Source organism: Brassica napus, chromosome A4 (genome assembly GCF_020379485.1).
Source record: "Brassica napus cultivar Da-Ae chromosome A4, Da-Ae, whole genome shotgun sequence".
NCBI lineage: Eukaryota > Viridiplantae > Streptophyta > Magnoliopsida > Brassicales > Brassicaceae > Brassica > Brassica napus.
The window spans coordinates 4,490,809-4,634,987 of record NC_063437.1 but is presented as its reverse complement, the minus strand read 5'-3'; the positions used below and the strand labels follow the sequence as shown (position 1 = coordinate 4,634,987).

At 34.8% G+C, this 144,179-nt stretch overlaps 13 protein-coding genes, 5 long non-coding RNA genes and 1 other non-coding gene across 22 annotated transcripts; 10 read left to right on the top strand and 9 right to left on the bottom strand.

The window, feature by feature from the left end:
• The first annotated feature begins 3,731 nt into the window (after positions 1-3,731).
• LOC125608114 lies at positions 3,732-4,593 on the top strand. The gene is made up of 2 exons (XM_048778023.1): positions 3,732-4,114; positions 4,196-4,593. Exons 1-2 carry the CDS (start codon positions 3,994-3,996, stop codon positions 4,339-4,341), a joined length of 267 nt encoding a protein of 88 aa, XP_048633980.1. The 5' UTR covers positions 3,732-3,993; the 3' UTR covers positions 4,342-4,593.
• Positions 4,594-36,182: 31,589 nt separating this feature from the next.
• On the top strand, positions 36,183-38,563 carry LOC106445686 (fasciclin-like arabinogalactan protein 15). The gene is made up of 2 exons (XM_013887285.3): positions 36,183-37,586; positions 38,351-38,563. Exons 1-2 carry the CDS (start codon positions 36,323-36,325, stop codon positions 38,407-38,409), a joined length of 1,323 nt encoding a protein of 440 aa, XP_013742739.3. The 5' UTR covers positions 36,183-36,322; the 3' UTR covers positions 38,410-38,563.
• A 1,862-nt stretch (positions 38,564-40,425) lies between these two features.
• On the top strand, positions 40,426-41,802 carry LOC106445153 (RNA-binding protein CP33, chloroplastic). The gene is made up of 4 exons (XM_013886664.3): positions 40,426-40,871; positions 40,946-41,047; positions 41,111-41,419; positions 41,500-41,802. Exons 1-4 carry the CDS (start codon positions 40,470-40,472, stop codon positions 41,620-41,622), a joined length of 936 nt encoding a protein of 311 aa, XP_013742118.1. The 5' UTR covers positions 40,426-40,469; the 3' UTR covers positions 41,623-41,802.
• Positions 41,664-43,781, bottom strand: LOC106445152 (deoxyribonuclease TATDN1-like). 2 transcript variants are annotated; one of them, XM_013886663.3, is made up of 12 exons: positions 43,705-43,781; positions 43,554-43,574; positions 43,370-43,470; positions 43,241-43,298; positions 43,115-43,158; positions 42,938-43,018; positions 42,789-42,859; positions 42,578-42,688; positions 42,420-42,502; positions 42,115-42,331; positions 41,948-42,031; positions 41,664-41,878 (listed from the first exon to the last, which is right to left on the bottom strand). In XM_013886663.3, the coding sequence occupies exons 1-12, from the start codon at positions 43,724-43,726 to the stop codon at positions 41,809-41,811; spliced, it is 963 nt and encodes a 320-aa protein (XP_013742117.1). In that variant the 5' UTR covers positions 43,727-43,781; the 3' UTR covers positions 41,664-41,808. The 2 variants fall into 2 exon arrangements, with proteins under 2 accessions (XP_013742117.1, XP_013742116.1); XM_013886662.3 differs by having other exon boundaries at positions 43,370-43,473; positions 43,705-43,758.
• A 768-nt stretch (positions 43,782-44,549) lies between these two features.
• Positions 44,550-46,158, bottom strand: LOC106445151 (syntaxin-122). The gene is made up of 2 exons (XM_013886661.3): positions 45,442-46,158; positions 44,550-45,137 (listed from the first exon to the last, which is right to left on the bottom strand). The coding sequence occupies exons 1-2, from the start codon at positions 46,013-46,015 to the stop codon at positions 44,683-44,685; spliced, it is 1,029 nt and encodes a 342-aa protein (XP_013742115.2). The 5' UTR covers positions 46,016-46,158; the 3' UTR covers positions 44,550-44,682.
• Positions 46,159-48,109: 1,951 nt separating this feature from the next.
• Positions 48,110-49,058, bottom strand: LOC125608113. Its single transcript, XR_007339198.1, has 2 exons — positions 48,816-49,058; positions 48,110-48,719 (listed from the first exon to the last, which is right to left on the bottom strand). It is a non-coding gene; the product is annotated as an uncharacterized LOC125608113 (long non-coding RNA).
• LOC106433677 (paired amphipathic helix protein Sin3-like 2) lies at positions 48,923-51,286 on the top strand. The gene is made up of 5 exons (XM_048778022.1): positions 48,923-49,160; positions 49,303-50,048; positions 50,191-50,297; positions 50,863-50,936; positions 51,078-51,286. The coding sequence occupies exons 2-5, from the start codon at positions 50,011-50,013 to the stop codon at positions 51,219-51,221; spliced, it is 363 nt and encodes a 120-aa protein (XP_048633979.1). The 5' UTR covers positions 48,923-49,160; positions 49,303-50,010; the 3' UTR covers positions 51,222-51,286.
• Positions 51,287-51,419: 133 nt separating this feature from the next.
• On the bottom strand, positions 51,420-60,893 carry LOC106447824. Its single transcript, XM_048778075.1, has 2 exons — positions 60,782-60,893; positions 51,420-54,406 (listed from the first exon to the last, which is right to left on the bottom strand). Exons 1-2 carry the CDS (start codon positions 60,891-60,893, stop codon positions 53,784-53,786), a joined length of 735 nt encoding a protein of 244 aa, XP_048634032.1. The 3' UTR covers positions 51,420-53,783.
• Positions 60,894-66,878: 5,985 nt separating this feature from the next.
• Positions 66,879-71,686, top strand: LOC106445157 (lipase-like PAD4). The gene is made up of 4 exons (XM_048778021.1): positions 66,879-67,033; positions 67,109-67,347; positions 67,515-67,598; positions 70,238-71,686. The coding sequence occupies exons 2-4, from the start codon at positions 67,111-67,113 to the stop codon at positions 71,546-71,548; spliced, it is 1,632 nt and encodes a 543-aa protein (XP_048633978.1). The 5' UTR covers positions 66,879-67,033; positions 67,109-67,110; the 3' UTR covers positions 71,549-71,686.
• Positions 67,059-67,741, bottom strand: LOC125608112. Its single transcript, XR_007339197.1, has 2 exons — positions 67,513-67,741; positions 67,059-67,347 (listed from the first exon to the last, which is right to left on the bottom strand). It is a non-coding gene; the product is annotated as an uncharacterized LOC125608112 (long non-coding RNA).
• A 7,411-nt stretch (positions 71,687-79,097) lies between the features above and the next one.
• On the bottom strand, positions 79,098-81,521 carry LOC106449116 (E3 ubiquitin-protein ligase PUB22-like). The gene has a single exon (XM_013890926.3). It carries the CDS (start codon positions 80,664-80,666, stop codon positions 79,392-79,394), a length of 1,275 nt encoding a protein of 424 aa, XP_013746380.2. The 5' UTR covers positions 80,667-81,521; the 3' UTR covers positions 79,098-79,391.
• A 10,057-nt stretch (positions 81,522-91,578) lies between these two features.
• Positions 91,579-93,832, top strand: LOC125608111. 3 transcript variants are annotated; one of them, XR_007339196.1, is made up of 6 exons: positions 91,579-91,956; positions 92,050-92,364; positions 92,439-92,480; positions 92,668-92,787; positions 92,859-93,079; positions 93,256-93,832. It is a non-coding gene; the product is annotated as an uncharacterized LOC125608111 (long non-coding RNA). The 3 variants fall into 3 exon arrangements; XR_007339195.1 differs by having other exon boundaries at positions 92,668-93,079; XR_007339194.1 differs by having other exon boundaries at positions 92,439-93,079.
• A 4,799-nt stretch (positions 93,833-98,631) lies between these two features.
• LOC125608495 lies at positions 98,632-98,738 on the bottom strand. The gene has a single exon (XR_007339386.1). It is a non-coding gene; the product is annotated as a small nucleolar RNA R71 (small nucleolar RNA).
• Positions 98,739-103,118: 4,380 nt separating this feature from the next.
• LOC125608110 lies at positions 103,119-104,339 on the top strand. The gene is made up of 2 exons (XR_007339193.1): positions 103,119-103,778; positions 103,849-104,339. It is a non-coding gene; the product is annotated as an uncharacterized LOC125608110 (long non-coding RNA).
• Positions 103,255-105,450, bottom strand: LOC111211263. The gene is made up of 2 exons (XR_007339192.1): positions 104,889-105,450; positions 103,255-104,059 (listed from the first exon to the last, which is right to left on the bottom strand). It is a non-coding gene; the product is annotated as an uncharacterized LOC111211263 (long non-coding RNA).
• Positions 105,451-106,330: 880 nt separating this feature from the next.
• Positions 106,331-107,862, top strand: LOC106441538 (kinesin-like protein KIN-12F). Its single transcript, XM_022710120.2, has 2 exons — positions 106,331-107,190; positions 107,290-107,862. The coding sequence occupies exons 1-2, from the start codon at positions 106,648-106,650 to the stop codon at positions 107,542-107,544; spliced, it is 798 nt and encodes a 265-aa protein (XP_022565841.2). The 5' UTR covers positions 106,331-106,647; the 3' UTR covers positions 107,545-107,862.
• A 9,527-nt stretch (positions 107,863-117,389) lies between these two features.
• On the bottom strand, positions 117,390-121,631 carry LOC106447825. Its single transcript, XM_022718596.2, has 7 exons — positions 121,614-121,631; positions 121,370-121,444; positions 120,323-121,250; positions 119,244-120,235; positions 117,714-119,072; positions 117,620-117,669; positions 117,390-117,525 (listed from the first exon to the last, which is right to left on the bottom strand). Exons 1-7 carry the CDS (start codon positions 121,629-121,631, stop codon positions 117,390-117,392), a joined length of 3,558 nt encoding a protein of 1,185 aa, XP_022574317.2.
• A 5,024-nt stretch (positions 121,632-126,655) lies between these two features.
• LOC106445158 (protein YLS9-like) lies at positions 126,656-129,705 on the top strand. The gene is given in 2 exon segments (NM_001315919.1): positions 126,656-127,369; positions 129,380-129,705. A coding segment is annotated over 1 exon segment (627 nt). The 5' UTR covers positions 126,656-126,730; the 3' UTR covers positions 127,358-127,369; positions 129,380-129,705.
• A 2,241-nt stretch (positions 129,706-131,946) lies between these two features.
• On the top strand, positions 131,947-134,457 carry LOC106357068. Its single transcript, XM_013796757.3, has 2 exons — positions 131,947-132,260; positions 132,590-134,457. Exon 2 carries the CDS (start codon positions 132,722-132,724, stop codon positions 134,228-134,230), a length of 1,509 nt encoding a protein of 502 aa, XP_013652211.1. The 5' UTR covers positions 131,947-132,260; positions 132,590-132,721; the 3' UTR covers positions 134,231-134,457.
• The last annotated feature ends 9,722 nt before the right edge of the window (positions 134,458-144,179 follow it).

Below are 144,179 nucleotides of genomic sequence, written 5' to 3'. Positions count from 1 at the left end.
TCCTGTGTGTCGTTATTCTCATTCTCAAGCGCTTCTTGTAACTTGAGGAGACGATCCGGACAGTCACTGGCGTAATGACCTTGTTTATCACACCTGTAACATGTTACTCTTGACGTGTCTGGATTGTACCTTCCTCTGCCACGACCCCTGTAGTACGAGCGTCCCCCGCGTCCTCGACCTCGCTGATTTCTATAATCGCGGTTTGGTTGTGTACTTTGGGAGTCTGATGTCGCATACATTAGCTTAGTTTGATCTTCTTGCGGCTCCTCTTCCTCGGAGATGCGTTCTTCATACGCTTTTAAGCGTCCTATAATGTCCTCAAAACTTGTTTTGTTTAGGTCTAGAACCTGTTCTAAGGACGCAACAATGTGAATATATTTTCTCCGAGGTAGACTACTCAAGAATTTCTTCACCAGTTTTGGTTCTTCTATGCTGACACCTAGGGCTGCAGACTTTGATGATATCTCAGCAAGTTTTCCTCCAAAATCATCTATAGATTCTGTTTCCTTCATCTTTAAGCGATCAAATTCACTCATTAGAGTTTGTAACCGTGCTTCTTTGACTCTCTCTGCTCCAACATGCCTGGCTTTAATTGCATCCCATACCTTTTTAGCTGTATCAAGTTCACCGCACTGCAAGACTAAGACCTCCGGTATAGACTGGAACAATAGGGCTATCGCCATATCATTCTTATCTCCATCGATAGCCTCCTCTTCAATGGCTTCCCATACTTTATGAACTTTGAGTGCTATTTTCATTCTTATTGCCCACACCGTATAGTTTGCTGTACCAAGCATTGGACATTTGATAGTCGTAGAGCTTGCTCCTTCTTTCTCCTTCGCCGTCGTTGCTACTATCTCACCACTCATCCTTTTAGCTTTCGCTCTGATACCAAATCTAGAGTTCAAAGACTGTATAAAAGTATAACTCACTTTTATTAATGCTCAAGAAAATAACTCAAAACTTAAGCTCAATCTCTAAACTCATAAGCTATGCAACACACTTGCATCTTCTTATATAGAGATTTATAATTCCTAATCCTAATAGGTAATACTTTTAGATAACTCCTAAGTGTTTAGATAACTCCTAAACATTAGTATTCCTATATTCCATAACTCGGTAGAATTAGGTGGATAACTTCTAACTCAATTTTCCTTTTCTTTCAAGCTTATCCCAACAGCTGTCGCTATTTAGACTAGACGAATTACAAAATTTGCTAACATAGAAAAAAATGAAACATTTAGAAAATAGATTTCTTAGGAATTGTTGACAAAAAAACTTCTTATGAGATATGACAAAATATGTTATATTTTGAACAAGATTCTCTACCTTTAATTATTTTGTTTATATATGTCTTCAAATAGATGTATTTTATTTTCTATGGTTCATACATTTCCACAAATTGAAGAGTTTCCAAAAATCAAACAACAAGAAAATAAAACTAAAATTGTGAAAAGAAGAAAGAAAGAAATACAGACAGAACACCACATGTCACTACACCCGAAGATGATGTTGTAGGAACCACATCTCAAAATGAAGCCATATCTATTTCTTCACATATATTGTCCTAAACATCATCATCACCTCTCTTTATTTTTATGTTATCCTATCAAAAATCATTTGATTTTTTTTTTGACACTGAAAGCAAACTTCCTATCCTTCACTCATTTGACAAATATGAAAATGATATCATTATATATAAGTAAGTACTTGGCAGTTCTTATCTCTCAGATTTTTATATATTCACCAAAAAAAAATTCTGTACAGGATTATCATCCTTTGTACAACATATATATATCTTCAAACAAATAAAACTAAGGGACAAAACGCAAATGGTAGAGATAAGTATTTAATATACACAGAAAATATAGCTTTGAGGATTCCCCCCTTATCCCATTTTAAAAGAAAAACGAAACTGTATTAAAAAAAATACCCGACTCTTTTTTATATTTCTTAGAACAAAATTTTAATGATATTTTTACAGATAATCAATCTCTTTTAACAAAACTTGAATATGCAAACTCTTAAATCGTTAATAATAATTAAGGTTTTCGTCAGTCAACTCATCTTTGATAAAATTTATTTATTCTTTTAACAACAAGTTATCTATAAACGAATGTACCACTAGTGGACTCAGAATTTTGGCAACGTCATTTATAAATAAAAAAAGGTGAAAGATTGTTCATCTATTTAAGAATAATTACAAACAAGATATTTGACCCAAAAAAAAAAACAAGATGAAGAGGTGTTAACTTGGAAAGCCTTTTTCAATTAATTACAGAGAAGAAACTAGAATGTAACTCAAAAATATATATAAATATGTTGACAAAAGTATATCTATATACATTTATATATATATATAAGCATGGTATATAAGTAACAAACATATTAATTGGATTTATTTATATTTACAATTGAGAGACTGAATGATTTAATTTTAAATTTTTAACTAATGAGTTGTTTGTTTACAAAACTTAAGGAAAAGGACTTGCTTTTTAGCAGTTTACTAGTATTATCCCCGTGCTAACGCACGGTTTACTTTCACTATTTTCCAAATTATCTGATAAGTTATAATGATTCAACGCATAAAAATAAAATTTTATTTTAGTCATATTTTCTAAACCTAGATAACACATGTAAAACCTAGATAACACATGTAAAACTTGATTAAATATTTCACTGAATATTTACTTGCACCCATTTCATATTAAAATATGTTTCTCATAGAAATTTCATTGATAGATTAGTAAAATTAGTGATGTTAAAAAGATAGTAAAATCAACAAACTATAAATAAGATATACATATGTTTCCCATACAGCTTCTCTGTTTATTTTAGTCATATTTTCTAAACCTAGATAACACATGTTTAACCGCACTCTGTTTTTCTAATTTTTTTCAAACTTTTTTTAAAAATGTCTACAAAGCTTCATCTATCTAAACATATTTTAGATAATTACAATTTTAAATGTAATCAGTTTACCTCTTTCACAGGAATAACCACGCTTTGAATCAAATAACTTCATGCTTCTAATAGTAATATCCTCTAAAACAAATCTCTGGTTTTCACTCTTTAAAAAAAAATAGAATACAAAATAGAAGTAAAGTATGATATCAACTTGAATCATGTAGTAAGAATCATAAAAAAACAGATTTTTAAATGATCGATTTGAATAAAGATATCTGCTGCACTCAAAATCTACATAAAAAGACAAAGAAAGTGAAACTGTTGAGAAAAATCAAAAAAGAAGAATCGAAAGATAAAAATAGTTAACTGAATTCTATATATGAGATAGGCAGTTGGTATCAGGAGTTACTGAATTCATGGAACGTGTGATGATATCAGTTCGAGGAAAAACAGTGATTTAATAATTTTGCAATTACATAATCAAAAAATTTGGTCAAATTGTTTTTTTTTGTAAAAACAATTACACATGTCAAAATCTTATTGCTTGAGTGACTTGTGCTTTAGTATATAAGGGATTGTCGACTAATAACTTTAAAATTTTTATTATTAGTTGGATTTAATCTTATTTATAATGGAGAGATTGAATAATTTAATTTTAACTAATGAGTTGTTTGTTTACCAAACATAAGAAAAAAAAATACTTGCTTTTAGGCAGTTTATTATTAACTAATATTTTTTAACAAATTATTTTAGCAGTTTATGATGTAATCAAATTAAATTATAAGATTAATAACTATGAGTTGGGTGTTGACCAAAAATAAAAGAAAACAAATAATAGTCTTTTTAATATAAAAAAGGAAACAAGAAAGACCATCTTCTCTATCCTCTCTGTTTATTTTTTGCTCTGTCTTTTGCAATGCTTCTTCCATTTTTTCTTTCTCCTCATCTCTTCTCCGATGATCATATCCCCTGATCCCTTCTCCTTCATATCTTCTTCCCCTAATTAAAATTATTAACATATAGATCCTCCGATCGAGATCCATTGCTCATTTCCTTTTAACAAACAGTAGAAGAAATTAAACCCTGATGGAGAGTTCTTTAGGTTTCATGGCGGTTTTCGCCGTCTCAGGGAGCGTCGTGTTCCTCGCGAGTCAATTCCACAAGCGTCTCCTCTCCGATTACATGGACAAGTTCGAATTCGAAATCCGTAAGAACTAACTAAATCATCTCTCTCTCTCTCTTATGATTATTTTTTGTAAAATTGATTATGAAATTCGTGTGTTTTTAGGATCGAGGGAGAATGTGGTGATGAAGAAGAAGGTGAGATTCGCGGCGGATGTGGTGGAGCCGTCCGGGAACAACAAAGAGTATCGCCGGAGACACTCTTCCAAGGCTAAATTCGATAAGCAATCGAAGATGGCGGCAATTGTTTGAAGTTTTTGGTTATTGGTTTTTGAAGGAGTGTTTATGTAATTATTCTATTGGGGTTTGTGATTTGATTTGATTTGATTTGAGTAATTAATTTTGAGGGTTTTTCTCTCAAATCTGATGAATCTGGGGAAAAACCTTTTAGGTCTTCCCATGGTCAATATATTTTTCCTATTTTTGTAACTTTTTCTTCATTTTCTTGGGTTTTATTGACCTGTAAATATTTTTGTTTGTGTAAATACAAAATGTGATTGCTAATTACGTTTTTTTGCTTGTGGGTTTCCCGTTTTTCTTTAATGCTTACTGATTGGTTTTAAAACTAAAACATACAGTTGCCCTCGTAATTATGATTGTTAATACCTGATTCATAGGGCATTAGAGTGACGTAATAACAGCTTTTTGTAAGATAAACTGGCTTAAAATTGTAATGAGTTAAAAGCAAATAAATAAATTAACAAGTTGACACGGTAAATTTTGTTAAATAAGATCTCAGTTAATAATATGATTAATATATTTCAAAAACCTTTGCTTCATCATCTCGGAAACCATAACAAATGGTTAAATACTTTTATATTTGCATTAACCTATAAACGCAATTCCAGAGAAACGAGCATAAACTAAACTAATAATTTGGGCATAAACTAAACTAATAATTTGGGGAAGTGCAGTGATTTCAAACCTTAAAGCCTTGTTCCCTCAGTTTCATTTTAGTTGTCAATTTAAGGTTTTGCAAATAGATTAAGAAAATTTTATTTTTACATATTTTTAGATTATAAATATTATTATTTATATATTTAACAATATTTTAACCAATATAAAAAATAAGCAAAAAAACTTATTCATAAATTTTGCTTTAAAACTATAAAATAACAGATATTTTGAAATAAAAATTTTACACTACAATGATAATTAAATTAAATTGGAAGTATCAGACATTCAAGATTTGTCAAAGATATTGGGTAATAAAAAACTGTTTAAAATATACTATGCTAATACCAATTAGCTAGAAACGTGGTCTCTAAAATAATTAATGAAAAGGGTACCGTAAACAACCCGAAGGGTCACAGGCCAAAACTAAAATTGTGGCTTACGAGAGGATGGAACTGGTCATCTAGGTAATAAAATATTAATCATGTGACGATTATAACGTGACGACATGCATACTTTATTTAACTTTACAATAATAATTTGCATCCCCCGTCAAGAGAGAGCAAGTGAGGATGACAACATAAAAAGAGGGTAAAAGGGACTAGACGACCAAATTTGCTAGAAGGTTTCTATTCGTTAAGAAAGGAGATTATCACCTTCATAAGCTAGTACAAAAAACATTTTTTTGTCGAAATTTTTACCCTCAGAGACACATTTTGTCTTCTCAATATCACTAAAAGACACATTGTGATACAACACACTTTCTTATGTTAGAATTACTAATATAACCCTTAACTAGAGTCATCTTCACTTAGATAGAAATCCTACCCAACTAAACCAATCTAGTTAACCAAAACCAAACAGATTTCTTATCTTTTACTTTTTACAAACCCTCCGTTTACCTTATCTTTTTTTTATTTTTCACGGTTCTTGTTAATCTTCTCTTTCTCTCGGATACGCCGACGAACCCGATGAACCCTAATCCTGTCTCTTTCATTTTCTGACTCTCTTCTCCGATTACGCTTCTCTGTTTAACCCAATCATCGTGAGTTCCATTTCTCGACCCAAATGTTCTTGAGCTTTGCGGTCCAAATCAAACTTCCCCAGACCTTTCTCTTTGATTTTATGATTCTTCTCGAGGTTCAGTCCCGTAGAAACGATGGCGGTGGACGTGGAGGGCATGGTGGAAGAAGTGGTGGATACCACAGTGGAGGCGGTGGTGGTTGTGGAGGCAATGGTGGAAGACGTGAGTATGGATACAATGGTGGTGGTTGGTGGAAGTGGCTGCCGAATCTTCATCCACAAAATCTTGAACATAAGACCCCATCCACAAGATCTTCATCCACAAAACCTTGATTCATGTGTTCACATTTTTCAGTGTCCATAATTTTACCATCCACAATGTGTATGTTCATATCTAACTCGTCAACAACTTTTCGTTTCCACAAACACTTGACATGCAAGGTGCAATTTCTGCTTCAAAATCGAACCATTTTAGCTTTGTTTTGTTTCTAAGGATATATCTCAACTTTCGTCTCTTTGTTCTAAAATTAGCAAAGAAGGGAGAAAAATAGTTTATTCCCTGTCAACTGTTCACCGTAACCACAACCATTGCGTCCATACATATCCATCCATAAGTATCTGTTAAGTGTCCACGTTTCTTGGGTCCATATTCTTTATGTCCATAAATTTTCTATTGATTGTGCTCAATGACTTTTCAGATTTACTTAACTTTTCTACTATATTTATGTACATATAACAAGTAAAAAGATAATTAAACAGATTTTAGTTTGCTTGTCCATAATTCTTGTTTCTACAACTCATTTGTAATTTACGTGTTCACAACTCATTAATCCACCTTTTTTTTATATCCACAATATAGATGTCCATATTTCATTTGTCTACAAATGCTTAATCCAAAAATCTGAGTTTACAACTATTTTTACTTTTTAGTTTTTTTCATTTATTTCAACCAGAAAAAATATTTGGTTTGGTTCTTTAAAGGGAACATCTTTTTCTCATTCATGTTGGTTAACAAGCTGAGAGTATTTTTGTCCACCACAAAGACACCTGTACCAACAATGTGTGTCATATCCATTATGTGTCTTTGAGCGTAAACAAAAGACACAAAGTGTCTCTGAATGTAAACGTCTCTTTTTTGTCCTATAGTTTTGTATTGGCAGTGAACGAGGTCATAAGCTTGTATTGGCAGTGTACAATATATAGCGGGCCGGTAATGGTGACGGCCCATATTAGACAAATACAATTAAGCATTGCCTTAATAAAAGTGAAAGATATCTTGCTATAGTTGTGGTAGACTCGTAGTGAAAGGGAAAAGTGTTATTTTTCCCATGTATAGTGCTTTTTTATACCCAAATAAATAATAACAAATCATAAATGCAAAACGTCAAAACCATACATGAACTAAGAACTTATTTAAAGTCCAACCCAAATCTGTAGCATAAAAAAATCTACATTGACTAACACGGCGTTAGTCAACCGTTATATTAGATAAAACGACATTGTTTTGTAATGCATAATTGTTTTTAAAACTTACATTTGCTTGGAATCAAACCGTGGTACCGCAAACATAATACAATTTTACTTACCACTCTACTACGACACATTTATTGTTTTTTTTATCAGATTTAGAACAACAATATTTTGATTTCTATATTCTAAGGAAAGATTTTTTTTTTACAAATTTTATTTAGCACAAATTATAATTGCACCAATAGTTTATATATTTCGATTTTTTACACTCTTACGCATGTAATAAAACTAAAAATGATATTTCATGAATTATTCAATCTAATTTAAAAAAAAAGACATTTCTCAAATAGTTATCTAGTTTTAAATATTTAAATTAAAAAATCTACATATAATAGTGTTCATATTTTTTCTTAAAAATCAAGACTTAACTTTTAAAATAAAAAATCTACACAAATCTAAATAAAATTATATACAACTGAAAATACATAGATTATAGATGTAATTATAATTTATAATAAATAAAAATTGCAATCAAAATTAAGTTGAATTTTTATATAATAATAACATCATCACTATGTAGAGTTTTTAAATTTAAATATTTAAAATTAGATAACTATTTGAGAAATGTCATTTTTAAATTAGATTGAATAATTTATGAAATATCATTTTTAGTTTTATGACATGTGTAAAAGTGTAAAAAACTTGAAATATATAAATTATTGATGCAATTATAATTTGTACTAAATAAAATTTGTAAACAAAAATATTTTTTCCTTAGAATATAGAAATCAAAATATAGATGTTTTAAATCTGATAAGAGAGAACAATAGAAGCGTCGTAGCATAGTGGTAAGTAAAACTGTAATATGTCTGTGTGACCATGGTTTGATTACTAGCAAACATAACTTTTTTTAAAAAAATTCTGCATTAAACGACGTCATTTTATTGACTAACGATTTTCATGCTACGGATTGAATTTTGGGTCAAAAATCTAAATAAATTTTTAATTTATATATAGTTTTATGCTTATGATTTGTTTGGGTATAAAAAGACATGATACAAAATGTTGGGGTCGAAAATTGTACTTTTCCCGGTAGTGAAGAATACACGTACTATTTTAACAAATTGACTTAGATGGTCAAATTCATCTGGGTGTGCTGTATATATTAAATTTATGTATTCCAGTGAGTAGCTTTATCACTTTGTGCAATATTTCTCAGATTGTCTTGCGTTTTATTACGTGCATGTGCCCAGGTCATGGATCAGTACTAGCTGTCTGGAAATATAAATGTATGTTGTTCCATTAAATGCCATGATCTAGTATCACGCATCAATCTCATACACACGTATATTTTTATAATAATTTATAAGATGAAGAAATCATAGAATATTCCAAAACACACATATAAGTGATTTATAGAACTCTCCCATCTATGAATTGTAAGATCTTGCAAATCAAAATTCGTCTATGTTATATTCACGCATATAAAAGCATAAGTTTTCGAAGTAGTTTCTTCTTTGATTATTGCGTAATCATTTTTTTTTCCTTTTTGTCAAAGACATTGAAAAAAAAATTTACTTCATTTTTAAAATAAACAAAAAAACTCATACCAAAGCAAAATCTTATTCTTTTTAGTTGTTTGAATACCAAAACTCTTTGAACCGAGTTTGTTCGAAACAAATAAAGAAACACAAAATTAGTCGGTGGGTTAGCTCAAATGCGTTTTATTAATCGGTAATGATAAAATTACAAATAAGGAAAGTTTGATCGGAAAACAGACCGGTGCTTGGGGAGCGATGGCTGGGAAAGTACAAATCAGCAAGAATACAAAAGAGTAAAATACTTATTCAAACCGCTAAGTGAGTGTGTGTGTATGTGTGTGTTCGAATCATCTCTTCTTTCCTCTCTCATTTTCTTTTATAGCCGACGGGAGGCTGGTTTTGCCCTGATGGGCCTTCTGTCACCGGGCCAATCAGTTGATTTTATCAAGGGCGTCAATCAATATATCTTGGTTAAGCTCAACATTCTGTGGCATCTTGATTCGACGTAGACTGGTGACATTGACTTCAGCTGGTGCCATAGCTTAGACCTGTAGGTCACAGAGAAAGGTGTTGTCTTGGTCGCACCTCGAAGAGTTGTTCGATGTCACCAAAGGAATCCATCCAGTTCGTCGGCCCAACGGCCTTTTTTTTTAGGTCAAGATGTTTTTTGATACTGTCGATGATGATTTTTTTGTTGATTCGGCCTAACCGTTGCTCTGCGGGTATATAGCGGGCTCAATGTCGTGAGCTGGGTTCTCCATATGTTGCGGAATCCGCAAAAGTTAGTCGAGATGAACTGAGATCTGTTATCTGTTACGATTTTGTACATGAGTCCATGCCTCTTTGTTGGTGATGTGTACGAATGCCTCAGCCTCAACCCATTTTTTGAAGTAGTTGGTCATGACGAGGACGAATCGCCGTTGCCGAGAGCTTGGCATTGGTCTGATTATGTCCATTCTCCATCGCATGACCGGATAAGGGGCAGTAGAGGTTTGCAGCAGCTCAGTTGGACAGTGGATGTTTGGCGAATGTCTTTGACATTTATTGGCCAGTGCTCGACCACCCGAGAGATTTCCCGCTGCGCCCTCTTGTATTTCGGCCATGATCAACCTGGTTTCTCTGCAGTCGCGGCACTTAAGGAGGACTTTAGTTGACGGAACTTCTCAACAGATCAGCGCCCTACTTCTCTGATTCTCCGAGAGAATGGAGTTTTGAGTGTCGCGGCGAGGACAAGGTCGACCAGTGGGACAGATTTTGTAATGTGATGTATTTTAGAGTGAATGTTTTGGAGAGAGAGCTTGAGCTCGGCGATCTCGCGGATGGTTGCCAGATCTAGATTGTTAGGGTTTTGTACGGCGCCGCCGACAGTCTGGTCAGTGTTTTCGATTGTTAGTTCTCTGTTGAGGGGAGTACGGTCGGTGTTAAAGATCCATTTTCGGATGGTCATAGGGTTGCTTGTGTGACCGTCTGGAGGAGCGAGGATAGCAGCTAGGGCGGCAAGCTGTTCGTTCGTCTCCTTTTGGGCTTCTTCGTTTTGAAGGAGACGGGCCATGATGGTGCTTATGATGGAGCAGGGGTCTGCTCTGGTTCTTCGCCGGAGGTTGAATCTTCCAGAGTAGTTAACGCTTCTTTGTTCTGTCACACGGTGTGCGCCAACTGTTTGAACCGAGTTTGGTCGAAACGAGTAAAGAGAGACGAAACTCATCGGTGGATTAGTTCAAAGGTATTTTATTAATCAGTGAACGATAAGGTTATAAATAAGTAAATTTTGATCGGGAAACAAGTCGTTGCTTGGAGAGGGATGGCCAAAAAGTACAAGTCGGCGAAAATACAAAAGAATAAAACCATAATTCTAGCCGCCAAGTGAGTGTGTATGTTCGGATCCTCTCCTCGTTCCTCTCGCCTTTCCTTTTATAGCCGATGGTAGGCTGGTTTTGTCCTAATGGACCTTCTATCACCGTTGATGGTCAGTCGGGCCGACCCTGTTATGGGCCGGGCTGAGGCGTTCCTCGTGGAGCCGTTCAGGGTTCGGGGAGCCGTGCTGTAGCGGGCTTTTAGTTCCGAACCGATCTTGATCGACTCGTTGTTCGGGACCAGTCTTAACAGGCCGAATAACTTATTCTATATGCATTGTGAAGATGTAATCCTTCTCCTACAAAAACTATGGACCAACACCTGGCTATTGCAAATATGGATGGTCTAACGTGCAACACATGTATCATGATAAACATTTTAAGCCATATCATAATGAACCATCCAAAAGCTGAATCAATGATTTGCAATAGCCTGTATATATATAATATATTATATGCATATATAGTATACAATTTGAATCTAGTTTTCTTCTCTTCTTTTTGTTTAAAAATTCTTGTGGGAAACTATAAACACGATTGCAACCAAGATATTTAAATAGAAGTTCCATTAAACCAATCCTTAAATATATAAGCAAACACATTCAAATAAGGGAAAATGTTTTTATTTTCCACTGAAGCTATACTAGTATACATACATATGTACTGCATATATATATGTGTGTAACGTAATGAATGAATTCGAAATACCTTTTCACGTCACGGCTTCTTGACAAGTTTTTGAAACTACTATTTGAAAGTTTGATAGATGATTTTTTTTCGTTGAATTACTAGGAGGTTCGGACCGAAACCCTAATCCCTTAGACCCAAAATCAAAGCACGTAATATTAGTTTCGTCCTAGCGGTTACTCGAACACAAGATTCGTCGTGATCATGAGTGAATTAATAATCAGTTTTCTATTAGAAAATGAAATCTTAATCAGAAACCTACGGTTTAGACTTTGGAGACACGTTTTTTATGTTCCTTTCTTTAGTTCTGTTGCGTATCTTAATATTGACTTTGATAGGAGCTTCAAAACAAAGGGTATTTGTTTGAAGGCGACGAATCATCTAACTGCAATCGAAACTTCACCGTCTCCAATGTACGTAAGAGAAAACAATGCGTACTCTAATTATGGCTTGGCGTAAACACTAAGTAGACACATTTCCATGAGAAGCTTTTCAATTTTCACGTGCTAATTTATGCTGTATTATTTAAGCATTTCAAAATAAATTAGTTAAAATGAATACTTAATATATATAGATGAATTATTTTAACAAAATGACCACACCTAGCTAGATATGTATAATTCATCTGGTATACCATATATTTTGACTTTGCGTCAACAGTTGGTTAGATAGAGAGAAAATATATATAGTATTTCCAGTGGCCAAACATTTTTCAAAAAAAAATTATGCAGATTTTATGTCAGATTGTATTGCGTTTTATTACGTGCATGTGCCCAGGTCATAGATCAATATTAGCTGTCTGAAATATAAATGTCTGTTGTTCCATTAACTGCCATGATCCATAAAATATCATGCATCAATTCATACACACGTATTATAAGTATGAAGCAATCATAGTGTGTAGTCCAACAAAAAGACAAATAAGAGTGATTTTTTAAAAGAGAATTTGCATCTACATTGAATTGTAAGATATTCCAAATCAAATGTGGCCATATAATAGTTCGCATTTAACAGAGAAGTTTCCGAAGTAGTATCTTCTCTGATTATTGCCTAACCAGTTATAGTTTTCTAATAAGGAAAGGCTCCACAAAAAGATTTTTTTCTTCCACTCAATTTAAAATAATAATAATATACCACGGCAGATTACAAATACCTGTAGGATGTAGCTCATCTACTATGCAAAGGCACTTTGTTGTGAATTCCGGTAATAAAATTAATAAAATTTCGATCAGAAGTAAGAGAAACACCATACTGAAACAAAGACTATATGTAACTTTTTTTATCAATATTATGAATAAATCAACACAAACCTAAAACTGTTGTTAATTGATATGTTTCAAAACCCGAGAGTACTACTAACATGATCAACTTTTCAATCTATAACATAACGGACCATCAAAAAATGTTTGAGATAATTTTCGTAGCAAATATGTTTTGAAATCTAGGTAGAAAAATTATCACTCCCTATTTAAATAACCATTAAACCAAAAAGAAAAATGCACATTAATAAGAACAAAGTGATTTTTGAATCTGCTACTGCCCATTTATATATACTCAACGTAATGAATTCCAAGTACATATTCACGTCACGGGATTCTTGACAAGTTTTAATGAAACTGTATTTTAATATTCAAAAAATGTTTTTGGTCAGGACTCATCAGGAGCAAAATCTTGTTCAGAAACCTAGGGTTAACACGTTTACCTTCCTTTTTTTTTTTTTGCTAAGAATTTGAATTTCATTGCAAGAATGAGCAGATTGTGCGTTACAAAGGGTTAAAGCTTACAGGAGAGCATCATGGCAAAAAAGAGAAAAACATGATGAAGACCTGATCTGAAATAAACATAAACGACATGGGAAGGACACAGAGTTCTTAGGAGAAGGCAAGCCAGCGCCTTAGAAGCCCGTTAAAAGACTTCATGTTTCGACGAGCGAGAATGGTGTCTTTGATGAGTCTGTCAAGCAGTTTGAACAGGACCGCTGGTGATGATGAAATGCTGTTGTGGAGCCGGTTATTGCGCTCATACCAGAGGATGTAAATTGTTGCTTGGGCCGCAATGCGACGCAAGGTGGTTGAATGGGAGGAGTGGTTAGACCCCAGCCAAGCTATGAAGGCTGTCCATGTGTGGAAAGTGAAAGTCCTGAATCCTAGTCTCCTAGTTATCATAGACCAGAGATATTGACTGACCTCACATCTTAGGAATAGATGATCTCTGTTTTCCAGCGCATTACCACACAGACAGCAAGATTGGTCTATTGGTAGTCCCCAAGAAGCTAAGCGGGTTCTGGTAGGCAGCCTGTCAAGTTGAGTAACCCAGAAGTGAAAGGCGTGACGCGGCACCGATCCCTTGAACCAGACAGTAGCAGTCCAGTCCTGAACAGGTCCTCGAGGCCGGAGAAACTCCCAAGTGTGCTTCGTGGAGAATTTATCCAGTTCCACATCATTTACACACCAATAATATTCATCGTCGGGATCAGATAGCTGAGGGATCCTAACCGAGGAGAGGTGGATTTGCAGGACCATTGCTCTATCAGAGCGAGCATGTCGCATATTCCAGCCCTCATGAGTTAGAACCGATGCAATAGAAGCGTCTGAGGGGATCCCTAACTCTCGTGGACCTTGCTGGCCAATGTATTTAACCAGAGGCCCAAAAGGGGTCCAAGAGTCGTGCCAAAAGCTTGCTTGCTTACCATTACCCAGTCTGCACTTTAGTAACGAAGAGGCTTCATGTCGAAGTGCCAGGATTGTTTTCCAGGTCCAAGAGAAGTGATCAGCGGGCTCAATTTCCCAAAAAACTTTATCCTGGATTCTGTTCTCTTTAGTCCAAGATGCCCATAAAGATTCAGAGCTGCAGAATAAAGCCCAGATTAGGCGAAGACACAGAGTTCGGTTCCAAACAGTGAGGTTCCTTAACCCAAGTCCTCCTTCTTTCTTAGGCAAGCATGTGACTTCCCAAGATACTTTAGGAACACATCTCTTCGTTACATCTCCTGACCAGAGGAAGCGAGAGCAGAGAGACTGGATCTGCGCGATGCATCCCTTAGGCAATATGAATGCTGTAAACCAAAAGTTCAGGAGACCGTAAATGACTGATTTCAGCATCTGCAGGCGGCCTGCATAAGACAAAGCTCTAGAAGTCCATGAGGTGAAGTAGGAGCGGAGTCTGTCTAAGAGAGGCCTGTAATCAACTATTCTGAGCTTTCTATGCATCAAGGGAAGGCCCAAATAGCGGATAGGGAATGAACCAAGATTGAAACCGAGGCTAGCTAAGTCATTAGTTTCATCCAGGTTCAAGCCACCCGTGAAGAGATCAGTTTTGGAGCGATTCATAGAAAGGCCAGACCACCTGGTGAATTCCTGAAGAGTTTTGGCAATGTTTTCGAGGGAATCCTTTGTGCCATCAAAGAAGACCATGATATCATCGGCAAAGGCTAAGTGAGTTACCTGTGGGTGCTCTGCCTTGGGATGGTAACCGATAAGACCTGCCGAGTAACTTCCATTCAGCATACAGCAGAAGACCTCCATTACTAGAACAAAGAGGTAAGGAGAGAGAGGGTCTCCTTGCCTCAAGCCTCGTGTTCCTTTGAAGTAGCCACATAGCTCCCCATTAATGGCTATTGAGAAACTGGTAGTGGTTAAGCACTGCTTGATAAGGTTTGTAAAGCTCCTCGGAAAGTTGAGGGCCTGTAAAGTGTTAAGCACAAATTCCCAGTTTACTGTATCGAATGCCTTTTGAAGATCAACCTTAAGCATTGCCCTTTTTGATATTGTTTTCCAATTGTAGCCGGCAACTAACTCGGTGGCTAGCAGGACATTTTCAGCAAGAGATCTTCCGGGGATGAAAGCCGACTGCGAGTTTGAGATGATAGAAGGCAGAATCTGCTTGAGGCGATTTGCTAACAGTTTAGAAATAACCTTGTACACAGTGTTGCAGCAAGAAATGGGCCTGAATTCTGTTATTTTTGAAGCATTCGGCTTTTTACGAATCAAGGTTACAGCTGTAGAGTTCCACTGCCTTAGAATTTTTCCAGATTCAAAGAACTCTTGCACAGCAGCCACCATGTCAGCACCCACAGCGTTCCAATTTGCAGTAAAGAACTCAGCAGGGTAGCCGTCAGGGCCAGGTGACTTGTTTTTAGGCAGAGAGAAGAAGGCATCTTTAATATCAGCTGGTGTGACCCGAGCCAATAGAGTAGCCGATGCTTCCGACGAACATCTGTACGGGACCAGGTCTCCTATCAAGTCTGGAGACGAGGAAGTGGGTTGGATTTGTCCTCCTAGAAGGTTTTGATAGAAACCCAAGATGTGATCTTTGATACCCTGAAGATCATCAATAACCCTATCGCTTGAATCCAGTAACATGTGAATAAAGTTTTGAGCAGAGCGAGATTTAATAGCACGGTAGAAGAATGCCGAGTTACAGTCTCCCTCAGCTAGCCACTGAATACGGGCTCTCTGTCTAAGGAAAGACTCTTCAGCCTTTGCTAGCATTATCCATTTTCTGTGAGCTGTTCTTTCCAGGGCTGCTAGAGATGGAGATGGAGAAGCAAGGAGGGCGTGTTGGCAAGATTGGAGTTCTGAAAAGGACTCAGCCACACGCTTTTCAATTTCAGAGAAGTTCTCCTTACTAAAAGCCCTGATGATACTCTTAATTTCCTTTAGTTTCTTGGACACCAGGAACATTCTAGAGCCAGAAAACGGGAGAGAGTTCCAACACTGATGTAAGACCTCTGCAAACTCTGGGTGGCTGTTGAGCATTGAGAAGAACTTGAAAGGTTTCTTCTGCTTTGGAGAAAATGAGTCCATGTAGATGCAGCATGGACTATGATCTGAGATACCAGGATCTCCAAACACCCCCACTGAATCCTGAAATTGGAGGAGCCATCTATCATTTACAAGAATACGATCAAGCTTTTTGGCTACCAGAGTGCTTCCTTGGCTATTAGACCAAGTATGAGTGTTCCCAAAGTACGGCAGATCAGAGAGAAGGCATGCGTTGACACAGTCATTGAACTCTCGCATACCTGAGGTAGAGAGATAATCATTACCAGCTGAGTGTTCGTCTGGCCATAAGATTTCATTGAAATCACCCAGGCATGTCCAAGGATGAGAGGAGACCGTCGACGATGTACTAATCAGCTCAGACCAGAGGCTCCTTCTATCTTCCCTGAAGTTCGAACCATAGACAATTGAGATAACCATCTCAGAAGGCTGAAATGGAAGTTTGACCGCACAGGTGATGACCTGAAGAGACTTGGAGATTAGTGTGACTTGAACGGAGGGGTGCCACACGACCCAAATTTTTCCTAAATCCGAGAATTCATAGTTATTTACAGAAGACCATCCCGGAAAAGACCGAGCAACCAAAGAAGCAGCTCTTTCAGGACAGACGTGCGTCTCAACGAGACCACCAAAAACCGGCTTATTTTCTTTATACCATTTCCGAAAACCTCTCCGCTTTACAGGATCATTGAAACCTCTTATGTTCCAACAAAAAATATCCATAAAAAGATGAAAATTAGAGGGATAAGGGGCCTCTACCCCGAGCTCTCGCAAGCAACTGACGGCGCATGCGTTTGGTCATAACCTGGATGAACTGATCATTTTCATCATCCGGGTTATCTTCCCCTTCAGATAAAGATTCTGGAGTTGAAAAACCCTGCTGACTCGAATAAGACTCGTCCTCAGAAGGAGCCGCCGATGAAGGGACAAAGTGAGGACTTAGATCAACGATGAGACCTCCTTTAGAAACATCATAGTCAAAGGCAACAGTTGAACTGGATGGAGTATCCGTGACTGCTTTGGAGGTAGAGATTATCGGCATTGGTGAACGAATAGGCAGCGAGATTTGACTGTTGAGATCACTTTTCCTTGCTGGGGTGGCCGAGATCTCAGCGAAGGTTGGTTTGAGTTGAGGTTGCCCTTCCTTAATAGTCTGTGAAGCAGGTAATCGATTTTCTGAAATTAAGAGCGAGGGATTTTCCACTACTGCATCCTGGGGAGAGTCAATAGGGACCGCAAGATGCGGTGATATTGCAGGTGCTTCAACCTCCTTGCGCCTGTAGATTTGTTTCTGAGATTGGCGCTGGGAAGAGATTGAGAGCAGGCTTTTTACCGGTGCCTTTCCTTCGCGCTGCTTTGGTCTGTTGCGAGGACAAAGAGCAGTGTCGTGCTTGACAGAGTTGCAAATTGTACAAGTAGTGGGAGCAGATTTGCAGCGGGATATAGTGTGGCCCACCTTTTTACAGAAGGAACATAAGGATGGGAGCCAAGGCGAGGAAACTGTGATCCTATGAATCTCACCTGATTCGAACTGAGCATTGACCCCTTCCGGCAGTGGCTTTCGGGGATCTATAACAGTATACACTCGGGCGACCTCAAGGTTAGTGAGGTTTTCAGTTGCGGAGTGGAGACAAATAGGATGTCCGACCAGTCCAGCTATTTCCTTCAAGGCGTCTCGGTTGAAGAATTGCAGTGGTACTCCAGTGAAATCCAGCCAAACCGGGACCATTGATAGCTCGGGTTTCTCTTGGAGAGGACCTGGAGCCCACTTCGCCACAAACATCGTTTGTCCTTCTACTTGCCAAAGGCATTGACTGAGAATTTTCCTTCTAGCATTTGGACAGGGGACTCTAAATAGAAAAGCGTGTCCATCCATTTTCGAAACAGAGATGTCGCGCTTTTGTCTGCTCCAAATTCCGTTTACAATTGCGTGGACGGCTCCTTTAGCAGGAGGTTCCTCGTAGAATTGTCCGAGAATGAAGGAGTCCCAAGCTTTCTTATTCCGTTCAATGACTGAGTTGGGAATTTTGACGCATGCTTCTCCTGATTCAAGGGTGAAAGGTGTCTGCTCAGGCTCCATTTTAGAGGAGGTCTTGCTAACGAAACGTCTCCATTTACTCGCCGGGTCAAGGTCTGTTGAGGAGCTTGTTGCGGGGAGTGACTTTCCAGACGGACCGTTGAGAGTCGCTGTAGGTGGCTGAACCTTCTCGATGAGGCCCATTTGGATCGATGGAGAAGGGTTGTTTGTTTGCTCAGGTACGGAGGCTTGTGGAGCACTTGCGACTGTAGCTGAGGTTAGGGTTTCATTGAGTTTCGGTGTTGAGGCTGCAATGGCTACCGAGGCAGGCATCGAAGGCTCAGATGGGGAAATCGGACCAGGAGGAGCAGAGGAGAGGCTTAGATCTGCTTGCTTTGTTCGGATTTCACTGTACACGGCCAAGGGAATCTCAGGCGTGGGTTGTTTAAGAACAGAGTGAGAAGAGCCAGATCCAGTGGGATATGGCTTGGTAGGAGGCTTTTTTGAGTTTTTATTTTTAGCCATGAGGGCTGGAGGGTTCCGACGCCGAGAACGGCGCCGGAGAAGGGCAAAGGAAGAAGATCGCGTTTTGAATCGCTTTGTACGGTCGAGAGAAAAAGTCAAAGGTTCTTTATGTATCACCTCAACATGGTCGCGTTTTACGTTTACCTTCCTTTCTATATTTTGTTTGAATGTTTTACTTTTGACTTTGATAGGAGCTCCCAAACAAAGGTAGTTTGAAAGGAAAAACGCAACTGTTTGAAGGCGACGAAGAAACTAACATGAAAGGTCGCCGTATCTTCTAGCTCTACCTCTACGGCTGTACGGCATGTAAAATATGTAATGCGTACTCTAATTAAGGCTTGTCTGAAGCACTAATGTATAGACATATTTGCATGAGAAGCTATTAATCTCTCTCGTGTGACATAAATTGATAACAATTTAAAACTATATGCGATGTCAAATATTTTCAAAATATAAAGAATTTAACATCCGTTGATCAATCTTATAACACGGTTGGATACAATTCAAGTTTTTTCCTTCAGCAATGACAAAGAAATATGGTCTCTGAAATACCAGTCCGTTATCTTAACCAAATAAGACAATTAATCTAGAAAAACAAGGTTATTCTAATTAAATTTCGTTACAAGACATTACTTATGTCACTACAAGAAAACAGGCGGATACTGACGGACAAAATCATCAGAAGTTCGTCGAAATAGAGACAATTTGACGAATTTTTGACGAAAGTGGTCGTCGGTATCATTTCGTCGGGAAAAAAATAATTCGTCGGAATTTCGTCAAAGTTTCCGACGACTTACTGACGAATACCGAGAAACCACATTCTGACGAACTTCTGACGACACTCCGATAACATATTTCGAAAACTGAATTCATCGGAAACACTATATTCCGACGAATTAGGTCGTCAGCATATACCGACGACTCAGATTCGTCAGAATATACTGACAAACTTTTGTCGTCGGAATATACTGACGAACCCTAGTCATCGAAATATACCGACGAATCACAGTCGTCAGAATATTCCGACGACAAAAGTTCGTCAGTATATTCTGACGAATCTGAGTCGTCGGTATATTCCGACGACTAGGGTTCGTCAGTATATTTCGACGAACCGGTTTGTCGGGATATACCGACGACTCAGATTCGTCAGAATATACCATTTTTAAATATAAATAAATTTTGCATTTATAAATATATTTTTTTATATTAAAAATTAATAAATACACAAAATCTGAAATTTAAAACTAGTAATATTATAGAATTTAAATTCATACAAACTTAAATTAAAAAAAAACATCCATTAAAGTTTTAAAATTCATAAAAAACTAAGAACCCGAAGGAAACAAACGATCTAGCTTTTCCAATATCTCGGCATTGGTCTTCTTTTGGGATTCCAGCTGAGCAAGGATAGTGGCATTCTCAGAAAGGATAGTGGCGTTCTGCTCCTCCAATGCCACAATCCGTTCATCTTTGTTCTGTAGCTGCTCCAAAATCATGGGATCGGTATACGAAACTTGCAAAAAAGACGCCGGATACGAAGAAGCACGGCGGGTCAACCCAACTAAATGTCCTCCTTTCCTTTTAGGAACCGCCTACAAAAATATTTAAAGTTAGTAAACTACATTATAAAATAAATATATTAATAAAAAAATTACCTTTTCAACCATCTCATTTATTTGCAATCGGAACATGTTGGTTGAAGCTCCCGTAGAATCGCCGTCATCAGAGAGAGGCTGAGAAGATAGAAGAGCTTCTTTTTGAGTTTCCACGAAGTCAACAACGGATCTGATCATGGCGTCCTGAATTTGACCCGTCTTCTTGTTAGTGTGAGCCTCCTTAATAAGTTGGAGACTATCAACGGGATTACCGCCATTTGCTTCAATCTAAAAAACAGTCATTAGCCAAAGAATATATAAAAATAATTATTTAAATAAATATAAAGATAAAAAAAATAGAACTTACAAGTTGATCCTCCTTAGAATACATAGAGCAAGCGCCGAGGTTGTGCACATACATCCCTTTCCCACCACGATCGCTCTTCCGGTTCTTGGAGTTCTTACGAGACGTCTCTACAGTGTCGTCCTTCTCTCAATGGACTATCAACTGATCCCACACCGTCTCGTTGATGTATCGTGGCCTCTTGTACTTCTGCCATATTGTCTTCCAAGCGTTGATCTGCTTCGTATAAGAGTCCAAAGCCTTTTCGTTGAATTTCTGACGGACTGTTTCCGTGAGACCGGAATCCCAATTGAACTCTTGCTACACAACACACATAATTTAATTAGTAGATATATATAAAAAAATTGAAAAATGCTTTAAAAAAAACTGAAGAGTTACCGCAAACTGACGAAACCACAACTCCCGCTCCGGGAGAGGAATCACACTCCACTTCGAATATCCGGTTTGGAGCATGGAATACATCATAGTGTTGATGCTCCTGCTAATGCCATTGCTCGACTTGTTGAACCTTTAAAAAATGCATGTTAGAAAGTTAATTAACGGAAAAACACTACAAATAAAATAAAAATACTAACCAAGTTGTATGTCCCCGTCGTGGGTTGGGATGGAAAACCGGGAGATGCTCTCGACCTGGTTGTTGAACCAATTGTTCAACTGACATGACCCCCGGATCCTGCTGAGCAGCTGGAGCAGGAACATATGGAGCAGGAGCGGGCGCGGGAGCGGGAACATATGCGGGAACCGAGTTTTGTTCGTGAGATGATCCTGATGGACGGGAACTGCTCGCCGAACTACCTCGGCCGCCACGGGGTGCAGAACAACGGGATGCGGAATGGCGTGCTTCCTCGGACCTAAAAAATAAATGTTAATACATCAAAAGATTGTTAAATATATTAAAAAATGAAAATTCTATTTAAAATGTTTTAATTTATATATTTAAATCTAAAAATGATTTATATATATATATATGTATGTATAAAAAAATTATAAATGTTTAAAAAAAACTATAAATGTAGAAATGGTTGTTAAATATATTAAAAATTATTTTTACATCTAAAAATGATATATATATATATATATGTTTTTATCTATATAAATATATATACATATACGTTTTTATCTTTATAAAAAATTATAAAATCGTTTTTTTATAAAAATATATTTATAAACTTTTTATAAATATAGAAAAGGTTGTTAAATATATTAAAAATTATTTTTACATCTAAAAATGATATTTATATATATACATTTTATCTATATAAAAAAATATATATACGTTTTTATCTATATAAAAAAATATAAAATCGTTTTTTCTATAAAAAAATATTTATAAAACGTTTATAAATATAGAAAAGGTTGTTAAATATATATAAAACTTTTAAAAAATATTTTATTTTAAATAATATATTACTGACAATTTTAAAAATACAAAAACGTTTTCAATCCAAAAAAATAAAAACAACAATCCAAACAATAATCCTAACTAATAGATCCTAAACTAACCATTCAATCTTAAAATTTTCAATCAAACAACCTTAAATCCTAAGATCTAACTTCCTAAACCCTAAAAAATTGAAATACACAAAGGTTTTATAGAATCTTACATGATTTGTGGAGTGGGGAAGAGATCTGACGGTGGGAAGAGGAATCGCCAGAGATGGGAGCTCGAAAATTGCCGGAGTTGCCGTCAAAGAGAGAGAAATCGGAGAGAATTTAGAGAGAGGCGAAAATGACGAAGAAGGAAGTGTCTAGGGTCTTTATCTTTAATGATTCCGACGGACACGGGTACGTCGGAATTTCGTCGGAATCATTAAAATATACCAATTAGCGGTTCGCGAAAATTTTCACGCAGTTTGTTTTTTCCGGGTAATTTAATATTCCCACGGATTTCCGACGGAATTAGTAAAGTCGTCGGTATTTCGTCGGATATTTAATCCATCAGAAAGTCGTCGGAAAATACCGAAGGATTACTGACGAGTATATATTCATAACCAGTTTCCCCATAATCTATTATCCGTTCTAGGTTCTTCTAACCTAATATCAGGCTGAGGTTCGCTAAGAGGTTCGATAGTACTACCATATTCATAACCAGTTTCCCCATGAAGATACAAAACTTTATAATTACGTGAAAATCCTCTCATATACAAATGAGTCCAAACATCAAATTCTTTTATAATCCTATTATTATTGCAAGTAGAGCAGGGACATCTTAACATACCGGTTTTTGCATCCAGTCGCTGTTCACCAAGCTTCATGAATTCTCCAATCCCTTGAACGTATTCTTCCGTAAGTAAATTGGTGTTGGGATCCATATGAGGTTTATCCATCCACGAACGATAATAAACTCATGTTGACATGATTTTCTCGGAATTGTTGTGATTAGAGAGAGTGAAGAGAGAATGAGGAGTGAATGAGTTGAATGAGGAGAGGTTGTATTTATAAGAAATTGCTTACGGCAGTCCGACGAGATACCGACGACATTCCGACGACCCGAACGGTCATATCCGTCGGAATTCCGTCGGTATTTTCCTATCTCAACGGCTATAAAACGGACATATTTATTTGTCGGCAACGGTCAAAAGGTTCGTCGGAATTTCGTCGGTATATACCGACGGAATTCCGACGACAGCGAAAGTTATATTATTGATCGCAATGTCGTCGGAAGTTCGTAGGTATAACCTAACGGTTATATATATCATCAGAACGTCGTCGGAATTTTGTCGGTATATACCGACACACATTCTTTTGTCGAAAAATCGTCAGTATATTCCGACGAATTTCCGACAAAGTAGTATTTTTTGTTTTTGTCAGAATACCATCGAAAATCGTCAAATTTGTCCGACGACATTTTTGTCCGTCGGAACGTCCGTCGGAATATAGCGTGTTTTCTTGTAGTGGTATTTTGATGTAGCAAGCAAATGGCTATTCGTATTGGCTTTCTTCGGATAAAAAATGGTTTGATTTTTCTTTTTCCTTGTTAGTTTAAAGGTGTAAAGGCTATGTCAGTTTGAAGGTTTTGGGATTAAGTTCTGTTTGTTTTGTCATCGTTGCTGCTTCATCGACTAATGCATAAATGTAGATTATGTCAAGGAAACTCTTTCAATTTTTTTACTGTAGTTACAAAAATATATGAAAAACGAATTCTACTTAGCTACCGTTTCGTGTGAAAGTTATTGGATCGTGAGAAATTGTACGAATTGAAGTGAAAAGATAGTTTCTTTAGAAAAGACATGCGATAGAAAAAATGCAAACTAAAAATACAAAACAACTTAGATCTGGCTTGAGGTGCTTTGCGAAATAGAATATCTGAGTTATTAGAAGGTGATATATGGTGTTTTCACATCATTGTATAGGTGTTTTTGTATTGATTCGAGTCCTTAATCCGAGTTAATCTAGTCCTTTTTGATCTCTTACAGGTCTGGAGTTGGTAGAAGAATGAAGAAAGCGTGCTTGAAGAGAAGCTGTCCTTTTGGAGCATTTTGCGGAGAACACTCAAGACGAACAGTCCCGAGACTGTTCTCAAGCAGAACAAGCAGACGGAGTGATCCCGAGGTTGTTCCCGACAAATAAGGAAGCTTCTATTTTTGGGAATTAAGGCCTTGTTGCCCTAATTTCTCTTCTACCTATTGGCGCCTCCATATAAAGACGCCACCTATCCTATTTTATTTCTTACGCTAGTTTTTACAAGAGAACTATTAGCTTTTGCGATCTGCAACTTGTAAGGGAGAAGAATCCATTCTCTCATAGAGAAGACCTTCTGAACCCTTGTTTACTACTTTATTTATTATGCAATTTCATTCAGTATCTATGTGTTTGATTGCTTGCATCATGATTGAGTAGTGATCTAGCTCGCCTAGGGTTTTTAGGGTGTTGAAATATGAGCTAAACATAGATAAGCTATTCTTGATTATTCTTCATCCATACTATTCTTAAGGCTTCCATTAATCTGATCACTTGATGTTAGATCCTAAGTTAAAGCACGAGGTGGTTAAGAAATCATCACAAAATAAGGTCCTGATTACCACAATAAGTTTGACTGGACTGACTCGATCCTAGGGACTGACTCAATAAAAACATGGAAATCGTACAGAGTTTCTCCCCCAGACTTACTTCACACCATCCTTGGTTGTGAAAATAAATCGGAGGAGGATAAAACACACCAAACCGAAAACAAATAGCAGGGAAATAAATAGTTCAGATGGATAAAACAAGGGAATAGGAATAGCCCGTTCGGACTCAGTCTGAATCGCCACTGCTGGAGTGGCCGGCTGTTCTCCGGTTTCTCGGAAGTCTCTCTTCTCTAGTTGAAGTGCCCTCTGGTTCTTTGCCTGGGCGCCTTGTTCCTTGCGTCGTCTGCTCGACCTGACTTCTGATGCAGCCTCCAGTGAGTGCTCTGAGGATCCTCTTCATGAGGCTGTTGTTTTTCTTCTGGGAGTCCACCAGCCAACGTCTGTAGGCGTGGTCATCTGTAACATCCGTGATGTCCTCTAGGTCGTAAGCACCATCAGCAGGTGGAGCCATGTCCTCCACATCATTCTTGGCCGCATTCCCATCTGGAATTGGCGCACGGGGTCGTCGCACAAGTGTTCTGCGTTGGGCAAGAACACTATGTTTTCCAAGGTTGTGAAGTCTGCTAACCCTGGAAGAGGGAGCTTGCAGTAGAGAGTGATCCCGTCCTTGTCTGCGAACTTGTATGTGCTTTCGTCGCGCAGGATGTGGCACGTGATCAAGTAGGCGGTGTCAATGTACTCAAGCTCAGGAACAACCGTGTAGGAATCCAGGTCGATGTTGAAGCGTTTGAACAAGGGTGTGAGAACACTGCCGCAGCGGTCTCTCTTGTCTTCCGTTCGGACCATGGAATCCTTGCGCTCAGAGAGCATCGTGATGAGTAGGAATCCAGGGTTTGTTTTCATAGTCTGTATCGGTATGACTCTGTCTCTACGGATCTCATCCTCTAGGCCGGTGTATAGAACCTGTAGCTCTCCGTTTGTGACCTTGGAGGTGTGTTCCTTTGCGAATAGGATGTTCGAGACGATCTTGGCAATGATACGCAGAGTGGGGTTACGGATTTGTGATTGATAAGCCTTGCGAGAAGTGAACTTCCCTGTCGCAATGAGATCCCAAAATGCGTTTGCTGGCGCGAACTTTTTGTCAACTGAGACCTCTCTTGGCGTGTCTGCGATCTCGAGTAGTTCGTTTAGATCGTGGAGAGAGATGGAGCAGAACTTGCCGTCAGCCATGAAGGAGAAGTAGCAGTTCTCATACGTTGGCGCAGTTGGGTTCTGGTAAGTAATCTGAGCTGTTGCGAGCACTTGGCGAACCAAATCTGGATAGAGAACTTGAGCTTGGTAGCAGAGAGGAGCGAGGCCCATGACGTCGAGCGTCTCGAACACATCAGACTCGAGACCAAGAGCAGCTAAGGTCTCCGCGTGAGCAAATCGTGTGGGCAGGATCTCTGCTGCGAGAAGCCTGTTGTACCTTGCTGCGGACTCCTTGTCCCACCCCTCACAATTAGAGTCAAGGAGTAGTGGATCATTGATGTTGATCGGTTGACCCTCAGCCTTGTTCGGCCATGGGTAGGAGGTTGGGACGTTCGCGGAGTGAGAAGGCGTGGCTGCTCCGCGAGAGGCTTTGAGTGCTTTAGGGTTCCTTGTTCTTGGAGGCATCTTGATTGGATTGGTGTTCCTGCAAAACCAAACCGATCTCTAGAGGATCCAAGAGATTAGAGCAAAATCGATGAAGAAGAATAGGAAATGAGAGTTTTCGATTTAGGGTTCTTTGAGGTTGGTTTGCGGCTCTAGGTATAAAGGGGGGGGGGGGTAAAGTTAGTGGGCTTTAAATAGGCCATTTCCCATTCCTCCTCCCTTTTTTTTTTTTGTTCGAGCACTTACCTGGGAACAATCAGTGGAACAAGCGCCGGAGTGTTCTGCTGAGAAGTGCTCGATTTTCTTGATTTTCTTCCTGCAAGTTAGTTTTTGTTTTTTTTTTAGAAATAAAAGAAATATTTACACTCACCAGTGGGTTGCCTCCCACCAAGCGCTTCTTTTCAGTCACTAGCTTGACTTTTGTGAGCCGATTAGGCTTGAAGGGGATCACTTAAGGGTATTTCTACATCTTCAGCGATTGTTGTATCAGCAAGGTAAGGCTTGAGGCGCTGCCCATTAACAACAAATTCTCCCCCTCTTGTGTCCAGCAACACGACAGCTCCATAGGGGCGAACCTCCTTGATGGTGAAAGGGCCTGACCATCTGGATTTTAGCTTTCCAGGGAATAGCTTAATCCTTGAGTTGAAGAGTAAGACCTGATCATTCGGAGAAAAGCTTCTGCTGATGATACGTTTGTCATGGAATGCCTTGGTTTTTTCTTTGTAGATTTTGGAGCTCTCATAGGTCAGATGCCTAATCTCCTCCAACTCATGGATCTGAATTGTTCGCCTCTCCTTAGCAGGTTTGATATCGAAGTTAAGCAGCTTGACAGCCCAAGCTGCCTTATACTCTAGCTCCACAGGTAGGTGACATGCCTTGCCGTAGACCAGATGATAGGGAGTTGTCCCTAATGGGGTTTTATAGGCTGTTCTGTAAGCCCAGAGAGCGTCGTCAAGCTTGATGGACCAATCCTTACGCGTGGTATTGACTGTTTTCTGCAGAATGTTCTTGATCTCTCTGTTGGAAATTTCCACTTGGCCACTCGTTTGGGGATGATAGGCGGTTGCAACCTTGTGTTTCACGCCGTTCTTGTTCAGTAATCCTTGGAACACTCTGTTGATGAAGTGAGTTCCACCATCGCTGATAACCACTCTAGGTACTCCAAATCTTGGAAAGATGATGGAGGTGAACATCTTGGTTACAACTCGTGCGTCGTTGGTCGGACTAGCAATCGCTTCTACCCACTTGGAGACATAGTCGACTGCAACCAGGATGTACTCGTTCTTGTGAGAAGGTGGGAAAGGTCCCATAAAGTCTATCCCCCAGCAGTCGAACACCTCAACTTCCAATATGTAGTTCTGAGGCATCTCATTCCTTTTGCTGATACTGCCCATTCGCTGGCATGCATTGCATTTGGATATGAAAGCGTGAGCATCTCTGAACATTGTTGGCCACCAGAATCCCGCTTGGAGAACCTTGGAGACTGTTTTGAATGTGGCGAAGTGTCAAGCGTAGGAAGATCCGTGGCAGTGGTATAGGATCTCTGGAATTCCAGCCTCCGGAACACATCGTCTTAATATCCCATCCTTGCATTGTCGGTATAGATATGGCTCATCCCAAAAGTAGTGCCTTGCCTCTCTTAAGAATTTCCTCTTCTCGTTCCCCGTGAACTTCTGAGGTTCCTTTTCAGCAGCTAAGAAATTTGCAATCTCAGCAAACCACGGTAGATCAGGATATTGCTTCTGGATTGCTGCCACAAACTGCTCTAGTTGCGAAGAACAAGCTGTTTCTATGCGCATTGGTTGTTCTGCGTAGCAAAGACCAATCGCACTGACGTGTTCCACTGGTTGTTCTTCGTCAATCACTGTGTCATCGTTTATTTTCATTCTGGAAAGGTGGTCCGCTACTCCATTTTCTACCCCCTTCTTGTCTCTTATTTCCAGGTCAAATTCCTGAAGGAGGAGAATCCACCTCAGGAGTCGCGGTTTGGCATCTTTTTTCGTGAGCAGGTATTTGAGAGCTGCATGATCTGTGTGAACTATTACCTTAGACCCAACCAGATATGATCGGAACTTCTCAAAAGCATAGACGATGGCCAGGAGCTCCTTCTCTGTGGTGGCATACCTACATTGAGCTTCATCCAGTGTTTTGCTCGCGTAGTAGATCACATGGAGCTTCTTATCCTTCCGCTGTCCAAGCACTGCTCCCACTGCAAAGTCAATCTAGTCTTTTTTGATCTCTTACAGGTCTGGAGTTGGTAGAAGAATGAAGAAAGCGTGCTTGAAGAGAAGCTGTCCTTTTGGAGCATTTTGCGGAGAACACTCAAGACGAACAGTCCCGAGACTGTTCTCAAGCAGAACAAGCAGACGGAGTGATCCCGAGGTTGTTCCCGACAAATAAGGAAGCTTCTATTTTTGGGAATTAAGGCCTTGTTGCCCTAATTTCTCTTCTACCTATTGGCGCCTCCATATAAAGACGCCACCTATCCTATTTTATTTCTTACGCTAGTTTTTACAAGAGAACTATTAGCTTTTGCGATCTGCAACTTGTAAGGGAGAAGAATCCATTCTCTCATAGAGAAGACCTTCTGAACCCTTGTTTACTACTCTTATTATTATGCAATTTCATTCAGTATCTATGTGTTTGATTGCTTGCATCATGATTGAGTAGTGATCTAGCTCGCCTAGGGTTTTTAGGGTGTTGAAATATGAGCTAAACATAGATAAGCTATTCTTGATTATTCTTCATCCATACTATTCTTAAGGCTTCCATTAATCTGATCACTTGATGTTAGATCCTAAGTTTATCGCCTAGCTAACCGCTTAGGAGATAGCTTGACATGTATTGAATGAGCTTAGTATCCCTGATCAGCGAAAGTAGATATTAGGGTAGTAAGTGAACTGATCGGACCTGACCTCTAAGGCTTGCAGTCGCTTCTCATCTCAACGACAGTTAGATGATGGGATCGACCAGCAAAGAGATCACCACCACGACAGTGGGGTGTTCCAGCTGAGTGATCCGAGTTCTAGAAAGCACTGCACCGCGCTTGAATAATTGTTTGGCTCTCGCTCAACACCCAATGAAATACCCTAGGCTAGCCGCTTTTTAAATTGAATCAATCTCTAGTTTACTTGTTTTCTGCGTCACCAATTGAATTAAAAACCATTTTCTTCTTAGCTTGATATTGAAATTTATAAGAGTAAAGTGTAGACTGGTCCTCTGGATTGAATCTAAAGTACTATAATCACAACTGTTAACTTGGCAGTAGCAAGGATTCATATTTAGTGTATCAGAAGGATCACCAGCGAGGATTTTATCATTCAACAAACACACTAAATCAGCGATTTAGTAAGAAAAATAATTTGTCGAGAGGGAAGATGGATGTGTGTTTTTGGGCAAGCATGTGTTTTCTAAATGTCGTTTGATACTAAAGAACGCAAGGTAAATAGTGTTTAGTCGGCAAGCAGTTCACAATCATATTAAACTATAGGGTACATGGTACTTAATTCTTTTTGGCAATAATGTCATTTGCAATATTAAATTATATTTTCATACAAATTCCCTCGAGTCTCTTATGTCACACCGACACTTTGTTTGATATGCCCGTGATTCTCTTTTTTTTTTTTTTTTGGTTTTTCTTCATCTTTCTTTTTTATCAAATTTTGGTTTTTCTTTAATTTACGATACTAATAATGCTAATTTTGGTGGTCTCGTGGAGAGGTTTTAGAAAATGAATACGGAAGAATAAACCTATTTTTAGTGGTTTCGTGGAGACACATGTACAGTTATCTAAATCGGACAATGTTTTGAATTTTATTTTACTAGGTTGGTATATTTCCATGGAAACTATAACCACGCGGATCTTGGAAGAATATGGGTGGTTTGGTATCCTTCGGTTATAGTAAAAGTTATCTCGAGTTTTAATCAGATGACATCTTGTGTTGTGAGACTCTCAAATAAATTAGGAGATCGTCATATCCTTTGTCTATGGCTCCAACTGTAGAATTTAAAGACGTATGCTTTGGAGTGAGTTGGAAGCATGTTCAATATCACAGCTAGCAGTAGATATCCTTTGGATCATTTTCGGTGACTTTAATGAGATTCTACACCAATCATAACACTCTAAGACTGATTAGTTCTCTTTTTTCCGGACATTATATATGAGTTCTTAGACTAAATAAATAATCAAAAATAAAGGTAAAAAGATGGTCTCCGGCAACGGCACCAAATTGATATTACATGTATACGCACACTAATTAACCTAATGTGCACACTACCACAATCGAATAGTATGTCGATATAGCACTTTAGGATCAAATCCACAGAGACCAACGATTACAATTTATTTCTATGGGATCAATACTTAGCTAAAACAATAATGGGGTTTTAAGATTTGAGGATTTCGTAACAAGCAAGTAAGAGATTGATTTACAGTTTTCAGATTATTAAAAGAGCTAGGTTCAGGGTGATTCATCGAGATACTTAGGATCATCAGCTACATAACTATTCAGGAAGGCAATAAGAGCCAATCTAGAACTTGAACAACAAGAATAGATAAACCCACTCTCATGGTGTCTACCAATTTATCAAGCAATCTTAATGCCTAAACTGTCGTTTGGATTAGAGAATGATGACAAGCATTAAGTTTGGATTCAATTGGTTTACGATTTGCCTTAACATCAGCTCTCGTTGGCTAAGGACAAATCACCTATCTATAATTTTTCTAGCAACCTAAAACACTTTTGATGATTAGATTAAACCTATGATCAGATGATAAATAGTCATTTTAACACAAGCATTAAGATTAGCAATAGATAGAGATATCAAAGAATAACAATCCTATTTGTGTCTAGCTCATTGATCCATGATCCCTAACACCCTTAACCTAACAAGCGACTACTCAGCCATGAACAGAAAAATCACAGAGACAATAGATGAAAAAAACATGTTGAATCAATAAATAAATAAAATAGGGTTCAAGAATCTTCTCAAGGTGAGAGAGATTAAGCATTTTCCCTTTCAAGGTAGCAAATCTTCAAGTACAAAAGTCTCCAATGGTTTCTTCTGTAAAAACTAGCGTAGAATCATAATAAAAAATAAAAAAATATATATATTCAGGTCTATGGTGCCCTGGGAGTAAAAAAAGGGAAGCCCTAGGTAAAATCCCGAAATATTTGGAAATTTCCTTAAAAATCTCTGCCGCTGGAACAGGCACTTGGGTTGCTCCGCTCGACTGTTCTGCGTGAAAATCACCAAATTACACTGTTTTCTACCTTTTTTGTTCCAACTGGTCCATCTCCCATCCAATGCAGCTCCAGACCTTTAATGACTCGAAAAGGACTAGGAAGACTCGATAAAGACTTGAAAACTAGTTGAAAAGCATATATACAAGATGTCTAAAACATCATATATCAAGTTATTTGCCACTTGGTATGGTTTGAGGATGAACAAAGACAAGACCGAACTCTTTGTAGGTGGTTTGAAACAAGTTGAAACTACTCATTTGACAAGTCCCGGTTTCACTCTGGGTTCAATGCCAATCTGCTACTTGGGTCTTCCTCTGATGCACCGCAAGATGTGCATTTCTGACTGCATGCCACTGTAAGTGACAATCTAGGGTCATTTCACTGTTTGGTCTTCCAAAAAGTTGTCTTATGCTGATCGAGCTGAGTTGATTAAATTGGTTATCTATGGAACTATAAATTTCTGGACCTCCGCTTTTATTCTGCCCCCTTCGGAACTACGCTAGGCGCTAGTCGGGCGACAATTCCGGGCATAGCGAGTTACCAAAAAATCGAGGAGTACTCGGGGATTACGTGGGAACTAATTTTAAATACAATTTAATGTATTTATAATATATTTAGCTAATTTTAAACATGATAACACATGTTCGTAGACATAATTATATAATTTTAAATAACCTCTTTTGATTTGTCGAACATTTAGATTATGGTGTATTTGATACGAAAACAAATCCCTAAATGCAGTAATTATGTGTTTGTTTTGGGTTTGATAGCTAATTAAAATTATTTAGTAATGAATAATTACATAAATCTGTCAATAATGAGTAAAAATAATCAACCGTGTTTCAACTTTACACTGACAAAAAAAAACTTAGATGGTCAACGCGGGAATAAGCGGTCAACGCGGAAATGAGGCGGTCTTACGCGGGTCAACGCCTGGCTACACCGATTTGGGTATATTCGCCGCGGTCAACCTCCAAACAGCGTCTAGGCGGCCGCATTTTCGAATAGGGGTCTGCCTAAAGGATGCTTACAGAAAATTCAGAGTTTATTCTCTCGCTTCTTATGGACTGAAAATGTTACTGACCGTGGAGTTACAAAGATTGCGTGGAGTATAGTCTGTTTACCCAAAAAAGAAGGGGGGCTTGGTTTTAGAAATCTGGAAATTTGGAATAAGATCCTCTGTCTGAAGCTCAACTTGACTATATATTCCTAATCTATCTTTATGGGCTTCTTGGATCAAGAAATACAAAATTGGAGATGAGAGTTTGTGGAGTCTCGAAGCTAAAAAAGCTGGTTCAGGGACATGGAGATCTCTCTTGAACTTGCGATCTTTAGCTACAAGCGTCTTAAGAGCAGAGGTTAGAAATGGTGAAAGCACAAGCTTTTGGTGGGATATCTAGACCCCTCTAGGCCGTTTAATCAACATATTCGGTGACACAGGTCCTCGTGAGCTCTCAATTTCTCTATTTGCTTCAGTTGCAGATAGTTGTGATGAAAATGGTTGGAGACTGAGAGGTGTGCGCTCGCCTGCTGCAGATAGCCTCCATATTTATATCATGAGTATTCATTTGCCGTCATCCTCACAAACTGATGATGTATTTTACTGGCTCGTCGATGGCGAGAACTTAGATGACATCTCTACCTCTCGCATGACATGGGACGCGATTAGAAACAGAGCTCCTGCAGTCACTTGGTCAAACATTGTATGGTTCAAAACGGCAACTCCTCGACATGCTTTTCTCATGTGGATTGAACAGAATGATATAATGCAACTAGAGTGAGGCTCGCAAGCTAGGGCCTTGGGGTCTCATCAAACTGCTGCCTCTGTGACACAGTGTCGGAAACCCGAGACCATATGCTCTTACAATGTGAAATCAATAAACAAGTTTGGATTTTGATTCTGAGAAGTTTGGGTTATACTCACTCTTGCTTCATCACTTGGACATCTTTTATTGAGTGGTTATCTCTCAGAGATTCCACTGCTCTACTGATACTCAAAAAAATTGTTGCTCACGCAACTATCTATAGTATCTAGGAGGAAATGAACAAATGTCTACATGATGGAATGTCGTCTACTCCTCAAACTATTTGTAAGCTCATTGATCGCAACATCAAAGATTCAATCTTGGGGAAACATCACAACAAGAAGAGTTTCAAGAACCTTATGTTTTCTTGGCTAAAGAATGATTAGAAAATCTTCTATTATGGGTTACACTTTGTTTTTTATTCTTTTTTTTTTCGAAGTGCACCCCATCTAGTTTTAACTATTTTGTAAAGTTTTATAAACTTTTCTCATATTTATATGAAATTTAAATTCTTGGCAAAAAAAAATGCTAATTTTATAATTCCATAAATAAATATAGTTCCACAGTTGGATTGTAACTACATACTTTTATCATTTTCTATTGAAACCCTATCATTTTGCACATCTCGCAAGTTTTATTGACTTTTGTTGGTAAAAAAGGAGTTAAATTTACTTGGATATTATATTTAATAACGCTAAACAAATATCATTTTTTATTGAGAAATCAACAAATATCTATTGATAAAAAAAGGAGTTAGATTTACTTGGATATCTAATATATTAAAACAGAAGTCATGACTTCTTTTCATGTGTGATTTTTTTAGTTTGGACCATTCCTAGAAAATTATATCTTTTAAAATCTTTATCTTTTTATTTGAAATACAAATGAATATATTTAAAATGTTCTAACAAAATCTTTTTAAAATCTTCTTAGAATCTTTTTAAATTTACTTTCGAAAATTAGTTAGTTTTAATTTAAATTATCATAATATATAATTCGAAATTAAAATTTAATATAGTTTTGGTTTATAAACGAAAATTTAAGTAAAATGAAATTTATTAATTTCAAAATACATTTACTAATAATTTTTAAAGATTTTGTTAGAAATAAATATTTATTTCTATTTTAATTTTTTCAAATTTTTTTCTAATAAAACAAAAATCATGATTTTTTGATGAGTGATATTTTTATTTGGACCATCATTTAAATTTTCTATTAAATGTATATCACTAATGCTAATATATATAATATTTTTAACTACTTTAATCATAATATCTTTTATATCTTTTAATTTTTTAATTTTTTTTTAAAATTCTAACAAATCTCTTGAAAAAGATTATAATAAGATCTTAATTGTCATAAATTGAATATAAATATTTTCAACTAATTTTGTAATTAGTAATGAAATTTTACTAAAAGAATAAAATTATATCTTATTTTATCAATTTATGATAATATCTATCATTTTAAAATAAAAACGTTATATTGAACAAAATATGATAAAATTATTTTAAATTGATAAGTTAACATATTTTATTTTCATAAATATAAAATATTTGTGCTAAAAATATAATATGTTGGTAGAACGGGTTAATATTAGTAAACTATATAATACATGTATAAAAATTTAAATTATCTCAAACTTTTTAATATACAGTAATTTATTATATAAATTAATAAACATTAAAAACTTACTAAAAAATTTAGCGATTTGAATTACGGATCATGATTATAATATATTAAATACAAAATTGTTTTCATATATATTATTTCACGCATTAAAAAAATTAGTTTAGTAATCAAACGCAAATTCAATAGGACAAATATATAATAAGCAACATATATATGTGATGATTTTAATTTACAGATAAAAACTATAAAATTATTATATTTGGCATAATTATACAAATATTTAAATATATGAGTAACATTAAAAATATATAATAATTATGTAAAACAAATATTTATATATATAAATGTGAAAATATATATCCGCACGTTTGTGCGGGTGGAAATCTAGTTATATTTAATAACGCTAAACAAATATCATTTTTTTTTGAGAAATCAACAAATATCAATTTGTAATTCTATCAAGATGGAACATATCTAATTTATTTTATATATTATTTTTAACCAACTATAAATAGCAATTTATATATTATTCAAAAGCTAATTTGCTCATCCAGCATGGTGACGATATTACAAGTTATTGACTACCCAAAAAGGCATTTCATAGATTTTTTGGTTTATATGAAAATGAACATTTAGTCGAATAATTTTTTTTCTTTTATCACAGGAGAAAAAACCCAAAAAAAGGGAAAATATATTTGACTCGAAGGCAACGTGAATTGTGCATATGAGTAACCGACACACACAACACGAGGCTCAAACTCAAAGACCAGAAGCTGATGAGTTGTTGAAAAAGCTGAACTCTTGGCTTCAAGTTTAAAAAGACGTCACCATAACTTTTACTTCCCGTGTGGACCTCACTCTTGTCCTCCAAATAACCAAAACGAATCCCAAATTAAATAAATAAATACAATTAGAGAAAAGAGTGAAAAGCGTTGTTAAAAAAAAACAATTAGAGAAAAGCATTTAAACCCACCCACCGAAAATCATTAAATATCCAAGAAAATGAAACACAAAAAAAAAAAAAAAGTTGGGAAGAAGAAACATCACAATCATAATCAAAATCACATCACCTTACCATCTCAAATTACAAACCAAACCTCTTTAAATCGCCGACACTTTCTATTCTTTCTTCTCTCACTCTTTCCCTCGACCACCATGGAAGGCGTCTCCAAGTTCCTCTTCTCCCTCCTCCTTTTGACTGCCTCCTCCATTATCACCACCGCATTACCCGATAAAACGGGGTCGGGTCAAATAAACTCCAACTCCGTCCTCGTGGCTCTTCTCGACTCTCACTACACCGAACTAGCAGAGCTCGTGGAGAAAGCTCTTCTCCTCCAAACCTTAGAAGAAGCCGTTGGTCAACACAACATCACGATCTTCGCCCCTCGTAACGAAGCTTTAGAACGTAACCTTGACCCTGAGTTCAAGTCTTTCTTGTTACAACCAAAGAATCTCAAATCATTACAAACTCTCTTGATGTTCCACATTCTCCCCAAAAGAATCACTTCTCCGCAACTCTCCGCCTCATCCGTCGTCAGCCACCGCAGTCTCTCCAACGATCACCTCCATTTCACCGCCGGAAAAGTCAACTCCGCCGTAATCACTAAACCCGATGACGTAACCCGACCCGATGGTATCATCCACGGGATCGAACGTCTTTTGATCCCTCGCTCCGTCCAAGAAGATTTCAACCGCCGACGTAACCTCCGATCCATCTCCGCCGTGTTACCGGAAGGAGCACCGGAAGTCGACCCGAGAACCCACCGTCTCAAGAAAAAGCCTGCACCAGTTCCCGCCGGAGCACCACCGGTTCTCCCGGTTTACGACGCAATGTCACCCGGTCCGTCACTCGCTCCGGCTCCGGCACCAGGACCGGGCGGGCCTCGCCACCATTTCAACGGAGAGGCTCAAGTCAAAGATTTCATCCACACTCTGCTCCATTACGGTGGATACAACGAGATGGCGGACATTCTCGTCAACCTCACTTCTCTAGCCACCGAGATGGGTCGGCTCGTGTCGGAAGGCTACGTTTTAACGGTCCTAGCTCCGAACGACGAAGCTATGGCTAAGTTGACCACAGACCAATTGAGCGAACCGGGAGCTCCAGAGCAAATAATGTATTACCATATCATACCGGAGTACCAAACCGAGGAGAGTATGTACAATTCTGTACGCCGGTTTGGGAAAATTCGGTATGATTCGCTCCGGTTTCCTCACAAGGTTGAGGCTCAGGAGGCAGACGGTTCGGTTAAATTCGGTCATGGTGACGGTTCGGCTTATTTGTTCGATCCTGATATCTATACCGATGGACGTATTTCGGTTCAGGGGATTGACGGTGTTTTATTCCCGGAGGAAGAAACTCCGGTTGAGAAGAAATCCGCCGGTCCGGTTGTTAAGAAAACCGCTAAACCGAGAAGAGGTAATCAATTTTTAATAAATTTCAAGCTTCTTAATTTTGGTCGTTAGCTATCTGATTTTGACGTTTTAACCCCAACCTATTTAATTTTAAACTAAACATAGTACATAACACCATTGAAAAGTTTTTGTTTTGTTTGTTTGAAACATTATTACAAAAGCTAGAATAACATTCATTGCTTTAGGAATTTTGTGTGTGATTTTTCTCTAGCTGATGGAAAATATAATTGAACCATGATTATAAACAGATAAATTATAATTAGTCACATATAGTTAAGTCTTTGCAATGACAGAGTACTAAGTAGAAAGTGAGATTAGACGTGTGAGAATGAGACAAAGTCTCGTTAACAAACTTTGGTATGATAATATAACATATATTCCAATAGTATTAAATAATGGTGTGGGATTAATTTGGATTATAAACTATTTAATCACCCACCGACGAAGAATCCCATGTTAATAGTAAAAAGAAAACCACAAAGTGCTTATTTTCTTTTTGAAAAGCGGAGTTGTGTGTCATTTTGGTTGATAGAGACAACTTGCTCTTTGATATATATAAAAAAGACAACTTGCTCTGATTCATGACTTCCTTTTCCGTCTTAATATATCTATTTGAACATTAAGTTATAATAAATCATTATAAATGTTATTTTCTTGTTATATTGTTAATTCAATACAATGTCACCAGGAAAAACAAACTGGTTGGGATAATGATAATTTCCTCAAACAAAAAACAATAATTTCTAACTGATTTTGTATCATGTGCAGGGAAATTGATGGAGGTAGCATGCAGAATGTTTGGTTCACAATTTCACACATGTCAGTGAGATGGCCAAATGAAATCCGGACATGATAAATTTTTACAGTTCTGTAAACATGTGAAAAAATTTGTGAACAGAATCAAGTAATAATGTAAATGATCAATTTTTGGGTGGTTGCAATATATATGTTCAATGATAATTTTAATTGTTTTGAACTGAACTAAGTAAACCATACATATATCTTCCAAGCAGCTTTAGTTTTTTTTTTCTGATGAAATATTAAATTTATTGATCATCTGAAAAAGAATGTTTATGTACACCAAAAACTAAAGAATATGATCATAACCCAAACTAAGCAGCTTTAGTTTTCTATATGCCTTTGCCTAGTAAATCAGCTTTCTAGACTTTTTCGGTTTTCAAATATGAGTTTGGAACACTAGAAATCTCTCGTGGGAAGCTGCTTTACTAGGCCAAGGTATATAATGATTAATGGGTGTGAAACCAGTGGCAAGAGCCTAAATCACAAGTAGCAATCGTCATGGAAACTTGCAATGCATTTGAGAGAACTAATCAATGTTTTTTTTCTTAACACAAAACTAATCAATGTTTAAGTCACAAATAAACACATTACGATTCCGTGTGTTCTATTTTCTACTCACTCTGTTTTATAAAAATGTCACTTTTACATTTTTCACACAGTTTAAGAAAATGATTGAAATGTATTTAAGTTCTTATTAATTATACACAATCAACCAATAGTATTTGAGATAAATAAAATTATTTATAAAATCAATGCATTTGTAATTATTTTAAACTGAAAGTTGTATTAGATTTCTAAAATGACACATTTTTGTAACAAGAAAAAATGATAAAGTGACACTTAATATGAAACATGAAACAAATGAAGTATATAATTTCATCTACAAATATTTATTATTAAACAATATCCTTTTAGGGATTAAATTTCTTTTTGGGACCAAAATCCCATAAAATTACTAAGCTGGTCATGTCTGATGGTACTGCACTTAGCTGATCAAGCTCCAGTGTTTCCTTCCCTTTGATCACTTACTAGCACTTTAAATTTTGAAGTTTTTTCACTAACACTTTTAACCTTCAAAGTGATTTTTTTATCATAAAAAACCTCCAAAGAAGAAAAATGACCGGCTAAACAGGTTAAAAACAGTTTTTTTTTTCAAAAATAATTATTTAATTAATAAAATAAACAAAAAAATTAATAAAAGTAAAAAAATTAAACAAAAAACTCATAAATTCAAAAAATTTAAAAAATAAATAGAGATTAAAAAATTAAATAAAAAATAACAAAAAAAAATCAAAAAATAAATAAGATCAATTTAAAATGGAGAAAAAAAAACATAAATTTCAAAAAAAAAATGAAAATTCATTTGAAAATGAATTTTTTTTATCAACATTCATTTTCAAATATAATGTCAAAAATTATCATTGGAGATAAAAACCGTATCATTGGAGATATGCCAAAAACCGTTATTTCTGACATATCTCCAATGACGGTTTTTGGCATATCTGCAATGATAATTTCCGATATTATATTTGAAAATGGAAAAAAAAACTTTTTTGAATTTTCAATTTTTTGAAATTTATTATTATTTTCTCTCTATTTTAATTTGATCTTATTTATTTTTGAATTTTTAGTTATTTTTTATTTAGTTTTCTAAATCTTTATTTATGTTTTTCACTTTTTTTTAATTTATGAGTTTTTTTGTTAATTTTTTTGATTTTTATTAATTTTTTTGTTTATTTATTAATTAAATAATTATTTTTTGAAAAAAAAAACTGTTTTTAACTTATTCAATCGGTCATTTTTCTTTTTTGGAGGTTTTTTATGATAAAAATGTTATTTTGAAGGTTAAAAGTGTTAGTGAAAATACTTCAAGGTTTAAAGTGTTAGTAAGTGATAATTTCATTGCGATTTTCCCATTCTCTTTTGACTTCGTCTGGTTCCCAACCGATAACTGAATTTTAAACTACCAAATTAAACCGAAGTCATAACCGATTTGAACCGGAAATTGAAAAAGTTGACTTTTTTTTTGAACAACTTAACTTATCCACTCTTTCCTTGTCTTCCCTCACTCACTCCCCTAAAGAAAATGTCGTCGTTATCCTATTGTTCCTCCGCCGTGTCTGTATCCCCCGCAGCCGCCGCAAACTTTAACCCGTTATTCTCCTCCTTCTCCACTTTCAGACTCTTCAGTCGCTTTGCACCAAAATCCTTCAAACTCGTCGCCAGTTTCCCTAATCCGCTATCCCTCCATTCCAATATCCGTCGCCACCGTTTCTCCTGCGCCGCCGATACCGAAGACGAAATCCCGGCGTCATCATCAGAAGATGAAGACGAAGTAGAAGACGAAGAAGAAGAAGAAGATGGGAAACAGACGACGCAAACGAGTGGTGAGGAAGGGAGGCTGTACGTTGGGAACTTACCATACACAATCACTTCTTCTGAGCTCTCTCAACTCTTCGGACAAGCTGGAACTGTCGTAGATGTTCAGGTTCATCTTCTTACCATCTCTCCTTCATCTCTTAAGTTCTGTCTGATTGTTCCAAAAACCGTCCTTTGTTGCAGATTGTGTATGACAAAGTCACTGACAGAAGCAGAGGGTTTGGATTCGTAACGATGGGAACCATCGAAGAAGCTAAAGAAGCTATTCAGATGTTCAACACCTCTGTAAGTTCTCATCATCTTGTGTGTTATCTGTTTGATCAGATATGATTCTGATTGATTCTGTAGCAAATTGGTGGTAGAACGGTGAAAGTGAACTTCCCGGAGGTACCAAGAGGCGGAGAGAGAGAAGTATTGAGAGCCAAGATCCGTGGTAGCAACCGGAGCTATGTGGACAGTCCTCACAAGCTCTATGCTGGAAACCTTGGTTGGAATCTAACCTCGCAAGGTCTTAAAGATGCATTTGCAGATCAACCTGGTGTGCTTGGTGCTAAAGTCGTGTATGAAAGAGACAGCGGGAGGTCTCGTGGGTTTGGTTTCGTCTCTTTTGAATCAGCACAAGATCTTCAGTCTGCCATGAGTGCCATGAATGGCGTGGTAAGGCTTTGCTCTCATCTGTTTGGTTCGTTTGTTGATTTTGGGGTTTGAGACTCACTAGTTTGGGTTTTGGTTCTTAGGAAGTTGAAGGGAGAGAACTGAGGCTAAATTTGGCGTCAGAGAGAGACACCGTGCCTCGTCCTTCTGTAACAGAAGAAGGCAGTCTTGAGAGCAGTGAGGTGCTTTCAACCATCAGTACATGAAGCAGCAAAAACACAATATCTTGTTGTATTCAACTGACTACTGAGGCTAAAGAAGATGATAATATATGAGATAAAAGAACGTGTGATTGACTGTCATCTTATGCAAAAATGTTTCTTCCATTAAATGGTGTAATGTATAATCTTTCAATCTCAGAGAAATGCAAAATATTTTTGTAGTGACTTCTGCTAGTTGGTATTGTGGTGACCGGAAAGCAAAGCATCTGCAGCAGAATCCAAGTCCTGAGGGAAGAAAACTCTGCAGAAATATAAAAAAAAATCCATCAGGACAACAATGACTCACTCTGATAATGTTGAGAGAACATGCCTGCAAGTGTTATGGTACAAGGTTGAACTAAGTTGATTTATGTCGCCAAGTCCTTTATAGCCAGCCACCACCTCAAGAACTTGTCTGGACAAGAAAATGAATACATAAGCAAAGTTTTTAAGAATGTATGTATATTCATGGATTTGACAAGGGGAGACTACACTCACCGAACCAAACAGGGCTCGTTACGGCCTTTAACAATGCACTCTTGATCATACTTCTCCTTCTTCTTAGAAGGCCAGGTCGACTCTACAAACTTCATCCCGGCGTGTGTGTTCTTGATCTCGCAGTATGGAGAGTCGGTTTCGATCATCATCCTCTCTACAGGTATCCCTTTCATTACATCAAGATGCTCAGCTGTTTTCAACGAGCAGCCATTCACACCTAACAAATAGAATCACATGAGCAAAATACAAATACGCCAAGGAGAGCAGTCTTTATAAGCAATACAAAATCTAGAGGAAGTGGTTACCAATGTACATATTATCGAAAGAAAGAAGCTTATCACGGTCCAATGCACTACCCGTAAATGAATGAGCAACCCCTCCAGTGAACCTGAGAGTGGATTATAAAGTATGAATTAAGACAGACACAGACATGAGAAACATTAGCTGACAAGTTTTGTTTCACCTGTTCTTGTTTCTTTCAACAATTTCACAGAAATCCGCAGCTGCTGCTCGCATATGTAAGAACATAGGCAGCTTTGTAGCATATGCTAGTTCGAATTGCTTCTCAAAATACCTTTCCGCACAGAAGACAACAAATAAGATATTATAAGTAGTGTAAGGAAAGAAACAATCAAACATATGAAAAGATTCAATTTTGTTATGATCTAACTTACTTCTTCTGAATATCAGCAGGGCAGAACTGAAGCCTATCATAATCCAATCCACATTCACCAATTGCTACCACCTAAGTTAATCAAAAAGTGAGAATGATTTTGACTGGGACCAATGCAAAAGTATCTGTAAGTATGAGAAGACATAGCACCTTTCCTTTTTGCATTCCTTCATTGGCTAATGAAAACAGATCCTGATAATGCTTCTCCGGATCACCACTCTCTTCAAACTCCTGATGTGAAACATGCCGTTAAAGAATGATTCAAGCACAAGATTACAATCTGGCTACATACTAAACTGAGAAACTCAAAAAGAAAGAGACACTAACACTGCATCTAGTTGGATGAACCCCAACGGTACAAAACAGCCTTGCTGCAAGTGTAAATCCACAGTAAGGACATCTAAAGACGGAAACTTTAAGGGAAATAAGATCAGTAAGTCAAATAAAATAAACCATCGGTTTCTGCAATTGCAAGAGCTTCTCTTGATTCTTCCAATGACCCACCAGTTACCTGTTCAAGAACATTGGAATCTTGAGTAATTCAAATTGATTATAAAAGAATCGATAAGAGTGACTCTCAACTATGATTCTGTCGACTCCGGCAGACCAAGCTCGGTTCAAGACGGTCGCAATGTCCGGGAGATGACAGTTCTTTCCATGGTAAACTCCCTTGAACATCCCATCTGCTTTAAATTCGACCAATTCTCAATGTGATCAGAACATAACTTGATCAGAGGAAAGTCCCAAAGTGTTTTGCGCAACTGACCTGTGAAGTTAACTGCTATGTCTGATGTTACGCAGACACATCAGAAGAAAAGCCACAATACACAAACGATAAAGGTATCAGTCACAAAGGATCGTTGTATACTAGAAGAAGAGAAATAATCAGACGAAATAGATTCCCGAATTTGACTTGCCTATCATCTTCAACGACGCCATTGTTGAGACCAGAAACAGAGAGAATGGCACAAGTGCAACACAACAAACCTTGTTTCTTCATGGGTTTTGTATTAATAATGGGCTTTTCATACGGCCCATTAATAAGTCAATTTTTAATATCTTTTAGCTTTATATTATATTTTAGGAAATACACTATGATACCCTAAAAAAAGTTTCTAGATTCTAAAAAACAAAATGAACAAAATATTTTATTAAAAAAGTAAATATACACTTATACCCTTAGGGTTAACTAATTCAAACCTTAAGATTTAGAGTTAATGGGTGGAGATTTGGGTTTGAGATTTAAAATTTTATAAAATAGAAAATAAATATTAAAATTTTGAAAATAAAAATTTTAAAAATAGTTTCAAAAAGTATTTTTGAATTACGAAAAGAAAATTTAAAAAAATATATTAAAAAAAGTTCAAAAACAAATTAAAAAAAAAATTATAAAAAAGTTCGAATTTGAAAACATATAATCTAAAACTATAAAGAAAAAAATAATTTTTTTTATATATCTAAGGTATTAGTGTCCTTTTACCTATTAAATTAAACATTTTGATCATTTTCCTTCTTATGGTATATTTTTGTGACTAAGAATTGTCCCTTATATTTTTATTGACTTTTTCTTCCAAATTTCACATTTTATTGACTTTTTCTTGATAATGTTTTTTCAACTTCTTCTTATTTGATTTAACACGGATGTGCCGACGTGGCACCTAAAATAGGACTTATTTTACGGATTCTAGCGCCAAGAAGTGATTTTCTTTTGCAAACACACATATCAAAATGCGATTAATGCAAAATTTAATTATTGCGTTACTTAAGGAAAATAATATACTGATCTTATGAGATATGTATATACAGAAGGATCCAATCAAAAACATGCTAAATAAAATCAAACTCAAAAGCAGAGGCCAGTGCATATACCGAAAGAATAAAAAAGAGAACACGATTTAACGAAGTAGCCGCCGGTTCAGAGCTGGAGGTGGCGGTGGCTGAGCTTGCACCGGAGCAGCTTGGCGGGTCGAACCTCCACCACCACCACCATTATCTTCCCAAGGCTTAACAGTAAACAACACAACTAAAACCACAATAATGATCAATAGCAAAATGGCATAACAAGTCCACTTGCGCGTGTTCTTCTGGTAGAACCGCGCCTTAACAAGCTTGTCCGCACCAGATCGAACAAGCGAGTTTGCTCGTTTGACGTGGCTTTCAATGTCCTCGAGCTGTTCACCCTGGTGCTCAACCAACACGGCCATATCAAGAAACACCTGATGCAGCTCGTTCAAGCTCTTCTCAATGTCTTTCACTGCGTCGTGTCTCTCTTGTATCTCGTTTATTGTGTCCAAAATCCTACCTCGACCTTGTTCTTGTATCGCTTTCTGCAAAAACGTTTCACTTTCTCCTGCAGTATTTGTAATTTCAATTTATATCTCATCAGTATCATGTTTATAAAGTATTTAAATTTAAAATAATTAACTAATAAATTCGTTTAAACCAATAAAATGAGTAAATGTTTACTTTTGTTTTTATTTGACTTGTAAATATAATATTTATTCTTTTACTAATTTAGTTTAGGATTAAAAATAAATTAGTACTACACTAGAATCATAAAACAATAACAAAATTTTAAACGTTGTAATAATTAACAACCTTGCGCTATTTTTCTGGCTGTTTGAAATTTAAAATAACTAGAAAATAATAACTACCTGTAGAGATTAGACGATCGACGGTATCTTCGTCGGGATTTTCGCCGGTGACGGTGAAGTACAAACGGTTAATAGTGTCTCGGTACTCCGTCGAAATAGTCTCTCTCACTCGCATAAAATTGTTCATAGCATCCTTTAGCTTCTTCCTTAGCCCATTAACCACCGACGTCCTTTGCCGGTCAGACGATGAACCGGGTCCGCTTTCCGGTAAACTCCGGTTCACTTCATTCGCACGATCCAGCTCCTTGAGGTTTACTTTCACGCGCTTGGCCGTCTTGAGCGCCGTCGAGACGTCGGAGTCCATCTTGTCCTTCAGTTCCTTGACGGCTTTGGCGTTATGGAGCGTCTTGCTCTTCTCGTGGCTCAGCTGGAGGCTGTGACAGAGACGGTCAAGCTCTTTCAGATCGCTGTTCACTTCCTCCACGTCGAGGAAGAACTTGTCAAGGTTGTTTCCACCGCGGCAGCTTCCGCCGGAGGAGTACTTCGCCTTTGACATCTCGATGTTGTGTGAGTGTGGGGGCGATGAATCGTCTGAGACGGAGCGGTTGAAGGAGCGGGAGAGAAGATCGTTCATGGCTGATGGGCGTGAAGGGGTGAAACTCTCTTCGCGAAAGATATTAGTTGTGAAAATTCAAAGGAATTTAGAATAAAAATTATTGATCAAAATTGGGTTTGTTATATGTGAATTTATAATTGAACTAGTTGAGATGAAAAGTCGCCATTGAAACGCGGTTATGAAAATGGAAGTGTATATTAAAAGATTTTGCCTTTGAAACGCGTATCTCAACTACTAAACCGTTTATGTTGGTTTAACCAGACCAGGTAGAGTACCAGATATTATATGTTGAATCAGTCAAATTTTATGAAATTTGTACAATCTCTTATCTTGGTGGGTTTGATTGTTTGAACTGGTCGGTTTGAATTGCAATAGCTCAATGAACAACTTAGACAAGAATTTCCAGGAAGGTGAATAAGGCTATGAATGTGATGTATTGAAATTAGGTAATCTAGAAGCATTTATAATTCGAATTAAGTATTAGCAGCCGTGGACAAATACGACGAGAGTCCCAATTCTTCATTGTCCCATTTCAAATATTTTATTGATAGTAGTTTCTAACATATGATTCATGTTGTGTTAGTATATAATAGTTATTTTGTTCACCCATTTGGTGGTTTTTATCATTTTTTTCTTTTATTTAGGAATGAACAAAGTTAAACCAAAAGATCACTTACTAATATTTTTAAATCTAATATATCTGTTCTATTAAAATAGAAGTCATGACTTCTTTCATATGCGATATTTTTAATTTGCACCATCCTTTAGAAATATAATTAAATATATTTAATTAAAACTAATAAAATATAGAATCTTTGAAGATGAATTTTCATGTTTACCACTTTTTTCGTATCATTATTTATGTTTACTACCACTAAAGAGATATTTTCACTTTTACCCTTGTTATATATATATAATAAATAATTATTTAAACAAAAAAAATAAAAACAATTTTTTTTATGTTTTCGAATTATACTTTTTTAAATTCGAACTTTTTTATAAATTTATTTCAAAATTTCGTTTTGAAAATCAAAAATTCTTCTTGAAACTATTTTAATTTTGTAATACTTTTTAAGTATTTATTTATATATTTATTAGAATCCTAAATTTCATATTTCAAAAACCGTGCCCCACTCTTCAATTCTAAATCTTAAGTCTAGATTAATTAACCTTATGATTATAAATGTCATTTACCATTCATTAAAAATGATGGTAAAAGTAGCTAGTGTGATGAAAAAAAAAAGTGGTTAGTGTAAATATGAAAAGTGGTACTATGAATGTGGTATTTTTTGTAATTTCCCATCTTTGAACTATTTTAATTATAATATCTAGTAATATCTTTTCATTTTAAATATAAAAATATATATTTTTAAAAATCTAACAAATCTGTTTCAAAATTGTTAACAAGATCTTAATTTTCAAAATTTTATGTAAGTACTTTCGCTAATTTCGTAATTAGTTTTGAAATATTATTATAGTCTCATAATCATTCATATTAAAATAAAATTATTGTATCAAGCTAAATATGATAAAATTATATTAAAATAATACATTTATATATAATTTATTTTTATAAATATAAATATTTATGATCAAAAACATAATATGTTGGGCAAACGAGTTAACATTAACAAACTATAAAATTCACATATAAAAATACGGGAAATTGCCAAAATGATCACATTCATAGTACTATTTTTCATGTTTATTCTAACCAATTTTACTTTCCATTTTAATGAAGGTTTAAAGACATTTATAACCCTAATCTAGACTTAGAGTTTAGAGTTGAGGGGTGGGGTAGAGTATTGGAATGTGAAATTTAGGATTCTAATAAATATATAAATATATACTTAAAAAATATAAAATTCTTTTAAAACATAGTTTCAAAAATAATTTTGATTTTCAAAAAGAAATTTTGAAAAATAGAAAACAAAATTCGAAAACAAAATTCGAAAACAAAATTCGAAAACAAAATTCAAAATAATTTTTTATAAAAAAAAGTCGAATTTGAAAAAGTATAATTTGAAAACATTTTTAGTTTTTATTATTTCATTTTTTATTTATTTTTTTATTATATATAGAACAATGGTATAAAAGTATTTTGCCACTTAATGAAGAAAATATTTTTGAAAATATATATTTATTAGTGGTAAACATGAAGGGGAAATGCCACTAATACAACTTTCTTAATACCACTTTTCACTTATACACTAACCAAATATACCACCAGATTTTTAATGGTCAAAATACCATTGTACCCTTAAATAATTAAACCTAAATTACTCTTCTTCTCCCCCCCACAACAGACACAGAGGTGTCTCTCACCGGAGATATCAGATAGGATTCACACTCGTCAGATCCCAATTGAGACCTGAGTTCTCAAAGAACTGTCTATCAGCTCTGCTGTAGAACCCAGCGTTGATCGCACTGCTTCCGCCGAGAACACGGCCTCTCGCGTTGGGCACTCCTTCCTCGGAGACGAAGGACTGAGCGGGAGAGTCGAAGCTGTTGACGTCTGTGAGTCGTCAAGAAACCGTCGTGTGTCATCACGTTAGGTCTGGTGTACGGAAAGCCGCCGCGCTCGAGGAGAAGGACGCGGAAGGATTGGGAGAGTGTGGCAGCGAGTGGACATCCCGCCGTTCCTCCACCGACGATTATGTAGTCGTAGTAATCCTCCGACGCTAAATCGGTCGCGTTCGTCACGAATCGCATGAACTAGGATCTGCAAACGTAAGATGCAAACTATCAATCATCGCTTTCTACAAGAATCTTTCAAGCATAAGTAAAGATTTTTCGGGAAAATTCTAGGGAAACTTACATCGATTAGCCTGTGGCCTTGCGTTAGACAGAGAAACTGATCCAAGAAGAAGAAGAAGCACCGTGTAGAGAAGATAAGAGTCCATCAGCTTACTCATTTCTCGCTCTTCAGTTCTTCTCAGAGGAGAAAGAAAATTAAAATTATCTCGGGAAAGAGAGAATTTTTGTCAGTTACAAGTTATGAATAATTCTGAAGATTTATTGATCATTTGTAATGGTTTCTAAGTTATTTATAATGGTTTATATATACTCTGGTCTGGATGATCTTGCAGCAGCCTGGAAGGCAATGGAAGGTGTAGAAGTAATTAATGGCCTTGGGTGCAAGATGTCTTGCTCTTCCTACAAGGTAAACAGCGAATCTATTCTTAAACCAAACTGGTATGAGGTTTCATGTTTTGATAATCTTGAACTAGAAGAACCAATATACACATATATATAAGGGCTGGTTGCTTCATCTAGCTCTTATGTATTCATAACATCTCTTGTAGATTTTGTATGTTTTGGACACTGAGGATTTCTTCCACAGGAAAAAGAAGCATAAGAAGAAGAGCGAGAACTTGGCACATGACAAATCATCATCGCAGCAATGCAACTTGTACAGAATAGAAAGATTCTACAACTTGTATACATAGATTTATAAATTCTTATAAATAGATATATAACCTTGTAGATTAATTTATAAACACTTTTAAATAAATGTATAAACTCTTATAAATAGCTTAAAAGTTCTTGTAAATAGTTTTATAAACCATTTTAAATAGTTTTATAAACCTTTATAAAATGTTTATATATTAGTTATAATGGTTTAGAAAATGTTTATATATTAGTTATAATGGTTTATAAATTATTTATAAGGAATTATATATAATTTATAAAGGTTTATAAATAATCTCGGTTATTGTTTTGGGTTTAGTATTGAAAAATTGCAGTTTTCACATAATTATTTTGGTTTTTGAGTTCTCAAAAACTATTTTCAGCTTACTCATTTCTCGCTCTTCAGTTCTTCTCAGAGGAGAAAGAAAATTAAAATTATCTCGGGAAAGAGAGAATTTTTGTCAGTTACAAGTTATGAATAATTCTGAAGATTTATAGATAATTTGTAATGGTTTCTAAGTTATTTATAATGGTTTATATATACTCTGGTCTGGATGATCTTGCAGCAGCCTGCAAGGCAATGGAAGGTGTAGAAGTAATTAATGGCCTTGGGTGCAAGATGTCTTGCTCTTACTACAAGGTAAACAGCGAATCTATTCTTAAACCAAACTGGTATGAGGTTTCATGTTTTGATAATCTTGAACTAGAAGAACCAATATACACATATATATAAGGGCTGGTTGCTTCATCTAGCTCTTATGTATTCATAACATCTCTTGTAGATTTTGTATGTTTTGGACACGGAGGATTTCTTCCACAGGAAAAAGAAGCATAAGAAGAAGAGCGAGAACTTGGCACATGACAAATCATCATCGCAGCAATGCAACTTGTACAGAATAGAAAGATTCCACAACTTGTATACATAGATTTATAAATTCTTATAAATAGATATATAACCTTGTAGATTAATTTATAAACACTTTTAAATAAATGTATAAACTCTTATAAATAGCTTAAAAGTTCATGTAAATAGTTTTATAAACCATTTTAAATAGTTTTATAAACCTTAATAAAATGTTTATATATTAGTTATAATGGTTTAGAAAATGTTTATATATTAGTTATAATGGTTTATAAATTATTTATAAGGAATTATATATAATTTATAAAGGTTTATAAATAATCTCGGTTATTGTTTTGGGTTTAGTATTGAAAAATTGCAGTTTTCACATAATTATTTTGGTTTTTGAGTTCTCAAAAACTATTTTCAGCTTACTCATTTCTCGCTCTTCAGTTCTTCTCAGAGGAGAAAGAAAATTAAAATTATCTCGGGAAAGAGAGAATTTTTGTCAGTTACAAGTTATGAATAATTCTGAAGATTTATAGATAATTTGTAATGGTTTCTAAGTTATTTATAATGGTTTATATATACTCTGGTCTGGATGATCTTGCAGCAGCCTGCAAGGCAATGGAAGGTGTAGAAGTAATTAATGGCCTTGGGTGCAAGATGTCTTGCTCTTCCTACAAGGTAAACAGCGAATCTATTCTTAAACCAAACTGGTATGAGGTTTCATGTTTTGATAATCTTGAACTAGAAGAACCAATATACACATATATATAGGGCTGGTTGCTTCATCTAGCTCTTATGTATTCATAACATCTCTTGTAGATTTTGTATGTTTTGGACACGGAGGATTTCTTCCACAGGAAAAAGAAGCATAAGAAGAAGAGCGAGAACTTGGCACATGACAAATCATCATCGCAGCAATGCAACTTGTACAGAATAGAAAGATTCCACAACTTGTATACATAGATTTATAAATTCTTATAAATAGATATATAACCTTGTAGATTAATTTATAAACACTTTTAAATAAATGTATAAACTCTTATAAATAGCTTAAAAGTTCATGTAAATAGTTTTATAAACCATTTTAAATAGTTTTATAAACCTTAATAAAATGTTTATATATTAGTTATAATGGTTTAGAAAATGTTTATATATTAGTTATAATGGTGTATAAATTATTTATAAGGAATTATATATAATTTATAAAGGTTTATAAATAATCTAAGGATTTATAGATCATTTGTAATGGTTTCTAAGTTATTTATAATGATTTATATATCCTTTCTAAGAGGTATATATATCACTTATAAAAATTCATAAACCATTTAAAATCATTTATAAGGGTTTACGCATTACTATAAGGGTTTATGAATTGTTTATAAGATATTAAAAATCATTTGTAATGGTTTATAAATCATTTATAATGATTTATAGATCATTTATAAGATGTTTATATATCACTTTAAAGGTTTATAAATAATTTATATAGTCTTATAAACAGTGAATATAATATTATCAATAACTTATAAAACCTTATAAAATTATTTAAATTGAAAAGAAACCATAAAATTATATATAAAGGCTTATAAATCGTAATGCATCTCCATGTAAATAGCTTTCATCTAATGACTACGGCCGATTTGGATGCCTAACCTATTTATTATAGCATCCATCGATAAGCTCATAGAAGCATCCATAACCGGAAAATCTGCTACTAGCGTAGGCATTTGAGCAATGAAACCACCTCTGAGAGCCTCGCGGTTTTTGTGTTGTCAGGGTCTAGCCACAAACTGTGAGGTGATTCTCCGTTGCAGTCAATCTCTCCGGACAAGCCATTGAAAAGCGTGATTTCGTATCCCAACGGTGAAAGAATGGTGTGGCGGAAACAAACCAGTTTGGTGAAGTTCTTTGCGTATCTGATCCCTGAAAACAAACCCGTCCATGTTTCTTCCAGCTGCGTCTGCAATAAAATGTTTCACAACATGGACATGAAAACTCCTACTAGATTCATCTAACGAAAAGTAACTAAAAAGAAGAGGAGTGTACCGTGCAGTGTCCATGGACGAAAACAACGTGTGGACGATTAGGCAAACCAGTGACTCTAGAGGAAACATAAGCGCTGTACCAATCTGTCACGGTATGGAACATACTTGCATACTCGAATCGAGTGACAAGCAGAGTTGGCTCCTCCATCCACTGGAGCTAAGGCAAAAACCAAAACCATAACATCAATCAACAAGTACAATTTCAACGATTCATTACTGTATTTCTTTAATTGGATCTGATCTTCCATGACAGTCTTTTGTTCCACGAAAAAAAACTTTGTAATTATATAATTTTAAATAAATCTTATAAATGATTTATAGACCCTTATAAAAAGTTTATATATTTTCATATAAATGATTTTTAAGACTTTATAAATGAATTACCTTTCTAAATATTTATAAATGATTTTATAAAACCTTATAAATATTTGGTATATTCTTATAAGTGATTTTATAAAGGTTTATAAATAATTTATAGGAACATTTATAAATTATTTATAATCCTTATAAAGCCTTATAGACTGATTTTATAAATTCTTAATAATGAATTATACTTTAATAATTTATTTAGAAAGCCTTATAGACTGATTTTATAAACTATTATAAAGTCTTATTAATTGTTTTATAAACCATTATAATCTTTTATTTCTTATAAATAATTTACAAACATTTATAATAGAATTATAGACAATTATAATAGCTTTATGAATATTTACTTCTAAAGTTTTGTAAAGATTTATAAACTCTTGAAAAAGATTTATTAACTCTTATAAATTGTGGTATGAAGAATATTAAACTCTTATAATATTTTTATAGACCCTTATATACAGATTCATAAACTTTTATAAATATATTTATAAAACCTTATAAATGATTTGTAAGTTCTTATAAATGGTTTTATAAACCCTTATAAGAGGTTTCTAACATGCAAGATAATATAGATTAGCTAGAGCCCAAGTTGCAGCAAGACTACCTTCCTTTCCCTTGTATCAGAACTTTGCAATTGATCAACCTTCTCGGTGGGAAGATAAGGGCCAGTTTCATCCATCCTAGGACCAATAGAGCCTCTTCCATGTTCGTTCCTGTCATTTACAAAGAGACTCAGAAGATGAAGGAAGCTAAAGGTTTCATCCATCCTATCCTCACTGAAGCTCCACCGGTGGCTCGGCAAGAAACTTCACTGCCGGAAACTACAGCCAGTGAGGCTCAGCCGGAGGAGACATCTTCTGTTCCAGAAACAAGTAGCACCTCTTAAGAGGTTATTAGCCTAGTTATTCAATATATGCTATGTAAAGATGCAATGAGGCTTAGAAGTGCTTGAGAGTTTTTGAACCAGCGTGCGCAGAGTCTTAATCAATCTTTAGAATCAAACTCAGTAGAAGGCATGCAATATAAGATAAACACAGTCATATATAAAAGGATTAGATATAATGCACAAACTTTAAAAAACCAAACATTGATAAGACAAAAACAGAGTCAGTCATGTCTTAAAGTCTTGAACTTTGAGTAGTATACTAGTCCTTTTGGATCCTTCTATGGTTACATTAGCAACATCAACGAGCTTAGACTTCAAGAACAGTCTAGCAATCTCCCTAACATCATCCCCACCGCATTCATCAACTGCCACCACGCAAAACCCGCCTCGCCTCACCGTCCTCTCCATCTCCTCCACGACCCTCCACGGAAACAGAGCATCATCAAGATACGCAGTAAACGCGAAATCAAACGCACCGTCAAAAAAAGAAAGGTTATGAGGATCAGCTCTTCTCACGAGAGGAAGTGAATCCACCAACTCCACGGCGGTAACGTCAGATAACCCGATCTGGGCCATCGCCATCGGAGCGTGTCCGGCGCCAGCGGAGAGGCAGAGAGCTTTGGTGTGGTTGCGAAGCAACCCGAGATTGCAGAATCGGAGGAAGTAAGAGGAGAAGGAGGAGAGACGCGACGTCCAAGCCTTGGTTAGGGACGGAGGAGAAGGAGGAGAGACGGTGGATCTCCGGTGAATCGGAGGCAGAGAAGAAGAAAAAAGATCGAGAGAAAGAGAGAGGAAGAGAAGAGGATCGCGAGAGAGAGAGGGAGAGATAAAGTTAGGGCTAGTATGGTCTTTTGGTCATTAATGAAAAGTGTATTTGTGAAAATGTCCTCATACTAGTGGTATACTTGAAATGTGGTACCAAAGAAAATGTAGAAGTAGTACTAAAAAAGTGATAAACATAAAAAATCTCCTAAAAATAAACATGTATTTCTTTTCTTTTTTGTCATAAAAAAACAGACTCATATTTTCAAAAATAGTTTTAACTACTTTAATCACGATATCTTTTCCTTTTAAAATTTATATATATATATATTATAACAAATATGTTGATAAATGTTTTGATGATATTTTAATTTTCAAAATTTTTATTTAAATATTTTCACAAATTTTGTAATTAGCAATGAACTATTATTATGTATTAATATATATTCAGTTGGTGTTTGTAAATGGAAAAATTCAATCATGTTTTATCTATTTTATAATCATAATCAATCATGTTAAAATAGAATTATTATATTGACCTAATTATGATAAAATTTTAATAAGTTTGTAAATTTATAAATTTTAATTTCATAAATAAAATATTAATGTTAAAAATATAATACAATGATGATAAAACGACTTAGCATTAGCAAATTACATATTACATGTATAAAAATTAAGATTTTTATATATACAATAATATATTATCTCAAATGAATAAATGTAAATCTTTTTGCTAAAAGAATTCATCTTTGAAAGGCGAGTCATAATTTTTCACAAATTAAATAGAAAATAATTTTAAATATGTTTTTTCATGCATATATTAATTTGCTTAATAACTAAATGTAAATACAATAAGATAAATATATAATAAGAAGCGACAAATACATACGACGGTTTTAAACAATTGATTAACTACAACATATAAACTATAAAATTATTAATTATTGTATCTGAAATAGTTAACATGATATGGTTAACATTAAAAATGTATACGACTAATGATCTAAAAATGTATACGACTAATGATCTAAAATAAATATCTTTGTATATAAAAATGAAAACAAACATCCGCACTATTGCGTGGATCAAGATTTAGTTTATAATTAATTCTAGATTTTTGATTGTCTGATATCCCTTATACATTAAAGGAGAATCATTTTAATAAATGCGTTTACACTAAACTGGACACATGTCACGTGTAGAAGCATTGTAATAAATGTGTTCACACTAAAATGGACACATGTTACATGTAAAGAGTTTTTCAGCCAAACTCTACATAAATATATTCACACTATTTACTTTACGTTTTTTAATATAAAACTCACCTGCATGGTTCTTTTTTACGTTATTTTTACTGTTTACGAATAGAGCTGGACAAATTATTCATAAATTTTGATTCAATTCGTTATCCGTTTTGATTCGAACCGAAAAATCCGGATATCCATTACTGTACGAAGCAAATCAAATATTAAAATGCAATATCCGTACAAAAAAGCAAATAACAAATATCAATATTTATAGAAACGAATATCCAATTTGATATGTTATATGCATATATATATACATATATTTACAGAATTATATATAAGTTATATAGTATAGTTTATATAAATTTTACAATATTTTTGTTTTTAAATTATTTCATTTTAAGAATTTTATTTTTCATGTATTATTTTGAAGAAAAATGTCATTTAATATTAATTAACAATATCTTTATATATTTATCAATCATCTTTATATACTTTTACATACACATACATGTGCACATTGACGTGATCACCTTATAACTAAGTATTTACCACAGTTGAAATATCTAATTTTTTTGGAAGTTAAAATATTATTTTTCTTAATGCTTGTTTCACTATCGATCAAATAGTAGTAAAATGATTTGTCTTAATAAATTACTTTTCTTTTTTAACTATTATCCGTTTAGAAACTATAATATGAAACCATTGGTTCGACATCACGACTATCTAAGATTCATAACATAAAAACAAACAAATAATAGTAATTTTTGATTATCACAGAAAAAAAAACAAAAAAAAATTAAACATTTTAACCGAACAAACCAAATAAATATTGATTTAAAATGATAGTTATATTTGAGGTGATTAAAAACAAAAAAAAAAACCTAAAATCGAACTGATATCCAGATTAATCAGATTAATGTCTTCTTATTAAAAAATAACGAAACTAATAATCACATTATATGCAAAGTGCGAGTTATTACCTAGTGTACTTATAAACGAAAAATACCTTAGAATAGACCAAATAATGTTTTAGGACAAAATTAAGTCCCATTCCCATTCATGTGTAACAAAGGCCCACCATTACCTTCAGTCAATTATGACATACACAAAACTACAGAAATAAAAAGAAAAGTAAATCTGTCGTCATCTTCATTGAATTTGATTAAATTGATTTCAAGTTCAGTCTTCTCCGTCTATTTTATCATTTCGCTTGATCATTTGTCTCCGATCATAAACTAACTCTCCATTGAGAACACATGTCTAGGATCATGCAGCTAAGGTCTCTGTCGCAACAGAGAAGACCCACTTCCCGCAACAGCTGCTGCACGTGGACGAGAATCTCGCGGAGATCGAAGAAAGTTGAGTTGCGGAACTTATTCCCCAAGACTCTCTCTTATCTCGTTTAAAACTTTCGAGATGATAAAATGCATGATGTTTTTATTTTCTATATAAACAACTTGTCGTTTTAAATAAAATTGCATGTTGTTTTTTCCCGAAATGAATGGCAAAACGTTGAGCTTAAGTTGGTCCAAAAAAAATCATATTGGGCCGGAGGCCAAGACCCAAGCCCAAGCCCAAGCCCAAGCCGAGCCGAACCGACCGGATGGCGGCGGCAACGCGCGTGTGGGGAGCTCTCTCTACCTCTGAGCCGTTTAACACATGATATGTGTGTGTGCATATATATACTGCTCGACTCTACTCTTCCTCCCCGATGTGGGACTTTGTTCATTTCATTTCATTAACCACAAATAAGTGGGCTATTAGACACTCAAGCCCAAGCATTTGTTATTCACATTTTTTAATTAAAACCAATTGGTTTAATTTGTCCAACAATCCCTCACATGAATAGAAATGACTCTTCTAAACATATGCAGACTAAATGAAGACTTGATAGACTAAAAAAAAAAACTTATTCTGAACCTGACTAGACTAGATAGACTTATCGAGAGTGTTTGCGAAAAACTTGATGTGTTTGAGTTGGTGGCATTTTTAAGCCTTGAACCACTCATAGTTAATATCTATCGGGTTTACTTTACCAGAAGGTGAACATGATGTCTTGAACCAACCGGTGTTTTATGTAGACCGAGACAACATGCATAACGCAACTTCATTTTCTCGTAGAGCTTAGTTCTCTATTGTGTTCATTGTGGCCTTGAACTATTCCTGGTTTTCATGAGTGAACTTAGAGAATATAGCCTTGCATTTATTCTACTAGAAACAGCCCCATTTCACACTCATTAGGTGATTGACCTTGAAAAGTATTGAGTAATACTCCGCTTTGGAAGCTATGGAATTATTAAAAGCTTATGCTTATCCTTCTCACATTTGTTAGCACTTTATCATCTTAGGAGCTGGGAAGAAACTACTTTGTCTCAAGTACTTTGGTTAGATTCAGTTGAGATAAGTTGTCTGGTGGTTTTATGTCGTCTTCTGATGTGACGAGATTTACCATTGTAAAGATTACTCTGAGCCCGAGCTATAGCTGATTGACTATCACAATGTATGCGTATAGCTGGGACAGGTTTCTCTCACATAGGAATATCTTCCAAAAAAATTCTAAGCCATTCAGCTTCTTCTGCTTCTTTGTCTAAGGCTATGAACTCAGATTTCATGGTGGATCTAGCTAGCACTGTTTGTTTGATAGATTTCCATGATATTGCTGCTACTCCTAGTGTAAAACCATATCCACATCTGGATTTTGAGTTTTTAGAATCTGATATCCAGTTAGCATCACTGTATCGTTCTAAAACTAATGGTATGTTTACTGCATGCGCTAGATCTGTCTCGTACAATTAGTCAAGTACATAAGACTTTCGATCACACGTGTATACTCGTTCTGTGAAACCGCTTCACCTGAATTCTTTTTCAAGTGCATTTGAGGATCTAACGGAGTTTTTGCCGTACTTTTAGAATAATTTTTAAATCTCTCTAATATTGTTTGAGCATAATGAGATTGAGTTAAAGTAATTCCATTTGAATTTCTTGTGACTTTAATCCCGGGAATCACATCTGCTTATCCCAAGTCTTTCATCTCAAATGTTTGAGCATGTTCTTTATTTGATTGATAATGTCTTTATTGCTTCCAATAATGAGCATATCATCTACATATAGACATAGCAAAACATACGCATTTTTGGTTGTTTTATAGTATATGCATTTGTCACATTCATTTATTTTGAAACCATTTGACATCATTGTATTATCAAATTTTTCGTGCCATCGTTTAGGAGCTTGTTTAAGCCCATAAAGTGACTTCACAAGTCGGCATACTTTGTCTTCCTGTCCGGGAATGACAAAACTTTCAGGTTGTTTCATGTAAATTTTCTCTTCTAAATCACCATTTAGAAAAGCGGTTTTTACATTCATTTGATTGATTTCTAGGTCTTTTAAGGTTGCTATTGCTATTTTCCGTCTTATTGATGTTATCCTTGTTACTGGAGAATATGTATCAAAATAGTCAAAGCCTTCTTTTTATTGGAATCCTTGAACTACAAGCCTAGATTTGTATTTCCACCAGGTTTTCGTGTCATTATCCATTTATTTCCTAATGCTTTGCAGCCAAGTGGTAAATCTGTTATGTACTATGTATAATTTTGTATGATAGAATCAAATTTACTCCTAACAGTTTCGTTCCAAAATGGAGCTTCTGCCAAAGTTTTTGGAACATTTTCGACTAAAAATGCCATTAGAAATCTTCACCAAAAGATTTTTTCCTTTTGAGCTCTTTTGCTTCTTCGAGATTCATCTTCTTCTTCATTTTCTGAAATATAATTTATAGAAATCTCGATGTTTGTCTCACTTTTTGAGTTCTAGTCATTGTCTCTGTTTGTCTCAGTTTTTGAGTTCTTGTCATTGTCTCTTTCTTCTCGAGTTCGTGTTGAACCTTGTTTTTCCTTATATGGAAAGATATTTTCGAAAAAGATGCATTTCTTGATCCCATTACTATTTTTTTTAATGAATGTCTGATATTTCAGATTTATGTACCAGAAATCGATATGCATTACTATTATGCGCACATCCGATGAAAATGCAATCCACAGTTTTAGGTCCAATAGTGACTCTTTTTGGTGGCGGTACCGCAATTTTTGCCAAGCACCCCCATACTTTAAGGTATTTATACGAGGGTAAATTACCTTTCCGTAATTCATATGGAGTTTTGCCAGTTAATTTGTGTGGAGTTTTGTTGAAGATATAATTAGTGGTAAGCAACGCTTCCCCCCACATGTTATGGGATAACCCAGATTCCTGCAACATTGCGTTCATCATCTCTTTTAGAGTTAGATTTTTGCGTTCAACAACTCCATTAGATTCTGGTGAGTAAGGAGCTGTAGTTTGATGAATTATTTTATGTTCTTTACAGAATGCATTGAATGGACCATCATACTCGCCTCCTTTGTCTCGTCTAACTATTTTAATAGTTGTTTTAAGCAGATTTCCGACCTCGAGTTTAAATTCTTTGAATTTTTCTAAGGTTTGATCCTTGCTATGTAACAAATATACATAACAATATTTTGTGCAGTCATCTATGAAGGTCACCAAGTAGTTTTTTTCACCTCTAGTTTGTATGTATTTTAAATCACATAAATCGGTGTGAATTAAATCTAGAGATTTGTTAGTTCTTTTAACACGAGGTGATAGCATTTTTGTGAGCTTAGCATGTACGCATACTTCACATTTTGTTTACTTGTTTTGCATTTAGGGATTATATTTATATTCATTAATCTTTGTATAGATTTGTAGTTTACATGACCTAATCTTTCATGCCATATATTACAAAACTCTACCAAATAAGCAATTGGCTTCTTATTCATTGAAACAATTGGAGCTACAACTTTCGGAGGGACTGTCATTACATTCATCTTGAGAAGTCCTTCCTTAACATACCCCTTTCACAAATACATCCCATTCTTCTTAATCACGAGCTTGTTCGCCCAAGACTTGTGGCGAATCCATTTTTGCTGAACAAGGTTCTCGAGACCAAGTTCTTCCTCATGTCAGGCACATGCTTCACATTCGTCAGAGTGACTTCGCGTCCAGATGTCATCTTCAAAACCACATTGCTGCGGCCTTCAATCTTGGACACTGCAGTGTTTCCCATGAACAGCTTCTCCTGAGTCTTGTTTTTTTGATAAGTGTTGAACATCGCCCTATCAGTGCAAATGTGGGTAGTTGCTCTTGTGTCATATCACCATTCCTTCGGGTTGCTACCTTCAACCATGTTGACCTCAGTCACCATTGCAACGAGATCCTCCTCAGTGAGATTCGTTTGATGCTTCTCATCTTTGATCTTGTTGCGACACTCAATAGTCTTATGTCCCATTTTGTGGCAGTAGTGACACTTCCCCTTGAACTTCTCCACATTCGCATTGATTTCAATTCCTTTGTTCTTGAAGTTTTTTCCAGAAGTCTTTAGGCCTGCAACAGTTTTGGAAGGCTTGGTAGGAGAATGGGCGTGTGCCTTTTTTTTGCCTTTGTGCTCAGCCATGTTGACACTATGCTCCTTAGCAGTGACCTTGTCAGCAGTTCGGTTTCTGGATTCCATCTGAAGCCTTATGATGAGCTCTTCAAGGCCCATCTTCTTCTTCTTGTGCTTTAAGTAGTTCTTAAAATCTGCATAGCTTGGAGGGAGACAGTTGTGAATGTCTTGCAGATGGACATTTCTTCAGCAGCGATTTCATGGCAAATGAGCTGAAACGCTTCCACCTGATCCATGATGGGTTTTGAATCCACCATTTTGAAGTCGTGAGATTTGGAAACCATATACTTCTGGCAGCCAACGTCTTCACCTCTGTACTTCTTGTCCAGGGATCTCCACAGCTCTTTCGCAATGGAAATCTCACTGTAGACTTGGTAAAATGGATCAATGAGGCGAACCCAAGATGTAGCTTTTGCATACAAAGTCATAATGCACCCATATGTCAACACTTGCAAGAGTGTGCACATCATCAATCCCGTAAGGGACAAGGGGCTTATCCTCCTCGATGAATTTGTCCAGCTTCAACGTTGTTAGGAAGAACAACATCTTCTTCTGCCATGTTTTGAAGCCTTTGCCATCAAACTTGTCTGGCATCAATCCTTGGGTGAACATGCTAGGGACAGACAAAGGAGTTTGAACTGCCACCGGACCACTTGTGTTTCCTGAGACTTAACCAGTCTGATAAAGACCAGCACCGAATAGGCTACGGTGCATGGTTTCATCAACACCATTACCCACTGGAAGGGTAGTTGTTGTTATCGCTGCAGGGATTGACGCTGTGTTGGTTCCAGCGGTTGTCACACAAGTGGCATCAATTGCTGCAACGTTGAGTGGAGTCTGAATGACATTCGTAGTGTCAATGGGGGTGTTGTTATCGTTTGTCATTGTTTTTCTGTAGAGAAAACATGAAAACGGATTAGTACTCCATTCAACAAATAATATATTATTTTAAAGAAAATAATAGTCTAAAATCGATGTTCATTTTTGGTGTTTGAACCAAATCATATCGATATAAGTCTTGATAAAACGGTTTGCAAACTCGCTTAAAAGTGTTCGCAGAAACCGTTTGTATAGACTTAGAATGTTCCAGAAACTCGCTTAAGAAAATGGTTATTGAAACGATTCATGTATAGAACGTTTTGATTAATAATGTATCTTAAACGTTTCACGGAAGATGCTATAAGCAAATTGCAAGCCCGTTTACAGAAGAACTAAAAAACGTTTCGCGGATATATATAGCAAATCGCAAACATCGTTATGAGATAAGTAAGAAACGTACATCAACAAACATTTTCGCGGTAGTGCTACAGAGCAAAACGCAAACCGTTATGAGATATGTAAGAAATGTTTCGTGGAAGTGCTACAGAGCAAATCGCAAACATCGTTTCAAAATCCGTTAACAAATCCTTGTTAAACCATTTCATAAGACCGTTTTTCAATCCAATCTAACGCTTTAGATAGAAAGCGAATTTAGAGTTAAGATTGTAGAAAGCCGATAACCGAGCTGAAATAAACGATATAATAAAATCGATATGTTAAGGAAATAAACGATTGTAAAGAGCGAATACAAGAACGATAAGAAATCGTTTTCGCAAATGAACATGGAGTCGAGATATAATATATTTTCTTAACTTTAAATATTCGCTCCGTTAGTGAGACGAAAGTGTACGAATACCGAGTCCCAGGATACAACTATGGCAGACGAATCACGTTTCACTCGTGATCACCCTATCAAACTATAAACTCTACGAAACACTCTCGTATTTAAGACTTACGCTAAGATAATTTTTGCTGTTGGTTTCGATGTGAAAAAGTTAAGAAATGAATGAAGAGGAGAGACGATATTTAAAGAGACGGAGAAGACCCACTTCCCGCAACTGCTGCTGCACGTGGACGATAATCTCGTGGAGATCGAGGGAAGTTAAGTTGCGAAACTTATTTCCCAAGACTCTCTTTTATCTCGTTTAAAACTTTCGAAAGGATAAAATGCACGAGGTTTTTATTTTCTAGACAAACTACTTGTCGTTTTAAATAAAATTGCATGCTGTTTTTTCTCGAAATGAATGACAAAACGTTGAGATTAAGTTGGTCCATAAACAATCATATTGGACCGGAGGCCAAGACCCTCGAGCCGAGCCGGTAGCGGCAGAACGCGCGAGGTGAGCTCTCGTTACCTCTGAGCCATTTAACACATTGTACTTCTGTCTCGTTACCTCGTGTGTGTGCATATATATACTGCTCGACTCTTCTCTTCCTCCCGGATGTGGGACTTTGTTCATTTCATTAACCACAAATAAGTGGTCTATTAAAAATTCTTAAAATTAAATTATTATAATAATTTGTGGGGCTCAAACAATTTAATAATCTGTGTCAACTTTGTCTCTTGCAATATCTAGCTAAAGATCGTTTTACTGACAGACATGTTACTGTGCGCAGGCCCCATCGCCAGATGGGAGCCCGCGATTGGCTACTTTTTTTTTAAAGCTGAAAGAAAAATAATAAAATAATTAAAAAAACTTACTTGGTTTATCGAGCCATCAGTATCTGCTCTTAGAGCATCTGCATTAGTGAACCCCATGGAAGGGATTCACAAAGTATTTTTTTATTATTTTTTTTTCTGTTTGATTTTTTTTTTTTTAAAAAAAAATTAATTAATCGGATCAATCGCGGGCCACTACGTGTCGTGGAGCCCGCGCTGCAGTGATGATCCGGGTTCAGTGCAGTGAACTCCCAAGAGACAGGTTCATTGCTTTTGTTTATTTTAATATATTTTTTTTCGAAAACTGTGTGAACTCAGATGCAGATGCTCTTAGACACTCAAACCCAATCATTTGCTATTTACATTTTTTAATTAAATCCAATTGGTTTAATTGGTCCAATATTTGTTATGTCTTGTATTGTGTCAGACAACTCTTTTGCGCTTCTTATCGTGGAATGATTGCATTGGAAGAGCTGATGAACTCAGAGCTAGGTGTAAATTGAGTTACTGAAACGTTGGCATTGCATAGTTTCAGGCTTTTGATGAATGTGGGGTTTAATTTCAACCAAAACCGAAATAGTTTGTTATATTACATGATTTATGTTTTCTACTCATTGGAAATACTGCTTTCTTGATATTTTCTTTTCAGTTCCAAACTGATAATAATAATGACCAAGAATAGAGTTCATAGAGAGCCTTAAGGTAAAGTTATATATACATAAAAAAGAATCATGTTGATTCATCTTGAGGAAAATATATAACCTGAAGATTGTTTTAGATGGCAATTCTTTGATATAGCAGATTAACTATAGAATATCGATATTTTCAGAGGGAGACCATAACTTGAAAAGCCATGGGAATTTTTTTTTAACCCCCAAAAACAAATAGTGTTTTTAACCCATGACTTTTCAAGTTATGGTCTCCTCTGTAAATATACATTGAATGACTAACAGAAAAGAACAAAAATTTATTTGTCCTAACACCGTACTTAACATAGATGTGCATGTTCTCTAAAAAAAGCTATGATTTGCATTTTGTAATGTTCTTCACCGATTTCGAGCCCAAACAATGATAGAAAACAGTGAAGGAGCTTTGATTTTTAATCTTTGTAAAACACTGAATTTAACAAAAAAATATGATGATAAAGGAAAGGAGACTTGGGACCACGACTAAGCTATTATAACAAAAGCACAAAGAAGTTACGTAGAAAATGTCTCTCACCGCAACTTAACTAGAACTGAACTTGATTGTTCTGAGGTATAAATATATTGAAGTTTGTACTCTCTGAGACTCTTTATCACTTTGCAATTTTATCCTAAGCCACATTCCACTTGACAGACACATTATGAGTGTTCTTTGTCCATCTTACCCTTCTTTCAACTCAAACATTATTTTCTCTATGTAAACATCCTATTCTTCTCTCGGTATCTAAACTGAATCCAAGAACATAACCCTATTAACATCAACCGAAACAATCCATTGTCAATAGCATCAACCTAAATAAAACCTTCTTCTCTCCTCTTCGCTCTGTCTTCATCATTCTCACGCTTTTCTCGAAAACATTTTTTCCATTTTATTTGCATATCACCTAACGATCGAAGAAAAATGAGACAATATCCCATAAGAGCTTCTGACAAGAAGAAAGCTTTCTGTAATGGAGATTTAGGGAAGAAGAAAGAGATCGAAAAAAATTGAAAGAACAACAGTCGAGGGTTGGCGAAATCAGTTTCGTGAGGCGACAAATTTGAACCCTCTGTTCTTGACGAGATTTTTCCCAGTTCTGCAGGCATAACGAAACGGAGATCCCGTAGATTGGAAAAATCCCGACATACAAGGTCAGTTTGTGGAGAATATTTTCTAATTTTCCCAGATCCTCACACATCTCATGTGTACTACAATGGTGGACTCTATTCTCCACAAAACCATATCTCCCCATTGAAAAAGCATCTTAATTTCTCTGACCCTCGAGGGTACAAATCTAGAATGAAATTGAAATAGGATATGTCGATATCTTCAATGGAGAATCTGGTTTCGTGGTGATTCTGGCGACTCGAGATGAGTCTTGTTCGAGTCGACTCAGTATTAGAGTTTTTTAGTCTTTTGTGTTGTGATACGACGAGATTTATTCGGGAGTGAACCCGTAGAGATAGCGAGGATGAATTGAGGAGAAACAGGATGGATTTTGGGTTTGAAATTGCGTCTGGTTGTGGTGAGTGAGGAACGAGTCAGGTCGTTGGAGAGGATGTGTTGTGTTTATTGGAGAGGAGAAGCTTAACTCAACAATTGATTCCACCAACTCGAGTCGTTCTTCCTGGGTTAATTCAAAAGTCCTGGTGCTCAAGCGCTCTCTCTCTCTCTCTCTCTCTCTCTCTCTCTCTCTCTCTCTCTCTCTCTCTCTCTGTCTGGAGGAAGATGACAAATTTGATTAAACTTTGTTTGTGGATGTGGACACAAAACTTTTTCCACAACTTTTGTTTTCTATCCATATATTATTGGTTTCCGTTACAGTTTTTGGCAGTAACATGAAATTGTATCAAAAACATATTTGTTGGCTTTGATTTAGTCCACAACTTATATCAAAATAGAGAAGTTATGTATGGATAAATTTTTTTTTTTTTCTTTTGGTGAGAGTTTTGATAGCAGTTTGTGTCCACGTTTTGTAGTATAACTTTAGTAACATGAGTCCATGTCCACGTATTCTCCTACAGTTTTGTGGAATCAAAACAGAGAGTTTGTCCACGTTATCTAGTATAAATACATTAACATCGTGTGTCCACACATTAGTCATCATTCATCCACACATCAATCTTCCACGTATATTCCGTCCACAAATCATCCATCCACGCATCACCCGTCCACACATCACCTTAGTGTCCACAATTGTCATTTTCATTAAAGGTAAAATTGTCCAAAGTGTGTCACATGTAAGATATGTCTCTAGGTGTAAGAGAATATCAAAAAGTATCCTTAGTGTAATCAACTTAATTTATTGCTTTAGAACGGTCATTGTTCAGCGTGCAAGCCCTTTTATGGGCCAGATTTAGTTAATAACTTCCTAAGCAGAAACTTATCAATTCTCCTTTTTCAATCTATGGCAAGAAAAACTTCAATATCTCAGTCACATGTGTATATAGACAGATTTATCATATACATATTTAGGCTGATTTGATCTAAATTCATTGCATATCAAAAGTTGCTAGAGTTTGCAATATATGCTTGAGTCAAAACCATTCAGGTTAGTGGGATTATCAAATGTATTGCCCTTGATTGGCCTCTTCTACTATATTTTGTCCTAAACAGTGCTCACAATGATTAAAGAAACATATGAAATGGACACTTCATTTATTTATTCAATGATTTAAAAAAGGAAAAACAGAAGAAGTATCATGTTGATAAAGAGAGGAGACCAAGAGAAGCGACTACTCAGCGAAAGGCAATGATCAAGCAAATACATAGGAAAGAAGCTGGAAACTTGGCTCAAGAAAAATAAAAAGCTCGAAACTATGTGAGAAATTTCCTTCAATTTTTTCCGTTAAATAGTCAATTTTAACTACACAACACGCGAGTAACTCTACTCCAGTCATGGAAGAGTGCAGATTCGAGACGAGTGAGTTACAGGCTTCGTTCATGACAGCGACTCCATTATGGTATGATTCATGGAGTTTATGCGAAGTTGCAGATCGCACAAGGAGTATTCAGATACATCGCATCGCTGGAATCATGTACGTTGCTCTACCGGCGGTGGAGATAACTCAACCGGACAATCTAGTGGTTCTGGAAGTTGCGGGAGATGGATATTTCTCGGCCTTCTCCACATCACTACCATCCAGTGGCGGAGCCACATGTAACGAGACGGGGGCCACTGAACCCAACAACATTTGAAAATTTAGTGTAATTTGTTAAAACCTAAGCTATATGCACCCATTTTAAATATTGTAGGTTAGTATTCATGCCCCCAACAAAATTATTTCCTGCATCCGCCACTGCTACCATCCAATGAGCCGCCTCCTATGGTCAACGGTGCAATACGTGACCTTTTTGTTTCCTCGGCTCTCCATATTCAGTCGCAGGTCTGTTTTCTCTTTTTTACCTCTCTTCTGCTATTATTTGTATGAAATTATCATTGAATAGTCAGGAGTATTAGTATTTTACGTATCTATTATTGTCCAAACAAATTGAAGTTCGATTTAATGCGACAAAAATGCAAATTCAATTAATGCTGCTATGACAAATTTTAAAAGGGGTAAGTTAAGTTCCATCGAATTCTAATTTTGGTGTCAAATTGGTATAAAAATGACCAAAATATTCATCTTTGTTATCTCAGTCTTTCTACCAAATAGAAAAAAGTGTATTTTCAGAATATTACCCACCAACCCCTAGAACGCTATAGGCATTATACAATATGTAAATATATTAAATAATATTATGTTAGAAGAAAACCCTCAAAGATTCGTACATATAATAATTTCCACCATATAGTATGATATTGTCGTGACCTTGGATCTAACAAGCAAGTAAATTGAATTTTGGGTTTGGACGTCACGTCCGCCCAATTGCACACACATAATTATTGGCTATGAATGCGACAGTAAAAACTTTTCCATGAAATGTGTATTTCACAGCTTCGTTTTCTCTTTTATATCACAAACTCGTTTTTTTTGTCTCTGTATTTTCTTTTGATATATAGGATTTGAAGATCTTGAATGAAAACAATTATGATTTTACAATTGATGAGTACCCAACACAAGAACTGGCCATAAACGAACTTTGTTGATATTTATTTGTTTGGCTAATTACTTTCTGGATACATGATATATAAGTTACAGTCTAGAAGAAAAGTTAGAAAGATGGTAAGCCTGTGGTGCATGTGTTGTATCATACAACTTGTATGCCCATGCTTTATTGGCCTAGATATTTCGATATTTTGACTTGGATTCGGATTGGATAATTTTGGTACTAGGCATTTTTGTATTGTTCAAATATTATTGGATTTTAGTTCTGATCTGCTTGGTACTCTCCAAGTTCAGATTCAAAAAAAGAATTTTAAACCAAGAAAATCGATTTCAATTATATCTATTATGTGTATTTATCTAAAATATTGAAAATCCAAAAAATAAACTAAATACATCTTTGTAAGTACTTACATCTCTGTTTTTATTTATAGCAAAAAAAGGAGAGGATTCTTGTTCTCGAAATTCATTCTGAACTTTTCAATCTCTTTTGGTCCCTTGGCTAAGATCAAAAGTTTGTACAATCTTTTTTTTTGTTATTATATAAAGTTAACATTTCAACACAAAAAAACAACAAAGTGAAACCAATATAAAACATAGGTTCCATTCCATTCATAAAACCAAAGTAAGACACACTCCAAATAAATATCCAAACACTCCAAATAAGCAAGAAAACCAAATATTCCGAAATTCAAACTAGCAATAAATTAAACGTAGAGTTAAATTTTGAAATAAAACAACTAAGAAAATGCATCAAAAGAAGACAGGATAAGCAGCGGCTACTACGGAGCGGATATCTGAAAAATTTGTAGTATTCATGATCCGTTCCGTCCCAGAAGAATATCTTCATTTGTGACTAGCTTCGATCCGAAATATTTCGGATATTTAGACTTTTGGAGTTTTTTTAATATTCGCGGATTATTCGATCCGCCAATTATATTGATTTTTTTAAAAAAAATGATAATATATAACATTAAAACTAAATAAAAGCTTTTAAATATCAATTTATAACAAAAATATTAAGATCATACTCCCTCTGTTTCTATATATAAGTAATTTTGGCTAAAAGCACAAATATTTAGAAAAACACATTACAGACTTAGCATTTAACAAAAGAGAAAAAGAACCAATAACAAATTACACTTCTAATTTTGCTTTTAATTTTTTATTTAAATATTATTTTATATCATGTTACTTTTTGCATTAAAATTTGAATACAACTTACATTGTGAAACACACAAAAATCTTGAAAACTACTTATATATAAAAATAGAGGGAGTACTAACAAACAATAAGAAAACTCATATGTTAACATTTGACTTAATATAAAAAATAATTTAAATATGGAATAACCAAAACATAAATTTGAAAAAATAACTTAAAATAAAAAAACCAAATATATCGTAAAATATGTATAATAGTTTGTATATACAATTACATTACATATCTATAAATATACGGATCAGATATCCGGCTTTTCAAAAAATAATATTTGTGATTTACTTCCTTTTTTTACGGATATCACATTTTGCTATTTGTGATATCGGACTTTTCGGATCGAACGAAACGAACAACGAATCGGATCAAATTTTATGGATAATTTACCCAGCCTTACCGGCTACTCCATGTCTGTGACTCCCCTATAGAAGCAAAGTAATTAATATCGTTGACACTAAACTAAAACCTTGTAAACCTAGTAATATGTGAAAGATATTAAGAGAAACTACAAGCACGACTTCAAACCTAGCCAATGCATACTAAAGTGAGAGAGATCAAGTAACCTTTTAGCTGAAAATTATGAAATCAGGTCTCTTTCATTAATTTGTTTTATCAACAGTGTTTTTTCTGGTTCGGGCTGTATTGAGCACCACTAGTCAAACCATTTAGTCTCTAAACCGGTTTACATTAGTAGAGAAAACTGTTCATTGAATCAGAAGGTTATCTATGTCTACCACTGATCAAATTTATAAATGTAACAGATCACACAAGGATTGAAAATGGAAGAAAGAAAACAGGTGGTAATAACCGGACATTCAACTGGTGGCTCAGTGGCCGCACTCACCGCACTTTGGCTTCTCTCACAACCTTCGAAGCCGTCATTCCGCCTCCTCTGCATCACCTTCGGCTCTCCTTTGCTCGGAAACCAGTCTCTCTCTTCCTCCATCTCCCGTTCACGTTTAGCCCACAACTTCTGCAACGTGGTCTCCATCCACGACCTCGCTCCCCGAAGAAATGATGATTTATGGCCCTTTGGGACCTTTCTCTTCTGTTCCGACAATGGAGGTGTCTGCTTAGACAATGCTGATTCAGTTCGTAGGATGTTTTTTATACTCAACTCGACAGGAACACCAAACATTGAGGAACGTCCAAGGTACGAACATTACGTGTCTACACTCTCTCACCAGTTTCTCGTATCTAGAAGCTTTTCTGGTGGTAGTCTCTCAGACAATAGCTACCAAGCTGGTGTGGCATTAGCCGTAGAATCTCTAGGATTCTCTCGTGATAACCCAAGTGGTGTATCAGCGAAAGAATGCATAGAAGCAGCTACAGAAATTACTCGTGCACCGATTGTGAGATCGAGTGAGTTAGCTATTGAGCTTGGTAATGTCTTGCCATCGAGACTAGAAATTCAATGGTTCAAAGACAGCTGCGACGGATCACCAAAGCAGCTCGGTTACTATGATAACTTCAAGGTAATGTCTAAAAGAGAGATGAAGGTGAACATGAGTCGGGCAAAGCTCGCTAAGTTTTGGGATGGTGTGATAAGAATGGTGGAGAAGAAAGAGTTACCTTTTGATTTTCATCTCGGAAAGAAATGGGTATATGCATCCCAGTTTTACCAACTCTTAGCCGAACCACTGGACATTGCATACTTCTACAAATACGACTATTCAAGGACTAAAGGTCACTACATGGAGAATGGGAATAGACACAAGAGGTACGTAGAGATTGATAAGTGGTGGAAAGAGAAAGGAGAGCCTCATAAAGAGAAGGGTGCGAGAACTCGAAATGCTAGCACTACGCAGGATACTTGCTTTTGGGCTAAGCTGGAGGAAGCAAAAGAGTGTTTGGATGATATGAAAAGTGAGAGTATCGATGAACAAAGACGATATTTGTTATGGAAAAGAATTGTTGGGTTTGAGAGCTATGCTAATACATTGGTGAAAATGAAGGAAGTTTCAGTTGATGTTTTGGCAAGGAATTCGAGTTACAGTGTGTGGGTGGAGAGGCTAAGTGAGTTCAAGATCAAAAACGGTAATATGGTTGCTGATGACGCAATGGAGTTTTAGTAGAATTAATAGCAAATCTGATTAACGATATATATGCTCGAGAACAATGTTTATCTACGGCATGTTTATGTAAGACTTTCTGATGTATGCTGCTATTCCTAAAATATCTTTATCAAAGCACTTTTTATTAAATAATAATGGTAAATTGTAATTTTAAAAAAATGTGTTTACTGAATTTTTCTTAAAAGTTATGAAAAATAATTAAGGGCGTTCTCTCAAATAGCAATTTTTAAGTTTTTGTCACAATAATAAATTTTAAGAAAGAAAATGACTAAAATAGTTTCTTTTTATTTTTTATTTTTAATATTTTTTTTAATTTAAAAGCCTATCCCCAAAACTCCGTCCCTTAACTCTAAACCCCAAGTTTAAATTAATTAACTTTAGGGTAAAAATACATATTTCTTTATTGATGACTATTTTGTGAAAATAAATTAAAAAGTGATATCCTAGGGAATTTCTCAATAATTAATCTCAAAAATATATCAAAATTTTAAATATTTTTTTAATATGTGGTGAAATTTCTAAAATATGTAACATTTTGAAACGGTGGAATATATACTATTTGACTTTAAAACCGAAATGGTATAATAATCTTAATGCATTTAAGCTCATTTTCAGGAGGACTTTATAAAAAAAGTACATAGAAAAAGATAAGACGCACATAAGATTCTTGGAGGTTGCCATAAACACACATCTAAGAAAAACTTTTTCCCATTCAGATTTTCTTTTCCAAACCCTTTTCAGTGGGTTAATAATAAAATAAATTAAAGTCAAATTGACATACAAATAGAGAGGGTATTTGTTCTACAAAACTTTGTATTTTCTTGTTTCACCACCTCTCCTTGATTTCTATCACAACATTTTTAAAATGAATTCAAGTCAAATTGATATACAAATAGACCCGTCGAATATTTAGACCGGATCCACTCGGGTTCGGTATTCTGATTTTCAGGTCTGTTCGGTATCATTTTTCAGATGCAAATATCATGCCCAAACCCTGTACTAGGCTATCAAAAATTAAACCACATAATTTTATAATTAAATTTTTTTTCACTGAAATATTGAAAATAATATATTTATATAAAATATGCATCACATTTTACTAGCTCAGAGATCATTCATGTACCCCGGACGGAAAATCAAAAGGCGGATAGTCTAGCACGATGTGCCAGAAAACAATCGTCTTTCATCGTTCATATGGATGCAGAACTTCCGGATTGATTCGTAGAGTCTATATGAGTCTGTTTGTTGTTGACAAAAAAAAAATGCATCACATCAATACTATTAAAATAAAATCACAAAGTTGGACCCAATTTGCTTTTGGGTAGAATACTTAAAAATAACTATACAATATCGTGATTATATCATATACTTATCATATACTTAAGCCTAACACATTTACTATTAATAACAAAACCCTAACATCTAGCCCATTATATGGTAAGACTATATATCGTGATTATTAAGCTTAAGATTTGTGAAACAATTTTTATGGAATTGAAATTGACTTTTAAATTTTAAAAATTAACAACTTAATTTAAATCAAATTGGATTACACATCGGTCACTCATCGGTTCAACCGGTTTGCTTTGGGATTTAGCAGTTTTTGCTTATTTTAACCGGTTTTAAAATAATCGAGATTTCTTAAAACCCCAATCATATTACATATTGGATCACCGGTTTACTGATTCGATCGCATATCCGGGTCAGGTTTAAAACGCCTATTTAAACACAAAAAAATTAGTACACAAAATTATTGTAAATTAATAACATTTTTAATGTTGTTAATGGAATTTTTCATCATAAAATATTTTGCGTTGTGAAAAAGCGGATCAAAATCTAATATGTCTTATTAGAGAAGCATTATAACATTTGAGTTACATCATGTGTTCTTATCTCCTCAACATTATTTGAGAAGTTATTTTTCATGTGTCATCACCACATTGATTTTAAAATAAAAAAAGAAGACATAGCTTGACATTAATTGTGACATCATGATCATTTAAGTTTAATGTTGATTTATATTTTTAGTAAGTTTTTTTAGAATATGATAATAATTCATAGATCATCATTAATGTAGCAATAACTAATAGAATATTTTACAATTCTCAAAATATAATTTAATTTTATTTATTATAATTAATTATATAACTTTTACTACTAAAACAAATTTTCAGAATTTTAGTAAGTTTTTTTAGAATATGATAATAATTCATAGATCATCATTAATGCAGCAATAACTAATAGAATATTTTACAATTCTCAAAATATTATTTAATTTTATTTATTATAATTATATAAATTTTACTACTAAAACAATTCTTCAGCATTTTATGCAGTTTTTTAAAAAGAATTATAGTTTTCTAGTCACAATATCATTAGTTTCTTTTTAATATCTACACATTTTTTGAAGTTTTGTTTAGTTTTATTTGTTCATAATTATATACCCAACAAATGTTTATCTTAATTTTATAGAATTTTATTTACTATACTTTAACCATAAGAAAAAGATAAAAGATACTTCCAAGATTATTTATTTTTATCTTATTTTACATATAATGAAATTAAAATTTTAAAGTAAATATTATATAAGTAAATAATAAAATCCAAAATTAAGAAAATTTTATTTTAAAATATATTTAACTTTAAAAATTTTATTTTTGCACATGGTGCACGAAAACATCTAGTTAGAATGATTATTATAGTCATTAGAAAAATATGTTGGTCCATCAATACATATATTATATTTCTCAATAAACTAACCATAAATTAACTATTAATGTTTAAAATATATTTTTCGTTAATTTAATTACTTAAATAAAATCTATGAAATTACATAATATGGTATATATATATATATATATGACAGTTAATGGTTCTGAATAATACTCACTCCGTTCTTAAATATAAGATGTTCTAGGAAAAACACGATTATTAAGAAAATTATTTTTTATCTAAAAAATATTATTAAAACTATAAATTAAAACTATTCAACCAATTACAAAATAAAACTATTAAATTTGATTGGTTACACAGATTTTGATAAAGTTAAAGTTACCTACAAATATGAAAACATCTTACATATTGAAAGACAATTTTTTTATCTAAACATTTTACCTTTCAGAACGGATGGAGTAAGATTTAATAACAATTTTTATATCTTCTTTCATTTTTGTTTAATTTTATATTAATAAAATTAATTTAATAATTAATTTAACCATATCATTAAAATTTGGAGTTTTCTGTATATATAAAATTTTGAATTTTTTAAAAAGTACTATAAATTACTAAAACTGTTAAGAGACTCACATTGAAAATTTTGTGATCAGTGTTTAATTTTTTTTTATAACAAGACACAAATCAGCTGACAGAAAAATAAACAAGATACAAATCATAAAACTATGTGAATAAGAAGTCTCATTTAATAGATATTCATATTAAAATATTTATCTATTTTAATATCGTTAAAATTAAATTATACCAAATAAGAAATATATAGATTTTTCATATTATTTTACAAATAAGTATTTTGAATTTTTACAAATAAGTATTTTATCATTTGTTCAATATTACAAATAAGTATTCTTTTTTGAACTTTTACAAATAAGGATTTATCAGTTTGTTTAATCATTATCATCATAAGTGTTTCTTTTTTGAACTTTTACAAATAAGGATTTATCAGTTTGTTTAATCATTATCATCATAAGTGTTTGATTTTATTACAATTGTATCATAATCATTTTTTTGAAACACTACAATTGTATCATAATCTTACCAATATTTAAGTTTTATTTTAATTATTTTATTTTAAGATATATTTATTCTAAGATAAGAAAAATATTTGATTTTAGTGTATAGACATATTGTTATTTTTTTTAAGTTTGACATTTATATTAATTTTATTATATTATTTGGTGTATATAAGATATATTGCATAGAACTTAAATGTGCTTTAGATATAATATTACTAAATTTCATCAAAAATATAAAGATAATTCTATTGTGATTATAAAAAAAATATAATAATAGGTTTTTACTTATATAAAATATGTATACATATAAATTATTAATTTATAATTTTCATAGGACCATGTAATTACGTAGATTTGTTTTCTTAAAAATATTATCTTATTATTTTATCGATTTGTGTCAAATTTTAATCCGGTCCAAGTTGGGACCGCCCAAAATTTATTAATTTATAGAGATTATTAATTTATCGAGTATTAATTTATAGAGGTTCTACTATATTCCTAAAGGGAATTGAATTATGGTAAAAATGTCATACAGTAGAACCTCTATAAATTAATAATGTTGGGACTCTGAAATTTTATTAATTTCTAGAGATATTAGTTTAAAAAAATTCTTTAATTATATTATTTATTTTAAAATATAATTATGCTAAGATAAGAAAAATATTTGATTTTATTACATAGACATTAATTGTTTTTTTTTTAAATTTGACATTTATATTAATTTTATTATATTATTGGTGTATATAATATATTTTTGCGTACATTTTAAATGTGGTTTTAAATATAATATTACTCAATATCATCAAAAACATATTAAGGGTAAAGAAAATATAAAAATAATTTCATTTTGAATAAAAACAATATAATAATAGGTTCTTACTTATATAAAATATGTATATATATGTAAATTATTAATTTATAATTTATGGGACCATATATTTACATAAAAGTTTCTATAAAAATTATCTTATTATTTTATCGATTTATGTCAAATTTTAAAGTAGTTCAAATTGGGACCGGTGAAATTTATTAATTTATAGAAATTATTAATTTATCGAGTATTAATTTACAGATGTTTTACTATACTTCGATTCCAAAACAATTCAAAGAGTTAAAATATTTACAAATAATAATGTACCGCATTACAGTTAACCGTAACAAAAATCCTGACATATTCCAATATTTTTATTTGTTTTTGTTATGTTTGGACAATACTTCAGTTGTTTTGCATATTGCCATTCAAACCTATAGCTAAGTGACGCTTTAAAACAATAACGAACTGAGTCAAACATTAAACCACATACATGAAATCCAATTATCCAAGTCTCATTGTCGACTTAACGTCCATATGCATGATTTCCACATTACATGGAATTCACAAAATTAATTTTTTTTTTAATCATTACGTTTCCATTTATATGCATCTGTTGCTATGTATAATTATATACACAGGTACCTGAGGTACGTCTATGTCACGCTTGTTTATTTTATTATAGTGCACTGATCACTATTTCTAAGTTTAACTTTTAGGTTTTTTGGCAAGAAAACTTCAATGTGTTTTTTTTTTTTTTGCAAATTTATCCCTAATTTCGAAAATCTAAAAATTTATTCACTAGATATGAGTTAACCTGTAAACTTATGTATATACTTTAAAATTATACACAATCAAATACACATATATATGGCCGATGTTTATATTGCGAGTTGACACATATTTAGTAGATTTATTTGTGGTTTTCGAGATTGTAGATAAATTTGCAAAATAAAAACAATAATTACATTTGAGTTTTTTCTTTGCAGAATACCTTTTAACTTTTGATCAATTGTTGGATATCCTCTCCATACAGGTGGTCGACGGAGAGGACCAGCTTCGTGTTTTTTTTTTTTTGGTTGAAATGTTAAATTCATACCATTTTCTGAATTACATAGTTGTGGTAGACCACAACTTATTACTAGAAGGAACGCAAGTTCAAAAGGAAAAGAGAGACAACTTCGTGTTTTTTTTTCCACTCGTTTTAGATTGCGACATGGATGCTCCTAAGATCTGACTTTTGATTTATGGCATTTATTATATACAACTGAATACAAGTATTTTTAAAATTTTATACAGGTTTATAATATATGAAAGTCACATATAAAGTAAGAATGGCGGTCAACACTTAGCTGCTCCTGTTTATTTTTCTTGAATTTTCTTTATAACCGGATAATTAATTATGAACCGTTGTAACGTTTTGATGCTTGAATCGTTAAGAACATTTAAAAAGAGGCATCAAATAAGATGTCGCCATGATACGATTTGATCTTTAATTTGGACTCGCGTGAACAATCCTTAACAAGACTATGTAAATGAACCACGATCGTTACTTGTCACATGTGTTATACGAACACTTCTATAAAATCTTATAATATGCAGTTCTTTTTATGCGTACGTCAACTTCTGTGACTATCTTATTTACATGTTTTGCATATGCTCTCAAATTTACTTGTATTAAACAGATAACTACATTTATATTCTGAATACACTCTGTACCATGGGTGGATGAAACTACAAAGACAAAAAAAATGTTAGGAATTCTAAACTTTGAATATCCTAATGAAGTACTCAATACATTCCATAAAGATATATTTTTTTTAGATTTTCATACATATTAAAAAAACACATTAAACTATCATAATAAATATATCGTTTTCTGTAATTTTTAATTTTCAATAACTTTTAACCAATAATAATTTAATAAATTCAATTAATTTTCTCGAAGTTTACAATTTTTTCATAGAAATCACAAAAGGATCAGACTTTACGAATAAGCTAAGTGGTAGCTTGTGGTAATTTTTCAGGACAAGACGTAAACTCGCACTTTAGTATCGGCTAGATTGTCGATGAGATATATTAGTTTGATCTTACGTTGCAAGTTGAACCTCGCATACTCCATGTTTGGTCCAAATTAAATCACCTATACTTTTTATTTATTTATATATATTGAACTAGTAGCACCAAAAATAAATTTATTTCTCACAATAAACGACACTGTACTCTTTTTTTTTTTTTTTTGAGCAACAAACGACACTGTACTCATGTTCCCACCAAGACCATGTTCCCTGATTGCTAGAACCGAGGTATGTAGTTACAGAGATTCGTGTTATATAAAATTGCGTTTACGTGCTTAGGATTCATATATATATATATATATATATATATATATATATCTTTATAAGTTTGAATGCTAAGTTTTTTAATTTGAATGCTAAGTTTTTTATCAAGATATATCTTTATAAGTTTTTGTATTTACATTTTCAGATCTCTTTTCCTTTCATCTACCGATATTAATATGTCAAAAGATCGTTAAATTGTACATATATATTATGTTGAGTTTTTGAAAATAATTTTGAAATGAATAAATATTTTTTTTTGAAATGAATGACCTGAAAATATATTGACTTCGGTATATCATGACAAGTGAAAACAAATTAAAGATACAAAATCAGATAACAAAGCTTATAAAATTGAATCGAAATTAGTCGTCAGATGAAAGCATGATACATGTCTTCGAAGTCGATATGTAATGAAACCATACAAAATAATCAACAGTGGGGTTAGAGACTTAAAGATGTTGGACATACGGACATAAACGTTCGCAATGTTACTTCCACGGACATAAATGCTCAGACACGTTACACATGATAGCATGAATGCATGATGCATCCATATCTCTAAGTTAACTATGATGTAATCTTCTAGGTTATCTACCCGATAAAAATTATAAATTGATAGAGACGGTCTAGGGAAATGAGCAATATAGAAGCATACAAATAAACAGTTTAACAGTAATGAACAAGCAAGTGGGAAACAATAGCCATGTAACTTGTGATTCCATTTATGTCTTTGCAGTATCTCATAATTTCATGAAAATTTCCAATTGTTATCTACATGATGATGATGAACCTTTGAAAGATATAACAAAAGCAGAAGAAAAAACTGAATTTGAGCAAAAATAAAACCAGTCTAATTTTCTTCTTTTCTTAATGAACTTATCCGAAGAATAACTCTCATAGAATTGAATGTATCGGATGAGAGTTAATAAATATGCTGTTCAAGCAGGATACGAAGCATATAAATTTCTTGGGACACAAGGTGATTCCCTCCAAACCCTAGCGTGAAGCTGAAGTAACTCCTTTGCCTTTCCTTTAGTCTTGTTTCCGCAACTCACTTGAAGCACCAGACACAGCTTCGCTACAACTCCCAGTTGCAACATCTCTTGTAACAAACATGGTGTCGCACAAAACCTCCCAACAGAAAGCAAAACCCTAACCGCCCTTTCGCTAGTTATCTGAGAGACCCTCAATATCTTCTTAGACACGACCGCAATAGCCGCACCATGATTCAAGAAGTCAGCTCTTCCTTCTGCACACTGACATAACATATCAAGAACCACCATCGTCATCTCTACATTCCTTCTCTCTGATGAGAAACTTTCATCCAGAAGAAGCTCGATTATCATGGAGACCGCTCCAGCTTCCACAGCTTTATGTCTATTCCTTCCCCATGGACATATAATCATCAAGATTTGCATTGCTGACTTCGTTGCCTTGTGAGAGATCTGGTCATGCAAGATCTGAACCACCTCATTAAAAAGGTCACGTTCCAACAATATGATTTGCATCGGATCCGCAACTTCAAGAATCTTCTTGAGAAGCAAAGTTGCATAGGTTCTTGACTCGTAGATCCCACGTTGCATAATCTTAGTCAACGTCTTCACAATATTTGTTACCTTCTTGTTGTTTAAAAGACTCTTGCGGGCTGTCTCCGATGCGTCAAGATGATAGAGTAAACTTAAAGCTTCATCCATTAAGCTTCTTGAAGAATCAAACCTATTCTCCAATATGTTTGAGATATCATTGAGACTCGATGAAGTACCTACTAAGTTGCTGATGATATTTGCCAAGAACTCTGGAACTTCTGCGGCTTCTAAGCATCTCGTGTTCGTATTATTCTCTGTTACTATTTGGCGAAGTCTTTTGAGGTATTTAACTTGGTTTTTATGTGAAGATGAAGAATCTTTGATGAGTCTTTCGATCTCGGATTTAGAGATTGGAGGTTTTGGGGTTGGTATTGTCTCGATGCCGTGTGATGCGTTGAGACTACACCAAGATTGGATCAGACGACGAAGAGTGTGGTTTGGTGTGAGATCGGTCTCGGTTATGACTTGTTTGGTGACCGGACATGAGTTTTTCTTACCAGTGAAGAGCCATTTCTCGATGCTATCTCTGTCGTAGGTTATTCCGGTTGAAACTATCACCGGATCCTTCATGATATCTAGAGAGATCGGACATAGAAAGAAAGAAGGAATCTCTATTTCTTGATCCATTTTGACTAGCCAGAAAATATGAAAAATAGTAAAGCTTGATGAAATAAAATCGAATCTCAAGAAATGAAACTTTTGCTTTAAAATGCAGTAGTTGAGATTTAAGAGATGAGAATTGGTTTAGGAAGAAGAGACAAGGAGGGTTGGGTTTAAATATGAAGGGTAGGAGAAATATTAAGAATTATTACAAAGTCAAAACACGGAAAATACAAATATTTGTAAACTCTTTTTAGATAGCTGTCTCTATTTATTATTTATTGTTATGACTTATCAGACAACAACGAGGAACGTATATAGATTTGACTTTTTAATAATTTTGGGGTGGTGCAACAAAAAACTAAATAATAAATGCTTTTATATAAAAGAAAAGGTGAAGAGTGATGACTTGTCAAAAGAGATGCGATTAAGGCAATGAAGTGTAAATAGTTACGAAGTCATTGGGGAGATTGGTCGTGAGTCGTGACGGTGTTGAGCACAAATAGTTTGTCTGCTTTGTGTTTCGTTTTAACTCACATGCCATTAGTTGCTGATTCCTCGCATCTCTTTTGGACATCCCCTATTTGACTTTATCTTTTCTTTTTATTGTACATATAAAACTTCGCAGCCATATTTCAAAACTATAATATTACTGTTGTAACCGAAAGTTAGAGATATTGGGTTTTTGTCAACAACAATTTGATTATTGTTTTCTTTTGGTGCCGACAAAATCAAAAGTGCCATTAACGATCCTTTGTTGGATTTGTACTTTGTTTCAGGCTGCAACTTTGATGATATATTTAGACCCATACTCCTTAACCAATTAAAACCAAATCAAACCGAAATAAATAAAGTAATTTGGATTTGATAGTACATAATAGAATAGACGGAATGAATGTTATTTTAAAAAAACCGCAGCATATGGATATGATTCGGTATATAAACCGATCCAACCAAATAAACCGAATAAACTGATTAATAAAATATACTAGTATATTTATATATATATTTTATAATAAAATTAATAATATATGCATAACTTTTTATCAATATTATATTCCTAACTATAAAATGATTTTATTAATTTTTTTATTTTGTTTAAGTTAAAAAGTTTTTTTTCTTATTTTCATCAAATTAAATAAAATTTTATTTTATTGGTAAATATTTGTGCTAAAATATATTTATATATTAATAGTATGATATTAATGTTTTTCTTATTTTTATTTTGAAAGGTAAATAAAACAGAAAATTTTATATTTAAAATCTTGAGTAAAGAATATATTTATGTTTTGATAAATCTGATTTCTAATCATATAAACTAGTTTATTATCAAAGATAAATATAGTTATATGGTTTTTTGGTATAAAACCATATAAAACAAAAATCAATGGTATATAAACCGAACCAAACCAAATTAGATATAGATTCAATATGGTAGCTAACTTTTATACACCGAAATACCAAAAAAAAACTAAAAAAAAACATACCAAAACAGGACCGAAATCCGGATTGAAAAGGCCTACTTACAAGGTATCGTTTACCAAAAAAGCTTACAAAACATCAATTTAATATGTTTATGTAGATACCAATATTAACAGTGGTCTTATTTAACATATAGTACCAATACAATATTAAACATATGGTCTATTTGTATTTCGACAAAGATAAATAAAACTAAATAAATTTTTTAGTTTTTTTTTAAATATTAAAAACTCATAAAATTTGTACTATATGAGGTTAATCCATTTTAATAATATTTACTTTATGTAATGTAACCGAGACAAACATATATTATTATAACTAATAGGTTTAGTGTAACATGAGCTTAGATAATATGAAAATTTTGTAACTCAATTTTATTAATTTTGAAAACTACAATACATTTGAATTTTTTTTTTAAATTCATTCACAAATTGCGTAAATATACTGATGCGAGGGAGAAAAGAAAAAAAAAGCATAAATATTTTTTTTAGAAATATAAATTTGTGTATATATAATCTTTAGAAGTATTTAAAAAAATATATACACTATCACAATTTATTCATTTTATTCATAGTAAAAATAACATATCTAAATTAAATGTCAACAAAAGTACACCTTATAGAAAGAAACATTAATGACACAAATGTTTTAAGTTATGACTTATGATACAACATGTATAAAGATATCTTCTTTGAAATATTTAAACTTAAATTTATTGTTATATAAATAACATATATTGTCAAACATTAATATATACATTTATTGTAGCTCTTAAATTAGTGTGATAGATATATCTTATTTAAAATTTGAGTGATGCACAAATTATAAGTCTTCATGATTTTTTGTATGGATAATCAATACGCAGTCACAACAATAATCTATATTAGTTCAAAATGGAATAAAATATATTTAGTGCTGGATTGAAATTATATAACTAAAATGTTTTGTTTTGAGTTCATAGTTTTGGCACAAGACCTGGTAAATTAATTATGACTTTGTTCTATGTTTTCACTAGTTATTATGACTAAATTTCCTCTTAAGTAATTGGTTTGATAAACTTTGTTACATATTATAAAAACAAAATTCGTAACATAAACATTTTATAAATTTTGTTATTCTGCATAGGGTGCATGTTTTTATCTAGTATATTATTATGCAGTGCAAATACTACTTTTTGAAACTTAGTTAAACAGAAAAATTTATGAACGTCTACTCAAATTCAAGTTTCTCTAGCCACCACGGATTTAACATAATTATTTTTAGGGATGTACATGATCTTTTTTTCCCCACATGAAAGCGAAGGCATATAACATGTTTCTCACAAAAGATAGTACCAAGAGTGGCAAGTATTGTTACGGTGAGAAATCAACTTGCTAGATACCACTTTGGGTTTCCTAAGTCAATAATTAATAAACTTCAACCCCGAAAATACAAATCCTAAACTTTTCAATCTAAACATAAGCAAAGAAATTTCAGTTATCCATCTTTTCAACAGAATAAGAATAATTATAAAAAGACAAGTTGTTAATAACACCAAGAAGTATTGGAATGGAAGTTGTAACTAAGTTTTCTTACTTCTAAGATTACCTCTTGTCACCTGGCTTTTGGGGGTGTCCATGAGCCTTTGGTTTGTCGCTGATTTAAGCCATATCTCTTCTTTTTAATATGGTCACTCTTTTATTAATGTGCTTATGTTTTTGTTTATTTCCAGATTTGAATTAGTCATAGAAATTAGTATTTTATAATTTGAAAATCTGAACAATAAAAAGATACGCTTAAAAATTCAACAGAAGGGAACTATTTACGTTGTATTGTTTGAGATATTATTAGGAAATATTGATGGATCTCAAAATCCACTTATAATTAAGGTAAGAGTTTATGTTAACGTGTTGCTTAAGTAACTGATGAATATATAGATCCTTTCAGCGACCTATGTTGTGTTGAAGAGATATCTAGATGAACCAATCAATATTTAAAATCCGCATTAACAACTAAACTAGAAACATAAGTATACAGAAAAGACAGTTTTTTCTATTATATTAGGATTTCTATTCTATTAGATCAGTATTAGTTAGTGATATTAGTGCAGTGAATCATTTCTTCTTTTCCGTCCACTGTTGATTTTGTGCGGAGAATGTATGTATTATTGATATTACAAGTTGATACAACTACATTGATCTGATGACTATCATAGAATAAGGAGTGTTGAGAACTCGCCGAATCGATTCCAGGTGAATCAATCCTTTTGCAAACACGGAATCAAATCGCACTCTCTAACCTCACAATCACTCAAGATCACGATGATCTAAAAGGAACAAGAAAGCAATAGAGAGACGCAAGATTGATAACCCAGGGTGTCTCTCCGATGTGGACAACTAATTCCTGGAGGTAGACTCAGTCTAGCAAATCCACTAGAACCAAAGGACACCTCTCTCAAATCGGAGATGGTGATGAACAAGGAGTCTCCACCGTATCTCTCTCTATCTGATTCTGTTACACTTCTCGAGTCTAACTTATCTCTCTCTATCTAATCCCCTTTTATATGAACCAAGGGGTTACAAGCTTAACCGGAGAGTAAGTGTTAAACCAGCTGAACAACCTCTAACCGGTCTAACCGACTCCTAACTAACCTAAGTAACAGATTAAGCTACCTAAGTTACAGCGCTCAATAAGTATGAGTTTAGATCACATACCAACATACTCCTCTTTGAGCTAAACTCCAGACTTGAAACACTCCTCCTTGAACAAACGTCGACTTTGTTCTCTTCCCGTGGATTCACCTTCTAGACTTATACCATCTGGCATGGCTCAAGCTCTTTAGGCCCGAGCGATCTTGAGTAAGCTTAACGCAGCATTAAACTTACTCACTGGAACCACTTTCGTCAGAATATCAGCTGGGTTCCTACTCGTATGTATCTTCACCACTTCAATTTCCTTCTTATCAATGATGTCTCGAATGAAGTTGTACATAGCAGCCATGTGCTTTGTACGTTCGTGGAAGACCGCATTCTTTGACAAACAGATAGCACTCTGAGAGTCACACCAAACTTGTACCGTTCCATGACTAATCCCAATATCCTCTAGTAGTCCTCGAAGCCAGATAGATTCCTTGACTGCCTCTGTGAGTGAGATATACTCTGCTTCTGTTGTAGATAACGCTACCACGGGTTGTAGGCTTGACCTCCAGCTCACAACTTTTCCTCCAATGGTGAATACGTAACCAGATAATGATCTGCTCCCATCCCTATCTCCTGTGTAGTCCGAGTCGCAATAGCCCTGAGTCTTAAATTCTTTCTCCTGTGAGTAGACTAACTGAACCTCTGCTAAGCCCTTCATATACCGTAACAGCCACTTCACTGCTTCCCAATGAATCTCACCAGGCCGGCTCATAAATCTACTTACCAACCCAATGGCATAGGCTAAGTCAGGTCTCAACCCCACCATTGCATACATGATACTTCCTACTGCGGAGGCATAAGGGACAATATCTGTATCAATGGCTTCTTCAGGCTCCTTCGCAGCTGATAGCTTGAAGTGAGCACCTATGGGAGTAGCTGTGGGGTTAGCTCCCTCCATTCTAAAATTTGTAACGACCTTCTTGATGTAGTCTGTCTGTGATAACCTCAGCAGACCCTTTTCCCTATCTCTGAAGATGTCCATGCCTAAGATCCGTCTTGCTGGTCCAAATCTTTCATTTCAAAACTTGACTCCAGTTGTTCCTTAAGCATTTTAGCGTCTTTGAGGTCTTTAGCCGCCAAAAGCATATCGTCTACATATAGTAGGAGGTATACAAGATCTGCTCTTGAGGTCTTCTTAGTGTAGACACAAGCATCTCTCTCACTTCTGGTGTAGCCTTGGAGTGTCATGAACTCGTCAAACGCTTGTTCCATTGCCGCGGTGATTGCTTGAGACCGTACAATGATTTCTTCAGGAGGCACACGTGATCCGGCTTAGACTTGTCCTCGTAAGCCTCTGGTTGCTCCATGTACAAGTCTTCTTCTAGGTTTCCATGTAGGAAAGCCGTTTTGACGTCCATTTGCTCTAATTTTAGATCCATGTTTACAACCAGTGACAACAATGTTCGAATAGAAACATGTTTCACAACCGGTGCAAACACCTCGTGATAATCTATGCCTTCCTTTTGCGAGAAGCCACGAGCCACTAGCCTCGACTTATGCCTCTCTGGAGCTTGTCCTGGAACTCCTGGCTTTATTTTGTACAGCCATTTGCAGCTAATGACCTTCCTGTCTTTTGGCCTCTTGACTAATATCCAGGTGCCGTTCTTCTTCAGAGAATCCATTTCCTCATCTGATGCTTTACTCCATTTTAACCAATCTTTACTTGCTCGAGCTTCAGCATAATCCTCTGGCTCTTCCACGTTCATGATCTCAAACATTGAAAGGGCAAACACAACTTCTGAACAGTCATAGTCATCAAACCTCGCTGGAGGTATGATCGTTCTGCGAGGCCTGTCCTTAACCAATTGATAATTGGCAAGGCTCGATCTAGTTTCTTCTTGTCCTGATGTCTCAGGATCAGAGTCACTTGAGCTGCTCTCATCAAGCACGTCTTGAACAGCTCCTCCTTGAACTGCACTGATCGATCTCTTCTCAACCTTTTCTATTACAGGGATCACCACAGGCTCCTTATCAGCTTCCTCTCGGGGTGGCTTATCTGAATGACTCACCACCTCAGCTACCTTCTTAATGTCTTTAAACATTACATCCTCACAGAACTTCACGTTTCTACTGATTGTAGATCTCTCTCCATCCAGTAGCCAAATCTTGTAGCCTTTGGTACCAGGAGGGTAACCAATTAGAACTCCCGTCTCTGCTCTGGGCTTCAACTTCCCTTGGTCCTTATGCACATATGCCACAAATCCAAACTTCTTCATGTGTTTATACCCAGGCTTCTTGCCTAACCAGATTTCTTCAGGGACTTTGAAACCAACCGCTGATGATGGGGATCTGTTTATCGTGTAGACTGAGAAAGCAGCAGCTTCAGACCAGAACTCTTCTCCTAAACCGGACTCACTCAGAAAACACCGCACCTTCTCCATGATTGTGCGATTTATCCTCTCTGCTACGCCGTTTTGTTGGGGAGTGTATGCACATGTCATGTGTCTGGTGATACCGTTCTTCCTGCAAAACTCATCAAACGCAAGATTGCAAAACTCTAGACCGTTATCAGTTCTAAGATATTTGACCTTCGTATCAACCTGATTCTCTACTGTCAATTGTTATGTTTATTTATTACATAGCAAAGATGAAACCTTAGAAAAATTTAAAGAATTTAAACTCGAGGTCGAAAATCAACTTAAAACAACTATTAAAGTAGTTAGAAGCGACAGAGGAGGCGAGTATGATGGTCCGTTCAATGAATTCTGTAAAGAACATGGAATAATCCATCAAACTACAGCTCCTTACTCACCAGAATCTAATAGAGTTGCTGAACGCAAAAATCGAACTCTAAATGAGATGATGAACACTATGTTACAGGAATCTGGGTTACCCTAGAACATGTGGGGGGAAGCGTTGCTTACCACTAATTATATCCTCAACAAAATTCCACACATAGTAACGGGCAAAACTCCATATGAATTATGGAAAGGTAATTTACCATCGTATAAATACCTCAAAGTCTGGGGATGCCTGGTAAAAGTTGCGGTACCACCACCAAAAAAGGTCACTATCGGACCTAAAACAGTGGATTGCATCTTCATCGGATATGAACATAACAGTAATGCTTATCGATTTCTGGTACATAAATCTGAAATATTAGACATTCATGAAAATACAGTCATGAAATAAAAAATGCATCTTTCTTCAAAAATATTTTTCCATATAAGGAAAAACAAGGTTCAAAACGAACTCGAGAAGAAATAGACAATGACAAAAGCTCAGAAACTGTGACAAACATCGAGATTTCTATAAATGATATTTCAGAAAATGGAGAAAAAGATGAACCTCGAAGGAGCAAAAGAGCTCGAAAAGAAAAATTTTTTGGAGAAGATTTCCTAATGGCATTTTTAGTAGAAAATGCTCCAAAAACTTTGGCAGAAGCCATGGCTTCACCCGAAGCTCCATTTTGGAATGCTGTCAAGAGTTAATTTGATTCGATCATGCAAAATTATACTTATTACATAACGGATTTACCACCTGGCTGCAAAGCATTGGAGAATAAATGGATAATGACACGAAACCTGGTGGAAAATACAAGTCTAGACTTGTAGTTCAAGGATTCCGACAAAAGGAAGGCCTTGACTATTTTGATACATATTCTCCAGCAATGAGAATAACATCAATAAGACTGATGATAGCTATCGCAGCCTTAAGAGACTTAGAAATCCATCAAATGGATGTAAAAACTGTTTTTCTAAATGGTGATTTAGGAGAGAAAATTTACATGAAACAACCTGAATGTTTTGTCATTCCCGGACAGGAAGACAAAGTATGTCGACTTGTAAAGTCACTTTATGGACTTAAACAAGCTCCTAAACAATGGCACGAAAAATTTGACAATACAATGATGTCAAATGGTTTCAAAATAAATGAATGTGACAAATGCATATACTACAAAACTACCAAAACTGCGTATGTTTTGCTATGTCTATATGTAGATGATATGCTCATTATTGGAAGTAATAAAGACATTATCAATCAAACAAAGAACATGCTCAAAGGGACATTTGAGATGAAAGACTTGGGATTAGTAGATGTAATTCTCGGGGTTAAAGTCACAAGAAACTCAAACGGAATTATCTTAACTCAATCTCATTATGCTCAAACAATATTAGAGAGATTTAAAAATTACTCTAATAGTACGGCAAAAACTCCGTTAGATCCCCAAATGCACTTGACAAAGAATTCATGTGAAGCGTTTTCACAAAACGAGTATGCACGTGTGATCGGAAGTCTCGTGTACTTGACCAATTGTACTAGACCAGATCTGGCGCATGCAATAAACGTACTTAGTCGATATACAAGTAATCCAGGTCATACACACTGGAAAGCTATAACGAGGGTACTTAATTACTTGCACTACACCAAAGATTTTGGGCTTCACTATGGTAAAGAACCAGCAGTTTTAGAGGGATATAGTGATGCTAACTGGATATCAGATTCTAAAAACTCAAAATCCACAAGTGGATATGTCTTTACACTAGGAGGAGCAGCAATATCATGGAAATCTACCAAACAAACAGTGTTAGCCAGATCAACCATGGAATCTGAGTTCATAGCCTTAGACAAAGCAGCAGAAGAAGCTGAATGGCTTAGAAATTTTTTAGAAGATATTCCTATGTGGGAGAAACCTGTGCCAGCTATATGCATACATTGTGATAGTCAATCAGCTATAGCTCGGGCAAAGAATAATATCTACAATGGTAAATCTCATCACATCAGAAGACGACATAAAACCATTAGACAACTTATCTCAACTGGTGTAATCACAATATATTACATCAAATCGGCTGACAACCTAGCGGATACATTTACTAAGGGCTTGTCACGAGATATTGATGCTAAATCATCAAAAGGAGTTGGTTTAAAGCCTATAACGAATGAGGATGCTTGATTGCAACCCTACCTATCATGACTGGAGATCCCAAGACGTAGGTTCAAAGGGAAAACAAAATCAAACAAAATCTAACCAAAGCACTTAAGACAAGTAGTCTCTTCCCAGCTCTTAAGATGATAAAAGTGCTAACAAATGTGAGAAGGATAAGCATAAGCTTTTAATGATTCCATAGCTTCTTAAGCGGAGTATTACTCAATACTTTTCATGGTCAATCACCTAATGAGTGTGAAATGGGGCCGTTTCTAGGAGAATGAATGCAAGACTATATTCTCTAAGTTCACTCATGAAAACCAGGAATAAATCAAGGCCACAATGAACATAGAGAACTAAGTTCTACGAGAAAATGAAGCTGCGTTATGCATGTTGTCTCGGTCTACATAAAACACCGGTTGGTTCAAGACATCATGTTCACCTTCCGGTAAAGTAAACCCGACAGATATTAACTATGAGTGGTTCAAGGCTTAAAAATGCCACCAACTCAAACACAATGAATTTTCTTGCAAACACTCTCGATAAGTCTGTCTAGTCTAGTCAGGATTAGAATATGTATAGTTTTTTTTAGAGTCTATCGAGTCTGCATTTAGTCTGCATATGTTTAGAAGAATCATTTATATTCATATGGGGGATTGTTAGATCAATAAAAGGCATTGGCCTTTATTAAATAATGTGAATACAATGACATTAGGCTTCTTATGTTTTAAGCCCAAAGATATGTCAATTAAATGAATAATGGTTATGGGATTTGTCCCACATCGGCCAGGAGAAGGTTCATAGAGATGTTGATATATTGTCAAGCACTTGGTGTTGGTTAAACAGCTCAGAGGAAGAGAGAGCTCCCCACGCGCGCGCTGCCGCCGTCCGGCCGGCTCGGGCTTGGTGGAGGGCCTCCGGCCCGATAAGAATATTCTTTTTGGACCAAGTTAAGCTCAACAACAGCATCACAATTGTCTATAAACGACATGTAGTTCGTTTAAAAACGACACGAAGTTTATCTGTTCGAAATGGATTAGAACGAGTCAACAAGAGAGAAACTTGCGGAGAAAGCTGCTCAACGTTCCACTCCGAGATCTTTGCGAGATTTTCGGTAAAAACGTTCGCAACAGTTTCGAAAAACCTCTCCTTGTCTCCTCTTTCAATATCGTCAAAATCCCTCTGCGTAAGTCTATATTGCGAGAGTGTTTCGTAGAATTTATAGTTCGATAGGGCGATCACAAGTGAGGCGTGATTCGCCTGCCATGGTTTTTTCCTGGGACTCTATATTCGTACAGTTCCGTCTCACTAACGGAGCGAATATTTTGAGTCAAGGAAAGAGATCATATCTCGACTCCATGTCTCTTTGCGAATACGATTTCTTATCACTCTTGTATTCGCCTTATACTTTCGTATATTTCCTTAACATCCCTTTTATGTTATCGTTTATGTCAGTCCGGTTTTCCGGCTTCTGCAAGTTGTTGTTACGTACTTGATGATCCGTTTGGGTCTTGGTAATTTCATCCAGACTTAGCAGAGCTTGCTGCCCCGTGGCATCATGCTGACATACACATTGAACTAAAATAGACAGAACATGCTGTAAATTATCAAGTACATGGGATAATAATCCATTCAGATCGACTGCTAAGTGTTATTGGAAGCTCGTCGACTGAGACGTAGAGAGTGGATTTTTGTCTAGACCGAGCTGTTGTGCTCCGACATGTAGGGTGATCATGGTGCCATCCGGATTGAATTATTGCGCTCTGTCTTAGGGAATGTTATTGATTGCGTTTGTTGACTGTTCCTGCAATGCCATATGTGTTTTCTCTAATCATTGCAATGTGCGTTTCACATCAAAATCTTTAGAGGGTTGTTTTGTTGAATTCTCTCTCCTTCCAGCACCAATTATTGGATCTTAAAATCTACTCAGAAATTAGGGTAAAAGTTTATGTTAATGTGTCGAATAAGTAACTGGTGAATCTTTATATATAAAGTACACTTTGATTCCCTCCCAGAGGGTCCACGTTGGATGACACCTCATCAATTCATGCACTCTGAAAGCGACACGTGTCTCTGTTCTTCAAAGTGCACCGTTTCATTTAGGTCAGCGTCTTTTAGTTTCTTTCATCGTCTTCATCGAAACGACGCAGCCACCGTGACGATCAAACTTCAGAACAAACCTCTTACCAGAACGGTCTAAGCTTTCATTTAATTTGCGGTATTTACGTTCTCATTGACTCCATTAAACCACGAATCCTCTAACTCGCATTCAAGAAGACCATCAAAGGTAACGAATCTGAACCTATAAATAAGAACGTATGATTCAGTGAAATTCATCAATTTCTCATTCTCAATCTTTACAATCCCTATCAATGGCAAGCTCCACTTTCCTGCTCGCCGACTTAAAATCCGGTGGTTGTGCTACAATTGTTGAAGCCCGGCTTTGGAAAGGCGCAAATGTGGTGAAAAGCGTTGAGCTCACAGGTTAGACATGTTGACCTTCGACGAGCAGGTGATTCCGCGACCATTGACTGCCTATTAGTACTTTCCGGGTGGGCTTTGCTGTTACGGCGTCACTGATTTGTTGTAAGAAGCACAAGTCCTGTCGCTTATGTGGGCCTAAACTAAATCTCAGAGGTTCCTGACTTTCTCTCTACGACACAAACATCAGCACATTATCTCGATGGTGCTCAAGGTGAGTTTTGAATTTCATGTGCTTCTGATTTTGAGTATTTTAGATTAATTCGTGGATTTTGATTCGGTGCGTAGACGACAATGATATGGATCGACATCTCCGGTGCCAAAAGCCATGTACACTCTATTCCATTAGAGCTTTTGAATTGTCTTTTTGTCTGTGATTTAGTGATCTTTTGACAGCAGCGATCCAGTTTTCGCTGGTAGTTCAGAAACAGAGGAATAACAAGGGAAAAGTTTAACTCTTGAGATTCAAGTTCCATGAGCACTAATGTTTGGTTTTTGACTCTTGATCAATGCACAGAGGAAGTCATTGCGAACATAGCTCAAGGCGATGTTGAAGTTATCAACCGGGCGGTGAAAGCTGCAAGGAAGGCTATTGATGAAGGACCTTAGCCTGAGATGACCGCTTATATATAATATTGTATATTGTTTTTGAGTCTTGAAAGTTATGAAATTTAATGTGATATGGACTTATCTTGGTTTGATTTTCAGGAAAGGTGAAGGATAATGCTGAGATTCACATATTTGGTTGAGAAACACATCAAAGAGCTCTCATCTCTAGAGACATTGGACAATGGGAAGACTTATGAACAAGCCAAAACAGCATAAATTGCAATGCTTCCCAGATTCTTTCAAGAGTTTTGTTTTGATCGATACTCCTGCAGTTTCTAAGTTTGGAGAGCTTAAAAGGCACCTAAAATCCAAAAATAGAGGTAAAAGAAATCTGGTACTTTTTGCAATTTTTGTTCATGATGGAACTCCATCCATGGCGTTCACCCACATGGCTGAGCCCTCTACTCACAAAAAAAAAAAAAGAACACTGTGCCATACGCTCTTGGTTCTTTATGTTCATCATACTTAAGTCTTGAGTTAATATAATTATTTACAGGGACATCAAACGGTGGATCAAGAGCTTCAGAAGATACAATAGGATATATAGAGTATGAGTACAAGAAACATGCGCTATAAGAAGCACATCAGCAGGGTCGTGATGGAGCTTGATATGACATGCAGTGTCATTGAAGAGCTAAAACTAGAAGTAGCATTGGCAGAGAAAGAACAAGCGAAACAAGACGCTAATGTTGCGAAGCTGAGAGTGAAGAAAATGGAGGGAGACAGTAAAAACGCAACTGGCGTATTAAACAACAAATGCTACACTTTGGAGTGTATAATTGGACGAGGGAGATCAAATGGTGGTCGACTAAGTTTGAAGCAGTTTCATTCCGATGGACTAAGGAGGCAAACAAAGTAGAAGATTGATTAGCGACTACTAGGCCTTTAGACAATTCTTTTAAATTTCATTACTGTGTACCCCAATATATCTCTAATCTTCTTCATGAAGATCATTTAGTCTTCGGTTGCATAGTAATAAAAATAGATGTTGTAAAAAATAGTTTTAATTTATGATATTAATACAAGATTGTAGAATGTTTTTACTGAAAATAAAAAATATGAAATAATGTTTTGGATCATCATGTTGGACTGAAGATATATTCAAAATTCACTTAAACCCTTAAACAGATACATTAGTACTTAATATTGTAAACGAAAAATAAAAACATAAGATTAAGCTAGAAAGTATATAAATTTTATTTTTAATAACATTGTAATAACCTGATTGGTATTTTGAAAAGATAGTAATTGTAAAAACAAAACAATATTTAATAATAAAAATTAAATAAGTTGGGCATATCTATTAAAAATATATTAATTATCTTTTTACACTGAGCTTTAATCTAGAATTATATTTTAACTATAGTTAGATTGCAATATACTCCTTCTGTTCCTTAAAGATTCATTTTTAGAAAAAAAATTTGTTTTAAAAAGATATTTTTTTACATTTTCAATACATTAATTAATGAAAAATTGTAGCTTTTAAAAAAAATACAATTATGTTTAATAAAATCTCATTGGTTAAAAGTTATTGGGAATAGTTAATTAAGAAAAACAATGTATTTGAAAATAAAATTTTAAATGTTTTCTTAATAAGTGTGAAAAAACTATAACATGATTTTTTTAGGAACGGAGGGAGTATTGTTTTCTGTTTATAGTTTAACAAATTATATAGTAAATAGTAATATTTTTCATTTAGGTGTTACAAAAGAAAAATTCATAGAAGTTTTAGTGTATTTAAATTATACAATATTTAAAAAGTTTTTTATTTTCTTTCTTATGAAATTTTTTGAATAATAAATATAATTTAGTTTTATTTAAAACAATGAGTATCTATATTAGCTTTACCTATTATAATTGTAATAAAATATAATATAGTCGTAAGAAATATATTATAAACATTAAATAACATATAAGTAAAGTAACAAGCAAAACATGATATAAAAATATATATAACAAATTGAAATATACAATCCGCGCGTAGCGCGGACCGACCCTAGTAGTATTTATACTGATGATTTTTTGTGGAAAATGTATGTATTATTGATATTACGAGCTGATACAATTGTAATGACCCTATAGATACCAGAGACTAAAAAAGTACAAATGTATATAGACTATAGGTTCAATATGAAAAATTGGGATCTCCTTTTATAGGTGCTCGGGGTGAATTATAACAGTGATATTATCTTCGACGAGTCTTAGGTGTTCTTAAGTTTGCATTTGTTGTCTCGATCTTTTTTATTTTTCGGTTTGACCATGTCACCTCGGCACACACTTCATTGTAGCTTGGGATGAACCTACCTTCTTTGTAAGCCTGTTGTCTTCTTCCAAAATCTTTGTGATATTTGATCGGGTTTTTGGATCAAATCTCGAGTGTAGTCAAACTTGCCTCGAATAAATATGACTGAGTTAGGCAACTAATGAGCACGACCCAGAATTATGAGCAAGTTGTAACTATGCGACTAATCAAGGAGTCAACTACAGAGCGATAATTTATTTAAGTAGATGATCGACTTCAATATTTTATTCTTTTGTAACTGAGATTGACTTCAATCTTGAGGATTATTTGAGTTATGTATAGCTCATTTCCATTCTTTGAGTGGGTGATCACATATTACAGCCAATTAGATAATTTAATATATAGTTTATATACGTATACTTATGTTGACAAAACAAAACGCAACAATAATATTTGATTTAATTAATTAGTGTGCTTCTTGATGCAAGTCTAGAGAAGGATGTTTATTCTTATTAATTTTTAATAGATGTTCCGTTCAATCAGTTACCCCGCCGAAATGTTTTACAAAAATTTCCAGTGTGACCTAATCGATAAGTACATATATATTTCCAATATATATTTCCAATGTGAGCATCTCTAATAAGAGGATTCAGTTTTGGAGTTCTAAAAATACATATATATATATATATATATATATATATTAGATATTTTGGATTATGTTTCACGTAAAATTTAGAACTCCGCAATTACGTACATATATATAATCAGATATTTTAGATATTTTGGATTACGTTTCCTGTAAAGTTTAGAACTCCGTAATTACATACACATGTATAATATATATATATATATGTACTTTTAGAACTCCAAAACTAAAACCTCTCAATAAGGTTGCTCTTAGAAACTTAGAATCTGAGATAAAAGTATTCATAAGATTTAAAAAAAATAAAACACTATGTTTTTAATCATATAATAATGTTATACACCTCTTCGAAATAATTTACTAATCACATAATTTTGTAGAACTCAGATTTATATTAAGATTGTAAATTTTGTCAGTTGAGTGACCAGAATCAAAATATTTGTTCTTAAAAATTCAGTTACCATCTTCTTCATATCAAAATAATAATATTTTCTTGTGAATACTTTTTATTTTCACCAAATTTATTTTTTGAATTATACAGCGGTATTTTGGCTTCACATAAGTGGTCCAGACTAATCCCGTGTTGCCACATATCAGTCCTCTATTCCTGGCGACGCCGAAATGTTAATTCTCCAGTGGTCAGAATTTAATTCTGGTGGCTTTACCGTATTGGACTTTTGCCTTCAAGTTAATTACCACCAGGCTACAAGTCCTTGTTGTATTTTCACCAATTTAATCTTTGCTCAATGTTTTCTTTTTATGATTACCATCTTTTTCGATCATTATTCTCCTTCGCATTTCTCTAATTTGCCACCATTTTTTAACTAAAGGGAGAACATAAACTTGATTTACCACCATTTGCAACCAGTGGCGGACCTACCAAGGTTTAAATGGGCTCAATTGACACCCCTAAAATACTCAAATTAATAAATTTACATAGGATTTATAAAAGAATCCGTAGAAGAAATGGTTATTCTATATCTTTTGACACCTCATAAACCAGTGTTCGAGTCTCCATTGACAACTATATTTTTCATTTTTTTAGAAAGTTATATATATGTGACACCGGTAAAATAAATATTTGGGTCTGCCACTGTGATATATGGTGTTTTATACATCTTGTATATATGCTTTCCAATTGGTTTTCAAGTCTTTATCGAGTCTTCCTAGTCCTTTTCGAGTCATTACAGGTCTCGAGTTGCATTGGATGGCAGATGGACCAGCTGGAGGAAAAGAGTACAATTTGGAGTTTTTCACGCAGAACAGTCTGACGACTGCTCCGACCAAGCAGAACAACCAAGCGGAGCAACCCGAGTGACTGTTCCCGCGGCAGAGATTTTTAAGGAAACTACAATCATTACGGGATTTGCCCTAATTATCCTTATTTTCTCTCCCAGCCGCCTGTGACTTTTGATATATCATATTTTCTGCTTCTCTTTATCATTCTATGCTGTTTTAGACACAAGAAACCAGACCTTAGAGTTGGAGACTTGAGATTTTGCTACTTTGTAAAGGGAGAATGCCATCTCTCTCGATTTAGAGAAGAACCCTCTGAACCCTATTACTTTATTTCAGTCATATTTCATGTTGCTTTATATCTCTGTCTCTGTGTTTTCTTGCTCCATGGCTGAGTAGCCAGCTTGCTTAGTCTAGGGTGTTAGGGTGTTAGATCCGTGAGCTTGACATAAATAAGTTATAAATCGATTGTCTTCATTCATTGTTGTTCTTAAGGCTTGCATCAAGTTAACCACTTAGTGTCTGATTCTAGGTTTAATTTATTCATCAAAAGTGTTATAGGTTGCTAGACATAACTTGAATGAGCATTGCATCCCTAACCAGCGAAAGTAGATGTTAGGGTGTTTTGTGAACATATCGGACTTGACCTCTATTGCTTGCTGTCGCATCTTGATCCAAACGAGAGTTTAGGTATCAAGATCGATCAGCATAGGGAGCAGTACCACGACAGTGGGCTGTTCTACTTGAATGATCCGAGTTCTAGACTTGCTCTTAATTAAACTTGAATAATTGTGTGGCTCACACTTGCTTAACACCCGATCAAACCACCCTAGGCTAGCATTTTTAATTATCTGAATTTTTTAATTGATCTTGTTACTTGTTTCTCACGAAACCCTCAAATCTTAAAACCCCCATATTGTTTTAGCTTGATATTGATCCCATAAAAATAAAGTGTAAACGTTGGTCTCTGTGAATTCGATCCTAAAGTGCTACATCGACATACCATTCGATTGTGGTAGTGTGCACATTAGGTTAATTGGTGTGTGTATACACGTAATATCAATTTGGCGCCGTTGCCGGGGACCATCTTTTTACCTTTATTTTTCGGCTATTTATTTATTCTAAGACCTCTAACTTGCTCTATCCTTTTTGTTGTAACTAATGTTCCAGGTGCATGATCAGTAGACATACTCGGAGAAACGCACAAGGAGAATTGGTTACACTTACCAACCAGGAGCTAGCAAGGTTAGAAAGAACAATTCGTCAACAGCCAAGGCAAACCGACACCACTATGGGTGATCACGCCAATCAAGAGCAACTCACTGCTCAGTTGCAACAGATGCAACAACAGATGCTTCAAATGCAGCAGACCATCCAAGCTCAGCAGGATGCTGTTGAACAGACTGCTCTCGCGCGGCAGGAACAACATGCAAAAACTGTTCCAATCGGGCAGAAAAACCTTCCTTGCAACATCCTTACTACGCGCTCGAAAAAGTCTAGTACAGAGAAAGGTGTTCTCTGGTCTCTCTACAGAAATTCCAATGGAGCATATTGAGAGCTTCGAAAAAGTCTGCAGTTTCACTCGCGCGAATGGTGTTCCACCAGATTACATCAGGTGCATGTTATTCCCATTCTCTCTTGATGGAAAAGCTGCACGGTGGTTGAACTCTCTCCCTACCGGCTCTCTCACTTCATGGGAACAGGTCCGATCAGCGTTCCTCAGCCATTTCTACTCTAAGGCGAAAACAGCTGCATTGAGGAACAAGATCACCTCCTTCAGACAGCTCACTGATGAGCCTTTCTGCGACGCATGGGAGCGCTTCAATGACTATCGTAGAGAATGTCCTCACCATGGATTTTATGATGATTATCTCCTGGATATTTTCTATGATGGAGTGGACTGGAAATACCAAGGTGCTCTAAACTCTGCAAGCAATGGAGACTTCATGACTCAAACCACTGCTGGAGCGTTTAAGCTAATCGAGAACATGGCTTCTAGCTCAGCTAATAAGAAAGAGGAGAGTGATTGCTCCAAGAAAGAGAACAGTTCTGATACCCAGAAAATAGGTGAGCTGACTGCCAAGGTTGATCAGCTACTGAAAAACAACCAAGGGCACGTCTTCAACATGGAGCAAGCTACGGCCGGGCAGATTCAGAACCAGAACCAGCGACAACCGCAGAACAATCGGCAAGCTGTTCCAGCTACTGAGAACAGTCAACCGGATGAGCTGAAGGGTATGGGTATGATGATGCAGCAGCTGTTGCAGGGTCAGCAGGTTCAGGCCAAGGTGTTGAATCAGGTAACCACGGAAATGGACACCAGGATGGGCAACATGTTCACTGAGCTGAACAACAAGTATGACAATCTTGCGATCCATATAAGAAAGATCGATGTTCAGTTTGCTCAAACAGTTGAGAGTATCAAGAGGCAACAAGAGACGCTACCTGGAAGAACTGATAGAAATCCTAGGACTGAGCACTGTAATGCAATAGAGCAGCCGTTTGCTGAGACTGTTCTAGGCGCAGAAGAGAACACAGAGCAGTCTGCTAGCTCTGGAGTGACTGGTCCTAGCGTACCTGCTGAAACTCCACCAGTGCGAGTTATGTTCCTAAGGTTCCCTATCCAATTCCACCTAGACATCTGATGAATCCCATTAGTGAAGAGCAGCTGATAGGTTTTAATAAGATGGTGAGAAGGCTTCCTAAAGAACTTGCATTCGAAGATGCTCTGCAGATTCGTCCATTGCTCAAGTTCTTTAAAAACTGTAGAGAGATTCAAGAGGAGATCAAGGTCCTCTATACCAAAGCACTGTCTACACCAACACTAAAGGTATTGCCTAAGGTTGATGATCCTGGAAAATTTATTTTCCCATGTTCCATCACAGGAACAACCTTCAAGGACGCTCTTTGTGACTCTGGTTCTTGTATGAATCTCGTCTCAAAGGCTATTGTAGACGATTTGGGTATTGCTGATGTTGAGCGTTCTCAGCTGACCCTGACCTTTGCAAACTCTACCAGAGCAGTCCCATATGGAACCATCCGCAGCCTTCATGTCCAAGTAGGGGAATGCATTGTTCCTGCTGAGTTTCAAGTTGTTGAGATGAACAAGGATCATGAGATGCCTTTGATATTTGGAAGAACATTTATGGCTACTGTTGGAGCAACCATCGATATGTCCAACAAGAGAGTCTGCTTCTCCAACATCAACAAGAAAGTTTTCTACAAGGCTGTACCCACCAGATCTTCCTCATCACACGCCTCTCGCATCTCAGTGTTTGATGTAGAAAAGCTGAAGGTTGTTCCAGAGAAGGAGCATGGTGATAAGGGTGAGAGCAGGCTGTTATCTGATGAAGATCCATGCACTGATCCTACTAAATTCAGAGGGAATTCAAGGGTAAAACAGAAAGTCCAAAAGAAAAGGGACAAGGGAAATCCTACAATGACTTTGATACCTCTCAAGTGTGATGAGAACTCCATTGAGTATGAGGTAAAGTGCAAGGGTACCTCTAAACCGTTCTCTAAAGTCAGAGTCATTCTCACACATGAGCTGAAGGAGAAAGGAGAAGCTGCTGTGAAAGGGTTATTGAGCAGGGTTTTGAAGCTGAACATGTCTGATTGTGGAGCTTCTTTTGGAACAGGCCCTCCTGCTCAACCCGACTGATCTTAGTCACCAAGTCAAGCTAGAGACTTAAACCAAGCGCTTGGTGGGAGGCAACCCACTGGTAAAAGTAAATATAACTTGGTTTTGTTTTTGTTTACTTATTTTTCGTTTTAGTTTATTGAGTTTCAGGTCAAAAAGCAGAAAATTCGAGATACTTCATAAATTCTGGGTTGCAGAAACGGAACAACCTACCCCCTGAAAAGAGCGGTTGTTCCAGGCGATCATCTGACGATAGAACACCCAGAATTTTCATGGAGCGCCTACTCCACTCACGTAAGTATTTCGACCCAAAAAAAAAAATTTATTCTTGTTTTCTCCTTCTCTCTGATTTATTTTCACACCAGGGACGTTGTGAAGTAAGTCTGGGGGAGGGTTTTCGTCGTTTACTAACTCGTTTCTTTCTTTTGTTTTTCTTTTGGGTCAATTTGAGTCAGTTTTTATTGAGTCAGTCAAAACTTTGTGGGAATTAGGACATTATTCTGTGTTGATCACTGACCACCTCGTGCTTTAATTATCTTATTCAGTGACCTTAGCCGTAGCGAAAGATACACATGTGGACCTGGAACACCCTGACATATCTCACTTGATTCTTCTGAAGTTCTCAGCCGATCAGGTTACACTGGGTAGACTTAACTCCACCTTACTTGAACCTAATCTTGACTGAAATTCTTCTTGTTATGGGCATTAGATCAGGGAAACGAGAACACACTTAGGACTTCTTATCCTTTTTATCCATCTTGCTGATCCTGAGTGGCTAGCTCATCTTTAGCTAGTTCCCACCCTACACCTTAGCATTTATTCCACCTTCATGCATTTGTTTTTCAGTGTCATATGTGCAGATATGTGCAAAACGGTCGGAGAAGAAAGGATCAACGCAGCCTCCTACTTGTTACTGCTGCAGAAATTCTGTCAGAAAGGAGAACAAGCGGATTAAGGGAGAAACCGCTCCATAACCAATGAACTGCGCAAGAGCAGGGGTGGAGAACCAGAATGGTTGCGAAATCAGAACCACCAGTGGCACTCAGAACCATCATGTATGACCTCCTTCTTCGTCACATCACCATATCAGTCTTGTAAAAAAAAAAAAAAGGAAAAAGAACCAAAATAAGGTGATGGAGAAGGGGATGAAATCAAAGAAACATGAGCCACTGGGAAGATCGAGCAAAGGAGTGGGTACCAAAAGGGAAGTGGAACACAAAACAATCAGTTGCCTGAACCAGATAAAGCAAAAACGAGTAGAGGCTGTGGACATCAATGGATATATCCTCTCTTGCCATTTTGTGTGATATCCTGCATCCTCTTCAATGAAATGGTAGCCCCTAAACACTCTTAACTCCACCATTAAATAACCTGTTCCACACCTAGGCCGTCTACCCTGAACGATGCTTGTGATGAGAAGCTCACGCTACTCTTAAATGAATGTAAGGAGTTCTGTCTCGATAGTGTTGCTTTTTCAGGTTTGAGATGAAGAGTATGGAGCCGATTTTTGAACAGCAGTCAGTGGGGTTCCGGTAAGGGTGTGTTGTCCTAGTTTTACTGCTTGTATGGTTCAGAGATTCGTGGTTAAAGTATGGTTGTTGAGAATATGAGAGTTCCCACACTTTCAAACCTTTCTCCCTGTTCTTGATACTTGACATTGTTTGAGGACAAACAAGGATCTAAGTCTGGGGGAATTGATATATGGTGTTTTATACATCTTGTATATATGCTTTTCAATTGGTTTTCAAGTCTTTATCGAGTCTTCCTAGTCCTTTTCGAGTCATTACAGGTCTGGAGTTGCATTGGATGGCAGATGGACCATCTGGAGGAAAATAGTACAATTTGGAGTTTTTCACGCAGAACAGTCTGACGACTGCTCCGACCAAGCGGAACAACCAAGCGGAGCAACCCGAGTGACTGTTCCCGCGGCAGAGATTTTTAAGGAAACTACAATCATTATGGGATTTGCCCTAATTATCCTTATTTTCTCTCCCAGCCGCATGTGGCTTTGATATATCATATTTTCTGCTTCTCTTTATCATTCTACGCTGTTTTAGACACAAGAAACCAGACCTTAGAGTTGGAGACTTGAGATTTTGCTACTTTGTAAAGGGAGAAGGCCATCTCTCTCGATTTAGAGAAGAACCCTCTGAACCCTATTACTTTATTTCAGTCATATTTCATGTTGCTTTATATCTCTGTCTCTGTGTTTTCTTGCTCCATGGCTGAGTAGTAAGCTTGCTTAGTCTAGGGTGTTAGGGTGTTAGATCCGTGAGCTTGACATAAATAAGTTATAAATCGATTGTCTTCATTCATTGTTGTTCTTAAGGCTTGCATCAAGTTAACCACTTAGTGCCTGATTCTAGGTTTAATCTATTCATCAAAAGTGTTATAGGTTGCTAGACATAACTTGAATGAGTATTGCATCCCTAACCAGCGAAAGTAGATGTTAGGGTGTTTTGTGAACATATCGGACTTGACCTCTATTGCTTGCTGTCGCATCTTGATCCAAACGAGAGTTTAGGTATCAAGATCGATCAGCATAGGGAGCAGTACCACGACAGTGGGCTGTTCTACTTGAGTGATCCGAGTTCTAGACTTGCTCTTAATTAAATTTGAATAATTGTTTGGCTCACACTTACTTAACACCCGATCAAACCACCCTAGGCTAGCATTTTTAATTATCTGAATTCTTTAATTAATTTTGTTACTTGTTTCTCACGAAACCCTCAAATCTTAAAACCCCCATATTGTTTTAGTTTGATATTGATCCCATAAAAATAAAGTGTAACCATTGGTCTTTGTGGATTCGATCCTAAAGTGCTATATCGACATATCATTGGGCCGTCCTTTGCAATTTATTGACCTAAAAGGAGCCGCTGCGATCATTGGTTTATACAACACCGACGGCCTTAGGCTATCATTCAATCGCCCAATAATGATCGCATTTACGTCATCTCCCCACTTCCTCCACTCCCTCACATTCAATAGCCCTCTCACTCCTCTATAGTAACGGAGGAGTCCTTCTATAAATAACATTGCAGTCTAGGATGAAACTCATCACTCGCACCGAATCAATAGCTTTCTCTTAAAAACCCAGATTCCATCGATGGAGCCTCTCACCTATTGCTCTTCGATTTGAAAGTTTGTCGTTCTACTAAGACTGTGGAGGTGTTACTGCTTAGGTTCTGGGAGGCGCCTAATGTGACGAAAGGAGGAGAGCTCCAGGGAATGGACATGATCATCCTCGATGAACAGGTAACTCCGGAGAACATATGATAAATTGCTCCTGCCAAGCTCTTGATTTTACGTTTCTCTTTTCCAACAGGTAAAGCTTGGTCAACGCCCCACCCATTGAACACTTTTAGACACCTACTAAGGAAGGTTCAATCTACTCGATAACTGGGATAATTGGGTTGGCGTTACATGAACAAACCATAACTCTCCAACTCCCCGATCTCCATACACTTCGATGAGCAACCCGCGTTCAAAAATATTCAGTTGCGGGCGCTGCCAAGCTGCTCCCAGGAACTTAGGCCCTGCCAATTCAACATGAACCATGTATAAAGGCAGTGAAATTCAATATTTTGAGATGTCAAACACAAAACAATCAGGGTACAGTTGGAACCTAAAGTGAAACATGAGTATAAACTGACAGATACATTTGAAAAGTGGTCTGCATATGGAAAATTAGACTAGACAGTAAGTATATTACTCCACCGAAAGTGTAATGTTTATAGTCCTAGAACGTGCATTATGAGTGTAATATATCTGGACATCCATTAATATGAACATCTATACAACATCGACAATTTGACATCTAAGTTTGTTGGACATAGTAGTCAAGAATTTACAAATCGTCAATTATGCTTTCTTGGCAACACATGCCACCTCAAAACAATAATGATCTGTATACGAAAGCATCAGACCAAGTCTCACTATTCACATTGTGAACTAAATTTTGTGGTGAAGCAGCAGTTAATCGGAGAATAAGTACATCACTTGATGACCACAGCGTTTGAAAGAACATAACCATAATTGTCACAAATGCAATGACAACAACCAAAGATTGGCCTACCCTGTAACTACATTCACGAAACAGCATGTGCACTCTTGGAAATGATCAAACTCTATCAGGTTCCAATTGTATTTGACCATGACCCCTCGAACGTATTTGATTTTAAAAACAGCATTAACGGCAGGTAGCTAAAAGAGCTTTTATCTATCTCATAACCAAACTAACAGCAAACAATCATCCCAAACATATCAACCATTGTTATATTTCTCGCTTAACTTTGATTAGACATTCAACAGAGTCCACATGAAGAGATATAACATAGAATTATCAAAATTCAATAAGAAACCAACCTTGAGGAACCGATGTTGATGTTCTTGTGAAACCCTGACACAATCAGCACAACTACCATCAATCAGCCTCTCAGACCCAAAATATCCACCTCCTGCTCTTTCTCTTCCTTCTTCTCCTTATCTACACCGCCTGGCTTCGTCTCTTCGAGGTTGGTCTGAAAATCTCTGTCTTCATCGTTGTCTCTGTCGTCGGATTTGAAAAAGAGGTCATCTAGGGATTGAGAGAGGAAATGGGAATTAGGGGGACGGATTCGGAGGCGCCCGAGTAGGATTTGGAATTTGTGTATCTGTTGAAAGAGCTCATGGTTATTCGCGATTCCATCTTCTTTTTATTTTTCCCTTCTCTTCGTTGTCCTTAACGAAATCAGATTTTAGAAGAAAAAAATCCCAAAAAAGTATCAGTTTTAGATGTAAACGTGGGTTAGTCTAAATGGTAAATATCAACTTTTAGGCATCGTATTTCAAGTTTCGTAAATGGTGTTTTTGGTTTCTTAACTTTTGTAATCCAAAATAATCTTTAAAAATATATAAACTTAGTAATACAGTAACTATAATATTTTATTTCTATATAATCTATACTATTATTTGCGAAGTAAATTTTTGGAATCGAGCTTTCACGTTAAAAGTTAGAGCGGTTAATATCTATAATACCCTTAATGAATTTTCTAAATAATTAATTATATAATCAAAAACGAATTTTAATTAATAATATTAACTTTTTGGAAAATAAGATAATTCTTATATATTGTGTTGTTATCTTAAAACATATTTTTCAATTATAAAATTTAAAAATAAACTATAAAACAATTATAATAAATTCAGTGGTTAAAGTCAATGTTATCTTTAATAAATTTTAATTAATTATACTATTATTTGCGAAGTAAATTTTTGGAATCGAGCTCTCACGTTAAAAGTTAGAGCGGTTAATATCTATAATACCCTTAATGAATTTTATATATAATTAATTATATAACCAAAAACGAATTTTTATTAATAATATTAACTTTTTTAAAAATAAGATAAGTCTTATATATTGTGTTGTTATCTTAAAACATATTTTTCAATTATAAAATTTAAAAATAAACTATAAAACAATTATAATAAATTCAGTGGTTAAAGTCAATGTTATCTTTAATAAATTTTAATTAAACATATATATTTAATTAGATTTTTGTCATATATATATATATATGTTTGATTTAATTTTTTTGAAAACATAAATAATAAGTTATTATGATGGTTTTTGAATTAATAAAAAATAAACTAATAAATATTTGTTAAACGATTAAGCCCGCATATGCGGGCAAGACACCTAGTTATTAACTATTTCTAGATTAGTATCAAAAATTCTGATCTAATGTATTGGTATAAAAAGTTATTATAGAATTTGTAAATTAAATAGAATTGGTAAATTAAATAGAATTTGTAAAAAGTTTTCAAGTATATATTTACATAGAATTTTGTATTTTGTTATTTTATCATTTTATAGAATTGTATTGTATTCTGAGTTGATACAACTTAGAACTCAAAACGGAATACTAATTTATAGTTTTTATTATAAGTATAAATGGAGTATCATGCTAATAAGAAGAATATAGAAATAGAGTCTACCACTAATTCTCAGAGACCTAATAGATGAAAAGCACTACGAAGACGCGTTCACATGAAAATTGCATTGAAGTTTTCTTTTTCTTTTCAAAATCACTTTCTATAAACTAAGTTAAGTTTGTCCAGCTAATCTATTACTATTCGGTTATCAATGCCAAACAACAGTGATGGTCTAGAGGAGGAACATGAAAGGTGGACAGAAATGGAGAGTGAGTGGATATCTTTAACAGATGATCTACGAATGGATATTGATAACCACCGTAGACACGCAGCGGATCTGGAGATAGAACTCAGAAAAGAGAAAACGGCTTCGGAGGAGCTAAACGACGCTCTTGGTAGAGCCATGCTTGGACACCTAACATCATACAATGACTTCATTGAGCAGTACACTGAGCTCCAGGAGAAGTATGATGAGTTAGTTAAGAGGCATAACGTGACGTTGGCGGGAATAGTTGATGTGAAGAAAGCAGCGGCTAAAGCTGCAGTGAAAGGTCGTCATGGGAAGAGTTTTGCCAAATCCTTTTCAGCTGAGCTTACTGCTATTAGAGCTGAGAAGGAGAAAGAAAGAGAGTTCTTGAAGAAGGAGAACAAAGGACTTAAGATTCAGCTGAGAGATACCGCTGAAGCTGTTCAAGCTGCTGGAGAGTTACTGATCAGACTCAGAGAAGCTGAGCAATATGTACAATCCTCTGAGGTAACTCTTACTTTCATCAATCTTTTGCTTGTGGGTTGGCTCTCACTATTGAATTTTAATGTTTGGTTTGTTTTGGATTCAAAAAACATATAATTGCAGGAACGTTTCAGCTTACTTGAAGAAGAGAATGCAAAGTTAAAGATGCAGATGGAGAAGTTAAAGGGCAAGCACCAGACAGAAATGAGTACAATGAAGCAATATCTTGCGGAAAGCAAATTGCCAGGGTCTGCATTACAGCCATGGTTCACGGGGAATGAGGAACATTTATCAGAAGACAGAACCGGTTTGGTCAAGGAGAATGAAGAACAAACATATAAAAGGAATAAGGCTATATCATATAAATCAACGGTTTAAATAACAATATATAAAATAAAAGGTAAACAAACATATAAAAGGAAAAATAATATAAAATTTCAAATACCGTTCATAGTACTTAACATTTTAAAAATGTAATCTAAATAAAATATCGATTTTATCTTATGCTTAAATTTCAACTAAATTAACTTTGTTACGATTATCAGCTTTTTATTCTACTTTTATTAAATCGATTAGTCACAATCACTTATGCTCACTTTGAACTAGACAACTTCAAAATAAAGTAATATCCTATATAGTCGCTACCCACAATCAAATGGGTCGAAAAAATATCATTCTTTTTGAACATATTTTATTTTTATGTTTTTGAATATATTCTATTTACTAAGACCATAAAATAAATTGTAAATTAATGTAAGAATAAAACATACGAACCCGGCGCTACGCGCCGGAATACCACTAGTTTTAATTATTTAACTAGATTTTGACCCGCGCTTTAAAAGCGCGGGATTTGTTCCTTTTAATTTTTTTTATAAATATTTGTTAGTTATAAGATTAAATAATTTTTATATAACATAATCTAATCTTATTTACAAATTGTGTTGTTTGTACATTCATATGTGTTAGGCCTAAATACATAATATAAGAAGTTGCATATTTATACTCATAGAAATTAGTTTTTAAGAGTTTAATAATATAAATTTTATTATGTAGTAACTTTTACATAATTTATTTGTTATTAAAAAAATTATTATATATTTTTTTAAAATCCCTAAATCTAATACGCAATCCTTAATCATATAAAAACAGGTATCAATTTGAGATTATGGAATAGCTGACGTGAGTAATCGACCAACATATTAACAGCCATTGGGTAATTTTTTTTTTGTGTGTTATGGTTTGTCAATAAAGCGTTTGGTGAGACCAGTAAAAATAGGGTATTCAGTTTTAGGAAAACACATGCATCATATTTAATCGTAACTTTCTAGATATTGTATTTCAAAATATAGTTAGTATTGTTATTTTCCATATATAGTGGATACTAAAGTATCTTTAAAATATTTGATTAATCATAAAATAAATCTGATTGGTTGTATTTATTGTTGCAGAAATTTATTAAAAATAATAAAAAATGACAGTGGCATTGAAATGTAAATAATTTGAAAAACTAAGGACAAAATCCTAGTAGGGATTTTGCTTTAATAGTATAGATTGATTCCCTCAAACCGGTCAAAAATGACCAATACATAAAGAAACAAGCGGCCGTTTTAAAAGTAGTTACTAAAAACGACTTTGTTCTTTGTGTCAGAAAATAAAACGTTTTGATTTGTAAAGATCGATGACTTGTCCTTCTTTCAGAAAATGGAAGATAACTAGATTTTTGGTGAATTTTTTACATTTGGAGGCACATTTTGTCTTATCAATTACACTGCAGGACACAATGTGCTTGTAAGACACTTTCTAGTGTTAAAAAGACCAAAAACTCCCTAACTGAAAAAATCTGTACATTAACACTTTTTTACTTTTTTTCTTGTTTCTCTCATTCTTTCAACGTGACTTTATCCAAATTTCATCTTCCAATTATTCTATCACTTCTTTTTTTTTTCTCTCCCTAACACAAAAGAAAAAAGGCGAACTGAAAGACTACCGTTTGTAAAAAAATGAACAGATGTAGAAAAAAAGAAGAAGGTAGTTTGACATTCTGATCTTCTAAATCCTAGATTCTCTGAAATTGTCTGATCTTTTTAATCTTTTTAATCGATTCTCAGTGTGTTGTGGATTTCAAAATCCAAATCTGCAAAGTTACGATTTCAGAATCCAGATCTGTAAAAGATGTGGACGGATAGCGTGTGGATGGGGTTGCGTGGATAAGTGGTGTGTGGATAGATGAAGCGTGGATGTGTTATGTGTGGATGGTTGAATAGATCTCTAGGAACTAGTGGGTGGCTTCAACCTGGAAAATTTTATCCACAAAGAAGATTATCTTTCTTACATTTTCTACATCGAACACAAACTATAAATTCATATATTTGATGAAATCTAATTATCACTTTTTAAATTATATCCACATTTTCTTTGTCTATAATTCATTCATTTATATTTTTTTTCTTGTGGATGGCTTATCCATCCAATACTATCTAAAATATTTTAATTATAAAATCATTTTCTATGTTTTTATTTTTAAATTTCTAAAGTATATATAAATGGATGTCAAAATGTAGAGGATGAAAAGTTAAAATTTATTACATTAAATTTATTTATTTATATTTATCAATATTTGAGATACAAACAAATAAATAAATGAAGTTGAAATTAAAAACAAAACTCTCATTTAGGGTATTATTGTCCGATCAACTAGCAAGTGACAAGGAAAAGTGCCTCAAATGTTGAATGTGTCTCTGAATGTAACACAAACTCAGAATGTGACCCATGGTGTAAACAACTCATTTTTGGTCAACCAAGTGTAACCATGAAATGGGCCAATGGTAGTAAAACAAAACAGTGCAGACAATATATCACAACATTAAGTCAATTAAGTATTATCATATACAATAAAAATGTATTATAATTTTCATACTAGATATTGAAACTAATAATGTGGTTATTGGTATGTCAAGTTAAAAAATGGAGATATGGACTTGCTCTTTTGATGTTATTCTTTATATTTTTGGTACGTTGGATGGTAGACATTGAAGTAGTCTGATACTGATACAAGTTGATAGAAAATTCAAGTCTTACGCCTATAAGATGGATTTTGCCACGGTGGAATATGTAAGTTTATACGTATAGAAAAGGTAAATATATATGATTGGCTAGAGATGAGTTATTTGATATGGCACCAGAATGAAAATGAAGTATACAGCTAAAAACCCCGTAAAAATTGGTCAGGCTACCACATGGGATTGGAATATAGAAATGTTTGACCTCATATTTATTGGTTGTTCTAATTGTTAGATCCACATGCATTCAATCAAAATTATTTTTTGACTATGTCATGGCCGTAACGTTGCATTTTGTTGTTTTTCATAATGTTGCGACTTATGATACCAAAACGTCTTTAAATTATAAATGATCGTTAATATTGATAAACATATATGAATTTAAAAATATATAACCTCTTCTAGTGATATAGAATTTGGGTCTTATAGGCCCATTAAATTCGAAACTTGTTTTTACAAGGCATATTAAGTCCTAACAAAAGTATAAAATCAAACTAAATTGGGAGTTTAGCTATTTACTAAAGAGGTTCCCTACGTTATGAAGTAATATGTTAATAATATGCAGAGCATCGTCGGGAAAAGGGAAGTAGATGATTAAGATCATACAAGACTACTAGTGAAAGGCAAGATATAGGACTCATGGGAAAATCAGCCTATTCCTACATCAACAGATTCCAACGGTTCAGTGCATGAACATATGAGTTGTGCGAATACAAACACAAACACTCAATTATTTCATACATGAATTGATAAAATCCGGCTTTTACATACATTGACGAATTTTGCGTTAGTCAATGAAAGCAGAATCTGAACTAGCAGTTAACGTTCGGTTAAATGTCCTTCAAAAATCCGTTTAAAATAATAAACAATTAGTTTAAATTAGTTTAAACATTTGAAGGGGGGGAATTGAACTTGGGTTGTAGCATTGATTCATCCAGATCTCAGCCACTGTGCCAAACCCAACTAATTGTTTTAACTCAGTATGATGTTCTATTTATACCAAAGAATATTTCTGTGTTTTAGAATAAAACTAATGAATATTTCGTTTTCATTATATATTTATTAATAAATTACAAGATATGTGTCCAACATAATAAAAAATATACAATATACAATATTCATATTTTACATTAGAGTATTTCTATAAAATCCTTAGCATTTTTATACACGAAGACATCTCCCCAACAATATGTATATATATTAGAAATTATATAAAAATTGTGAAAAATATATATGCATTTTTAGATAAAAGTTATGCTGATAATATAATAATTTAGTTCATCATTATCAATGATATTCATATATATGGGCATACAGGTCGGATCAAATCACGTTAAATCTGATTTATTTCCACATTTCTAAGTTTCATTCAATTGAAATAAGAAAATTTGTGAAAAGATATTTATACCTTATGTTTTTTCTAAAACATAAAAATATTTATACAATAGGTTATTTTAAAAACACATACACATTTACACATTAGTTATGCATTATATATTAGAAATCATATGCAATTTGTGAAGAAAAAATATTTATACATGAGGTTTTTTTTAAACACATAAATATTCAATAGTACAAAATAAATGAAATATCATAAAAAAATGAAAACAATAAGTCGATGTTGGCACATTGGCTGATATCTGGATGAGTTAATGTATGTAAAAGCCATATTTTTTCAATTCGTGTATGAAATTTGAATTAACTGAGTGTTTGTGTATGAATTCGCACAGCTTGTATATTCATGTATTGATCCGGACCGTTGGCCTCTGTTGATGTAGGAATAGGCCGATTTCCCGGACTCTTGGTATTGGTTAACAAGGAAATTCGAAATAAATTCTAGAACCAAATCATAAAGGAAAGTGAAGCAATAAACTTTAGTTTTTTAAAGCATCTCCAATCCATCCTCAAATTTTGAGGTTTCATATTCACAACCTCAAAACTATCTTTTATTTTATTTTTGGTCCTTATTGTTATTTTTTTATAAATATTAGTAACTTTTGTTAATGTCAAGGACTATAATGCAAACTAGATCTTGATCCGTGCATCTGCAAGGATCTTTACTTTAATTTGTAAGAACATTTTAAATTCATAACTAATTGGTAATTTTTGTATTTTAAAAATTATAGTCCTGTTATATATTATTGTTTGACTATTATTGTATTTGTAATACGAATAAAGGAATACTAATATATTCATATATTAATTTTTTTGTTTCATTTTTTATTTGATATTTTAACCTAAATATTGTATATCTAATTCTATTTCAGTGGTCCATAAAAAAAATTAGAAAGAAGGTTTACTCAATCTATTAGTTCCTTTGTATTGTATTTCTTATATATATTGAAAACACTTTTATAATGGTTAATGGGAAATATATTAGTAAAAATCAAATTTTGAATACATGTATATTTTTGAATCAATTTTGGTTTTCAATTTTGTTTAATGATTTATTTAGACAAAATATGTTTTTAGTTAATTAGATTGGACGAGTTGCACAAAAAAAATTAGATTGAGTCATTTTTCGTATATTTTAAATCTGGTCCAAACAGATAATTTATAAAAATATAATGAACTTCAATTTTTTTTAATAGCATAAGCTCATTATTATTATTATTTTAATATACTGCTATTCATATTTTCAAACAACATTATATTTCTTTTTAATTATGTTATTTTTGTTTCCAAAAATTCCCAAAGATACTTCTATTTTAATAAGATAAAATTTAAATTTTGTATTATGATTATTTTAGAGAAAGATGTTTTTAGGTGATTAGATTGGACCATCCATTTTCGTATATTTTAAAGCTGGCTCATACATATAGTTTTCATTATATAATGAATTTCCAAATTTTTTTATAATATAAGCCCATTACTTTTTTCTTTAATATATTGTTATTCATATTTCCAAACAACACTATATTTTTTTTAACTGCTATCTATATTGCCAAACAAAAGCTAAAAGTATTTCTACTTTAATAAGATAGATAGAAGATATAATATTGAAAAAATATGTTGTTATTTATTTTTTCATGCCACTATTAAATATCATATATGTATCATCATATAATTAATCGTGTTTTTAACTACCATCATATAAGTAATCATATAATTAATAGTATTTTATATGTACCATTATATATATATATTATATTTTTAAAACTTAATATGAAATATAAAAATCATAATTTATGTTGGTGTGTGAAATTGCTTTGTATTGTATTTTTTTTAAAATATATTTAAAACATTTTTTCTAAAATATATTTAAAACATTTTTATAATGGTTATAAAAAACATTTTAGTAAAATCAGCTTTTGAATATATGTATATTTTTGAATCATTTTTTGATATAACTTAATTTTAAATTAATATTTTGGTTTGAATATGTATATAAATTTTTTTTATGATTATTTTAGACAAAGATATTTTTAGGTAATTAGATAGGACCAGCAATTTTCGTATATTTTAAAGTTGGCTCATATATATAGTTTTCATAATATAATGAATTTCTAATTTTTCTTAATAACATAAACTCATTACTTTTTTTTTCTTTAATATATTGATATCCATATTTCCAAACAACATTATATATTTTTTAGCTGGTATCTATGTTGCCAAACAAAAACTTAAAGTATTTCTATTTTAATAAGATAGATAAATAATTTTTTAACGATTTTTTTTGAAGATTCATGGTTGGAGTAACCAACAATTAAATCCTTATTTTGAAATTTTGCTCTCCTTAAAATGTGCTTTTGGGTTGGAGATGCTCTTGCCGAAAAGAAAAAAAATAGCCGTTGTCCTTGGAGCTTGTGGATATTTCGAATGTGAATCGCTCTATTTTCATCTTGACGACTCTTAATCAGTTAATTGTGTAGGTTGAATCAATAAAAATCCGTCGAGCTCAGAAGTAGAAAATTTTGGTTCGATATAGCCGAGATTAATGGAAAATATTGAATGGAGCTGACCATACAAGAGAATTAAGAACACGAGTGTTCTTTGCCATTGGGACTCCTAGTGAACTCGGACTGAACACGGACCACGTTTGTTGGACATGAAACATCATGTTGGAATCTTCTCCTTGTTTTGTAGTGTCAAAATGCAGTAGAGAACTCACACCTTGTTTCTCAACCTTAAGGTAAAATATAATATGCCCAGTTTCCAGTTTTGGGTCGAGTAAAGTTCAAGAAAAGAGAAAACTTAAAATTCCTCTAAATCAACCAATCGATCTTCGATGAATGCGTGGTGGAGTAAGAATATATCAAAGAGATTTCAGAATATATATCTCGAACAAAGAAACGTATTATTATTATTTTAGAAGATTGTTTGTAGTGCTAGTAGTTTTCCAGTATGTCAATTTTTTTGGGTGAATTTGCCAAATAACCAAGTTTGCAATAGAAATTAAGATAATAATATTGATTTTGACATTATTAACTTAGTAACATTTTGCCTATGATTGGGTCGGTTATACTCTCTCTTTTGATAGGTATCCGGTGAAAGAAAAACAGTGTGGAAGACATCATCAATTATAGTTATGGCTAAAAATGAAACAGAATTATTATAATTTCATCACGTAGTGGAAATCACACCAAACATTTATTTACCACATACTTATTTATTATAGCATGCAATTTATGATAGTGCAACTAAACTTTATTCTAAACCTAGACCTCTAAAACGTGCAATTTATGATAGTGCAATTAACCATGCACATATTAACCATGCACAGTAAAGCGTAAATAAAATTAGAACACTTTTGCAATAAATGATATATTTCATTACTTATTAAAAAGAAGTATTCTATTTCGTATAACAAAATAATATAAGAGATCAACTCTATCCCAACCGCTAAATAATAAATTTTATCCCAACCCCATCTACTTCAAGCCTCTAAATACTAAACCCTAAACACTAGATCCTAAATCTAAATACAAACCCTAAACCCAATACATAATGTGTTTAATATCACTGAAATAGTATATGACTCTAAGTCCCTAACTCATCACACAACTTCTAAATGCTAAACTTAGACCCAATTTTTGAATACTAAACCCTAAACTGCTATCACTAAACCCAAATGATCAACCCGCACCTTCTAAATACTAAACCTTAAATCCTGATCACTAAACCCTAAACCCAAGTATAGAGCTTAAACCCAAATAGAATAAAACAAAGTACATAGTATAGTACATATTGGTGAACAAAATAAAACACTTTTTATTAATCATCAAATGGAACAATACATGATAGGGTCACTAAACCCAAACTTCAACTTCACTTTCTACATACTAAATCGTAAATTCTAATCACTAAACTCTAAATCCAAGTATAAACCTTAAACCCAAATAAAATAGAACAAAATACATAGTATAGTACATGCTGGTGAACAAAATAATACATTATTTATTAATCATCAAATGGAAAGATACATGATAAAAAGGTATAGTTACATACTATTTTGTATTACATAACATGAATAGCACATTCATAATACATATTACAACTCTTAAATACTAAACCCAAAACAAACTTTAAAATACTAAACCCAAATATAAACCATAATTATCATCACTAAATCCAATTATCAAAATCTGAAAATAGTATATAATATTGTGTAGTATTAAACTAAATCCAAACCTAATTTTTGAATAGTATAGGCTCTAACCCAACACACAACTCATAAATGCTAATTCCATATCTAACTTTTGAATACTAAACCCTAAACTGCTATCACTAAACCCAAACCTCAACCCCTACCTTCCAAATACTAAACCCCAAATCTTAATCACTAAACCCTAAACCCATGTATAAATCCTAAACCCAAATAGAATGGAACAAAATATATAGTACAATACATATTGGTGAAAAAAATAACACCTTCTTTATTAATCATCAAATGAAACGATACATGATAAATAAGTATAGTAACAGACTATTTCACATTACATAACATGAATAAAACATTCATAATACATATTGTTTTACATTTCTATTCCATACGCATAAAATAGAATAGATCACAATGTTACAAAAACTGTTCATCTTCTCCGATAAATTCAAAGACATTCACAGCGAGAAAGATATGCGTAACTGGCAACATCCGTGGGAATAGTACATGTAACCGCCTCGTAAACCGAAAAGATTAAGGCGATTGAAGGAAAAGTTGACGAACCTCGCGGCGGTGCCGTTTACGTTGTCGGCGACTCCATAGATTTCAGATGCGCAAAGCTTCCCGTCAGTAGCCAAGCGAGCCGTTGCAGATGGCCATCTCCTAGGCAAAGCTACTCCAGAAATGGTTTTGGTGGTTACAGAACAGATCAAAAATGGAGAAGAAACAACTCAAGTTGTACAAGGTATGCGATTCTCCAAAGGCCACGAAGTATGTGTGTTAAGTAAGAATTATTAATTTAGTTTTTTTTGTTTATAGGTTTTACCGGTTGTGTAAGAGGACATAATAGTATTATTATATAAAAGATGCATGGTATATTGGTGTATTAGGGTATTTAGACATAGAATGAATTATAATTTGTTTGATGGTTATACAGCCTAATTTCTTTTTTTTCAAATTTTTTTTTCAAATTTTTTTCTCAAACTTAAAGAAGTTATATATTTTCTCAAAAGCATGCCATAAATAAATAATATGAAACTAGAACTCTAAAGTTCCACTTAAGTTCATACTTTATTTTCAACTAGAAAAAAAAGTTCATCATACTTTATTTTTCTATTTTGTTTTTTTTTTCCTTACACATTTATTTTTCTATTGTGTTCTGAAACTTAATATTATCAGTTAATTTTCATCATTTTAGATATCATCATGAAAACAAAAACTATTAGCAGAACCAAAAGAGGTTCGTGTTTTTTTTTTTTGTCTAAATGTTAAGATTTATAACCATTTTCTGAGTTTTACAATGTTGTGAGAAGACACAACTTATTACAAAAAGAGACAGGGGGAACAAAGGGGAGGAGAGCAAAAGGAGAGAGTGAAAAAGAGAGAACAAGAGAGCCTCATTAACTATAAGGGGAGATAAACCAAAAGTACAACTCCAAAAGGGAAGGAGAGGAAGCAGACACCGAACAAACAGATAACAATCTGTCCCGCATCGAGCGACCCACCACCTTGAAGAAAGCCTCCTGAATCATCGTCTTGTCTTTGAAGATGCGAGCATTCCTTTAATGACACAGGTTGTAGATAATCACTTGATTCAACAGCTTCAACACAGCTACGGCAAGAGCAGCGTTTGGACCTTGAAGTTGCCGGCAATAATCCACCACTGCTGCACCAGAGGTTGGCGGCGAGGCCAAGTACCTGCCACAACAATGATTCCAAACGGCAGCAGCAAACGAACACTGAAAGAAAAGATGGGAGTGAGATTCATCAGCAGCAGAACATAGAACACAACCTGGTCGAAGCGATAATCCCCAAGAAATCAATCTGTCCCGAGTTGGAAGTCTGTTAAGAAAGACAGTCCAGGTAATGAAAAAACACCGAGGTACTTCCTCTTTGAACAAAACCACTGAATGCCAAGGAACAAGGGGGTTAAGAATTCTGAGTCTCCCCCAAGTAACACTCGATGAGAAAGAAGGTCCAAACCCTCCCGAGCGAATTCTCCACAAGTATTTATCACCACCTCTCGCATAATAAGAAACATCCATTGTTGAAAGTATAACTTGCAATGTCTCCGTGTATTCTGATCGTGCAGGAGGCAAGTTCCAGTGGCCATTGGAGACCACTTGTGAGACAGTGGCATTAAGAGGAATCCTGAGAATCCTAGGCCCTGAGCTTCCGAAGAGACGGTAGAGAGGACCAAGTTCGGTCCAATAGTCGTACCAAAACAGAGCAGTGTGTCCATTGCCAATGTTGCAACGAAGATAGCTCTGAAGCTCCTGCCTCAGCCCGAGCATGCTTCTAACCGACTTGGAAAACCGCTGCGAATCATTCACAAGCCATATACTCCTGCCTCCAAACCTGTTACTTTGTAACCAAGGAACCCATAGTGATCCTGAAGCCGAGAAAAAGAGCCAAACCCTCTTCAGCCTGAAGACCATTTTGAACTCCTCAAGCTTCCTAATACTCAGACCCCCTTCAGCCTTAGGCTTACAGATATCTGACCAAGCAACTCTTGCTCCAGACGCTGATGAAGTGCTATTCTTCCATAGGAAACCCGAAAAGAGAGAATCCACCTTGGCATAGAACCATTTTGGAAGGACGAAAACAGAGCTCCATAAATTTACCATTCTGTAAATGACTGAAGAAATCATCTGGACTTTCCCAGCGAATGACAAAACTTTGACTGGCCAAGAGTGAAGCTTTGCTGTAATCCGGTCAACAAATGGTTGCAGGGTAGCTGCGGAGATTCTTTTTGGGCTTAACGGCAGTCCTAGATATCTAGCTGGGAACTCACCACACCTGAAACCCGACAGGTCGCTCAAGACAGAGACTTGAATATCTGAGTAACCTCCATAAAAGATCTCTAATTTTGCTTCATTTGTATCAAGACCTGACCAGTCTTTGAACTTACGCATAACAGCCTTTATACCCGAGGTTGAGACTCGAGAGCCATCAGAGAAGACCAAAAGGTCATCAGCAAATAACAAATGGGTGAGTTTAGGAGAGGTACACAACGGGTGCAGCCTAAAATCACCATCGGCTTCAGCTTTATTCAGTAAAAGAGATAGCACTTCCATCAGTATTATGAACAAATAGAGAGAGATTGAGTCTCCTTGCCGGAGTCCCTTTTTACCCTCGAAGAATCCCGCTAGCTCACGATTGATGGCAATAGAGAATCTTGGCGAAGAGATGCACTCAGTAATCCAAGTGATGAACATGGGAGGAAATTGCTGAGCTTCCAACACCTTGATAACAAAGTCCCAACAAACTGTGTCAAAAGCTTTTCGAATGTCTATTTTCAGCATGGCACTCTTGAGACAGGTTGATTTGTTGTAATCCTTAATCAGCTCGGTTGCTAATAGAAATTTTTCGCCTAAGCTCCGACCTTTTAAAAATGCCGCTTAGTTTGGACTCACACACTGCGAGAGAATAGGCTTGAGATGGTTCGCAATGATTTTGGAGATAAGCTTATAGACGATGTTGCAGCAACTAATGGGTCTGTAGTTACCTAATGAACAAGCTTGAGTCTTCTTAGGGATTAACGCTATAGCCGCCGTGTTCATGTCTTTGAGGAGCCGACCATTCCTAAAAAACTCACTGACAGATTTTGTTAAATCCTCTCCCACAGTGTGCCATGATGCACATATAAACTCTACAGAGTACCCATCTGGCCCGAGACTCTTGTTTAACGGCATGGAAAATAGAATTGCCTTTATCTCAGCAGCAGTAACAGGACGGCTCAAGTAGCTTTGCTGTAGATCGGAACAGCGAAAGGGGAGCAGGTTCCTTAGTTCCTCGGTAGTGGTTGAAGAGAAAGGAAGATCCATAGAGCCAAGAATGCCTTGGAAATAATCAGCAGCATGCGCTTTAATATCCTCCACCGCATACAGCAAGTTGTCGTTGCTGTCTTTCAGGAAATGAATGTGGTTCTTCGAGGCATGATGAGCGACTACTCTATGATAAAATGGCGTGTAACGGTCTCCAACATCAGCACATCTCACCCTTGATCTCTGTCTATAATATTTCTCCTCCGCTTTAAGTAAACAGTTCAGCTTGTCACGTTCCAAGTGCTCAGCACGAGCAGTAGACACGTCCGGCGAGGTAAGCAAACGCTTTTGCAGGTCATCGACAATTTCCTTCTGAGCCTTGACCCGTTGGAAAATACCACTAAAGTGTCGTTTGTTGAGTCTGCGCAGCGGTTTCTTTAACATCTTTAGCGATCGAACCAACTTAAACTGAACAGTTCCCGGTATCAGCCCACAGTTCCAAGCTTCACCTACCGTTTCTGCATATTCTGGATGATCTATAACATGATGAAAGAATTTAAATGGTTTAACAACCTGGCGCTTATGAGCCGGCATCCGGAACAGACACAGAGCATGATCAGACTGGGAGGGGTCAAGAAAATCTGCAAAGGAGTCAGGAAAGGACGATGACCAATGCTGGTTGATGAAGGCGTGATCAATCTATGTGGATATAGGATTGTCATCCTGACAGTTCCTCCAAGTAAAGGAGAGTCCTTTAGCTTGAGCTTCGAACAATTGAGCATCTTGTAGACCAAGATTTGCTTCATCCATACCAGAATCGTCGGTGCGTGCAGATAGATGATTTGAATGATGAGAGGACCGCAGCATCTGGTTAAAATCTCCTAAGACACACCAGGGATGATCTGATACTGGAGTAGAAGCCTGTAACTCAGCCAAACTCACCCAGAGACTTGTACGCTCCTCGACCAAGTTGAACCCGTAGACGAAGGTGACAGTTAAAGTGATATTTTCCGACAAAATGGTGACTCCACAAGTGACTGATTGAGCTGTTGCAGTGTAGACATCCAAAGTAACCCTCGGGTCCCAAACAATAACAATACGACCATAATCGTTTTCTTCAAAATTCCCATAATAGTTCCATCCCCTCGGAACAGTTCTCAAAATTCTCTCTTTATTACTCTCCAAAATAGGAGTCTCCAAAAAAGCTCCAAAAAGTGGTCTATGGATATTAATCCAATCTTTGGTCATGGTGTGGCGTCTATCACTATTCAGTCCACGAATATTCCACGCAAAAAAAAAACACATAACTACTGATTTTAGTGGTGTGTTGTGACCTTGGGGCCACTGTTCATGTTTTTTAACCAGGAAAAAAGGTTTGTCTCGATCCTTCGGGGGATGATTTTTAACTCCTAGCTCTACAGCTCGATCACCGACCAACGTCTGAGTATCAGCGACCAACGTCTGTGCATCCATCTCAACCGAAGCCGCAGCAGAGTGATCTGAAGAAATAAGAACCAAATCGTCGGTGGAGGGGATCTGAGCTGATGGAGTCTCTAACTCTGAACTATCCTTTTGGTCGCTCCCCTCTGACGTTAGCTCTAAGGCCGCCAGACTCTCATACCGGTTATAGACAACAACGGGATCAGCTGTCTCAGCCTGTTTTTACGGACATATTTCACCTTCTTCTAAGACGATCACGTCACCGCCCTCACCACCCTGAAGAGAGCCCGGCGAAGGAAGTATTGGATCATCAAGAAAAGACCTGTCAGCTGTACCCTCCATTGCTCCACCATTATCTTCTCCAGTGTTAACAACCACCTCTCCATTTGTAGCATGTAATACTGGAACAACTGTTGAAGAGAAAAAAAGGAAAAAGAAAAACTAACTCTATTTGAATAACGGCTCTTTCTCTCTCTAAAAGTGCGATATTTTAGGAGATAAAGTTTCTCAGCCCTAACTCCGCCGTCGGTGGGCATCACGCTCTCCGGCGAGAACTTTCTGTCTCCCCCCTTCTGTTACCGTGCGGGACTTCTTCATGTTGTGATGCTCGCAAAAAAGAAGAAGCCTCGTCCGTTGCTCGCCCTGTCTTATAAGAACTTTCGTTTATCTCGTCCGCTCCGACTGCGTGGTGGTATGGCAAAGAAGAGGAACAAGTCGATCTCTCTCGCCGATCTAGGCGTAGCTGCAATTGGATCTTGGATCCCTTCGACTACTTCCTCTACGATTGCTGATTCCATGATTTCCAGATCCGCTCTTCTCTGCAGCTGTGGTTATGCGGGTTCTCTGTTACCGTCGAGGGAGGCCTCTCCTTCTACTTCTACTATGTTTCCTCCTCCTCCCCCTTTATCGGAGGTACCTAAGCTCCACTGATGGATCTGGGTCTGCGCAAGGCCCCAACTCTTCAGAACCGGTCGTCTCTCCCGAGAAGAATTATGCCGCTCTGCTTAAGAGCTCTGCTCAACTTCAGAAACTTGGAACGCCGTCGGATCATGTCTCTGGAGCGCCTTTTGTGCTCATTCCTGACGAGAACATCGAAGCTGCTAAATTGGAGTTTAAAGATTTCATCTATGCTCGTTTCCATGGAGATTACCCTTCCATGGGAAAGATTATTGGTGTTGTTAATGCTGTGTGGGCAAGAGTTGGCCCTCGTATCTTTGTCCATAACATTGGACAAGGAATGTATCTTCTCCGAGTCACGAATCCTAACACTCGCGAGGTTCTTCTGTCTAAGACTTGTTGGAATATAGATGGCCTGCCTATGTTTGTTGCGCCCTGGTCTCCTGACTACTCACCAGACGAACCTCCACTCACAAGCGCTATCGTGCCGGTGGAGTTACGCAACGTTCCGTATCTGTTGTTCAATCAGCAAAGCTTGAGTCGTATAGCAACGGCCACTAGGAAACCTGAGTCCCTAGCACCTGAAACTGAGCGCAAAGTGAATTTTGAAGTTGCAAAATTGTTTGTCAAAGTTGATCGTACTGCTCCGCTACCTCACATGATTATTACGGGCTTTTCAAATGGCAGGGAAGTACAGATCGAAGTCTCTTATCCCTGGTTGCCTATCTATCAAATGTGATTCGTGTAAGAGGTTTGGTCACAAAACCGATATATGCACATTTGGAGTTAAGGAAGGTTTTATCAAACAACCGAACCGAGCATGAAGAAGTACGTCGAGGAATCAGCCAGAAGTTGGTCGAAATTATGCCCAGCTCGCTCAAAAAATAAAAGAGGTTCGTGTTGAATAAAATAACAAATATTGGTAAATAAATCATCAATCTCGTAAAAAAATATCAGCTGTATTATTTTTTATAGTCTTAGTTTTTGCTCTGTTGAATTAGGCATTATGCTCGCTCATATAGAGATTTTAGTTACGAAGGAGTTAAACTTCCATCAAACCTCAACCTATGAACTGTCTATTTGAAAACTAATTAAAGTTAAAATATTACTAAACCGAGAATCGGACATCCAAGCTAATATAGTATCATATGCCTTTATTTACTTAAGATCATTACAACCAAATGCGATTATCTACATTGCACTTACTCACACAAGAGGCGACTACTATGTAAAGATACTTTGAAATTATTTATCTATTATATGCGCATGATTGATTTAGATTCGTTGGTAATGCGTGATTTTAAATAGAAATAATAGGGTTGGTGGTTTGTCTTTTTGCAATAAACCTAACAAAATGAAAATGTAACGAAGGAAAAGACACTTTGCATTATGATCAAATGTGACTTTAGAAAGATTCGAAGTTTCTAGTAGAGCTGTGGGGATATAAGTTGTAGCCTGTAAACTTGACCGCGTGGGTCCTAACTACTCTGTATAACGAAAGAAAAGGCGGAGACGTGTTTCGTTTTCGAGTCAATAGTCAACATCCGACGCAGACGCAACACAACAAAGCATTATTATGGATACAATCATGTAAATTTCTGCTCGGTCGATACATTATAATTAATCTAAGAAATCTATCAAATAATTAGTTATGTGACTTCTGTCCGCATAATTGAAGCTTTATAAAATTACTTGCCAATGTATCGAATGTTTGGAATTGTGCTTATTTTAGGATAAATTAATTATTTAATTATAATCCTTCTGTTTAATAAATATTGTCATTTAGATATTTTTTTGTTAAATTTTTTTTTTGCATTTTAGAATTTCAAAATAGCTTATAATTATTTTAAATCTAGTATTAATTGTAAAATATAATGATTTTATAATTAATTTATTAGTTTCAAATATCATTTAATTAAATATACAATTAATTAAAATATATATGCATTTCAATCATCTTTTAATTCTTGTGAAGAAGAAAATATAAATTTAACCTTGCATTCACTCTGTTTTGCGAATAACACATTATAATAGTGTTTTTTAACACTGAATAACACGTTATATCATCACAAAATCTCTAACTCTATCACATATAATAATCAACTATGAATAATATATGCAATATTGATGAACAGTTTCATGGATAAAAATTTCACGATGAAATTTTCTCCAAAACACTTAGATCGATGAACGGTTCTATATATATGATATTTTCCATGGATAGACAGACTCTCTATATAGTAGACGACCACAATGAATGCGGCTCTACCTTTGTTACGCTATGATGTTTCCACTCGGTAGACTGCTTATGTGGGGTATAGGAGTAGGTGGGCAACGTTTAATATTTTAATGTGTTTATTCCTCTTAAAGGTTAATGAATTTGAGATAACTAAAGAGAATCATAGACGTTTAAACTGAAATATTTACTATGCTCCTGTAATGATGCACTAGATTTCCATCCGCACAACCGTGCGGATATATATTTTCACATTTATATATATAGATTTTTTTTTTCATAGTTATTATATATTTTTAATGTTACTCACATATTTAAATGTTTGTATAATTATGCGAAATATAATAGTTTTATAGTTTTCATGCTGTAAATTAAAATCATCACATATATATGGTGCTTATTATATATTTGTCTTATTGAATTTGCGTTTGATTACTAAACTAAATTTTTTAGTGCATGAAACAATATATATGAAAACAATTTTATATTTAATTTATTATAATCATGATCCGTAATTCAATTCGCTTGATTTTTTTAGTAATTTTTTAATGTTTATTAATTTTATATTATAAATGACTGTATATTAAATTTTTTAAGATAAGTTAAATTTTTATACATGTATTATATAGTTTACTAATATTAACCTGTTCTACCAACATATTATATTTTTAGCATAAATATTTTATATTTATGAAAATAAAATATGTTAACTTATCAATTTAAAATAATTTTATCATATTTTGTTCAATATAACATTTTTATTTTAAAATGATAGATATTATTATAAAATTGATAAAGTAGGATATAATTTTATTCTTTTAGTAACATTTCATTACTAATTACAAAATTAGTTGAAAATATTTATATTAAATTTATGACAATTAAGATCTTATCATAATCTTTTCAAGAGATTTGTTAGAATTTTAATTTTAATTTTTTTAAAATTAAAAGATATAAAAGATATTATGATTAAAGTAGTTAAAAATATTATGTATATTAGCATTAGTGATATACATTTAATATAAAATTTAAATGATGGTCCAAATAAAAATATCACTCATCAAAAAATCATGATATTTATTTTATTAGAAAACAAATTTGAAAAAATTAAAATAAAAATAAATATTTATTTCTAACAAAATCTTTAAAAGTTATTAGTAAATGTATTTGTGAAATTAATTAATTTCATTTTATTTAAATTTTCGTTTATAAACCAAAACTATTCAATTTTAATTTTTAATTATATTTTATGATAATTTAAATTAAAACTAACTAATTTTTTAAAGTAAATTTAAAAAGATTCTAAGAAGATTTTAAAAAGATTTTGCTAGAACATTTTAAATATATTCATTTGTATTTCAAATAAAAAGATAAAGATATTAAAAGATAATAATGAACTTATGTAAAATATGATATTTTCTAGGAATGGTTCAAAGTAAAAAAATCACACATGAAAAGAAGTCATGACTTCTGTTTTAATATATAAGATGTACGTGTTTGTATATATTTATACTAGGAGGCTATTTTGCGCCTTGCGCAGTTATAATAATTATTTAAGTATTACTTTTATTTTAATATGATTACCACAGACTTGACTTTTTGTTCTTGCAATTTTTTCCACAACATCCAGTATGATACTCCACCCGAGAACATAAGCCGTCTATGCCGATTGCCGACCTCCAATTTTACGTCCAACATGATAAACCATACAATAAGATAGAGGGAACATTTATTTTGTTTGAAAACCGATTCTACCAAACCCAAACCCCAATAAGATAAAGGGAACATTTATTATGTTTGAAAACCGATTCTACCAAACCCCAACCATAAAATGACACTTGTATATCACGAAATTAACTTTATTTTTGAAATGAATTTTCTTGTACAAAATTATAATTGCAGTATAAGAATATATGCACATGTGCCATGTTCTTGTTTCGACTAAATAATAATATCAAAACAATGAACATCAAAATAGACGCATTGTATTTTAACCGAATCAATCATGAGGGAAACTTTCATCATCGCAACAAATTAAAATAAAATTGATCCACCAGATAAAACTCCACAAAATGTCAAAAATCATGTCCTAAAAAAATATATTATCTCCACACATTTATTTTGTATTTCTTCTTTTGTTAAAGAGCTTGCTATTCTTTTGGCCTTATAACCATTTCTTACCTTGCTTCACACTTAGTCAAATGACCACAACGGTACTATTGCTACAAAAGATAGTGAAATAATTTATTGAAAAAGATTTGGTAAGAACTTAAATGTAAAAATAAATATACAAAAGGTTCTTTCTCATAAATAAATCTACAGTCTAGAGACTAAACCCAACACGCATTATTAGTACATAGGATGATAGGAGGACATTTACACACAATTATAATATAAATATACATTGTTCAAAAAAATAATAATATAAATATACACAACGATCTTTCTCACACATATTCTTTTTCCTCCCATCATCACTAGTCACCACCAAACACGAAAAGGAAGTAACATTCATAAATAGAGAGAGAAAGAAGCATCCCAGTGGCAAAACCATAAATAAAAGATGTCAAAAGATTGCGGCAACCACGGTGGTGGCAAAGAAGCAGCCGTCCGGCGAATCTGCGCCGCCGTTATAGCCTTCATCATAATAGTTCTAATCACCATCTTTCTAGTATGGGTCATACTAAGGCCAACTAAGCCAAGATTCATCCTGCAAGAAGCCACCGTCTTCGCCTTCAACCTCTCGCAACCAAACCTCCTCACCACAAACTTTCAGATCACATTCGCATCTCGTAACCCTAACTCCAAGATCGGTATCTACTACGACCGTCTCCACGTCTACGCTACGTACCGTAACCAGCAGATAACTCTCAGGACAGCAATCCCTCCGACGTATCAAGGCCACAAAGAAGACAACGTCTGGTCTCCGTTTGTTTACGGGACCGCTGTTCCGATCGCACCGTACAACTCCGTCGCTTTGGGAGACGAGCAAGGTCATGGACTCGTTCAGTTGATGATACGCGCCGATGGGCGCGTGAGGTGGAAAGTAGGGACGTTGATCACCGGAAAATATCATATCCATGTTCGGTGTCCGGCTCTCATCAATCTTGGGAACAAAGCTGCTGGTGTTATTGTCGGTGACAACGCCGTTAAGTATACGTTGGTTACTAAATGCAGTGTGAACGTTTAGAACTTTGACGCCGTTAAGTTGCTTCTATCTTCTTTTATTATTATTATTATTATTATTATTATTATTATTATTATTATTATTATTATTATTATTATTATATATAATCAAATCTGTTTCTCTTTACAAAAACAAATATTACCAAACTTCTTCCACCAGCAGGATAATAAGCTTATTGTTGATTACTATAGAACAATTACAAACACGAACGTTGAAATTATTGGCAGATTGGGTCTAGTTCTTTGTGTTTACTTTGTATTTTCCTAATAATTTTACTGCTTCATATTCATCAATAATCTTGTGACCGCATCGAAGACAGTAACTCAGTAGGATTCGCTATTGAGATGAAAAATATCTTTAGCAACAATATCAAACATTTTAACAAAAAATATAGTATATATCTAAACTTTAGTTTCTTCAACTTCTGAAAGGTGATCTAAAGAGGATATATTATTGCCAGGGAGAGTAATGATTCGAATGAAATATAAATTATGAAATTAATATAAATTGCACGGTCCGAATATATGCTCTTAATAGTTTTACTAGCTTAGCACCCGCGCAATTGCGCATGATGAATGTTATATATAAAACTAATTTTTATCTATTATTTATTTGTATTCATTTACGTATTATGTATATAATTAAATTAGAGTAAAGACATAAATCAAAAACAATACATCTTGTTTATTTACGATATTTTTGGATAAATAAATCAAAATAATCATTTTATTTATTTTATATGGTATATAACTAAATTTCAATGACATAGACATAGATATATAATATATTTTAATATAAATATTTATTATTGAGAATTCATACTTATATGATATCACACAAAATTTCTAATGTGCATTTTATTAGTGCAAATTTCAAAATTAAAATATTAAGGTTTCAATACAAATTTTGAAATTATCATCTTTAAATATTAATATATAATATGAATGTCTAGTAAATGAGACTTCATATTCATACGATTTATGATCATTTGTATTTTGTTATTATCAGAAAAAGTTAAACCATTGACCACGAAATTTTAGTGTGAGACATTTAACGTTTTTAGTAATTTATAGTCATTTTAAAATTCAAAATATAACATATAGGAAAAAAATATTTTTTATTATATAATTAGTGTTGTTGTTTAATATATTTTAATAATATAGAATTAAACATAAAAGAGCTAAGATACAAAAATTATTATCAAAGATTTATTATTCATAATTATTGATTGTCATATATACTTTAATCATATTAGGTAATTCCGCTTTTATTTAAGGAAAGAGCGAGAATAGTTAGTTTAATAAAACATATAATATAAGTTAAGGTGGACCAACCTATTTTTCTAAGAATTCTGAATTTCATTCTCATGGTGACACATGACTACAAAACAATGTCTTAATATTTCTCAATTAATATATAAGGGATATGATAAAGTATTAGAGCATCATTAACCAGTAGTATTTTAAAAAACAGTTTTTTAACTTTTTAATTAAAAATTATGAAACGTTTTCTTATTTTCTCCTAAAAACTCTGCCATAAGAAACTCTGGATAATGATGCTCTTATACTTTTTTTATGGGAACTTGTTTGGAGGCCTGAATGTCAAATAATCGAAATGGCTTCGTGAGGCATAAAAGTAACTAGTCAACCAATTAAATTGGTTTACGTTTACGCATTTGTCGTATGTGACACTTTGACGTGGGTATTTTAGGTGAAAAGTTGAAAACTATTGGATAGTTTAGTACATATCCTCCGGGCCGGCTCAATGAATCTAGAGCAATTTAGGTGTAAAACATAGAAAGATAGCGAAATTAGGAGAATAGGAAAGAGAGGAAACTTGACACGCTTAAGTCAGTAACAAAGATGAAACTAACCCTCTAATTTGGCCACTCAACTTCTGGAGTTTAGGTTTACTAGGATTGTGTCTGACAGGAGAGATTTAGTTTAATTTGGTACTGTTGTTTAAAGATTTGGTTACGATTTTGTAATTTTACATTGGTGTCTGATTAGCTATTGTTTTCTGCAGGCTTCACTTTCTCTACAAAATCTCTGACGCATACTGTGCATCCTAAAACAAATCCAAGAAAAGATTTGCCTCCTATACATACAAAAGATTGTATTACGGAAATACTCAATATTATATCTCTTATATCTTTCTAAAATCTGTGGGCTTATAGACGCAATTGCCCGGTTTCTTCGTTTACAGAAGACGCAGTCGAGAAACATGTAGACTGGAAAAGCTTATGAAACATAGTCGAGAAATGAGATTGAAGCTTTTCCGGGACAAGTATGGAAATGTATAAAAAACAAATATGTTTGTGAATATCGGTTGAATGGTTAACATTTTTTAAATGAAGTCTACTATAAAAGTTGGCCGGTTAATATTAATGGTTGGATGGTAAAGAAGTTTCGAAGCCGTAAACAAAAAATTTAGACTGAAAATGTATACAAAACAAATATGTTTGTGAACATCGGTTGTATGGTTAACATTTTTAAATGAAGTCTATTATAAAAGTTGGCCGATTAATATTAAAGGTTGGATGGTAAAGAAGTTCCGAAGCCGTAAACAAATACATTTAGACTGGAAAGGTATACAAAAAAATATGTTTGTGAATATCGGTTGAATAGTTAACATTTTTAAATGAAGTCTACTCTAAAAATTGGTCGGTTAATATTAATGGTTGGATGGTAAAGAAGTTTCGAAGCCGTAAACAAAAACATTTAGACTGGAAAAAAATATGATAGCCAGCTAATATAATTGAGTTATGTGTACTAAATATCATACATATTCTAATGTACAAGACTAATTGATATAATATTATTTACACGGCTAAATATATGTTCTCAAAGTTGTGTTCCCTGGATCCAACTCCAACACCTTCTCAGCCAAATTATCATCATCATCATTACCAAAAGTTTATTTCATCTTCTTCTTCCTGAGATATAAAAGACTCAAAGTCGTAGTCCCTGGATCGAAGTTGCATAGTAAGAAAGCCTGAGATCCACTAACTTCTCAGAGACAAAAGCAAAATTTAATTCAACTTTTATCAGAACTTGGTCTCACTTGATAGTTTTTGATGATGATCCAAAAATTGGTCAGTAAGCGAGATGTCTTCAAGAAGGCTCTCTTTTGTCGAGCTAGTCTTGGTACGAGGCTGTGGTTGTCATCAACAGATACTGTTCTATGATGTTTTGTTTCTATGTCTATCAGTAACATCCAAAAGAGAATTGCAACAGAAAAAAAAACTTCATCAATTTTCAAGAACAAATAATTTCTATGTGAGAAAGAAAAATATTCCTACAAAGGAAAGATGAAAGAGAAAGAAAACTATTGATTTTGAATTTTGAAAAAAGTTTGTACCAATTAGAAGAGTTAAGAGAGAGAATGATTTGACATGAGAAAGAGATTCAGTAGAGAATAAATCTTTGTGTATCTTACGGGAAGATTTGCTCTACTTCTTTTAGTTAATGTGAGAGGTTTATGAAATAGGGGTAGCAGGGTAAAAAGACATCATGAACATTTTTCATTTTTCATGTCTTTGGTATATGGCCAATATCGTGTAAGTGTGTTGGTAGAGCTCCTAATTTCTCATGAATCTATGGGTCTTGGGCAAAATAATTTTAATATTTTTTTTGCATATATTTATAAGTAAATTTAAAAATTTTAAGCCCTTATATCTATTTTTAAAAACAATCGGCCCCCTTTTAGCATTATTTATGGGAAAATATTTTGGGCCCCCGAGCCCACGCCCCCTTGCTCAATGGTGTAAGCCGGTCCTGCATACCCTCGATATCACTTCGTTAGGGCTCTGTTATCTTTATGTGTGTGTGTTTACGTATATTAAAAATGAAAAAGAAATAAAATCTATATTTTTTAGAGAAAAAAATATTTTAAAACATTTATTCTGGACCTAAAGAAGATGGAGTAATACCTAGTAAAGATAAGAACTACAGTCCAAAAAAATTAATAAAACTGGATCTGAAAAAAAAACTTATGTTAGCCCATACATAACAATAAACCAGACCTTTAAATTTAGTGGTCTTCTGTACATATTTCTTCTCTCTTTCCCTCTAGCTACGCAACTTTCAGTATCTACTTTCAAAGACATATTCTTCAAGAATTTAAGAGTTTTCCTTGGACCTATCCTTGTAACTGTTTCATTGAAAATAATTATACTTAGAAATCATTGTCAAGTTATGGTGGTTTCGGTTCATCAATCTATGTTCATAGTCCCAGATAGCACTCCACGTGGTTTGGCCAAAACAAGTTCTAGTGACTATAAATCACCGCTGATATCTCTACCTGTAATGATTTGATCCTCGAAATATATTATAAATCACCGTCGATGTTTCTACTTCAGAACTCCTTTCAAGAATTCACCAACAAAAGGTCGAAACTTCATCAATACATCACTTGTATGTATATTCTCGTTAAAAACACGAAATAGATCATCGCTCGATCCCGAATCAGCCTTTTTGATATGATGAAACTTATCAATCACGAAGAATTTTTACACACATATGCTGTCCATAAGGGTGTGTTCTACTAAGATAAACCAAGTAAAGGGTGATAAGTTGGATTATTAACTTCTAGAAAGTAAAAACGGCGATGCAAAAGGCGATTCAGTGATCTAGGGTTTCGATGCTTCAAAGGGATTGGGATCCGGGGATTGGAGAGGTATTATCGGATCATTGGGATTCAGAGAGTCGATTTGGAGATGGGATTCTCCATGATCGGAATGTTGCAGATGGAAGATTGGATTTTCCTTCTGATTTTAGAACGGCTGGCTTGATCGAGGGTGAAACAATGATTGAGATTTGGATCTGGCGAAAACAAGGAAGTATGAAGTTTGGGTCCTTGATTTTTATTTCGATCATCTTTAAGACGAAATTGAATCAAGGAAGAGGTATATCCTTTCTTTCCTTTCGCTGGTTTTTTCAGAGATGTGGAGATATGGAGAAATTCTGCAAAGGGTTTCATATGGAAAGTTCGATGATATTTGTACAAGACAAGCGGGATTACCGAATAAGTTTGTGGTTAATGGGATTATTATGGGCATTTGATTTTGTTATCACGAATCAAATCAGAATTAGGGAAATTAAGGAAATTATTGGGATTTTGGTTCAGTATAAATGGACGAAAGGGTTCTTTCCTTGGATCATAGACCTTGCAACTTTCTCTCTTGCAATTGATAAAGTTCACAGCTTTATTTTTCTTCTTTTCGCTATGTCACAGAGTCAACTTTTGGGAAATGGGGGGGAGGTGAAGAACGGAGAAGGAGTTCGCAAACGTCTGAAGATATCAGTGGCCCACTTTGATAATTCGGCTCTCATCAAGAACTTTTCCAAGACCCTTCTCGGGAGATGTATGAATCCGGAGAAGCAGGAGATGCCGGCTCTAATTTCGAATCTCCCGAAGATATGGAAACTGGAAGAGAGGGTTGTTGGTACGGATTTGGGGTTTGGGAAGTTCCAGTTTGATTTCGAAACGGTGGAAGATATGGAAGGGGTTCTCAAGAATCAACCTTTTCATTTTGATTACTGGATGTTGGCTTTGGCGCGGTGGCAACCAAAAAAGTCCCTGCTCTATCCATCGGAAATACCTTTTTGGGTTCGAATCATTGGAGTCCCGGTGGAGTTCAAAACGGAAGCCACTTTTGAGAGCATTGGAGACGCCATAGGAAGAACGGTGACCGTAGATTTGGATCACTCTCGAGTGCAAGTGGTGGTTGATGCGTTTAAAGAATTGTGCTTTGAAACCACGATAGATTTCAATGGTGGGGAGTTCTATGATGGTGAGGAAGCTCCGGTATCACTGCGGTATGAGAAGCTGTTTGGATATTGTCAAGTGTGCGGGAGTCTTTGCCACAAGGACGACGTCTGTCCCCTAGATGTGAAGAACACTAAGAAGAGTCCAGAAAAGAAACGTGAGGGAAGAGAAGGTAATGGGGTTTGGCATGATGGAGCGAAGTACGATGATCGTGCAAGGAGTTATAAAGGTGTAGTCATTAATGGAAATGCGAATCAACAGCAAAAAGAAAGAGAGGGCCGTGAGTATTATGGCAAAGGTAAAGGCAAAATGGGGGAAGAAACCGATTCAAAATGGATGAAGGTGCCAGAGAGAGGAAATAAGAGAGCCAACAACAACCGTGGAACTTATAGAGGAGATGGGGAGGCTTCTCGATACAGACCTGCCAGGCGAGAGGACTCAAGGTCTGGTGTTCAGAGTGGGCATCTTCGACACTCTTCAGAACAGACTAAGCAACCGTTTCAACAAGAGGTTCGTGAGGAAGTTCGAGAGGAGGGTGAGATTAGGTCCGTTGCGGAGGCTCGCATAATGCCACCCTCTCAGGCGTTTCAAGTGGAACTGGCCAATACTCAGGCTGAGGGAACAACAGTCATCTCGGATCCTACTGACGTGGACCGTGGATTGGCAGAGGTACATGGTATGCAGGAGGATCAAGTTGACTTAGAAGATGAGGATGTGATGGACATGGATGAGATTAAGGCTCATCTACTTGAGAATGGGATTGATATGGATGCAGAGGATTTTTTAGAAGAGACAGCAGAGGAAGAAACTGAGGAAGTGATCAAGGAACAGGCAGAAGATAACAATGCTCATGTTACAGATGGGGGGACTGTGGAAGAGGAGCAAGGCCCGGTTGCTGGAAATGCGGAGAAGAAACCAGGACTACGTAAGAGGCTGTTCAAGGCATCGACCGGTACTGCGGGTAGTAGTAAATTGAGAGCATTTAATGCGCTTGCGTCCCCACGCAAGCGAGCTGCAGCGAAGCCAGGAGTGCGTCCGGGAGATACCATCAAGCAAGCGGAGAGTAAGGGTGCTTCAAACCTGAAACTTGGGACACAGAAGATTTGATTTATGGTTAGTAGATGTTCTAAAGGTTTCTCAAGCAGGCTGGGCTTGTCTTATGTTTTACTTTGTTTTCTGGTTTTAATAAGCTCTATGAGCAAGTGCGTTTTCTCTGTTTCGAAGTGTTGTAAGAGACTGGTTTTATTTGTGGTTTCCTTGGGGGAGAAGCAACGATTTAATACAACAGTCTTTTGTTATTGGCTTTGTAATCGTATTGGCTATTTTGATGGATATTGGATTAGAATAGAGTTCGTTGGGTTGGAATGGAAGCAGTTAAGTAGTAGTTTTATGGGTGAATGGTGTTTAATAAGTCTATCAAATAATCGGAAATGGCTGGTGAGGTTGTTAGTTTGTCAATGGTGGCGCTTGAAGTTAGGGATTTTAGATTGCGTTTCTTTGGCATTGGAAATTTTGAATCAGGTACAAGTTGGATGGAGAGGATCGTATTATGAAGCACATGTCAAGCGAATTGATGGTTCTTTTTCAAACCAAGAAGAAAGCGGGTTTGGTTTTTTTGGTGAAAGGAAAATTTTTCACGTGGGGGTAGATGGCTTTGCATATATATTGCATGTCTTTGGTGGATCGAAAAGTTATAGTTTTTATTTTATTTATGGAAGCAGAGTTATATCATTATGGAGGCTACGTGGTAGAATTTGGATTATGTTAGCGGTCTCTTTCCCGATCATTATGGAATGGTCCAGACCACAACGAACGGTTAACAATTGGAGTGTGGAAATCGGGTATCATTACACCCATAGACTCAGCTCTCAAGAGCAATTTAAAATGTTTTTTAAATGCGGGTTTTAAGTTGGAATTGTCGAGGAATGGGAAGTAAGTGGACGCTAAGCTATTTAAAGGAGATAAGGTATAAACATAAACCGGATTTTTTGTTTTTATCAGAGACAAAGCAAGATTCAGAGTTTGTCCAAAAATGGCAAGCTCATTTGGGGTTTGATAATATCGTTACTATAGACCCGGTGGGGAGAAGTGGAGGATTAGCGCTTTTCTATAATAATGAGTATCAAGTTAAGGTATTATTCTCTAGTAATCGAATGATAGATGTGGAAGCGGAAGCCCTGGGTAAAACGGTCTATCTTACCTTTGTATATGGGGATCCAGTTCAAAAATTGCGAGAACAGGTATGGGAACGGTTAACTAGGTATGGACTGGCGAGATCCGATCCCTGGTTTATTATTGGAGATCTTAATGAGATTACTGGTAATCATGAAAAAGATGGTGGGGCTATTAGGAGTGCAGATTCTTTTATTCCTTTCAATAATATGATAAGAAATAGTGGTCTGCTAGAATTTCCAGCTAGGGGAAATAAAATGTCATGGCAAGGGAGAAGAGGAAAAGGGAAAGGGGCTGTGTTGGTTCGATGTCGGTTGGACCGTGCGCTAGCAAATGAAGAATGGCATACCCTATTCCCGTGTTCTTTTACAGAGTATCTTGGGATGGTGGCCTCTGATCACCGTCCTGTGGTAGCTTATATGGAAGATAAAGTTCCCAAACGGAGAGGACAGTTTCGGTTTGATAAAAGGTGGATTGGGCAAGAAGGTCTCTTAGAATCAATCTCCATGGGTTGGATAGATTCTAATGAGGAGCGGGCAGGAGGGGGCGCCGCAGGTATAGTGGCAAAAATTAGTAATTGTCGACATGAAATTGCTAGATGGCGGAAAAATAATCCACCTTATGGAAAGGAAAAAATAAATGAACTGCAACAGGCACTTGAAGAGGTGCAAACAGATAACTCTAGGTCACAAGAGGATATTCTGGAAGTGTCGAGGAAGTTACAAGAAGCATATAAGGATGAAGAAGATTATTGGCACCAAAAAAGCAGGAACATGTGGTATTCATCTGGGGATCTTAATACGAAATTTTATCATGCTTTAACTAGGCAGCGGAGAGTTCGCAATAGAATTGTTGGATTACACGATGCTAATGGGAATTGGATTACAGATGATAATGGTGTGGAGAAGGTGGCCGTGGACTATTTTGAGGATTTATTTACTACTACTTCCCCAGCGGAGTTTGACAGTTTTTTGGCAGAGATTACACCGAGCATTACTTCCCAGATGAATCAACGTCTGGTGAGGTTAGCGACGGAGGAAGAGGTTAAAGAGGCTTTGTTTATGATGCATCCAGAAAAGGCACCAGGGCCGGATGGCATGACAGCACTTTTTTTTCAACATTCTTGGCATCTTATAAAGAATGATTTGGTAGAAATGGTTAACCATTTCTTGGTTTCGGGGACTTTGGATGCACGTTTAAATATTACCAATATTTGTATGATACCAAAAACGGAGAGACCTACACGGATGACGGAATTGAGGCCAATCAGTCTTTGTAATGTTGGATATAAAATCATCTCAAAAGTCTTGTGTCAGCGCTTAAAAAGCTGTCTTCCTTCACTTATTTCCGAAACTCAATCGGCATTTGTGGCGGGAAGATTGATATCTGATAATATTCTTATTGCACAGGAAATGTTTCACGGATTGAGAACCAACAAGGCTTGTAAAGGAAAGTATATGGCAATTAAAACGGATATGAGTAAAGCATATGATAGGGTGGAATGGGGTTTTATTGAGGTTTTATTGGAAAAAATGGGGTTTGACCTTCACTGGATTAAGTTGATGATGGAATGTATTTCTTCGGTTCAATATAGGGTTCTTATCAATGGTCAACCACGTGGCCTTATTGTGCCACATAGGGGCTTACGTCAAGGAGATCCATTATCACCTTATTTATTTATTCTTTGCACTGAGACTTTAATTGCAAATATAAAAAAGGCGGAGAGAGAACAACAAATTACAGGAATGAAGGTAGCTCGGGCTTGTCCATCGATTTCTCATCTGCTTTTTGCGGATGATAGTCTTTTCTTTTGTAGAGCCCAAAAAGAAGAGTGTCAAACAATTCTTAGGATTCTAAAGGAATATGAGGCAGTTTCAGGGCAACTCATAAATTTTGATAAGTCTTCTATCCAATTTGGATATAAGATTGAAGAATCTGTTAGACAGGAGTTAAGGGATATCTTGGGTATTCAGAATCTTGGAGGAATGGGATCATATCTTGGCTTACCAGAAAATCTAGGCGGATCCAAGATCCAGGTTTTCAGTTTTGTACAAGAGCGTTTAAATAATAGAGTCAATGGGTGGACTTTCAAGTTTTTCACAAAAGGGGGGAAAGAAGTGGTTATTAAGTCGGTGGTTACGGCATTACCAAATCATACGATGTCATGTTATCGTTTGCCTAAAGCAACGGTGAAAAAGCTGACAAGTGCGGTATCACAATTTTGGTGGAGTCCAGGGGGAAGTACGAGAGGTATGCACTGGAAATCATGGGACAAGGTATGTCTTGATAAGGAAGAAGGAGGGTTGGGTTTTAAAGATATCACTGATTTCAACACGGCAATGCTTGGTAAACAGTTATGGCGTCTGATAGAGAAGCCAAATACCTTATTTTCTCGAGTTTTCAAAGGTCGGTATTTTAGGAATGCTTCACCCTTGGAACCGATTCGTTCATATGCCCCGTCATACGGCTGGCGGAGTATTGTTTCTGCTAGATCTCTGGTTAGCAAAGGACTAATCAAAAGGGTGGGATCAGGGTCTTCCATATCTGTATGGAATGATCCATGGCTCCCAACCACTCGCCCGAGACCAGCAAATAAAAATCAACACAATTTATACCCGGACCTTACAGTAGAGTCTCTCATTGACTCTACCTCGCGAACATGGAATTTAGGGGCAATTCGGACTTTGGTGGATCCTCAGGATGCAAAACTAATAGAAAGTATCCCACTAAGTAGGATTCAACAGGTGGATAAAGATGGATGGCACTTTACGAAAAATGGTAAATATTCGGTTAAATCAGGATATCAAGTGGAACGGATTTATCCTGACAGAGAAAGGCCACCTTTACTGATTGGGCCAACGGTTGATGTCTTGAAGGCTTACTGCTGGAAAATAAGGTGTCCACCAAAGCTAAAACATTTCTTATGGCAATTGGTGACAGGGTGCATAGCGGTTCGGAAAAATTTACATGCAAGAGGAATGCAAGGGGATATTGGTTGTGTACGATGTGGAGCTCCCGAGGAATCTATAAACCATGTGTTTTTTGAATGCCCTCCAGCTGTTCAAGTTTGGGCCCTTTCGAAAATACCATCAAATCCAGATGTTTTTCCAACGAGCGCCCTCTTTACAAACATCGATCATCTATTCTGGAGAGTTTTTCCGCAGATGGAAGATCATCAGTTTGCATGGATACTTTGGTACATTTGGAAAGGTAGAAATAATAAGGTTTTCAGTAATTTGGACATGGATCCTATGGACACGCTAAAATTGGCTGAAACAGAATCCACATTGTGGGCTGAGGCACAAGTAAAGAATGATCAGAGGATACCATTACCATCAGCAGCTACGGTACTGCCGGCGATCCCAGGAAGATGGTGTTTTACGGATGGCTCGTGGAAGGAGGGTTTTAATTTTTCAGGACAAGGTTGGTTCAGTACTCTGGAAGGTTTTGATGGTTTGTTGGGGGCTCGAAATGTGAGGGCTACTCTCTCGCCTCTCCATGCAGAAATGGAAGCATTATTATGGGCAATGGAATGTATGAAGAACTTGCGTCAATCTCAAGTGACGTTTGCAACGGATTGTTCTCAACTGGTGAAGATGGTTTCGGAACCAGAGGAATGGCCAGCTTTTGCAAATTATTTGGAAGATATCAAGATCCTGAGGGAGAGCTTCACCCGATCAGAGCTCATCTATGTACCACGGACGCACAATTCAAAGGCGGATAGTCTAGCACGCAGTGCTCGAAATCAATCGTCTTTCGTCGTTCACATGGATGCAGATCACCCAGTTTGGTTCACAGAGTCAGTATGAGTCTGTATTTTGATGACAAAAAAAAAAAAAAAAAAAAAAAAAACCAAGTAAAGATTCATTTGTCTCAACCATATCCTCAAGTTATACTACTTAGTGCTGCCTCGAACTCTGGCTCTGGCAGATCCAGACTTGTTCTTGACCGGTTACGGAGTTTTTAATATTCTATTAACTTGATAATGCATTACACTTGAGAACTTTACCTAAATTACACATGTATTGTATACTACATAATATTTAAAATTACAAATCAAAATGACAAATCATTATTTTCAGAAGTTAAAACTTCCAAAAATGTTTTGTTTCCAAAATAAAATAGAAATTCATACAAAATAAGGTAAAATAAAAATATTTTAAAATTAAAATAAATATATATACATATATATATATATAATATTTTTGAAAATTAACATAACATTAATAAATATTTTTAATAAAATTATGATTTTTTAGAAAAATTTAAAATGTTAAGATTCCATATAAAATAAAATAATACTATGTAGCTCACTGAAAAATTATGTCCAAAAGTATTAATATTATGTAGCTCACTAATAAATTTTTTGATCATTTAACATTGAAGAGATAAAAGTTATGTCCAAAAGTATTAATATTATGTAGCTCACTGAAAAAGAATTAACTTTATACATATAATATTGTTTTGGAAATTTAATATTAAAGATAAATATGACAAATCATTATTTTCAAAATTTCAAAACTTCCAAAATTTTTTTTCCTAAAATAAAATATAAATTAATGCAAAATAAGATAAAATAGCAAAAACAATGATCAGAAATAAATCAACTTAATAATATAAATTACTAAATACTTTCTAAACAAATAATAAAAATTTTTTAAAAGATATATATAATTTTAAATTCCATGTAAAATAAATTAAACTAATTTTAAATCACTTAAAATTAATAAACTTGATATATATTATTTTATAAAATTAAGATAAAATATCAAACTATTATAAAAATAATACAAAATTGATTATTTTGAACTATAATAATTTAATTCACATAAGATTTAAAAATTTGAAGCTACCTAATAGTGAAAATCTTCATATAATAGTTTCTTTTTGTCATCAACATGCACGAACTCAACTAAAATTCTGCAAACCAAACTAATAACTCTGCATCCATATAAACGACGAGAGACGATTGATTCTTGGCACTTCACGCAAGACTGCCGCCATTGTATTATTATTATTGTTAGTATTATTCTTATTATTTTTATTATTGAATTTTGTGAATAAATTATTTGATTATTTCAGAAAATAACCTAAGATAAATTAAGTTAAAGTGAAAACAGAATATTCCTTAAAAAGGAATTACGTTGATATATATATACACTAATATTTCGAAAAGAACTAATATTTTATGAAGAATACAAACTTTAAAAGAATCAGAACTATAAGAAATTAAAACATATCTAATTTAAAGGTTTAAGGTACATAATATTAAAAATGTACACATACATTAAAATTTGAGCCTATAAGCCATTGAGAATGTCTACATAAAATTTAAACCCGCCAATCAAAACATGTCAAACTATTATAAATATTTAATATTTTTAAAATGTCAATATTTCCAAAATAAAATTGTATAAAAGAAAATAGATCATGTGGAGAGTTTGCTTTGTTAGTTAAAATTATAAAGCAATGTTCAAAATCCATGTTCGTATCTAAATTTTTTAAGCAAGAAAATAACCTAAGAAACAAGAAAACACACATAGATAAAGTTTATAGTAGATTTGTGATAAATTAATTCCACACCATCGACACAAGAAAAATAATTTGACTACATGAAAGCAGTACCGGCCCTGGCATAAAGTTGGGGAAGCTGGTGCTTTGGGCGTCAAGTTAGATTAATATTTTAGGGACGCTACAATGTTAAAGTTTGTTTATAGTTTAGTGGTTACGTATCATTGTATGTGGTCACAGGTGCTGGGTTTGATCAACTAGGGGCACCAAATATATTTTTGCTTTAGGCATTAAAATGTATTGGGCCGGGCCTGCATGAAAGCTTTAGAAAGTATCTCGCGTACTATCTTTATATTAATAACTATTATTTTTTACAAAAATTGTAATTATTTTGGTTGTTTCAAAAATAACCTAAAATAAATTAAGTTAAATTAAGAAAATTTAATTTATTTTTTACATCAAAAAACTATTTTATTACTCAGACTTGAGGTGCTGGATTAAGATGATATATTATTAAGAAAAGAAAATTCATTAAAAAAATAGTTTCTTGAAGAAACTTTGACATTTAAAAAAGATTAATAAAAGAATCATTGGTAAAAATAATCCACTTCTGTAATAAAAATATTGTTAAAAATATGGCTAGCTATGAATTTCAAACTGCCTTTTTTCAATTAAAAATAAAATAAAAATTATTTATTTATCTAAAATTGAAATTTTAATCAACACTTTTATTTTATGTTTTGACAAAAAATTTATTAATTCAGTTTCAGTCGAAAACTTCCTAGAATATAATCAAATATGTTATTATGAAGAAAACCTAACACGACGTAGTATACAAAATTTTCTTATAGATAAAAGTCATTAACAATTTCATTCAAAAAGTCATTAACAATAAATCAAACTACATGATGTAGTAAAAAATACTACATGATGATTTCTTGAAAATCTATAATCCGCTTCACCTATAAAAGTTATAGGTTCTATATAGGGTATACATAAAATTAAAATGATCTCATAAAAGTGCTTTTGAATAAATCTATTTTAAAAACAATGTTTATATGATAGAAGATAAAATAAAGAGTTTAAAAGACATGTCTAATAAGTTAGTTAAATTTAAAATAAAATATATATGAAACACCAATAATAAATTATATCCTGAACGATAACTTACAAATAAATAAGAAAAATGGTCAGTATGCATTCACCCACATGATAATGTATATTGCAATAAAGTTGCATTTTGTCTCTTTTCAGCGCATCACCTTTCCCTTGTTCTAAATTGCGCCATGTGGCAGTTTCTAAAATTCTATTTTCGTTGTGTTTTGTTATATCTGAGTAGATGGGCTCTTTTTATTTCTTTAGTAACATGCTTTAATTTGGACCATAAAATAAATCATGGACATGCCCATAATTATGTACATCTACGGGATCTCGATAAACGGAGCCGCAGTGGTGACATGAATGTTCATTTAACCGCCTCTGAAGCCCCGGTGGCCTAACTGCTATCATTCGCATTCAATCAGGCTTATTAGACTTCTCATTAAAGTCGATGAAGAACTTCTCCCACCAGAAGCGGAGGCAGCTAAGGGGTAGGGGGGGGGGGGGGGGGGGGGGTCAGCTGACCCAACTACTTTTAAATAAATAATTACAAAACATTAAAGGCAAAATTTAATTATACAACTAATATATTTTCATTTTTTATTTTTAAAACTTTTGATTTATATTAGTTTTAATCTTATTTTATTTCTATTGTTTTTTTTGTGTAATACATTTATAGTTTTTTGGTCATTTAAACATTATGTTTTGATTTTTTTCTTTTTGATCCCAATACAAAAAGTTTCTGGCTCCGCCACCGTCTCCCACTACATCTCATTTAAACTACCTCCTTATTCTACGAATCTAGACTCATAGATAAGGGTGTTGGATTTGTGAAATTCATTACTTTCTTCCTTTCAATCATTAAAATCTTAGCAAATCATCAACCAAGAATGACAACCTCCTCCTTTTTGCTGGAATGGAATCTTCACTGATGTTTCAAGGTCGGGTTCCTTGCTCTGTCTTTATTAACTGTAATAACTGTATTACTGTAATAACTCTTTCTATAACCTTGAGATCTGGAGAGTTAGAGAACAGATTCGTCTCCGAGTTTGTGGTCGGTAATTCGCCGTCAAACTATCATGTAAAATTAAACCGGATAACACTCCCACAATATCATTGACAACATAACATTAAAAATGAATGAAAATTAACCCCTCTCAATCATCAAGGATCTGTCTCAAGAAATGAAAAGAAATATCATATCCGTCATGCGATCATCACCGAATCTTGCACAAGCTGCTCAAGACAACTAATATAGAAGCATATAAACATCAAACCATGGAAAGGCAATCCGCTAGCATCCCTTACAATCGTGTTCTATCGTGTTTATCCGCCGGCAACGTGGAAATTCACTATGTTAAAACCATTCAAAAATATTTTCATCTAGAAAATCACGACATCAGATAAATCAATCATCTACAAACATCAACAAAAGAATTATATGTAGATGTCATTTAGCTTTATGGCTTAATCATGTTGTATAAAGGTGAGATAGATGTTAAAGAAACATAAATCGACAAAATAGAATAGCAGCAAAACATAAATCTCGGAGATCCATGTTGGAAACAAATCGAAGAATTTGTTTTTTTTTTGAGAAAGAAAGAACCCATTAGAAAATTCAGCAGTTACGTTTTTATTCTACATGCGACAAAAGCAACAATAGCATACCACCCAGACGCCAGACAACATCAACAAAAGACGCAACCAATGCTACAATTTTAAACATATAAAAAATTGTGAACGAAACACATCATATAACTCTTTCTACAACCTCTTAATTTTAATGTCAGCAACCACGTTTTTCATTTTTAAATAATAAAATATATTCTCGATCAACTTTTAATAATATCTAAAAAACACAGCATCAAGTTAAATATGTTTCATACTATTCACAATATCACCAAATGTAAACACAGTAATAATCCAATAGAAAGTTCAAAACCACATTGCCAAACATTTATATCAATTATAAAAAAAAAACTCTGGCAGGGGAGAATGCAAAAGTCAACATGGCACTGTAATTTCGAATAACTTCACTTATGCTTTTTTTTCAACTGAGAATAATTGCACTTTGTGCCTCATTATGAACCAACCTGATTTGCAGGGGAAGCACGAGAATCAGGATATGCAGATCAAGGGAAAGTCGTTAAACTATAATCTAATCTCTCCTTAATACATTTACATAAGTTAGTTATTTATGTTATTATACAAAAAGTTGTAACTGTTCATGTTGTGTCCTTTAGTATAAAGAGTTATACTTGTCATGATTCGTACT

Excerpts from the sequence above, each read along its gene's own strand:
- LOC106445157 (XM_048778021.1), top strand. The coding sequence starts at position 67,111 with ATGGAAGAGTGCAGATTCGAGACGAGTGAGTTACAGGCTTCGTTCATG. Across the intron at positions 67,348-67,514 it reads TCTCGGCCTTCTCCACATCA|CTACCATCCAATGAGCCGCC; the intron begins CTACCATCCAGT and ends CATCCGCCACTG. Across the intron at positions 67,599-70,237 it reads CTCTCCATATTCAGTCGCAG|ATCACACAAGGATTGAAAAT; the intron begins GTCTGTTTTCTC and ends TAAATGTAACAG.
- LOC106447825 (XM_022718596.2), bottom strand. Across the intron at positions 117,670-117,713 it reads TGGTTTTGTTCAAAGAGGAA|ACTTCCAACTCGGGACAGAT; the intron begins GTACCTCGGTGT and ends CTTTCTTAACAG. Across the intron at positions 117,526-117,619 it reads GGGATTATCGCTTCGACCAG|GTACTTGGCCTCGCCGCCAA; the intron begins GTTGTGTTCTAT and ends TTGTTGTGGCAG.
- LOC106445686 (XM_013887285.3), top strand. The coding sequence starts at position 36,323 with ATGGAAGGCGTCTCCAAGTTCCTCTTCTCCCTCCTCCTTTTGACTGCC. Across the intron at positions 37,587-38,350 it reads AACCGCTAAACCGAGAAGAG|GGAAATTGATGGAGGTAGCA; the intron begins GTAATCAATTTT and ends TATCATGTGCAG.
- LOC106357068 (XM_013796757.3), top strand. The coding sequence starts at position 132,722 with ATGAATCCGGAGAAGCAGGAGATGCCGGCTCTAATTTCGAATCTCCCG.
- LOC125608114 (XM_048778023.1), top strand. The coding sequence starts at position 3,994 with ATGGAGAGTTCTTTAGGTTTCATGGCGGTTTTCGCCGTCTCAGGGAGC. Across the intron at positions 4,115-4,195 it reads CAAGTTCGAATTCGAAATCC|GATCGAGGGAGAATGTGGTG; the intron begins GTAAGAACTAAC and ends GTGTGTTTTTAG.
- LOC106445152 (XM_013886662.3), bottom strand. The coding sequence starts at position 43,726 with ATGGCGTCGTTGAAGATGATAG. Across the intron at positions 43,474-43,553 it reads CATAGCAGTTAACTTCACAG|CAGATGGGATGTTCAAGGGA; the intron begins GTCAGTTGCGCA and ends TCGAATTTAAAG. Across the intron at positions 42,689-42,788 it reads CCTGCTGATATTCAGAAGAA|GTATTTTGAGAAGCAATTCG; the intron begins GTAAGTTAGATC and ends CTGTGCGGAAAG.
- LOC106441538 (XM_022710120.2), top strand. The coding sequence starts at position 106,648 with ATGCCAAACAACAGTGATGGTCTAGAGGAGGAACATGAAAGGTGGACA. Across the intron at positions 107,191-107,289 it reads AATATGTACAATCCTCTGAG|GAACGTTTCAGCTTACTTGA; the intron begins GTAACTCTTACT and ends ATATAATTGCAG.
- LOC106445153 (XM_013886664.3), top strand. The coding sequence starts at position 40,470 with ATGTCGTCGTTATCCTATTGTTCCTCCGCCGTGTCTGTATCCCCCGCA. Across the intron at positions 40,872-40,945 it reads GAACTGTCGTAGATGTTCAG|ATTGTGTATGACAAAGTCAC; the intron begins GTTCATCTTCTT and ends CCTTTGTTGCAG. Across the intron at positions 41,048-41,110 it reads TTCAGATGTTCAACACCTCT|CAAATTGGTGGTAGAACGGT; the intron begins GTAAGTTCTCAT and ends TTGATTCTGTAG.
- LOC106449116 (XM_013890926.3), bottom strand. The coding sequence starts at position 80,666 with ATGGATCAAGAAATAGAGATTCCTTCTTTCTTTCTATGTCCGATCTCT.
- LOC106447824 (XM_048778075.1), bottom strand. The coding sequence starts at position 60,893 with ATGGGACATAAGACTATTGAGTGTCGCAACAAGATCAAAGATGAGAAG. Across the intron at positions 54,407-60,781 it reads TGAGGTCAACATGGTTGAAG|ACCATACTAGCCCTAACTTT; the intron begins GTAGCAACCCGA and ends AATGACCAAAAG.
- LOC106433677 (XM_048778022.1), top strand. The coding sequence starts at position 50,011 with ATGGCCTTGGGTGCAAGATGTCTTGCTCTTACTACAAG. Across the intron at positions 50,049-50,190 it reads TGTCTTGCTCTTACTACAAG|ATTTTGTATGTTTTGGACAC; the intron begins GTAAACAGCGAA and ends CATCTCTTGTAG. Across the intron at positions 50,298-50,862 it reads TCATCGCAGCAATGCAACTT|CAGCCTGCAAGGCAATGGAA; the intron begins GTACAGAATAGA and ends ATGATCTTGCAG.
- LOC106445151 (XM_013886661.3), bottom strand. The coding sequence starts at position 46,015 with ATGAACGATCTTCTCTCCCGCTCCTTCAACCGCTCCGTCTCAGACGAT. Across the intron at positions 45,138-45,441 it reads CGATCGTCTAATCTCTACAG|GAGAAAGTGAAACGTTTTTG; the intron begins GTAGTTATTATT and ends CAAATACTGCAG.